The sequence below is a fragment of the Macaca thibetana genome, chromosome 13 (assembly GCF_024542745.1).
Source record: "Macaca thibetana thibetana isolate TM-01 chromosome 13, ASM2454274v1, whole genome shotgun sequence".
Classification (NCBI taxonomy): domain Eukaryota; kingdom Metazoa; phylum Chordata; class Mammalia; order Primates; family Cercopithecidae; genus Macaca; species Macaca thibetana.
Window position 1 is genome coordinate 8,398,227 of NC_065590.1, and position 144,179 is coordinate 8,542,405.

The 144,179-nt window shown below is 41.5% G+C and overlaps 1 long non-coding RNA gene and 1 other non-coding gene across 2 annotated transcripts; one reads left to right on the forward strand and one right to left on the reverse strand.

Annotated features, from left to right (window-relative positions):
• Window positions 1–39,706: 39,706 nt before the first annotated feature.
• Window positions 39,707–100,861, reverse strand: LOC126933946 (uncharacterized). The gene is made up of 3 exons (XR_007718775.1): window positions 99,333–100,861; window positions 99,103–99,168; window positions 39,707–39,758 (listed from the first exon to the last, which is right to left on the reverse strand). It is a non-coding gene; the product is annotated as an uncharacterized LOC126933946 (long non-coding RNA).
• Window positions 100,862–114,769: 13,908 nt separating this feature from the next.
• On the forward strand, window positions 114,770–114,898 carry LOC126934536 (small nucleolar RNA SNORA72). Its single transcript, XR_007719001.1, has one exon. It is a non-coding gene; the product is annotated as a small nucleolar RNA SNORA72 (small nucleolar RNA).
• Window positions 114,899–144,179: the final 29,281 nt, after the last annotated feature.

The following is a 144,179-nucleotide window of genomic DNA, read 5'->3' on the forward strand; positions in this document are numbered from 1 at the left end:
TGGGGCCTTCACTTTTGAATCTGCCACTTTAATAACAGAGACTTTATCACTGTGTATATATACACATTTACATTTGTATACTTCATGTTAAACATGTAGAAGAGAAAAATTGGTGATCTGGAATCATAAGCTCCAAGTCTGAATCTTGAATTTTTACACTTAATGATTGTGTAATCGCAAACAAGTCATTTGTCTTCAAGCAAAGATAGTATTACCCACTCACACCAGTAGACAGTGAAGGATGCTTAAGATGACATCAAAGTACTTTGAAAACCCAGCAGAAATATACGTGCTAATTCCCTAGCTTTATCCAGACCAAATTCTCTCACCTTGCCTATTTTTGAAATTTTGACTTTTCTTTTACAAAATGGAACACGCTTCTCTACTCAAATCACCGAAATGTAGTATGGAGAGTGCAAGTAAACGTGAATCTTGGTTACATTTCACAGGGTTTCAAATCTTTTTCAGGCTCACTGTATCTGCATCCAAGCGGGATACACGGTGCCCCACTGGACAGGTGATATGGCGCCTCTGTGTGTCACAGGGTGACCAAAGTGGGTGGTAGAATACAGGGGAAGGTGGCTTGCTCCCAAGTTGTGCTATTCAATTACAGTCTGTCCAAGGAGAGTGATCTCTTGTTTTGGCAGCAAGTACTAATTCTGGAAACTATAAAAAGCCCAAGCATTCAAAAATAGGCTGTCACATAGAAAACCATAAATTACTGCAGCCAAGTAGTCCATCACTCTCATTCATGCTGCTACCTTAAGCTAAGAAGAGTGGTCTGCCTGAGGGGGAAAAACACAAAACCAAACCTTCTTTCTGTTATCTTTTGATTCCCTTTCTTGCCCATTTCAGGAGAAGCTAGAAGACAGCTTTATTTAATTATGTAATACCTTTTTTTAGTTTTATATGTTTAAAGGCTTCATGGAGCTGCTCGGCATAGAAAAAGGAATCTATTCCAGGAGCAAGAGTGAGATCATCATTCTTAGATGCCATACAGCTGAAAATGTCACAATAGTAAGGGATTCGTATGTCAAGCAAAATATAGAGAGACAAATATATTCTCACCTTGATTTCCATTATAATTTCTGATTTGAATACTCATGGGAAATTGATCTGAAATGCAATACAAATCACTTTTTAGAATAGTGCTGTCTATTCCAAGGTATGCTTTGCCTTTATGGACATTTGCTCTGTGTACAAGGAAGTCCCCTCAGGCCACCTCTCCTAGAAGAGCTGGTCAAAGAAACACATGACCATCAGATTTTGACACACTCACTAAATGTAACATATATTTTCATGTATCCCTCAGTGAATAACCATTTGTTTGGAAGGTCTTAAATACTCTATCAGTCTTACGTGTACAAGTACACAGCAGCCACACCATTGCTCCAGATATTCAATCACATGGAGGCTGCTTTGGACTGAACGTAGGCTAGACCACCTTGTTTTTATCACACAGTCATTAAAAAACCAGGACGGAGTGGAAGTGTCTCACCATCTGGTTACCAGGATATTTCCTTTAAGTGTTTTCTATAGCAGAACCCATTCATGTAGAAGTTAATTACAATGGCCTTTCTAAGGTGAAGAAAGACAAGAGACGGGGAAGTAAACTGAAAGATCATTTCTATAATTTTTCAAAGTTTATCTGCAACAAGGAGAAAAGTCAAGATAACTATCAGATTGCACTACAATATAGATAGATGATAGATAGATACATAGATAGATACATAGATACATAGATAAACAGAGATAACAGGTAGAAATAGATAAGTGGAAGAACTTTCATTGTTCTTAACTACACAAAATAGAAGTTGTCCTAAGTCGAAATGCACAGATCAAGGTGGACTTATACCAATGAGAAAGGAACTTGTCAGTTGCCAGAGTTTAATTCTAGTGACCCTGGCATTCACCCATACATTCATTTATTTGTCACACATTTATTGTGTCAGAAACTGAAGAGGAATTCAGGGATGTAAGGCTTAGTACCTGTCTTCAAGTAGCTCGCGATCCAGAATGGGAGAAAGACATACAAGCGTATAATTATTTTGCAATGTGGTAAGCATGATGATGGCCACAGTGAGACGGTGGGTCCTGGGAGTGAGACTCACGTGGAGCATGAGGGGAGTGAGAATCAGAGAAGGTGGATTGCTAGGGAGATGAAGGTGAGTTATTAAAAAACCTCTCTCAGCCTAAAAGCACAGCATGGCAAAGTCGCAGAGTTCTGAAACAGCCTGAGGTCGTTCTGCAGATAGTTCAGGAAGACATAGACAGTGGGTGGGGGCTGGGGAAACATGATAGAAGAAGGATGACCAGATAGGAGACTCGGGCCGGGCACAGTGGCTCACACCTGTAATCCCAGCACTTTGGGAGGCTGAGGCAGGTGGATCACCTGAGGTCAGGAGTTTGAGATTAGCCTGGCCAACATGATGAAACCCCGTCTCTACTAAAAATACAAAATATTAGCAGGGCATGGTGGCGGGCTAGTAGTTCCAGCTACTTGGGAGGCTGAGGCAGGAAATCGCTTGAACCTGGGAGGTGGAGGTTGCAGTGAGCCAAGGTCGCACAGCTGCACTCCAGCCTGGTCAGCAGAGCAAGATTCTGACTCAAAAAAAAAAAAAAAAAAAAAAAAAAAAAACCCAGGGAGACTGGATGACGAGCCACGCCCAGCACACCAGTTGCCTCCTGGGCTCTGCCGTGGACTTGAGGCTTGAGCCTAACAATAATAGGAAGCCACTCATTGAGCAAACCCATCAAATGCCCCAAACAGAGCTTTCACCACTATTTGGACAAATAAGCTCTGATTTTAAAAAGCAATACTTTTTGAAGACCAAAAATTCCATCACGACCCTGGCCATGAAGCTCGCAGGCTCACAGACCTGACTGTCAGAGGGCAGGGTAAAAGAATGTGAGAGTCAGCACAGTGAGCACCGTTCCTGGCTGGTGGAAAATGACAGGGGTCCTCAAACTGCATGTGCTCTCAACTTTGAGGGGACATCAACTTTGTAGGTGAAGAAAAAGGCAAAATCATTGTCTTTTGTGGAGTAACTTCTTTTAAACATGGGAAAACAGAACACTCAAAGTGTTGAAACAATATTTAAACATGATAAACTCCTTATGTATTAATATTTTGTGAGAGTTCCTCCGGCCAATAGAGGGAAACAGTTTGTGTGTTGCATATGGCATTAATTCCATCAGAAAACTGCACAAAGAGCATGGAAGTCATTAATAGGATGTGAAAATCCTAGAGTCTTTATTAGAGGCGTTAGTCCATTATATTAATCTCTTACACAGTTCCTTTCTATCAAATCAGATTAACAAATTTGGTTTAAACTAGTGTGCTATAAAAATCTTATCCTTTGTATCAAGTATGAGAAAATTGTGGGGTTTTTAAATATTGAATGGTTGATCTAATTTATCCCTCTATGTCAGACTAATGATAAAGGAGACATTTGGTGGCCTGTGTTCCCTGTCTCTTAGTAATGAAGTCAAGAATGTTATTACTCTTGGAGCAACTTTGGATTAATACAAAGGGATGGTCCAGGCATGCTGGCACTTGCCTGTAATCCTAACACTTTGGGAGGCTGAGGCAAGAGAATCACTTGAGGCCAGGATTTCAAGACCAGCCTGGGCAATACAGCAAGACCCCATCTGCACAAAAAATAGTCAAGCACAGTAGCACGTGCTTGTAGTCCCAGCTACGAGTAGGCCCAGGTACTTGGGAGGCTGAGGTGGGACGATTGCTTAAGCCCAGGAGGTTGAGGCTGCAGTGAGCTCTGATCATTCCACTGCACTCCAGGCTGGGCAATAGAGTGAGACCTGGTCTCAATAAAAACAACATCAAACAAACAAAACAAACAAAGAAATGATAACGGGACACTTACATGAACACTACAAGTTAGAGAAAGGAGTTTATGACTTTCCATTTTGTTTACTGTCCAGCTTCAAGCCAAACAAAGTATCGGTGCCTGTCATCATCTGAAGAATGTTACATGGTGATTCAGCCCATGGCAATCCCTAAGACATGTCATTTCCATTGAATTAAGACACAAAAAGTTGCTTGGTGGCTCTTCTCACCATGCTAACTGGAACGCCTGAGAAGAAAATCACTGCAGCCGGCACTCCCTACTTCCCCATCCTCACCCTTACCCCAGGACTGTGCCTCCTGCTTCCCTGAGAAAACTGAAGCTGTCAGAAGAGAACTTCCACAAATTCCCACCACCGTAGATGCTCTCCAGATGGTTAAATCCAACTATACTTGGTGTAACTGCGTGGAGCGCAGTGGATCACTCACTCCTCCTTGATACACGTGCTTCCCTGCCCTCTCTTGGGTTTCCACTTCCCTGTGGCTCTTTCTCAGTCCACACGATTTCTTCATCTCTTTTCCCAGATGACTCTGTGTGTGACTTCCCCAGGCACAGTCCTTTCCCTTTTTCTGCTGCTACTCTCACTTCTTGGGTGACCTGGGCGGCACTTGCCACCTGCTGCCCTATCACATGTGACATCAACTCTGTCCTCCCAACTGCTCAACTCTTAGCTATCCTTGACCCTTCCCTTTCTCTCACACCCACATCCAACCCATCAGGGATTCTGCCACACTGCCTTTAAAATGTATTCATGACCCAGTTTCTCATAGCTTCCATGGCTGCCCCCCTGGCAGAGCTGCCCCATGCTTACCCACGTCACCACATCGGGCTTCCTGCTAGACAGCCAGTGTCTGTCCCTGCCACTGCCACCTGAAAGCCCCTCAATGACCGCAGGAAGCCTTTAAAAGTAGAAGTCAATGATCTATTCAAAACTCTTTCCTGGTTCCTGTTTCCATTCAGAGTAAAAACCAAAGTACTTGCAATGGCCGCCAAAGCTTGCTAATGCCTGTCCCAGGCCCCTGCAAGGGTCTCTCTGATCTTGTCTACTACACTGTCCATCACTCACTCTGCACTACCCCTCCCGGCCTCCCTGTTGCCCCCGCACTGCAACCCCTTGTCCGAGGGCTTTTGCTCTGGAAGTTCTTTCTGGCAGTAAAAAGAGGTCCTTTTCCCCAGGTATCCACATGGTTAATTTCCTCACCGGCAAATCATTGCGCCTATGTCACTTTCCCAGTGAGGCCAGTTGCACTCACTTAACACCTCAACCTCTCTCCCTTACCCCCACACCCCTGCTTTATTTGATTTTTGATCCTTCTTATCCTATTTTTCTTTTTACTATAACACTCTTATCCTAACATACTATATAACTCACTAATTTGATATGCTTAGTGTTATTTTTCTGTCTCCCACTGCTACCATATAAGCCCCACATTGGTTGGGGGTACGGTGGGGGGGGCTTTATTTTGTTCATTGACAAACCCTAAGCATATGGAACAATGTCTGATATATAATGGAAGTGAATAAACGTTTAATAATAAATTCTTACACTAAGCATTTCACCATCTATAAAAATTATTTGTAAATATGAAACTTTTATTTGGTATTTTCCTGACACTTAAAGTAATACAAACCCATTCGGAAAACGCATCACACATTAATGGAAAGAAGATATAAATAAAAATCATCAACAAGTTCACCAATCAGTTAAAAAAGTTATATTTTCATCCATTTTTCTATAAATGTTTAGATCATATTGTAGGCACAATTATGTATATTACTTTTTTGTTAAATACTATATCAGAATCATTTCCATTACATGAAGAATGTATCAAAACATCTTTTCCAAATAGCTGTATAATATCCCATCGTGCATATTACCATGTTTCATTTAACTACGGTCATTTAGATTGCTTTTATGTATTTCATATGATTTGCCATTGCAATGAACATTGTTGTATAGAGTCCTTATTCACAAATATGATTTTCCTTTGTGACTAATTCATTGAGAAGAGAGCCAATGACATGAATAGTTTTAAGGATATTTATCTATGCAGCCAATTTGCCTTTCAGAAAAGGGATGCCAATTTATACTTCCACCAGAAGCATATCTGTACCAATGAGAGGTTATGATAGAATTAAACATCATAAAATTATTTTTTTCTCAAAAAATTATAAATAGATTTTCCATATATTCCAATAATCCCACTTCAAGGTATATATCCAAAAGAATTGAAAGCACTATCTCCAAGAGATATATGCATAACCATGTTCACAGCATCATTATTCACAATAGTCAAGAGGTGAAAGTAACCATATGTCCACTGATGGATAAGAAGATAAACCAAATGTGATACACGCCTGCAATGGACTATTATTCAGCCTTAAAAAGGAAGAAAAATCTCTCAGATGCAACAACATAGATGAACATCAATGACAATATGCTAAGTGAAATAGGCCAATCCACAAAAAAACAAATACTGTATTATTCCGCTTATGTGAGGCACCTAAAATACTGAAATTCATAGGAGCAGACATTAGAATAGTGATTACCAGAAGCTGGGGGAGAGGAGATGGGAGAGCTGTTTAATGGGTATAGTGTTTCTGTCTTGCAAGATGAAAATGTTCTGGAGATCTGTTCCACAAAAAAAATGTCAAGATACTTAACACTACTGATCAATTACTGATTAAGATGATCAATTTTATGTGCTTTTACTATATTTACAAGTAAATTTTTAAAAAATATTCCATAGGATGGGCACGGTGGCTCACACTTGTAATCCCAGTACTTTGGGAGGCTGAAATGGGAGGATTGCTTGAGGTCAGGAGTTCAAGACTAGCATAGACAACCAAGTGACCTCATCTCTACATAAAAATTTAAAAATTAGCCATGGAAACAGTGCATGCTCGTAGTCCCAGATACTCCAGAGGCTGAGTCAGGAGGATTGCTTGATCCCAGGAGTTTGAGATTTCACTGAGTATGATCCCACCACTGCACTCCAGCCTGGGCAAGAGTGAGGCCCTATCTCTTAAAAAAGAAATTATTTAATCTTTACTAATTTTGCTAACTTTAGATAATTAAAACCGTAATCTCATGATTGCCTGATTGCCAGTAAAACTGAACATTGCTTGCTGTTAACTATTTATATTTTTCTTTTGAGTGTTATCTTTCCATTTTCTTTGCCAATCATCTATTGAAGTTTTCTTTTTTCTTTTATTTCAATGAGCTCTTCATATATTAGAGGTACTAATCTTTCACCTTTTATATTTGTTTCAAAGATTTTCCAGTGTTTTCTTTTCTTCAGATATATTTTTGCCATGCAATTATTCAATCTTTATGTAGCTAAATTTATTAATATTTTCCTTAGTGATCCTTTTTGTTTTTAAGCCCTTCTCCATTCAAAGGTCAAGTAGATGTTCATAATGATATTTGTATAAGTTTCACTCTTTAATTCCTCTAGAATTTGTCTGTTGATATAATGTGAGTTGAGACTTCAATGTGACTTTTCCCAAAAAACTACCTAATTGTCTTAGTATCTTTTTTTATATACATAAATTATACTTTAAGTTCTGGGATACATGCATGAATGTGCAGGTTTCTTACATAGGTATACACGTGCCATGGTAGTTTGCTGTACCCATCAACCCATCATCTACATTAGGTATTTCTCCTAATACTATCCCTCCCCTAGGACCCCATCCACTGACACACCCCACTATGTGATGTTCCCCTCCCTGTGTCCAAGTGTTCTTGTTGTTCAACTCTCACTTATGAGTGAGAACATGCAGTGTTTGGTTTTCTATTCCTGGGTTAGTTTGCTGAGAATGATGATTTCCAGCTTCAACCATGTCCCTGCAAAGGACATGAACTCACCCTTTTAAATGGCTGCATGGTATTCAGTGGTGTATATGTGCCACATTTTCTTTAACCTGTCTATCTTTGATGAGCATTTGGATTAGTTCCAAGTCTTTGCTATTGTGAACAGTGCTGCAATAAACACACGTGTGCATGTGTCTTTATAGTAGAATGATTTATAATCTTTTGGGTATATACCCCATAATGGGATTACTGGGTCAAGTGGTATTTCTGGTTCTGGATCCTTGAGGAATCGCCACACTGTCTTCCACAATGGTTGAACTAATTTACACTTCCACCAACTGTGTAAAAGCATTCCTATTTCTCCACATCCTCTCCAGCATCTGTTGTTTCCTAACGTTTTAATGATTGTCATTCTAACTGGCATGAGATGGTATCTCATTGTGGTTTTGATTTGCATTTCTCTAATGACCAGTGATGATGAGCTTTTTTTCATATGTTTGTTGGCCATATAAATGTCTTCTTTTGAGAAGTGTCTGTTCCTATCCTTTACCCAATTTTGTTGGGATTTTTTGTTTTTTTCTTACTTGTAAATTTGTTTAAGTTCTTTGTAGAGTCTGGATATTAGCCCTTTGTCAGATGGATAGATTGCAAAAATTTTCTCCCATTCTGTAGGTTGCCTGTTCACTCTGATGATAGTTTCTTTTGCTGTGCAGAAGCTCTTTAGTTTAATTAGATCCCATTTGTCTATTCTGGCTTTTGTTGCAATTGATTTTGGTGTTTTAGTCATGAAATCTTTGCCCATGCCTATGTCCTGAATGGTATTGCCTAGGTTTTCTTCTAGGATTTTTATGGTTTTAGGTCTTAAGTTTAAATCTTTAACCCATCTTGAGTTAATTTTTGTATATGGTGTAAGGAAGGAGTCTAGTTTCATTTTTCTGCATATGGCTAGCCAGTTTTGCCAGCACCATTTATTAAATAGAGAATCCTTTCCCCATTGCTTGTTTTTTCAGGTTTGTCAAAGATCAGATGGTTGCAGACGTGTGGTATTATTTCTGGGGCCTCTGTTCTGTTCCATTGGTCTATATATCTGTTTTGGTACAAGTACCATGCTGTTTTGGTTACTGTAGTCTTGTAGTATAGTTTGAAGTCAGGTAGCATGATGCCTCCAGCTTTGTTCTTCTTGACCAGGATTGTCTTGGCTGTACAGGCTCTTTTTTGATTCCATATGAAATTTAAAGTAGTTCTTTCTAATTCTATGAAGAAAATGAATGGTAGCTTGATGGGGATAGCACTGAATCTATAAATTACTTTGGGAAGAATGGCCATTTTCACGGTATTGATTTATTCCTATCCATGAGTATAGAATGTTTTTCTATTTGTTTGTGTTCTCTCTTATTTCCTTGAGCAGTGGTTTGTAGTTCTTCTCGAAGAGGTCCTTCACATCTCTTGTAAGATGTATTCCTAGGTATTTTACTCTCTTTGTGGCATTTGTGAATGGGAGTTCACTCATGATTTGGCTCTCTGTTTGTCTATTATTGGTATATAGGAATGCCTGTGATTTTTGCACAATGATTTTTGTATCCTGAGACTTTGCTGAAGTTGCTTACCAGCTTAAGTAGATTTTGGGATGAAATGATGGGATTTTCTAAATATACAATAATGTCATCTGCAAACAGAGATAATTTAACTTCCTCTCTTCCTATTTAAATACCTTTATTTCTTTCTCTTGCTTGATTGCCCTGGTCAGAACTTCCAATACTATGTTGAATAGGAGTGGTGAGAGACGGCATCCTTGTCTTTTGCCAGTTTCCAAAGGGAATGCTTCCAGCTTTTGCCAATTCAGTGTGATATTGGTCATGGGTTTGTCATAAATTGCTCTTATTATTTTGAGATACATTCCATCAATACCTAGTTTATTGAGAGTTTTTAGCATGAAGAAGTGTAGAATTTTATCGAAGGCCTTTTCTGCATCTGTTGAGATAATCATGTGGTTTTTGTCATTGGTTCTGTTCATGTGGTGGATCATGTTTATTGATTTGTGTATGTTGAACCAGGCTTGCATCCCAGGGATGAAACTGACTTGATCATGGCAGATAAGCTTTTTGATGTCCTACTGGATTCGGTTTGCCAGTATTTTATCGAGGATTTTCGCATTGATGTTCATCAGAGATGTTGGCCTGAAGTTTTCTTTTCTTGTTGTGTCTCTCCAGGTTTTTGTATCAGGATGATACTGGCCTCATAAAATGAGTTAGGGAGGAGTCTCTTTTTTTGTATTGTTTGGAATAGTTTCAGAAGGAATAGTACCAACTTCTTTTTGTACCTCTGGGAGAATTCGGCTGTGAATCCGTCTGGTCCTGGGCTTTTTTTGGTTGGTAGGCTAGTAATTACTGCCTCAATTTCAGAACTTGTTATTGGTCTATTCAGAAATTCAGCTGCTTTGTGGTTTAGTCTTGGGAGGTGTTTGTGTCCAGGAATTTATCTATTTCTTGTAGATTCTCTAGTTTATTTGCGTAGAGGTATTTATAGTATTCTCTGATGGTAGTTTGTATTTCTGTGGGATCAGTGGTGATATCCCCTTTATCACTTTTTATTGTGTCTATTGGATTCTTCTCTGTTTTCTTCTTTATTTGTCTGGCTGGCAGTCTATTTTGTTAATTTTTTCAAAAAACCACCTCCTGGATTCATTGATTTTTTGAAGGGTTTTTTGTCTCTATCTCCTCAGTTCTGCTCTAATCTTAGTTATGTCTTCTGCTAGCTTTTGAATTTGTTTGCTCTTGCTTCTCTAGTTCTCTTAATTGTGATGTTAGAGGGTGTTGATTTTAGATCTTTCCCACTTTCTCCAGTGGGCATTTAGTGCTGTAAATTTCCCTCTAAATACTACTTTAGCTGTGTCCCAGAGATTCTGGTATGTTGTGTCTTTGTTCTCATTGGTTTCAAAGAACTTATTTATTTCTGCCTTCATTTCTTTATTTACCCAGTAGTCATTCAGGAGCAGGTTGTTCAGTTTCCATGTAGTTGTGCAATTTTGAATGAGTTTCTTAATCCTGAGTTCTAATGTGATTGCACTGTGGTCTGAGAGACCGTTTGTTATGATTTCCATTCGTTTGCATTTGCTGAGGAGTGTTTTACTTGCAATTATGTGGTCAATTTTATAGTAAGTGTGATGTGGTACTGAGAAGAATGTATATTCTGTTGATTTGGGGTAGAGAATTCTGTAGATGTCTATTAGGTCAGGTTGGTCCAGAGCTGAGTTCAGATCCTGAATATCTTTGTTAATTTTCTGTTTCATTCATCTGTCTAATATTGACAGTTGGGGTCTTAAAGTCTCCCACTATTATTGTGAGGGAGTCTAAGTCTTTTTGTAGGTCTCTAAGAGCTTGCTTTATAAATCTGGATGCTCCTGTGTTGGGTGCATATATATTTAGGATAGTTAGCTCTTCTTGTTGCATTGGTCCCTATACAATTATGTAATGCCCTTCTTTGTCTTTTTTTATCTTTGTTGGTTTAAAGTTGGTTTGGGGTTGCAACCCCTTCTTTTTTTTTTTTTTTTTCTTTCCATTTGCTTGGTACATATTCCTCCATCCCTTTATTTTCAGCCTCTGTGTGTCTTTGCACATGAGATAGGCCTCCTGAATACAGCACACCAATAGGTCTTAACTCCATCCAACTTGCCAGTCTGTGTCTTTTAATTGGGGCATTTAGCCCATTAACATTTAAGGTTAATATTGTTGTGTGTGAATTTGATCCTGTCATTATGATGTTAGCTGGTTATTTTGCCTGTTAGTTGGTGCAGTTTCTTCATAGTGCTGATGGTCTTTACAATTTGGTGTGTTTTTGCAGTGGCTGGTACCTGTTGTTCCTTCTCATGTATAGTGTGCTTCCTTCAGGTCTTGTAAGGCAGGCCTGGTGGTGACAAAATCTCTCAGCATTTGCTTGTCTGTAAAGGATTTTATTTCTCCTTCACTTATGAAGCTTAGTTTGGCTGGATATGAAATTCTGGGTTGAAAATTCATTTCTTTAAGAATGTTGAATATTGGCCGCCACTCTCTTCTGCCATAGGGTTTCTGCAGAGAGATCCACTGTTAGTCTGATGGGCTTACCTTTGTGGGTAACCTGACCTTTCTGTCTGACTGCCCTTAACATTTTTTCCTTCATTTCAACCTTGGTGAATCTGATGATTATGTGTCTTGGGGTTGCTCTTCTCAAGGCATATCTTTGTGGTGTTCTCTGTATTTCCTGAATTTGAATGTTGGGCTGTCTTGCTAGGTTGGGGAAGTTCTCCTGGATGATATCCTGAAGAGTGTTTTCCAGCTTGGTTCCGTTTTCCCTGTCACTTTCAGGTACACCAATCAAACATAGGTTTGGTCTTTTCACATAGTCCCATATTTCTTGGAGGCTTTGTTCATTCCTTTTCATTTTTTTTTCTCTAATCTTGTCTTCACGCTTTATTTCATTAAGTTGATCTTCAGTCTCTGATATCCTTTCTTCCACTTGATCAATTCGGCTATTGATGCTTGTGTATGCTTCACAAAGTTCTTTTGCTGTGCTTTTTAGCTCCATCAGGTCATTCATGTTCTTCTCTAAACTGGTTATTCTAGTGAGCAATTTGTCTAACCTTTTTTCAAGGTTCTTAGCTTCCTTGCATTGGGTTAGAACATGCTCCTTTAGCTTAGAAGAGCTTGTTATTATCCACCTTCTGAAGCCTACTTCTGTCAATTTGTCAAACTCATTCTCTGTCCAGTTTTGTTCCCTTGCTGGTGTGGAGTTGTGATCCTTTAGAGCAAAAGAGGCATTCTGATTTTTGGAATTTTCAACTTTTTTGCACTGGTTTTTCCTCATCTTCAGGATTTATCTACCTGTGATCTTTGATGTTGGTGACCTTCAGATGGGGTTTCTGTGTGGACGTCCTTTTTGTTGATGTTGATGCTATTCCTTTCTGTTTGTTAGTTTTCCTTTCAGTAGTCAGGCCCCTGTGCTGCAGGTCTGCTGGAGTTTGATAGAGGTCTACTCCAGACCCTATTTTCCTGGGTATCACCATTGGAGGCTGCAAAACAGCAAAGATTGCTGCCTGTTCCTTCCTCTGGAAGCTGCATCCCAGAGGAACACCCACCAGGTGCAAGCCAGAGCTCTCCTGTATGAGGTGTCTGTGAACCACTGTGGGGAGATGTCTCCCAGTCAGGAGGCACAGGGGTCAGGGACCCACTTGAGGAGGCAGTCTGTCCCTTAGCAGAGCTCAAGCCCTGAGCACTGTGCTGGGAGTTCTGCTGTTCTCTTCAGAGCCAGTAGGCAGGAATGTGTAAGCTGCACCCACAGCCACCCCTTCCCCCAGGTGCTCTGTCCCAGGGAGATGGGAGTTGTATCTATAAGCCCCTGACTGGGGCTGCTGCCTTTCTTTCAGAGGTACCCTGCCCAGAGAGGAGGAATCTAGAGAGGCAGTCTGGGTACAGCAGCTTTGCCAAGCTGTAGTGGGCTCTGTCCAGTTCCAACCTTCCGGTGGCTTTGTTTACACTGTGAGGGGAAACTTGCCTACTCAAGTCTCAGTAATGGCGGACTCCCCTCCCCCCACCAAGCTAGAGCGTCCCAGGTTGACTTCAGACTGCTGGGCTGGCAGTGAGAATTTCAAGCCAGTAGATCTTAGTTTGCTGGGCTCCATGGGGTTAGGATCTACTGAACTAGACCACTTGGCTTCCTGGCTTCAGTCCCTTTTCCAAGGGAGTGAACAGTTCTGTCTTGCTGGCATTCCAAGTGCCACTGGGGTATGAAAAAAAAAACTCCTGCAGCTAGCTCAGTGTCTGCCCAAACAGCCATTCACCCCCTTTTTGTGCTTGAAATCCAGGGCCCTGATGGCATAGGCTCCTGAGAGAATCTCCTGATCTGTGCATTGTGAAGAAAAGCATAGTATCTGGACTAGAGTGCACCGTTCCTCATGGCACTGTCCTTTATGGCTTCCCTTGGGTAGGGAAGGGAGTTCCCTGACCCCTTGTACTTCCCAGGTGCACCCTGCTTCTGCTTGCCCTCTGTGGGATGCACCCACTGTCTAACCAGTCCCAGTGTGATTAGCCACGTACCTTAGTTGGAAAGGCAGAAATCACCCACTTTCTGCCTTGATCTCGCTGGGAGCTGCAGACTGGAGCTGTTCCTATTTGGCCATCTTCCTAGTATCTTTTATTAACCTTCCTTTCTCCTTGACTCAGAAGACCATCTTTGTCACTTATCAGATCTTTATATGTAAATGTCACCTTAATGGCTGCATGATTTGCCATCCTATCGTCGTTATATCAGATGTTACCTTAGCATTTTTACCTGATTTCTACCACAGCATTTGTTGTTCTGTATTATAACCATTTGCTTTTTCTTTGTCTCCTATTAGATTCTGAGCTTTCTGATTTTCTTTTTGTTCTGTATCCATTATGGTGGTTGATCTGCAGCAGCTGGTAAACAGAATTTTGGTGACTAGGTGACAATTCTAGACTCCACTGACAAAGAGCCAGGTAGACCGGATGAGGTGGGAGAATTAAAACCTTCCAGCTTTTCTGTCCGTGGGGGCTATAGAATGGGTTTCAGAAGCAAAACCATAGCATCTCAAGTTGGGAAGAAAATTAAGAAAAGTAGGAGACTTTCCACAGAGCAAATATTAGGAGGAAGTGTAATATTCAGATTTTAGGAAAGCTGTCTGGATCCAAAATAAAATTTTTAGTGTCTAAGTTTCAAATGTCTAAACTTCTACAGCTACATATACATTCCTTTGACTTTAGACTTTAACCTGGGCAAAAGCCATCTGCCTATTTAACTAGCTCTATCCCTTCTAGACTGCAAGTCACCATAAGACCGGCAGAAACCCTGACTGCCTTGTGTATTGTTGTATTCTGATAGTGATTCACATGTGATTAACACCTGGCAGACAATAAATAAAATTTTTCCTAGTGACACAACAAAGGAATAGAGATCAAAGCAATAAGCCTAAGCAACCATTTGACTTAATATGAATAAGTCTGTAGTACACTTTTTTCAGAAACAGATAAAATCAAAATAAACATAACAAATTAATGATCTGAGGATGGAGAGGAGAAACTCAGTCAGCTGGAGAAAAATAGCACAGAAGAGCAGGAATGAGGGCTGGCTGTCACCTTAGGTCATGAGCACTGTATCCAAGTGACCCCAGGCAAGATAAATTATGCTAACTATTTGAGTCAGATATTGTTTCTCATATTCATAATCTCCAGATAATGATATTTTATACTCCCAAGAGAATTTTTCCAAGTTTTAAAAGTACCTACTATTCCAGTTATCTATCATTGTATAACTAATCAACACAAAATTTCGTGGTATGAGTCATTGATTAGCTGTTATCTCTCAGCTCTGACCAGCTCAGTTAGGTGATTCTCACTTGGGTCCCATACAGCTGCAGGTAGATGTGGCTGGGGGAGTGAATCAGTCCATTTTCACACTGCTCTGAAGAAATACCCAAGACTGGTAAATTTATAAAAGAAAGAGGTTTAATTTACTCACTTACAGTTCTGCATGGCTGGGGAAGCCTCAGGAAACTTACAAGATGGTGAAAGGGGAAGCAGGCACGTCTTACATGGTGGCAGGTCAGAGAGAACATGTGAAGGAGGAACTGTCAAACACTTATAAAAACCATTAGATCTCATGAGAACTCACTCACTATCACGAGAACAGCATGAGTGAAACCTCCCCCATGATCCAATCACCTCCCACCAGATCCCTCCCTTGACCCACAGGGATTAGGGGGATTACGATTCGAGATGAGATTTGCTTGGGGACACAGAGTCAGACCATATCAGAGAGGATCATCTGAAGGCTTCTTTTTCACAGTCTGGCATCTCTCCACACAATTTCTCTCCTTGGTTAGCTTGGGCTTCTTCACAGCATGGTGCTATTGGGAGAACCAGGCTTTTGAGAACTCAAGCTCCAAAAATGACTATTCTCAGAGACCCAGGCAGAAGCAGAGAGGTTTCTTATGACTTAGCCTCAGAAGTTCCAAAGTGTCACCTCTACCACATTCTGTTTGGTCTATCAGGCCAGGGCAGATTCAAGGGGAAGGAATTACACTCTGCCTCTCAAAGGAAGGGATGTCAAAGAATTTTGAGCCATATTTAGTTCCTCATATTTTCCCTAAGAAAAAATGCCTTGTAGAGGCTGAACTTACACCTCTGTGAAATCTTTCTTGTAATCATAATCTATTTTTCTTATTTTTGTCTTCTTAAAGATAGAAAAGAGATGACTAGAAAGCTTTCATTTGATAGCAATAATTTCTATAATTACAGACATTTGCATCTTATCTGGGATTGGAGTTTTCCTTCCATAGTATGGGCATCTAGAACTTATATGGCACATTCCTACTTATGTGGAGCCCTTCACCCAAACTTTAGTCTTGTACAAAGAGTCTAAAAATGTTTCACAATAAACAGTTATTTTTCATGACTGAAACCCAACCACTCAAATTACTGACAAAACACTCCTTTCCCTCAATTGTTAACTACTACTGAATTATTATTGTCCAGATAGGAACAGTTCTGAATTTACACATAAAAGATGAAGTTATTACAACATTTTGAAGAAAATCTTTGAAGCTAATTATCTAAAGATTAGAGAAAGGATATCTTTTAATTAATTTCAAACCCTGGATTGAGTGCTAAGCAGAAACATGAAAGAAAGATTTCCAATAGGAAGTGATAGTTACGGAGGAGCCCCCCACCCCTTGAGGATTACCATTTAATTTTCAACATTGATTTGAAATAAATGCTGGTATGATCTCCAAGGGAAGACTGTTGCAGTTATAAATCTAAAGGAGAAGCAAACGTAGAGTAAGCAAAATATATGCCATGCTCCTGTGTTAAACCACCTTCCACACTCTATGCTTTGGTTTCAAGAGGAATATTAGCTTCTTTACACTCACTGTCTCCATAGATGTGATGGACGGTGAACTTTAGAGGGACAGACCTCAGGCCTTTGCTGATCTGTTATTTGCTTTCTCTCCAACCAGCATCCAAATCACTACTTGGCACACTAATGTTTGATAAGTGAATTGCCACAAATATTTTTATTTTCCTTATATTATGGAATAAATGTAAAAAACTATTCAATTTAGATTTTGGAGAATGAGGCACACTTTGTGTCAGACTAATCTAAAAATTACCTACAAATTAAATAATGTATAATTTTCTGGACTTTTTTTTTTTTTTTTTTGAGATGGAGCCTCGCTCTGTCACCCAGGCTGGAGTGCAATGGCACGATCTTGGCTCACTGCAACCTCTGCCTCTTGTGTCCAAGCAATTCTCCCACCTCAGTCTCCCAAGTAGCTGGGACTACAGGTGCGCACCACCATGCCCAGAAAATTTTTGTGCTTTTAGTAGAGACGGGTTTTGACATGTTGCCCAGGCTTATCTTGAACTCCTGGCCTTAAGTGATCCACCCATCTTTACCTCCCAAAATTCGGGCATTTACAGGAGTGAGCCACTGCACTTGGTTGATTTTCTGAACATTTTATGTATCTTAATTTCTCAATTATTTTAAATGTTTTTCTTAAAAACTCACACACACACACACACACACACACACATTTACCAAGTACCTACAGGATGCCAGATACCAAGTAGAAAATAGTCTCTGGTCTCAAGGAACTTCCAGGATTCCTCAGGCTTTTGGAAACCAAAATTGCTTTTCCCCACTAGTCTGTGTAAATGCAAGTGTCTTCCCGACTTCTATTTCTTTCCTTTTCCTTTCAAGGTTGGTTTTTATAATATACACTACTCTATCTTTAGAACTGATGTATAACCTATGCTCTTGCAGACATGATGCTTAAATTTTAAAAGCAATGGGAAACGGTTCTTTTCTTCAGCAGCCTTGGCCTTCCACAAACTCAACTGTAACCTCTGCAGAGCACTGCTTCTGTGTTCCATAGGCCAGACAGCCTGCCTAGACTGAAACAGTGTGCTTTGCACAAAGGGCAGAAATCTTCAAGACAGTCTCATAGCAATATAGTACATGCTGATAAGAAGTCCACACCATCAGTCCATCAAGTCCAGTATCAATATGGATAAGCAAAAAAATTCAGAGTGATAGAGCCATGCCCAAACTGAGCCACAAGAAATTTTCCAATCCAAATTAATCCCCACTTTGATTTCATGTCACTTTATTGACACAAACTAAATTCAGGTCCTCGTTCTTTCTCTCTTAGGCTATTAAATGATTCCTAACTGGACTCCCCTCTTTTATTAAGGCCCTCATTTATTTACTCATTCATTCAACATTTATTTTTTAACAGCAATGTTGCCATCATTTATTTATCCATGCTGGTTTTTTTGTTTTGTTTTGTTTTGTTTTTAAATCTGTCGACCCTGTATTTCCTAGGCATGAGTATCTAAAATTTGGATGAGGATAATTTGGATCCAGGAACATTCTGACTCTACCTAAAAACCTAGTAACCCATATGTGTTTATTATCAGATAATGTACACAAGAGAAAGCCTCTGCTCATCCATGACTCTTGCTTCCACCTGACCCAGAGTCCCAGCATCTTGACATGCTACACTGAGGAAGCAGAAGACACCATCAGAGAGGTTTGTGGAGACAAAATCATGAACATCAGTAGATATCCTGCCAGTGCCATTCTGCAAACTGTGGGATCCACTGAAAGGTTTGAGCGGGAGGATCACGAGATTGGATAGGAGCTTGGGTTGATGGAAGGAACGTTAAATAGTATGACTATTGCAGTCCCCCAGGATGCTGGGAGAAAGAGGGATGAAAAGAAGGCTGAGAGCAGGGACTAAAGCCCTCAAAGGACAAGGGGAGGAGGACGTGAATGTGAAGGGATGGAGAGGGCCGAGCTGATGGCATGATTTTCAAAGGACAGCATTTTACAGGAGTCGTGGTGGCAACAAGGAGTTAGCAAACGCAATTGCATCCTCCTAGCGCACTGCCTTCTCTACCCCACAGCTCCCAAAAGGCTAACACACTCATCTGTGCATGTGTCTCCACTTCGTAAAATTCCCCATGTCTCCCATTTCCTCTAGGTGAACACCATTTACGAGCTTTGCTTCCCTCCCCAACCCAGAACTGTTGGCTTTTATCAGCGTGACTGAGCCCCAGCACTCTGCCTGTGCACATGCTGGTCCTTCTGCCTGGGGCCTTCTTAGTAATCCTAACAGACTGCCCCTCAGCCCACCTGCAGCCTCCTGGAAGCCCATCCTGACCCTATGGCCTCACCCATTGTCTGCCGGATATGCTCGGGAGCCTCTGTCCTTAATATTCTTGCGGTACTTTCCCCATTGTAGTGATTAGTGATATAGGGGTCTCTTCTCCTACTAGACCGATCACTTTGAGAACAATAAATTTTTATCTGTTCTCTGTATCTCCAGACCAAAACCTTGTGTCTGAAATGTAGCAAGAACTCAGTAAACATTGACCAAAGTGGCATTTGCCTACCAAGCTGCTGAGTTGGTGCCTTTCATAAGAAGACTTTGATTTTATTTGATTCAGAATCTCAGAAAGTCACCTCTAACTCACACACGGTTTCCAAAAATGACTATAAAGATCTCGTTCTCCAATGGACATATATAGATAACAGGTAGGGGCCCTCACCCTAATGCTTGCATGGAATTAAAAAAATGACACCTTTCCAGAAGCAAAAGGAAGAAACTTCTCCTACTTCACTCCCTTTAAGTGCCCTTGGCCTCCCCCAATAGTTACCCAGCAAGGAACTTTGCTTTACTTTCAGCTTCTACATTGAACTGGCCACGCCTCTGAGGGTGTGGTTGGTCACCTTCCATTATGTCTCTAGTAGCCCAGCCCTTGTTGATGATGGCCCTTGGAGCCTGCTGAAATGACATATGCCTGTGTGGAAGGACAGGTGGAACACTCATAAGGAAATAGGAAGACACCGCCATCCTGCCCCACCTACCATCCCCAGCCTGCTTTTGTTATCTACATATTCTGTGTCAGATGAAGCTGTGTCCAATTCATTTGGTTGGTTTTTTTGTTTGTTTGTTAATTGGTTGGGGTTTTTTCTGTTTTGTTTTGTTTTTTTGAGATGGAGTCCTTCTCTGTTGTCCAGGCTGGAGTGTGGTGGCGCAACCTCGGCTCACTGCAACCTCTGCCTCCTGGATTCAAGCCATATCTTTTGCCTTAGCCTCCTGAATAGCTGGGACTATAAGTGCCCACCACCACCGCCTGGCTAATTTTTGTGGTTTTTTTAGTAGAGTCGGGGTTTCACCATGTTGGCCAGGCTGGTCTTGAACTCCTGACCTCAAGTGATCCGCCCACCTTGGCCTCCCAAAGTACTGGGATTACAGGCGTGAGCCACCGCACTAGGCTCAATTTATTGTTTTTAATTTGCTTCTACTATATCTCCCTGGGTCCTTATCTCTTTGTTCAACTGTATTCACCAAGGTCTGGCTATCAAAATTACCACCAGTTAACTGGTCCTGGCATGGGTAGAAATCTCCTATTGGTGGGAGCAAAGAAAGTCATTACCTGAAAAAGCATTATTTTCTGGCACCTCTAGTGTTGCTGCTATATAGATTTCTAAATGCCATATCATAACTGTGCCCTATTTTAATACAAACATTAAAATGTAGTAAACATTTCTCCTCAAAGACAATTCCTCAATTGCCATATTTTATGACACAAAGAGGAGACATTCTTTGGAAGGGCCCTCATGTTTCATCAGCTTTATCTAAAGAAAAGTACCAGCACAAAAAAAGCGAGATCAGTGTTAATGCTTACTTCGCATCCCAAAATGTCATGCTGTAATTATTTATTTTTTAAAGAATGGCTGTACTTTTGCGTTCTCTCAATGGGGACAACTTCGTGGACCTTATTGTGTTAAGAGTCCAGGAGGTTGTCTTTCGCTCTTTCAACTTCGAAACTTAAAGCCAGATCCAGACACTTGAGGAGAGGCCTCTGAGGCAAGCGGCACCAAAGACTTTAGGAACACGTGTCCGGTCTCCTGGGCTTTCCTTTGCTGTGACACATTAATACTTTGTAGAGTTTTGACAGTGGTTGTTTGGCCATGAAGGTATTTAATTGGGGTTAGCCACTGCCCTTTCGGCCAGAAGTTTTTGAAAAGGAAGACTGCTGAGAATAGGTTCATCAGAGCCTCCAGCCATCCTTATGGAAGGACTCTCTCCCTAAGGAGTTTGGTCTGTGCCCTTGAGCATTCCAGAGCCTGCAACTTCCCATGGCTACATATGGCCCATTGACAGTTAGCAGCTGTCAGGCGAACAGGCCACGCACACCCAGCTGGTCAATTGAAGCCATGTCTAGACAAAATGAATGGACACAGCCCATCAGTTCCATTTGGCCATCACAGTAATTGATGCAGATCAACTGGGCTCATTGCAACTACAGAGATGAGCAAGGGAGCCTGGAGCTCATCAAAGTGAAGCAGACAGCCACACCGCAGTCCTGGCTGGAGGGCGGGCTCCACACACCTATGCCGAGAAAGGGGAGGACCTGCTCCACAACTGTTGTTGTTCATCTTCCTTTTAGCCAGAGACTCATTGTGACCTCAAGTCCCCACCACCAAAGTCTTTCTCAAGAGGCATTTCCTAAAATGTCATTGCTGAACATCTGGTCCAGCAGAGGAAGCCAACTCGAGACTCCAAAGAGATCTCAAGAGACCATGAGTCTCTCCTTACCAAATGCAGGCTGTAGTGGAAAAGGAGTATATACCTTATTTCCTCCATCACATGTTAAATAATTGAAGAAAACAACTTGTAAAATGTAATATAGTCACACATGTAAAACAATCAAGGTGCTCATTCTCTCTAAAACAACCAAGGTCCCCATTCCCTCTACTGCCTAAAATTTACAAGATTTCAAAAGACCAAATCTCTTTTATAGAGTTAAAGAAAATCACATAATCCACCTGCAGACATAAAATATTTTTCTATAAACTTATTAGCAGTTCTAGTGACAGGCTGGCCTTCGTGATGAATAAAGAAAACTAGTCATCAAAATAGTTTCCGCATGTTTCAAAAGAGGAAAAAGACAGACGACACTTCAAAATCTGTTTGAGAAAACAAAAGTTGTATTGCATCCAACAACTCCAGGGCTGATGCGATGAGCTCCAAGCTTCTCCCCAAACATGTGGGCCCCTGCAGAAATAAGCCAAAACAACACAGTTTGGGCTCATTGTATCCTAATTAATACTATAATGAGTTTCCTTAGATAGCCAAATTCTTAATCAGCCCTATCAAAACTATGTCTGCCCAGAAAAAGATTCATGTTAATTCTGCTTAATGCCTAACAGTGGTTAAGCACCATTAATACGCCATAATTTCGTTGTATGTTATTGTAATCATATCAGCATATATCTCAGTGGCTATGCAAAGCTCAATAGGCTGCCTTGAATTATCAGTCACGTGACTCTGCTTCACTAAGAGACTATCTTCCATCACAGCCAGACCTCCTTTTGCCCTCCCCGCAGTCAGTAGCCTAAGCAGGTATTAATAAAGGTCTCCTTTTTTAAATTGCACAGCTCTAAATGGTCTTTAAGGGACCCAGCAGTAATCTCAAGATCCCTATATTTTAGCAGGAAGGCAGGACAGAGGAATTAATAAGAGCCCTTTCTGTGTAAACTGCTCCCTGCTCTAAGGCTATATCGTGATGTCAGGGCGCTAAGAGAATTTTAAATGCACAGGATGGATTGTTTGTGTTGCAAAAGCGAAACAGGGGGCAAAGGCTAAGAGACTTGAGAAAATTGAAAGACTGCCAGGATGCTGGGATGCAAATAGCAACAAAACAGGGATAAATGCTCCTGCTCACATATGCAGGAGTCCTGCAGAAGGGGAAAAAAAAAAGGTTATTAATTTTCACCAGGCTGTATCTTACAGCTGGTGGCTCAGCATCAGTTTTTGGTGTAATGAAAATGGTCTGAGCAGAAGATAAATGGTTCATAAAGTGGACCATTTAGATGCAATCGAGGCTCAATCTGCCCAGTGACTAATCACATCCCCCCAGTAAAGCTGAATTCCACTAACAGACCTTTTTTTTTTTTTTTTTTTTTTTTTTTTTTTTTTTTTTTCCGGCTGTACCAGTGAATTGTAGCCGGGTCTAAGTTCAAGGCAGGCAGAGAATTATCTTGATTTATTAGTGCACTCCCTAGCTGTGCCACTCGCTCGGCTGTGCCTTTGTGGGCTTCTGCCCTGTTGCTGTCGGAGTGTAATTTTTACTGTTCCCCTGTGACTAGTACACAGCATCATTTTCAGCTGCTAGAAAAATGGGCTGCTTTTCCACCTGTAATTTTTCTTCTTTTGCTGCTGAAGGTATATAATATATCTCTAAAGTGCGTAATAAGTTTCTGAAAAACGTGTTTTTAAAAGAAATTGATTCCAGTGGTTTATAAGCCTGGGCAAGGCCACATAAGGAAATGCACCAGATTGCAAAGGTATGCATGCTTGGCGAGGCAGCCATTTTTTCCCTTCCGTTTAGTAAATTCTGACTCCTAGTCCAGAGTGTAATTTCAGACATTTTTCTATACAGTAGTGCTTCTCATAATGAACTCTGATCAAATAAAAATGTTGTTTATATTGAGACTTTACAAGTCCTGATTATGTATAAAATAGAGTAGAATCCCTCATAATGACATTTAATTGTGAGAAAGAAAAGATTCCAATAGAAGAGCATTCAGCTGCATTTGTTCCATGTTCCTTTGCATAATGCCGTTTATAGATCGTTCAATTATGACATTATTATGAGCTGCGTAAGAGTAACTCACTGGTTCCCCATATTTTTAGACCTATGGAAAATAAACTTGGGGGCGATTTTCGCTATTTTGACTGAGACTTAGTCACAAAAGGCCCTTCGTTTTTAGAAGGACTGGCTGCACCCATTTGGCTAACGAACTCTGATGCTTCACCTTTGATCTTGCAAGCATCTCCAGAGAAGAACTCACATTGCTGAGGACACTCGGAAAAGTCAAGTCTCCTCCTCTTTGAGATTCCAAAGATTCTAACGAAACATTATGAATAACTCAACCAATGACATGGGGACTGTTCTGAGCTGGCTTGTGCTGAGCCTTCCAAGGTTATTTTTCTGTTTTCTGAAGGACCTGACAGATATGATAGGTAAATTATCAGGCAATAAGCAGGGGAAAATGCTGCCTAAAACCTCAGTGATCATACATCTTCTCTAAAAGGAGCCCAAGTTCTCAGATACTGCCTCCGTGGTTTCATTCTTTCAATAACATCAGTTTTCTGAAGGCGGCAGAAAGTATAATTCATTACTTTCCAGGCAGCCTCTCAGAACTGCAGGTCTATTTAGCAGTCTAGGCGTTCACCTGCCTTCTTCCCTTTTCCATGGAGCTTTGACCAATTCAGCCAGGAACTGGCTTTTGCAGCACAACAAATGGGCTTAGATGATGCTGACCACACCCACAGTCTGGCAGCAAAAAAGGTGGCGAAGCATTACAGTCCTCATTTGCAGCCACATGTATTAACAGCACACATTTTGTAATGACACAAGCAGAACAACCAATGCTTTCTGTCATTCATATAACAAACACTCATTGCATGCTTAGTATATGTCAAATACTATGATAGGTTTGCAGAACACACAGATGAATGAGGCAAATCTCCTTCCCTCAAGAACTTGCAATCCTGAATGGCTAATGACTACATGACTGAATGGATGCATGCCTCTGGCCTGCACAATGCTCAACGAATTAGAAAGAATATAGTGAATGGTCAAGAAGCCTCTGTTCCTAGTCAGAGTCATCTAGGATGGGTGTGGCTTTGGGGAAGTCACTTAATTTCTCTATACCTTGCTCCCATAACTCTAAAATGAGGATAAGGATCTCTGCTCCATTCACTCAAGATTGCTCCAGGAATTAATGAGAAGGCATTTGTGCAATTGCTTTGATGCACCATGGAAAGATAGGGAATTACTATTATTGCCTGGAAGCTAAGAGGCTGTCACAGAGTTGTGGACATTGCTTGTCCAAGGACACTTGAAATACAGCCCACCCTGGGCTCACGAAGCCCTACGATTGGGCATGGGCCTGGGTCATTACTGGAGAAAGGAGCATGTTTTCCTAATTTGCGCAAAGGCACCAAATGGGCTAGTAACAGTGTGTGCAAATGTGCAAAGTATGTCAAAGCAATTCTTGGAGCCATTCCATCACTGAGCATTTCCGTAAGCTGTAACTGCTCGGGCCTCCACTTGCTCCTGTTACAATCTACGCTGGGCTCTGACACCAAGCTACAGTATCTTGGAAAACTACTCCTCGGGTAAATGACGTGATTCTTTTTTATTTAGCCCATGCAAATAGAGCCTCGATTTTTAATTCACAAAAATATAAATGTCCATGGAATGAGAAGGTTTTCATAAGTACAAGCATGGTTGGTATAGTGGGTGGATAAAATTTCTTAGAAATAATCTTTGATTGATTCACACTGCTGAGAGTTAAATCAGTTTGTTGTGCCCTCATCACGGGATGCAATAAACTTGGAGCCAGAATGATCTTTGCTTTTTCTAAGCCTCCCCCAACAATCCAAACTCACAACCCGCCCCATCATTAACTCTGTCCCAGGCCGACTCATAGTTGTTATAGTGCTGATAAATGCTGAAATTGCATTTTTTGTTTTGTTTACATTTTTGTTTTTTATTTTCCCATTTAGAGAAATCCAGCAAATCTTGAACCTGCTTCCTTACCTGTCAAATAAAGATGCTGAGACCCAGCAGGACCACTAGGAGATGGGAAAGGTAAAGAATCAGATAAAGGCTAAGATGAGCCCTTGACAGTACCAGGCCAATGGCCTCAAGAACACCTGAATCCTGCCAGAAACATAGCAAGTCTTACACACAGATCCCTGTGGGGCAGATAAACCTCAATGGCAAAGCAAATAAGATGAAAGTAACTGCCCCCACCATGAGTCTGGAACAGTGGCAAGACCCCAAAACCAATCTGTTGGTTAAGTCTTCCTCCAAGAAGAGCAGTGGATACAAGAGATTAGAGTGTCTGGGCACAACCAAGAGAAGAGAAAGCAGAGTTCCCTGCTTGGCATCACACCAGCCACAGGAAATGGAGAAGGGCCGGGGGTTGTGCGTGATGGAGTGGCGATGGGGCTGTTGGAGGGAGAGGTAGACCAGCAGTCTGATTACCCCATCTGCAGCCAGCAGGAAAGGACAAACAGAGTACCAGAGAGAAGCAAACCCAGGAGCCTAATTTGAACTTACAGTGGCTTTACCCACTGCAAAAACAGCGTTCTGCAGTAAAACCAACAAATAACAACTCCTTCTCAGAGGTGGTAAGTTGGAGGCTGGGAGATTAGATGCTGAAGTGGGTCTGGAGCACCTGACACCTACTAGGTACTCAGGATCCAACAGTGACTATGACCATGATGATCTTTGTGTGTGTGTGTGTGTGTGTGTGTGTGTGTGTGTGTCTGTGTTTTGTTTTTTGTTTTTGTTTTTGTTTCTTTTTTAAGACAAAGTATTGCTCTGTCACCCAAGCTGGAGTACAGTGGCACAACGTCAGCTCACTTCAACCTCTGCCCCCCAGGTTCAAGCGATTCTCCGGCCTGCCTCCCAGGTAGCTAGGACTACAGGCATGCACCACCATGCTTGGTTAATTTTTTGTATTTTTAGTAGAGACGGGGTTTCATCATGTTGGCAAGGCTGGTCTTGAGCTCCTAACCTCAAGTGATCCGCCTGCCTCGGCTTCCCAAAGTGCTGGGATTACAGGCGTGAGCCACTGCACCCAGCCACGATGATCTTATAGAAGGTTTTCCAAAGAAAATGGACTACAAAGAATTCATCCCTTCTGAGTGACTAACTGAGGGTGACCCTCAAGACTGCAACACAGAGATATGTAGGTGGTGGTCCTCAGTGAAGTTGCCCCACCTCACTCCATGGTTGTCCCACAAGGGGGTGTTTTTGGTTTTTTGAATAAATCTTGTGTGCCCTGAAAGGACTGGCAATAATGAAAGATAGAGTTACATGACCTCAGAATTTCTATTATTTTTTAAAGCATGTGCAAAACAGAGAGTGGCCCAGGGACTCTTGGCTGCCATTTGTGTTGAAAGACAAGTCCTTATTGCTTCCACCATCTAAGTCTTCGGATGCTGAATGGGTTACGAGTTCTATGTTTACAAGTAAAATCAACACTTCTCTCTAGAAGTTATTGGCTTGTCTCTAATAACACTTGGATTAATCTAGTATCTGTTTGTCTCTATGCTAAGATAATCATGACAACTGGGTAAAATATTTATCAATAGAAACTTGAATCCAAATACACTAAAAAAATTCACTGAGCAAATTTTACAAGCCAATCGAAGCTAGGTGTAAGACCTCCACTAATGGTGACAGCATCCTACATGATAAGTGTTGGAGACTAGGTTGCTATGTTGGATCTGAGGACAAAAATAGGGGGAAAGAATTCACATGGACAGAGACAGTACTGCCAGGACCTGGCACATTCGTAGATTCTTTATGTTTCTGTGAACCTCTTTATATATACTGGTGTGACAATATATTTGTCCTGTCAGTAGGGGTGTGTGTGTGTGTGTGAGAGAGAGAGAGAGAAGGAAGAGAAGAGTATGTGTTATTCATGCAAACACACGAGTATGCTAATTGGCTAATTATTTATTGATTAGACAACGAAAGATGATGTTTAAAGCCCAATTGGCCACATATTATTGACTTTTTTCCTGTACTTAGGAAAACGTTCTCTAAGTGGAAAATTATATTAACAGTAATAATAAAAATAATAAGCATCATTCCAAAAGCTGACATCTTAATTTTGTCTTTACATAATGTCATGTTCTATTACAGTCAAATTTCTTAAAAATGGATCCATACATTGTTTCAAATTTTTCTCCAGCTTGGCAAATGGTACAGTTTAGCCAAAGCCTAAAGGGCTCCATTCTCTCCTTACCTAAAATCAAGATGGACTGTAAGAACTGATTGATTGACCAGGCAGGAACTTAGAACACCCTCCAGGTTTCAGGTTCTGTTTTCCTTTGTGCTTTCTACCAGAGCCTGGCTGAGACTTCCAATGGTGAAGGGCAGGATATGGAAGCTCCAGGGGGATTTATCTCAGAGGTGCTGCCTTAGCAATTGATAATATTCAAAACGACTTCTCAGACACTGCTTTACCCCACAACGAACTTGGTGGGCAAGGGAAGAGCTTGGGCAGAATCCTACTTGCCAGTCACACTTACCCTTTCTACTGCGTTTTCGAATCACATGCTTGGCAAGAGGGTCCTCTGGTTAGGTTCAGAAACCAAGGTGGGTGCTCAGTCCCCATTTGTCCTTGTTTGGAATATAGCTTTTCCTGCTAGGCAGCAAAAGAAGGCAGGCATTGATCCGACACCTCACCTTTCTACTGAGATTTCCAAAGCACTGGCATGACCCATATCCCATACATGATTGTCAACCACAGATACAAGATATAAGATTGTCAACCAAGATATAAGCTGATGAGGGAAAAAAATCACTATATCCCTGATCTGTGTTTACATCTCCAAAATCTAACACCTGCATAGTGTAGGCATTGAAAACAGACTGGAAAAAGGAAGGACATGGGATCACGTGATATTTTAACAGCATCAAGATCCAGGCCTTGGGTATGCTTTCTGAGGGTGAGAGGGTGCATTCTTTACTCACTGAGTACCCAGCAAGGGACCTGAAGACTATAGGCCTCAGCAGGAATTTCAGTCCAGCCAAGCCATTCAAATGATGTGTAGAAAGAGCATCAGTGAAAGAACTAAACATTCTGGCATCTCTGAGTTTCAGTCAATATTTTTATGGACCTGATTGCTGTAACCTCATAAGGAAGTGTCACCATGGAGCTCCAGGATACCTAAGCAACTGCAAATACCAATTCCTAAAGAGTTTACAACCAAAAAGAAAAGAAGGCTTCCTTGTGTTAGCACTTGATTCTCCACAAGGGAGAATTTATCAAACATTGACGTGATGTTAGAGCAACCGTTGGAACCTGCTGCTCTCAAAAGAATATTTTACATAAGCAGGGTCAAAGAGTCAAAATAGGATCTGCCTGTGTAGACTCAAGCTTCTTTTTATGGACCAGGAGGAAAAAGGCTCAACTGCTTTAACGTATGGAAACAGAAGCCTTCAATTTCCAGTTCAGTGATGGTTGCTTGGGAAAAGCAATGCATCTGTTCAAAATCACTGTTCAGACAACTGATTCTTCCCTTCAGCCAACAGATCTTTGTTGAGTTTATATGATGTGCCTGCTACTGTTCTGGGTGCTAAAGATATGTCAGTAAACAAAACAGACAAAAATATCTGCCTTCGTGGAGCAAAAAATGCCTGTGTATTGATTTGATAAAAGGTCCCCACCCTCAAATATCCCCGCGAAGAGTGTGACCAAGACAACCCAATTTGGCTTTTTACAGTATTAATTTCCAAGCTTCACTTACAATCAAAGACACTTTAATACATACACTTCGATGAGGCAATAAAAATGGCAGCAGTGGCATAGAACACTAAAGTCATCTGTTTCTGCAGGGTTGAAATTGTTGACGCAGTGAACTGGTAAAAATCCCAGTGTTATGTTTGGAGTGGTACTCAGCAATCCTACCCTGGACCAATTCCAGGAATGAAGTGTACAGGTCAGAGTTCAAAACCCTTCAGTCAGTCCTCACTGAAGGGCATGGGTCCCAGTCCTGAAGGAGAAGTCTGTCCCCTTGGGAATTTGACCTGAGCCCACCAACTCACCCCACAGTCCATGCCCATGCAAGGATGAAAAGTATCTCTTGGGGGCTTTGCAGGTTCTGATTGGATGTCAGCCAGTCATTCAGAGGTAAAAGTTGTCCAGCTCTGACAACCCCCAGCCATCCAACTCCCTGCAAGGTAAATGGCTTGCCTGTGCTTGCCCCGTTCCTTTCTTCCTCCTTCATTTTTCATTTGTCTTTATCAGCGGACGTCTGGAAAACCTAATTGCTGTTATTTCCATCTTGAACAGGCTAATAGGTATCAGAGAGTCAGAGAAGGAAAAGCTTTTTTTTTTCCTTCTGCATTTATAATAATAATAATAATAACAACAACAATACGATAAAAACCCACACTGATAAGGGAAATATAACTCAGTCTTTCACCTTAACAAAATTTGCTTTCATTCAAAAGGAATATGCAGCCCAGCTCCTTGATTACTTTGGTGTGTTGCATTCACCAGCGTAAATAAACCTACCGCGTTAGAGCTGGGAAGGCTGCTATTTTAAAGATGAAAAAATTTCAGCTTCTGGATGGCTGCTTTCATTTAACACAGCTTCAAATGAATTTATGAACTGTTCTATAATGTTTTCTGCATACACCAAATGGCAGACTTTAGGCAGAAACCCAATATATGTTTAGTTAGTATATAATAAACATAATATTTACATGGGCTATGCACTGTGTGAAGAATCAAGAGCAGTTGCTCTATAAACTGTTATTGAATTCTCTAACATAGAGACCTAAACCAAGGGGTCCATCAAGATTCCAGAAGAATTCTTAAGAAGAGGCCCTGACCTCCTCCCAACGCACACACGCACATGTGTGTTTGTTGGCACATACATGTGGGTGTGCAAACCTATGCCTCCTTCATTTAAAAATATCTCTTTAATCAAAATCTTGACAACAGACTCATTTTCTTCAGCCGCTAGGATGACAATGTTGTTTTAGACATTGCTTTTAACTCTAAAGGTGTCTCTGTGGTTTTGAAAAATGTTCCAGGAGCTTAAAAAAAATTGTTAAAAAAAAATTAAATCCCAGTAGATAGAGAAGCCAGTTCATTTCTTAGGCAATAAACAGAAAGCCGGGGGAGGGGTGCTGAACAAGCATGCTCATACGGAATTTTTCCTTTGAAAACCCCACTAGTTAGGCATTATAACAGTTCAGTTGATATTTCTACAGTGCAAACACGATAGTGGAAATTAAGTTGCCCCAGAAAATTCAGTTTAGGGGAAATTTGTTATGAATAAAATGCTGCTGTTGGCCCTAGAACATTGAATTTATCCACCAAATAATATCTCAGAAATACCACTTCAGAAGAAATCAGCTCTAAATAATTGATAAATTTGGTTTGTTTAGAAACCTTTCGACCTCTGTAATAGAAAGTAAAAACACATTTCAGTTATTAAAGTCACATATATTCCCTCTGGCGGGGGAACTTTTAATTTTAAGCTGGACTCTGTAGGGGCCATTTGATAAAGCTTAGAGAAATTTTTCAACTGCTGCTGCCGGATTTGGGTCAGCCTCCTTTGGGAAAATGGCAAAAGATAAATCTGTAGTTTTTCATAACACACTAGAAAACTTCAGAGATTTTAAACATTAAGACCTATTGGAAGCAAAAGAGTTTTCTTGGTAATCCCTTTTCTTGACTACCTTCCCCCATTCAAACTCTCTTTCTCTCTCTCTCTCTTCATTTTGTTTTGAAAGAAGGTTTAAATGTTCATGCTGTTAAAATAAAGGAACAGTGAATCAGCATATCCTATTAATGTAAGACATTTCTTTTTAGATAAGAGCTGTGTCTTTTATCTGCTGTATTTAGTGCAATTCTTCTGAAGTTTCATAGAGAAAATAGCAAGATACTATTTAAAGTGTTTTCTTTTTTGAATTTGTTTTCAAATATACTTATTAAATAATTTTATTGGCCATATCTATTTTATAATAAAAGCATAGCATAGTGAGTGCGCCCCAGCATGCCTTTCTATGTTGGAAAAAAATGCACAAGCGATACAAAGGATTTACATTTTGTAACATTATTATCAAGATCATTAAGACATACTTGAAAACACAGCCCTCTACAATATTTTTATGATGAAACTGTAGGAAAAATTCATCTCTCTCGTTATATTTACCTAAGATAATGTGTTCAAATAATATAGCTCAGGTAAGAGGATTTCTATGAGCACTTTATAAATGCTGTGTCTTAAGAGCATACATTGAAATTATGTCTCTACTATCCGTGTGTGTGTGTGTGTGTGTGTGTGTGTGTGTGTGTGTGTGTGTATAGCATAGCCTCACTTGCATTTGGGCATTACTTTATTGCATTATAAAGGCAAAGGATTATATCTGATCTTTATTGTGTTTCCTAGGAAGCCAATTCACCCTTTGTACCCAATAGATGATTAAAAGTATTCACTGTTAGAAAACGTTATCCTGACTCAAATATCAGACATGACTAGTGATGCTTATAAAGCCCCTCCCCAGTAGCCCATTGCCTACTGGGAAAACATTAAATTTCCCATAATTCTTGATCCTGCTTTCCAACGTTCTGCTACTAGGAACTCCACGCTCCAGACTTCTTTGTTTCCATGAGTTCCATCCCCATGACACCCTGTCCACTCCCTCTGGCTCCTCTTAGTCACATCACAGGCCTGTGTGCTCTCTTCTGAGTAGCCTTCTTTCCTTCCACATGTACTGGGCACTGTGGCCAATCACAGGGGCTGGATTCTCAGGGCTTTTGGATAAAGATACAGATGTGGAGTTCCCAAAAGATGGGGAAAGGGTTCTTATCTTGAAGTGGTGAAACACAAGTGGCAGTTGACAATGACCTAGTCCTTCAGCTTGATTTGAAAGCCACCTGACTGAAGAGTATTGGGAGTTGGTTTAGAATTGATGCAAAAAAAAAAGTATGTATAAAATATCGTGTGTATAAATAAGAGAAGTAACTTCTCTGTTTCTCAACTGAGTATGAAAGTGGAAGGTTTAAGAGGGAGAAAGAGAAATCGCTGGGAAAAAAAAGTGAGTGTATATCTCAGTGTCTGAAGAAAGGAGAGTTCACCAAGCACCAGGTAATGCGATTGTCCTTAATAACAAATATCCTCATTTCTTTAGATTTCAAAGAGCTACTCAGAGAAGCTCTGAAATGAAACAAGACCACACTAATCTAGTGCTTTAGTACCTTCAAGGCAATGGAAAGTCCTGCCTATGGGCTCTTTCCTCCACGCACGGGCACATATGGCATCATGCTTGCATGACTACATCTTACTCTGTTGCAAAAGGAAAGAATCAAGTCTAGTCTTCACCATTTGGGATTTGTGCTTCCTCAACATACATTTAGATTTTTATCTTTAGGGAACAATTGGCTGAAAATAAATGATGTGTTCCCCGATTCACACAGAAAGGAGGATTCTAAAGGACCAGGGCCTACACAGATGAGGATGGCTGTTATAAAGAAAGAAAAAGAAAAAGAAAAGAAAAGAAAAGAAAAGAAAAGAAAAGAAAAGAAAAGAAAAGAAAGAAAGAAAGAAAGAAAGAAAGAGAAAGAAAGAAAGAAAACAGGGAAGAGAAGGGAAGGGAAGTGAAGGGGAGGGAGGGGAGGGGAGGGATGGAGGGAATGAGGAGGGAGGGGGAGAGAGAGAGAGAGAGAAATAAGAAAGAGAGAAGGAGGCCGGGCGCGGTGGCTCAAGCCTGTAATCCCAGCACTTTGGGAGGCCGAGACGGGCGGATCACGAGGTCAGGAGATCGAGACCATCCTGGGTAACACAGTGAAACCCCGTCTCTACTAAAAATACAAAAACTTAGCCGGGCGAGGTGGCAGGTGCCTGTAGTCCCAGCTACTCGGGAGGCTGAGGCAGGTGAATGGCGTGAACCCGGGAGGCGGAGCTTGCAGTGAGCTGAGATCCGGCCACTGCACTCCAGCCTGGGTGACAGAGCGAGACTCCGTCTCAAAAAAAAAAAAAAAAAAAAAAAAGAGAAGGAAAGGAAAGAAAGAAAGAAAGAAAGAAAGAAAGAAAGAAAGAAAGAAAGAAAGAAAGAAAAGAAAGAGAGAGAGAGAGAAAGAAAGAAAGAGAAAGAAAGAAAGAAAAGAAAGAAAGAAAGAAAGAGAGAGAGAGAGAGAGAGAGAGAGAAAGAAAGAAAGAAAGAAAGAAAGAAAGAAAGAAAGAAAGAAAGAGAAAGAAAATAGGGAAGGGAAGTGGGGGGGAGGGAGGGGAGGGGAGGGTTGGAGGGAATGAGGAGGGAGGGAGAGAAAGAGACAGACAGAGAGAGAGACAAATAAGAGAGAAGGAAAGAAAGAAAAAGAAAGAAAGAGAGAGAGAGAAAGAGAGAGAGACAGAGAAAGAAAGAAAAGAAAGAAAGAAAGAAAGAAAGAAAGAAAGAAAGAAAGAAAGAAAGAAAGAAAGAAAGAAAGAAAGAGAAAGAAAGAAAGAAAGAAAGAAAGAGAAAGGAAAGAGAGAGAGAAAGATGGATGTGAGGTTGTAGAAAAATTAGAACCCTTTTTATTGCTGATGTGAGTGTAAAATGGTGTAGCTGATGTGGAAAACAGTATGGTGGCCTCAAAAAATTCACCGTAGATCTACCGTATGATCCAACAATCCCACCTCTGGTACATAACGCAGAAATTGAAAGCAGGATCTCAAAAAGATATTTCCACACCCATGCCATTAGCAGCATTATTTGCAATAACTGAAAGGTGGAAGCAACTCGTATGTCGACAGCTGAATGGATAAACAAAACGTGGGCTACACAAAGAATGAAATGTTATGCTTGAAAAGGAAGATTCTGACACAGGCTACAACATGGATAAATCTTTGAGACATTATTCTAAGTGAAGTAAGACAGTCACAAAAAGAGAACAACCATATGATTCCACTTATATGAAGTTCCTAGAGTAGATTCACAGAGACAGAAAATAGAATGAGAGTTGCAAGGGGAGGGAGGGAGGAAGGAATGGGGAGTTAGTATTTAACGGGTAGAGTCTGGTTTGGAAAGATGAAATAGTTCTAGAGATAGATGGTGGCAATGGTTGCCCAACAACTTGAATGTACAGTGTGAATGCCACTGAACTGTGAACTTAAAAATAGCTAAAAATGTAAATTTTGTGTTATGTGTACATAACCACAATTTTTAAAATAAGGACCAGTACATTTTCTTCTATTCTTAATTTCCTATGAATTCTTCTTAGGCATGAATAGTTTCTTCTATTACATTCACGGATGAAATTTGTTTGTTTCTCTTTGAGGATATCAGTATTCTTTGGCTTCATATAACTGTGTTTTGATTACAAAGATTTTTAGGATATTCACACGACCTCACACTTAAAATAAGCTCAAGGTTTAATAATTTGAAAGTGCTTTCAGTTAATCTCAGCAGGTCAGATGTCCTCATCTACTGTGTCATAGAATTTTAAATGAGCCCTAAGTGTTTTGTCACAAATATATTTTTCTTTCCTTTTTTATTTTGTTCTTGTGTCTATGTCTGGTAGGTCTCCCCTATTATAACTTTAGTTTTCCTATCATTAATTCACAAATAATTTAGAGTTCTTTCACCCAAGATCAGATCAAGCCTTCTGGAAAGGAGAGGACTGTCACTTATGACTCTATGCATTTGCTTTTAAAAGGGTTTCACGGTGTTATTATTATAACTAGTTTGTTGCTATTTTTCAGTTTTACTCAATATCAATTACTTCAGTCTTAAGTGGTGTCAGTTCAAATTAAAATTAAAACATTCTTTATACGAAATACTCTTTTCACAATGGAGCTGGCAATACTGTCAATAGCTAAATTTCCATTGTCATTAGAATGCTTGTCACATAAATAACTTTATATATTTTTTTCATTTCCTACTGTTAATTTTGGCAAAGATTGAAGTAAAGGTACTGTTTGAAAGAACATAGCTCTCCTAAACAAACCAGGCTTTGAGAAGCACCATGGTGCCTAGTTACATGCCTGAAATGTGTTGCCTGGTCATTTGACCCTGAGTCCTGCTTTTATTACATCAATCACTCACTCAACTCCTTTTTTCCTCAAAAGATGTTTTTCAGTGTTCATAAACTCCTAGTTGTGAAACATGAGTGAGTGTGGAGAACTTTCAGTATAGGGCACTTTGTTTAGCAGGATGAGATGTTGCATTTTTCACATTTCTCTGTCCACACATCTTTATGGTTTATTTTAAAAATGCTAAAATGGGATGAGTCTTTTACTCCCAAAAATATAATAATAGAGCCTGCTTCAGTCTAAAAAGATTTCATTTTGCTTATTTTAGATTACATACATTATATTTGTATGCTATTTCTATGCTACTTTAATCTGCATATACTACTTTCATAATTAAAAATAAAAAGTTATGTGACTAAATATAGCCTGTTCCTCTTCAAACCCAGATTAAATGCATGTAGATACAGGCTACATGCAGGATTTACTGATTAATATAAGATCTTCTTTTTTTTTTTTTCTTTTTTTTTTTTTTGAGACAGAGTTTTGCTCTTGTTGCCCAGGCTGGAGTGCAGTGTCGTGATCTCAGCTCACTGCAACCTCCGCCTCCCAAGTTCAAGTTATTCTCCTGCCTCAGCCTCCCAAGTAGCTGGGATTACAGGCATGTGCTACCACGCCCAGCTAATTTGGTGCTTTTAGTAGGGGCAGGGCTTCTCCACGTTGATCAGGCTGGTTTTGAACTCCCGACCTCAGGTGATCCACCCACCTTGGCCTCCCAAAGTGCTGGGATTACAGGCATGAGTCACCACGCTCAAACCAATATAAGATCTTCATGACTTCACACAGGTATCTCCAGTTCTACTCTTTTAACCAAAATCTAGTCAATGTCTAACTTTCTATTGGATGTTTTACTCGAAATGTTTACAATTTCTTCCTCATACTTGCCCCAAATTGTGTACTTCTTCCCCAACCAAATCAGAAAATCCCCCCCTGCCAGTGGCACAACCATGATGTTAGTCTCCAAATCTGGGGCCATCTCATTTCCAGTACTCACGTTGTCTATCATCAACCTCGTTTTGACTGCCCACTCAGGGCCAGGCTTTTTTTGTCTCTGAAATTTCTGAAACATTCTCTTTTCTCATTTCCACTGTTATTGTATTTCAGGTTCTCATTATCTGTCACCTGATAACCGTAACCATTGCCTTTTTTGCACTCTCCTGCCCATGCTCCTTCCGGCCACGTATACACACCCCAACAGACAGCAAGCCCACAGCTGTCTAAGCAGTATCTTGAAAAGGTCTCTTTCATTAAGCCATGCTACTGCCCAGAACTACTCGTTGGTTTACATTCTACTGCCTCAAATCTCAGCTCATTTACTTAATCACTAGACATTTATTCAACATCTGGTATACCCATTAAAACTCTTCACAAGCTGGCCGCCTATCCTTCCGCCTTGTTCCCATCACTACACGGTGCATAATATGGGTCCATCTCAAGACCATGGCAGAGTCATTCCTTCATTCACACCATCTCCTATGCTCTTTCTTCATCTCTAATCCTCTCCATTCTGATTTCCTTCAAACAAAATTATTTCTATCTTTGACATCAACACTCTCCTGAAAAACACAGAGTCAGTTCAACCAATTTCATATTTACTCTTTACTCTTGAGCACTATTTCTTCCCAACCAATTTATGAGCTCTTTCCAGTAAAACTCCATGTCTTCCATTCTTCTGTTACTCCTTTGGGGGTGATTAGCGTGCTTTACATGCTGAAGAAACATGTTGGTTGATTAATTATGTAGCTCTCTTCCATCTGCCTACTGTGTGCACTATGAAACAACCTAGAGAGCTTTATTCATAACTATATGTACTTTAGCTACTTCAAGAAAAGCAGAGACAAACAAATAAGGTTAATGGTTATTGAATAGGAACTGATTGTCTTAAGCAGAGAGAATGCAGCCAGGTAGCTCCCACGGAAAATCATGTGGCCATATTTCTACGTAGTTTGGCACCCTCCCAAAATAAGGTACATTCTGGTAGACTATCATGTCTGGTATGAAAACACATTTCTGAAGCTTTGAAGTAGGGTACTTCTGATTAGTTGCGAATTCAAGATCAGAAGTATCTATAAATGTTTGCATTGATAGGATGAGTGGGATTGTTGGAAATGTTCCTGTAATTAGGATCTTGGCCTCGCATCCCTCGATGATTTGCATGCACAGACCCTGTCAATATGTTCCCAGAGAGTATAGTAAAAAAAATGTTAAAAAAAAAAAATACAGGAATAAAAATCAGAATTGCATTTCCTGCTTGGATTAAACGAGGGGAGACTTGAAGGGTGGGAGTTGCCCTTGCCTTTGGCCATGAGACAATTGTATCAGAGTGTTCTGTTTTGTTCTGGCTGGATAGTGTCTACTTATCAAAAGCAGGAAATTGCATTTTAACTTGGATCTGTAGGAGGCTGGGGAGGGGCTGGTCTGGTTAGGAGGGTGGAGCTGGGAGGAGGACTGGGGCAGAGAACAGTCAGTACTAGACCACCATAGGGCCCGCAGCCATCAGGAGAGTGGCCGGAATGGAAACTGCATTTATGGGGGGAGAAAAGACACGAGTTGAAGATAAGAGCAAGTTTGTCTTCTCCAGCTGTGAAAAAAATCGAGGACTTATTTCTCTGATCTGGAGGGAACATTGCTCCCACTGGAGAGTTGCAGCGTTCTTCCCAGCTACATAACATGAATGCTGATTCCGTTAAAGCCCTGAAGAGGAAATAAGTGCAAAGTTTTCTGATGCCAGATTACAGGCATCATTGATATTGAGATAGGAATATCCACATGCCATGAAAGAGCTTGGGTAGGGGGAAAATGAAAGGAAAGCATATTTTGTGAGCAGTCTTTTGTTTGTGTTCAGTTTATAATGAATGCGGTGAGAGATCTGAGGACTAATTTTAGCTAATGAAAAGACAATGAGAGCTATTATGTAATTTTAATATACAGAAATATGAAAGCAAAATCACATTTATTCACTCTTCTGTAAACAAAAGCAAATAAATACTAATTGGACATTTAGCAATTAAAATTCGATCTAATAGCATGCACAAAACTAGTCGATTCTTACCTTTTAAGTAGGTGTTCAGAAAGCACAGGATTCATCCATCTTCCAAGTAAAAGATGTGTGTGTTTTTGTGTATATGTGTATGTTTCCCACGGAAATGAAAATGGCAACAACAGGGTTTAAATATAAAAGACTTGGCGCGCGTGCACACACACACACATGCACACGCTCACACACAGAAATGTGGAATCTGTTAGAAAGACAACCTACAAGAAAAAATATGACTAAAATCATAACTGAAAGTCTACACTGGAAGTTTTTCTTCTTAGACTTTTTATTCTTTTATATTCTTGTAACTCAGGCCACACTATAATTATCATTCTGACATTATATGTTAGTGCAAATAATAAACACACAAAAACACTGATATTTTTCTAAATCTTGGTTGCTTTATTTCTGCTTGTTATTATAATAGTCTTTCAATAAGAAAACCACCAGAGTTTTTTTAATGTTACTGCAAATGATATTCCATCTTCTATAATAACATTAAAGAATCAAATCAGAAAATAAACCAATTCAACTAAAGGTTTATCTTCATTTGAAAAGTTTTATATTTGAGAATGGTGTACACAGACTTGGAACCAGATATTTACTAGATAGACTTTGCAGAGAATATTTAATATAAAAAATATAGACAGAGGACATTTTGAAGGTAGAATCAAAAAAGAAAGAGCAGAGAGAGAGAGAGAGAGGCCTTCCTAGGATTTAAAGCAGCTTTAGTGTCATTTAAAAAATGTTAATGTTTGTAAATTTACTTAACTACAGTGTTAAAGGTACAGGAATCTATTTTGTATTGTAATACCTATAGCAAGTAAAACCAATTTCAACTTTGTGGTTATTTTAGGTGTTTTTCGTGGGACGTGCCTAGGCTTGCCTTATTTTTTGAATCTACTTAGATCCCAAACAGTTCTGGTTAAAACATAGTTAATGTACCAACTGCGATTAACCAACTGTCATAAGACTCAACTCCCAACCGTCGACAAGCTTCATTTAACTAATTTGAGAAGTAGAAGTTTGAATTTTTTTTTCCAGGAAGGTAGCTTGTTTCCTTATTTCCTGTCAAGAGAGCCAAGTCCTGTGACCTGTGGTTAAAAGGGCTCTTTGTAATTAGGACAGGGAGTCTCCAAGTGAACAGTTCTCACAGTAGGAGGGAAAAATTAAAAAAAAAAAGAAGAAAAAGAAGAAGAAGCATGACACTGCTTAACGAAGTAATCGGAGCGCAGCCAATGCCGGTGGGCGCCCGCCGGGCCCTCTCCGCCGTCACTGGCTCTGTGTCCACTTTATGGAGCGCGGAGTCTATTAAGACCTTGGCGAGTGGTGGTGGTGCTCCCTCCGCCGTGCCTGCGCACAGACAACCAGAAACCGATCAACCGTGTTATATCAATAACATTCTCACACCAGGTTGTGTAAATTGATCTTTTACAATTTCTCTCGGTGACAGTCTCTGTAACCAACAAGATAAATCATTCCTCCTGTGGCTTTTTTATTGATTGCTGAGACCTGTATAAAAATTACACTGCTCAAGCTGCGAAGTGAACATCCTCATAAAAGAAGACTTTTTATTTACAATCAAAATATGTTTGGGCCCAGATCAAGTGCAGATATACTAGCTCAGAACTACAAGAACAGTGAAATTTAAAGACTCAGAGAAAACTCAAAGTTACAAAGAAACACTCCCCACCACCATAAACCGGCCATCACAAACTTTAAGACTACACACAATGTACCTCAAATTAAGATCACTATTTTCTTTTAAATAAAAAGCTTTACACATCTGATTTTAAAGTTAACAGTCGATAGAAAGCCATCTGCTAAAAGCAAGAAAGGAAAACTGCCACAACCAAAATCATCTTTGCAATAGATTTTATAAACTCACACAAATTGTACCCTAGTTCTTGTTATAATAGTAAACACGAGAACCTAAAACCCTTTTCACCCTGTCAAGAAAGCTTCGGACAAAATAACAGGACAACATGCACTCCAAAGATGAGACTTGGTCTTTTTTTAAGAAGCTTAATTCACATTATTTTTCCATCATGAAAATATCTTTAGTTCCGTTTTAAGAATAATTTCAAATTCTGGAGTACTTAGAATTTCTCAACCGTAGTTTAAATATAGACAATTGATATCTTTCGACATATTCTATACAAATCTTATCTTGAAATATAAACTCTTTTCTTTTCAATTCTAGCTTTATATTCTGTTAAAGGAATAAACACATTTCAATTCAAAAACACAGTTTTGAGAAGAGTTTTAAAGTTAAAAGTCTGTGCACAACATCCCTGAAACTTCTCGAAGTTTTCCTTTGGGTGTGCAATTTTGAATCACCTGCTAATAAATGTGGTGGCTTACGGCCTTAGCCCCAGAATTCACTTTTTTGAGAAAGTGCAAAGAAACGTTGAATCTTTTTGCATTATCTCATAAGGGGAGCTAAAGATGTTTATAAAATAGAGAGAATTACCCTAAGTTATTGCCGCCTAAAATCACTTTCTATGCATGCCCTGTAGGCGGGTATTGTGTTTCAACTCAAATAGCATTTCACAGACCTAAGAATCTGAGCGTAGCTTTTTGTATACATCTAAGCGCCAGGACAGACAGGACAGAGATAGTCCTTTTTGTGCCTTCCCCTTGAGCCTTTGCCCGGTTTCTCTGAAGCTGTGCTCTTTATTTGCAGTTTTAGAGAAGGCCCTTTCAACGCAACAGGCCGGTGGAGGAGGGGGAGAGAGAAGGGCTGTCTGGGCAGTGTCCTCGCTTGGTTGGCCAGGAGGAAAAGTGAGAGCGTGGAAGTGTGGTGTTCAGGCTGCCTCACCTCTCTGGGAGGCATCACTGGGAAAGAACAGCAGCAACAGGCACAGTGGGGCAAAGAACACGAAAGGGAAAAGGATCAGCTGGCTCCTTCTAGGAGCAAGGCTGGAAAAGAGATTGCTACACTGCGGATGGCTCCTGCTTGTGAAGGCAGCCTGTGCCAGTGCTGATCGCCCTAGGCCTGCTTGACGGCCCCGCCCGCTTCCTTCCTGCTTTCTCCACGTGGCCGCAGCCCTGGCCCCCGAGAGTGCACAGTTCAGCCCCGCTTGCATCTGGGCACTTCTTGCCCCTGTGCACAGAGCTCTCCTCTGCCCAAGTTCACCGGCTGTCTGGCTCTTTGCAACTCTTGATTTAGGGGTGTGTGTGTGTGTGTGTGTGTGTGTGTGTGTGTTGGTTTGGTTTGTTTTTTTGTTGTCGTTGTTGTTTTGAGACAGGGTCTTACTCTGGGCCCCAGGACTGGGTGCAGTGGTGCGATCACAGCTCACTGGAGCCTCGAACTCCTGGGCTCAAGCGTTGATTTAGTTCTTTGGAAGGCGCTGTGGAGTCTTCCCCTAGGGTATTTCCTGTGAGTCTTGACAGCCGCCACCAAAACCTCAGAAAAAAACTACACCAGGCGGTGCAAGGTCTGCAGTTTGGATTTGGGTGTTTGAATGGTGGCTTTCTCCCCCTTCCTTGCGTGGGAATGCGATGTCCCTTGCGCCCCACTCGGTGGCACATCCTCTCCATTTCTCCTCGCCTGCGACTGTGACAAGCCTGCGGTCGCACATTGTCAGCGATTGTGGGAAAGGGCCGCGAGCCTTTCCGCCGCTCCCGGCCGCCCTAATGAGGGAACAATCGGGCTACACGGCGCTGGCGGCGGGGTCAGGCGCGGCGTCCCGCACAATGGGCGCGGCGCCCGAGCTCCTGACAGCGCCATAAATTGGCCGTGCAAAGCCGAGCGCTAGGTGGTCCCCCCTGGAGAAAAAAGCCGCCGCCGAGGGCGCGAAAAGGCGAGTCCGGGAGCCCGCCAGGGAGCGAGTGGCGCGTTTTCCAGATCACCTTGTTGGAACTTAGCGTAGCAGAGGTCAGACGAGAGGGACAATAGCAGGGTCCCGGGGTGAATTCCAGGAGGGAAGCTGAGCCCGGCTCCCAGGTCGAGCTGAATGAATGAGGTGAGAGCTGAAGTCGGAGAACCCAGGGGGCCCCAGAGTCAGAAGGTCGCGGGGTCTCAGAGCTGGAGCCCCAGGAAGCCCAGGCTGAGGCCCCCACCCTTGCCCCGGAGAGAAAGGAAAGGCCCCCGGCCTGAGGGAGAGATTTCTGCTGCTCCCAGTCAGCTTTTCCCCCACTTTTTTCTTTCTTCTTTATCTTTTTTTTTTCTTTTTTTCCTTTTTTAATATATTTTAGTACAGATCTTGTCAGACGGGGACAAGATGAGAAAATCACTAGATGTGGGTGTTGTTTCTCATGGAAGACATACATATAATGCAAAGTACCTTTTGAAGTGTTTTTATTTTAAACCAGAACAGTTTTCTAAGGGGAAAAATGATTTTTTTTTTCAATTTCAGAGAAATAAATGACATAAGGTTGCTCTTTCTGGTTTTTATTTAGCGTCAATATGCTCTTTTTTTTTTTTTTTTTTTTTAATTTCTCCAGGGAACAGACAGAGAAATAGAGGGAGAAGGAGGGCTGGAGAGAGAGGGACTCTTATATGAGGCTTTCAGTGAGATTTTAACTGGGAAAAAAATGTATGTTAAAAAGAGTTAGACAAAATAACATCGATAAATGTAGCCAGGTATCTGGTTTTCATAGGGTGGTTCAGGAGTTTATGTTCATTGCAGGCTTGGGGCTGCCAAACTCCTTAGCCTGTCATATTCTCCCCAAACTCATGAATTTCAATCAAATGAGCCCAAAGAGTTGATTGCTAGACATGGTAACTATTTACCTCTGAAATTGTGTTTGCACATGCTGAGGTTGAAGGAGCTTCTCTTTTTCTTAATTATTTTGGAGGTCAGAATATGATCATGTAGAGGACAGAGCTGAACACAGGACAGGTGATGAGAGTGTGGGAGATTTACTACTACCCTAAGCAATAGCACATTCTGCTGGGTGCTGAGAATTTGAGGGGCCCCTGAGCTCCATATCCTCTTTAAGATTTCCAAATCACATCACACAAGGACTCGCACGAGGCCCAAGCTATGCTGTTAAAAATGAGAAGAGCCGGGGACGGTGGCTCAGGCCTGTAATCCCAGCACTTTGGGAGGCTGAGGCGGATGCATCATGAGGTCAGGAGTTCGAGACCAGCCTGGTCAGCATGGTGAAACCCCATCTCTACTAAAAATAGAAAAATGAGCCAGGTATGGTGGCGCACACCTATAGTCCCAGCTACTCCGGAGGCTGAGGCAGGAGAATTACTTGAACCCAGGAGGCAGAGGTTGCAGTGAGCCGAGATCGTGCCGCTGCACTCCAGCCTGGGCGATAGAGGGAGACTCCATCTCAAAAAAAAAAAAAAGAGAGAAGAAAGACAGTGATTATAAAGCCTGTCTTCCTGGTCTACTCTACTGTGGCTGGACAGTTCGATTTCCACAGCTCCAAGGCACAAGGTGCAAGAGTTAAGTTGGTTGATTGGTCCCCAGCCTCAGCGACAAGAGGTGAGCAGAGGGGACACAGGCCAGTGACGTTGCTTGTTCAACCTGATTCCCTTCACCCTCCCAGAGGCAGGGGAACCGCCCCCCCACCCCACAGTGATAATGTATCTCAAGCTTCCTCCTTTCTTGGGTAGAGAGGAAGTAGTCACACCCAAAAAAACAGGTGGTGAGTAGGTAGGGAAGGGGGAACTATAAATAATCCAAAGAGGTGGCTAGAAAGGCAGAGAGGAGATGATGGGAGAGAGAAAGGTTATGCTTCCATATAAAAGGCATGAGCCACTTGACTTGGGGTAATCTGAAGGATCTTTTGTTTGTTTCATTGATTTTCCTTTTTTATTATTCTCTGAAGTCTGAAGCCTAGGGTTGCCTAAAAGACAGTGAGTTCTTCTTATCTCCAATTTTTCCTGAGGTAGGAAGAACACTGTGGAGTAAGGAGAAAGCAGATATGAGTAGCCTCTCCAGGAAGCAATGTGACTGAATACTCTATACAAAACCACAAAATTAGATAAATACGTATTTAAGTGTTATTCCTGAAAGCTGGAGAAAAAAATCTTACTTCTAAGGTAAGTCGGATTAAGTTTCTCTGTTAATCTGATTATGTTTGAATACACGTGACTTGCTTCCTGAGGGTGGGTAAGAATTGATAACTTCTTGGAGCAGAGGATTACTAAAAAGCCATTTGGAAGCAAAAAGAACATGATATATGTTCTAAATTAGGGTCCTAAATTAAGTTGAACAACAATTCTGTTCATATCCTTCATGTTCTTTCCAAAGATCCCTATTAAAATTATATTTTTAAATAATGTACATAAAATAGGAGCTAAAACTATATCTTTTAAAATGTAGGGAAATTATCCACAAACAGTATTCTAAATAGGACAAACACAAAATTTCTTTAAAATGGAAAATGGGGGCATGAGAGAAGGAGGAGATAGGAATTTCTAAGTTATAGCATGTTATTCTTTCTGAATACAGTATTGATTTGACATCCACAAAATCAATATGGAAACATATACACATGCAAAATTCCCAAACTCCCCCCAAAATTTAATCTTGAAAACAATACTAGTCTATACTTTAAGAAAACATTGCAAAGGATAATTCATTCTGTTCTTTGATTACTTAAAACTGGAAAATCCTTTTCCACTAATAACCTGTTATTTCAACAGTTTAATTAGTATAGTTTTATACCATTTAACAGTTTTATAGTACCTGGAGTGGTTAAAAAAATTGTAGTGCCAAAATAAATTTGAAGGATCACTTGGAATTAATATCCCTACAGACTTTGCATTGTACACTGTTTAGTCACTCTGAAGAATTACAAAGACTTTGAAATCACAGCACTTATTTGTGATACTATTAATATTTCTTCTTCACCTCTTATTATGTAAACATAAATGAGTGTACAAAAGTACACAGTTTTCCTTTTCACTTGAGTACATTTCCCATCCCCTAAGGGAAAAGACGATACACTTTTGGATTCTTCAATGATGTCATTCAATTGTTTTCCATGTAAAAAGCTTGAGTGATTTCTCTGTTTCCCACCTATTTCCAAGTTGTTGGAATAATACATTTAAGTAAGAGAAGGAAAAAATAGAAGAAAAGATATTATTATTCTAACCTTGTATTATAAGCAGGTCACATGTTCTTAAATAATTGTTTAGCGAAGGAATAAGAAAATGTGATGCTTGGAAGAAAGAACGCACTGCCGAGAGGCCTTGTTGCTGAGTGTGCTGAACAATAGACAACCTCTAAGGATGCCCGCCTGCAATTCCAGCTCTGCCATCAATTCACTGTATGCCTTTGGGTAAGTCACTTAACCTTTCTGGGTCTCAGTTTCCCCATGGGCAAAATGGTGGTTATTATAATAGCCCTCTTACCAGTATTTTGCAAAGAACAATGATTACAAATGAATGCAAATCATCTTGTGTGTGTTAAGAATGACATACAAGTGCTAAGAAATAGCATAAGCTTGTAGTTCACAATACATTTTTCCAGAAACAACAGGCACATGTTGCAAGCATAGAATGATAACAAGAATTAAGGACCACCAAGCCAATTACAACCAAGGGAATCCTTTAGAAAGAATTCTTGAGACACTGGACCAAAATGGCCAAGTGGGAAAGGAGAATTAACTCTCATTTTTTAATTTAAATTATTATCAGGAGTAATGTTGGTGTAACAAACGATAACATATACTTAGTTTGAGTTAGTCTAAATTTCTTCTAGAAATATTGATTGAGCATTACATGTTTTCTATGTGGAAAGCAAATACACAACTTAGAGAAGGTATTTCATGTAAAAAAAATAGGATGTCTTGTTTAGGATTCATAGTGCATATCTCGTTCTGTAATACAGGAAGATTTCACAGGTAGCTTCTTAAGAGAATGAAAGAACATGTAATGATTAGCTAAAAAGGTTCAGTAATGCTTTACTTTTGTTTGGACTTAAGTGGAGCAGTCTTTATTTGTACTGTATTTTTTATTAAAATTGAATATTTGACGTGCAATAACCTATGCTTTTGCATTCACATTTACTTCTGAAGAATCAAAATTTTCAGGTTTAAAAACAAGTTATATCTAAAAGCACGCTCAAAGTCATATGCAGTCATATATTCTTTTTAATTAAATCTCAAAGATGAAAAAATGACAAATGAAGAGCATATAATACTGACGATAGCAAAAGTTTCATAGTCTACACACAGACAGAATTATTACAAATCAATAAGACAAACAAGTCAGTAGGAAAAGACAGTTGGAATGAACAAGCAATTAGAAAAAATAATAAATACAATGTCTAACTCGCATATGAAACAGTATTTAATCTAAATAATAAACTAACATTAATATTCTGTGCTATACATCAGGTAGTAGATGAATACATTGATACTTTCTGAAGAAACAACCAGAAGTAACTATCATTCACTATAAAAAGTGCTGTGCCTTTATCCGGTCCACTTTATTTCTTGGAATCTGTGGTTAAAAAAAAAATCATCATCACTATTATTACTGTACCCTAAGATTTAACTATAGGGATAAATATTACAGTATCATTAAATTAAGTAAACGGGAACAATTCTAAGTGTGTGACACTGGAGTAGTTGGCTAAATACAGTAGGATATGTGTATACCATGCAATGTTATAAAGCTGATAGAAAAGATGCTGTGATGGAGAGGAATGCATGACAAATAGAAGGATATTTAAAACATGTTAGATGCAAAAACAAGTGAGAAACAACAGACAGTGCATGGTCCCATTTTGAAGAAAGAAAGAAATATCAGGCAGGATAGGGTAGCGTATGCTGTAATATAACAAAAACACAAAAATGTTAGAGACTTATAGCAACCAAGGTTTAGTGCCCATCATACTCCAGGTCCTCTTGGCAGCAGGGAGCCCTGCTCCGCATCCCCTCACTGTGTGATCCAAGAATACAACAGTCACCACCTCAAACATGGCCGCACGGCAGCAGAGTCAAACAGCGCACCCGAACTGGCCTCCCCAGCCTAGTAGCCACTTGGCGCATGTTGCTATTGAGTACTTGAAATGGGGCTTGGGTGAATTGAGATGGATATAAGTGCTAAATATATACCTGATTGCAAAGACTTTGTCCGAATTAAAACAGTAATTATAAAAGGATATAAAATACCTCAATAATTTTATATTGATTTCATGTTGAAATTATATTTTCAATATGTTAAAGAAGATATATTGTTAAAATTAATTTCACCTGTTTCTTGTACATTTTTAATGTGTTACCAGAAACTTTAAAATTACACACCTGACTCAAATCTGTGGGAGCCACAGTGCCCTAGAGGGTCTTGCACTAGCAATTGAATGCTGTACCTCATTGGCTCGAATCTGTCACATGACCACACATGTGAGGCCAGAAAATGCAATCCCACAATGCAGCTGGAAGACCACTAACTGGAAATCAATGGTGAAAAGTCCTAAGAAATGCCATAGAAAGAGAAAGAGGCAGGGGGCCGGCAGGGGCCAGAACAAATTTTGGAAAGTATATTTAAGATCATCTGGGTTAAATGTGTGTTACTTGACACCCAAAAATTTACTTGGAAAGCCCTTGAGAATACCTCCAGGATCTGAGCCATCAACCTCTAAAGCAACCATTAATAAAATGGAGTCATGAGACTGCCCTATAACAGGTTGTGGAAAAAGAAATGTCTCCCATGTCACAATAGTGTGGACACAGAAGAAGATTAGCAACAATTTGGGCAAAATACGTACACACACACACACACACACACACACACACACAAAGACAGACATTTGAAAACTTTGGTTTGCTGTTGAGCTGCTTCTTATCTGGGCTACTCTGTGTGGAACACTCCATGGTGAGAAGCAACAGGGATTTATTGACTGATCAGTCAACGAGTATTGTTCTCCTGAGAAAAGCTGAGAGGTCGGCAAATGTACGCAAATGTTCAGGTATGTCCATAAGTATTGAAAACCCTGAAATACACATTCCAAAAACTACACCATTATTGTCATTGGATCCTGGAATCCCATGTGATTTTAAATTATTTTTCCTTATCTTTATTTTCAGATCATCTATAAGATATGAATGATGTTCAGAATTACTTGTCATGCCCTTTGCTTGGGGCTGGAAACAAGATGCAGTCACATAGATTTCAATGGAGTGTGTACTCTAGAGGCAGACTGCCTGGGATCATAATGCTTGCAGAATAACCATTGACAGCTTCCATAATTTATCTCTTCCCAGGTTAATCAACCTGTAAAATGGGGTAATATCTGTTCCTCCCTCATAGGGTTGTGCTTAAAAATGTGATGAGATTATAGGTGTAAAGATGTGAGAACCCGCAGACACCTTTCCATAAATGCTACCTATTATTATTAAATTCTAGCTTTCTTTCAGTTTTCAAATTTAAAGTAAAGACTAAAATCAGCTGAGATATACTCCAATCTCCAGCTAATGTTTGGAGAAGCATTAGTAATATTCCCTTCGTCTTTCCTCACCCTTCCTTTTAAAGAACTCTAACTGGGAACATGCATTTATTTCCCTCATATCTGTATAAGCCATTGATTAGTCAGGAGAGAAATACAAAGACTTTCACATTTTTGCTGCTCTCTCTCCTGAATTAACACTCCACTTCTGAATTTAAGGCAGCAAAACTCCATTCAGTGTTTTAAGAGTGGGTAAAATATATAGAAATGAGAAAAGGTTTGACAAGCATCAATGTGAATGAGACTAGAGAAATAACATTCTGTATATGAGTGCTTTTCTTCTAAACGGTCTTACCAACTTTCAAGTGATTAGATAATTTTGTTTGATTCCCTTCAAATTTACAAATTAATATTTTTAAGAGATGGAGTTAATAACCAGTTAAAAACTATAAAGGCTTCCTCAATTGAAGTTCGGAGTTTTGCTATCTAAAACTGACTTAGAGTTACAATAAAAATAGCAATATCATGCAATACTATATTTGTATTTCTCAGTTCAATTGCTTTTTATTTTCAAACAGTATGCAACTAAGACATGCCTGAGTGAAGTTTCCTAGGAGCCAAATAATTAATCCAACATTTATCTGAAATGCTGAACTAACTTGCACAATTCTTCAAATGACTATCACACCTTTGATGGGGATATACAAATTGTTTCAACCTGAGGCTTGAAAAGATGTGTCATAAAGCATTCTGATTAATCAAGAACACGTTGTAATTTGTTGCATTTGGAATGTAGCTACCTAACTTCCTGAATACTTTAATAAAATACCTGTAAAATTACACAATCAAACCTATACCTCCACCAAGCAAAGTGACAGAGATGGTATAACATTAACAAAAGGTAAGAGAAGGGTAAATTTCAAAAGGTTCTAGCTGTTTCTGTACTCTCTGTACTCTTACAGTGAAATCAAGAGCTGAAAAAGATTCTAGGTTTAAAATTCAATTAAAGCAAACACTTTTGACAATTATTTTACTAGTTGATGTAAAAAATACATTTTTTTGGTCTAGTGCTTTCGTTATTTGCCTCTTTTTAATTTTTTCCTATGTATGGTTTTATTTTAAAGTTCCACTGAGGCAATGTACATATGCCAGCCAGAAAATGCAGATATTAAGGGATTTTATTCATAACAGGCTAAATTTGTCTCTTGTGAAAGATAAAAACACTTTAAAGTTGATGAGTCTATGATTTTAAGTAAAATCCTCATTCAAATGTGATTGCTTTATAGGTTTAACTCTGGTCAGAGTAATTTGTGTTCTTTCTATATATTACTCCAACTATAATAAAGCTGTTTATGCAAATGTGAAATTGTTGCTATTGCAGAATCTTTCCAACCATGTAAGGTTGTAATGTTAAATTCCCATTCACGATCAAAATTCCACATATTTACAACCTGCAAACATCCAAAATTCACACTTCAACATCTGTGTGGCTGCCAACTTCTCCTGAAATCTACAGCATGCTTTTTTAGAAGTGGAGGAAAAAGAATAAAAAACCTGAGGTAAGTGCAATTCAATAAGTACGCTAAATATTTACCAAATGTTTGTTATGAAATACATTTTATTAACTGATAACACTTAGAAACTGATTAGGGATGCAAAAGCCTTATGAAAAAGTTTGCAGAATTTTTATAGCAGACTCATGAATTTAAAGCATGCCAAAAACACACAGTATGCACAATTCTCGAACACGAGCCTTGGAAGTTTTTCATTTACAATCTTCAGTTTCTCCAAATTCCTTTTGTTCTGCTAACTTTGAAATCATTCTGACAGTAAGTATTGTGGCACTCTTAATAAAACCTTTATCTTCTCATATTCTCTCTTATGGAAAAAGTCAAAAGTTTCTGTCATATCTAGTATGCTAAATACCTTCAAAGTAAATAACTTAAAATAATGTATAATATTTTCCCAGATCTTTTAAAAATAGTTTAAGTAATGTTTCATGTTTCTGCACATGTTAAGTGGATTATGAATTAGTATTTTAATGGGATTATGAATTATTAAAACTCAGACCATAGTATGCATAGACAACCCAATTTCTTTTCGAACATCTTTCTTTTCTTTATCACATCTATTATTCCTTCAACCGTATTCTGGTCCCTCTGAATTTGGAGGTATTCGAGGAAGGTGATAGATTTTGCAGGGAAAGTGCGTAAAACGGTAGGCTGCTCCAACACAAGAGCCAGTTGCCGCCTTTTGGAGGAAAAGGAATTACAAGTTACACACAAAAAGTGACTATGTGCTACTCTGCCGCACATCTGGTCACTCTGGAGGGTCTTACTCTGTGTTGGAGTTTGCATCATGATGTGCTCAGTGACTACAGCTCTCTACCCTGGAATCTCTCTATTTTCTAGTCTGTTCCCTACAAGACTCAGATAGAGACATCTCCTCCACCAGGGCTGCCTTGTGTAACACCCCATACTTACCCACTGTGTTTCAAGGACAGCTATCATTTCCCCTGAATAGCATGTTGTAGTCTTATTTCTGCCATTAAATCTGTGTTGCCCTTCATCATGTGGCCTTTCTGAGCCTCAGTTTGCTCTTTTGTAAAACATGAATACGTTATAATACTAAGTAACATCTTCCTTGTTATTTGGTCATTATTGCTTCTGTAAATTCCACTGCACCTCCTTCGCTCGCAAGTAATTTTTGTGTACATGACTAAATGCACATGGAATATTCATACAAGTAAGTTATATCACTGCATTCTGCTGAGGCACAGTTTTGTTATGTTTTGTTTTGATTTTTTTTTTTTTTGGTTGTATCTTCCAACCAAGTAAAAATAAATACCCCTGGGATGTTGAGGCCCAAAAGATAAAATGCAGTAGAAATAAATAGGAAGCTATGCATTTTAGTTTGAAAATCAGTTCCAGAGTACAGTATTTATGCATCTGACAGGCATTTGTATTAAGCACTCACTAGGTCCAGGCTGGGCTCTGAAGACACAAAGCTTTTTTTTTTTTTGTAAAGTCCCCATAAGTAATAAGCTCACAGGCTTACAGTATTGGCAAGAGGGAAGAGACAGATGATGGACATTTAAAAAATACAGTACACATTTCAATAAATACTATGAGAGACAAGTACCTATTCTATGAGAGCACAAAAAATGGAGAAATTAATTTTACTCCTGGGAGGGTGCAGGTTGGGGAAGCCTGAGAGGATTCTGAAAGGGGAGAAAGCTGTCAGGCATTTGGCTAGTAGTGGCTGCTAGCATTGATTCACCCAGCTTCTTGCTAAGATAATTATGAAGATGGAGAAGATAAGAATTCATACTATCACCAGCTAATAAGTTACAGATAGTAATTTGCAGAGCCTATCCAGCCAGGGGCATCCTACTTTTAACCAGGAAACGAAGCTGCCTCTCAGTCTAATAAATGACAGCATCCTGTTCCAGCTAAGCTGATTACACAATTGAAACACTAAGAGAACTATTAAATTACGAAAGCATTTTTTCTTCCAAGAAATATGTAAATAAAATAATGTGGTGTTTTTGGCATTAGGGCATTTTTATTGCCAAAAACTTGAGTAATGTTTTATTGCATCTTTAGAGGAATGACCTAAACCCTTTAGGATTGTTTTCTTTTAATCAATAAAGACTACTAAGGCACCCCACGGCAGCTGTTACTTACCGCTAAACTCCCCCTTTACATGCTCTTCCATGTAGAAGCTGTGACTATTCTTGTGCCAGGTGTTCCCAAGAATCATGCCAAAAGTATGCTCTTTAGATGTGCCTAGAAAAAAATGTCCTAAGGAAGTACATTGAAATGTAGGGTGAAATTCTAGGAAATATTTTCCTTTGGACCTTTCTATATATTTTAAATATTCTACCAAGAAAAGACTTTTAAAATCAATCAAAGAAATATCATGTGCTGTTGGGGATTTTTAAAAATTCTATAGGATTATGACCAGGCGAGGTAGTTCACGCCTGTAATCCCACCACTTTGGGAGGCCGAGGCAGGTGGATCACGAGGTCAGGAGTTCAAGATCAGCCTGGCCAAGATGGTGAAACCCCATCTCTACTAAAACTAAAAAAACATTAGCTGGACGTGGTGGCACATGCCTGTAATCCCAGCTACTCAGGAGGCCGAGGCAGAGAATTGTTTGAACTCAGGAGGTGGAGGTTGCAGTGAGCCGAGATCGCGCCACTGCACTCCAGCCTGGGCGACAGAGTGAGACTCCGTCTAAAAAATATATATATATATATATACTATAGGATTATGATTTTGCTTTTTAAAAACCTGGGGGGGGGGGGAAGTAGCCTAAGATACATATAGAACTATAGTGACTTCAGCTTTATTGCATGGTTTGTTTTCTCATATTTTCTTTCCTTTCTTTTTTTTTTTTTTTTTTTGAGATGGAGCCTCACTCTGTGGCCCAGGCTGGAGTACAGTGGCATGATCTCAGTTCACTGCAACCTCCACCTCCCTGATTCAAGTGATTCTCTTGCCTCAGCCTCCCAAGTAGCTGCGATTACAGGCACACGCCACCATGCCCGGCTAATGTTTTGTATTTTTAGTAGAGACAGGGTCTCACCATGTTGGCCAAGCTGGTCTCATGACCTCAGGTGATCCTCCCACCTCGGCCTCCCAAAGAGCTGGGATTACAGGTGTGAGCCACTGCACCCAACCTGTTTTCTTGTATTTTCTAAAAGGAGCTTTTACCACTCCTAAAATCGACTGTATGTACATTAACATATTAAGAGCGAATGTCAATGAATGACAATAGACACACAAAAGAAGAGGGAAGACCCAGCAGGGTTGCCCAGGCAGAGGATGGAGGCTGGAGCAGCCTTGGCACAGCACGGGGTACAGCCTACCCAGAGAATGACTCAGTCCCAGCATCACGAGGGATAGAAAGAATCCTCACCCTTGAGGGCTGGAAGAGGATGGGATTGAGAGCCTAGCTGAAGGTATCTCTCCGAGAAAAGAATAGGGATGGCCGTCGCAGAGAGCGAGAGGACAGATGGGTGAAGATGCTCTGCCTAGAGGTACAGAGTGAGGAAGCTGAAGAAATGTGTACCTGCGCCAGGAGACAGAGAAGGGCAGAGTGGAAACTTGAGTGGTGCCGCAAATACCTCCAAATTCAGAGGCACCAGAATAATAAAAAATAAATAAATAATATAATAAATACTACAATAAATTAAAAAAACAAAGGCGGGACCAGAATAATAAATGAAAAATTGAACCAGCATAAGTTTAATACTCGGGGCCAGGATGTAACGTGATGGAATTGGTTGCTCCTTGGGCCGGCATGGTTGGCGAACGGAGGCAGAATTGGGAAGCAGCATCCGGATGCTAGTCCTGACGGGCCACTCACCAACTGTGCAAATGTGGTCAAGACAGTCCTCCCTGCCTGCAGCCTCTTCAGAGCCAGAGCCAGAGCCACTAGCTCTCTAATATATGAGAGAGCCTGCCTTGCTCTCACTCACTTTTTACTCACTTCTTGCCCTTATTCGAATTTGTGCAGTCATCCCTTGAACAACTGTAATTGAATGGATCAGGAGCCCCCTGCCACCGTCCTAGAGGTGCTCACACAACAGCTGCCTCTTGAAGGCACTATGGATGGAATAAGAGATGTTGCATTCCAGAATTCCACGAATGAGTGACAATCCATGTGTGTTGCTGAACTCTCTCCAGCTCAGAGTTGACATACCCAAGGTCTCCTCCGGAAGACAGGCAGAATCTTATCAATCCATGTCATTTTCACAGGACATTCACCCTCTCTCCCTTTTCAGGAAGATGGTTTCATAATTTCATCTGCAAATTTGTTTATGTATTGAATCGAAGAAACAGCTTACTTCATTTTTTCTTTTAGGTAAACTGCTTATTTTTAATTTACCTGAATTTTCAAAACAGTCTGTAACTGAAAACCCCACTGTAGCCTGGTAGGAACGGGACTTCCTGAGCATTTTGCCAGGAGCAGTTGGCCTCTGACGGACTGGGAATTCTATAGTGCCCTTCATTACTAGGTTTCAGTATTTCCATTTCAAGCCCTGGTAAATACAGGGCTATGAGAGAAAAAAAAAATTAATGGGAATATTTTCAAACCTTTGGAAAAGTTAGGATTTGGTATTTGGCAGGAGGGCTAAGAGGGTGGTTAAAGAAAAAAAGTGCAAGTGTTCAAAACGTTCTTTAAGGTTGCGTTTGAGTCCAATTTATTCTGTTCTTTTTTCACATTGGAGCTAGCAAGGTTGCATTTTTTTTTTCCCTCGCTAACAACTCTTTCCTTATTCTATGGAATGTTTAATTTGCCCTTTGAAAGAAAGTATGATTTGTTCCATTTTTCCATGTGTAATTTCTAAGCTATTTACAGACTAAGATAAGAATCAAGAAGGATTCATGTGCCAAAAGCACACATTCAAGCCTGGGAGAGGAAATCAGAGTCCTAAGCCCCAACTTGGAATGACTTACTAGATGATTGTAGTGACAGAGCCATCTCCACGCCGGGCTCTCATCTGAGTCAGTGATATACTCTGTGCTAACACAGACGATTATCCCAAGCAGCTAGTGAATCAAAGCACAGTCTAAACCAAAATCAAAGACTGTGTCTGGCAAAGCATCACAACTTCCAGAGGATTTGCTGAACAAAGCTACCAAAAACTTTAAAAACTGCAGTCTTAATCTAGTCACCCCTTACACCTAAATGATGACAGTGTGATATGAAAACACCAGTCATTATGCTTTACAAGTCAGCATGTTCATCAGCAAAGGATCTGAGTTAAAATTAATCCCTGTCAATACAGAAGACGGTATCAAACTGGGGCCTTTTTAAAAAAAAAAAGAGGAAATATGTAGACTGAACAAACTCAAACTTCTAACCAAAACCAAACTGATAAACCAGTTAATCAAGCTATGAGGAGAACCACTAAAATCTGATATGAAACCACCATTTTACTGGAGCAAACTCTTACTAAGCTCTGTTTACATCAGCTCTGCCTTTTTCTCTTTCTCGGTAGCTCAGCCATGGATTGTCTCGTGGACTCTCACCAACCGGAATGATTTGCTTTCTATTCCAGTCTGTTCTCAGCTGTCTGGCCCTGCACAAGTGTTCGCAGAACTTACTAATACCGACCACCTCCCTACCCGCCTCACCCCATCTGCTTTTTACTCTGAGCATGCAGGGCTCTAATCAGTTCTCCATAGCACAGAGACTACTTCCTGTTTTTACAGACAAACATGTTAATTGCCATCACACTCACAGGCAGAATGAAGGACTGTCTTTTTACCCTCCTCGGTCCAGCCGCCTGGATGCCACACAAACTACAATCTCCATCTCACGCAAGGACAAGCCCCCTCTTCTCTAAACAGCACAGATTATTTCAAGCCAAAAATCCCCACAGCTTAAACACGCACATACGCAATTAACAAACGTATGCATAGGAAGTGCACCACTGCAGTGATGGATGTAACTTATTACATTGGCCTTACTAGCTAAAGAGTAAGTGGTAAAAGGGATTCAAAAATAGGAGTTAGAGCATCTGGGCAAGTCCAGCATCTTCAGATGGGGGTCAGTATTGCTGAACTCTGTTTTCTCATCGGATCCTATAACCAAACTCTTTCTCTGCCACTGACTCTTGGGAAGAAGTGCATTTTAAACAAAAAAGGTCTCCCTTTGATCCCTCTTCAAATGTCAAGAGTAAGCCCTTACAAGCGCCCAGTAGTCAGTACCCAGAGTTGGTGCCCACGCGTGAAAGAGATTAGAAGAAGGTCTTGGTGTGGAAAAAGCCATGGACTCCTTTCACTTCTGGGGGACACGCTGTCCTCACCCACATTACAGGAAAGGTGAGGTCGCCAAACAATTATTGGGTGGCCGAGGACTCCAGATTAATTACCTTAAATAAATCGCATGATTTTTATCAATGTTTTCAAGCAGGTATAATATTTGTCTATAAAATGAGTGTCGAGAGCTGCATTTCACCTTTCATACGTGTATCTTGAAGACCTTCAAGTTCATTTCCGTACTCTGGGGGTAGCCGCCTCTGGGAAATCGGCTCCTCAGATTTACTCTCCTGACATCACCCAAAAATCACTCATGCAACCAAAACCCGCCAGTGAAAAGTGCTGTAAAGTCTCCTTCATCGAAGAAACAGCCAGTTTCCAAAACGAGGTCCTTGTGCATTATCCACCAGTGGCCAAGGTCTGGTGAGACAAAGGCTCTCTCCCATATTGAAGCAGAGAATATAAATGAGGGCAAACTTTCTGCAGAGCAGATTGACCACATAGATCAAGATTCTTACAAATGTTCTTATCCTTTGACCTAATAATTACAGTTCTTGGAATTTATCCCAAGGAAATTATCAGAGAAGCAAACAAAGAATTATGTACAAGGATGTTCACTGCAATGCTATTTATAATAGCAAAAAATTGCCACTGCCTAATTAAGCAACAATAGGGATTTAGTTAAGTAAATTATAGTAAATCCATAGAACAGAATGCTATTCAGGCATTAAAAACCATGTGTTCAAAGAATGCAAAATGGCTCAGGGAAATGCTGACAAGATAATGTTAAGTTAAAAAGGAGGCTACAGCATGTTAAATGCAACGTGACCCCAGTTTTATAAATATTACATATGCATATGACGTGTAATATGTGTATATAAAATTTGGAAGAAAGAAAAACTACATCGAAGTTTACTAAGTGCCAAGGAATGTAATAAAAACTTCACAGAATTATTTTACTCACTCATCAAAATAGTTCACAGAATGAACTATTTTGATCTCTATTTTAACAGTGAGAAAACCAGAGCAAAGAGAAATTAAGTTGTCTAAGATCATTCCACTAATACATTGGGTGGCCAGTGGTGTTTGATCCTAGATGATCTATGCCCTGCATAACATTATCCATTGTGTTGTTCTATGGGTTATTTTCTCCCTTGTGTTATTTGTGTATTTTTCCAATTTTTTTAGTAAACATATTACTGTTATAACCAGGTTTTTGAAGATTCTTAATAGTGTGCAAAGGGAGAGTAATTAGCATAAGTATTGAAATTAAACTCATATTCTTACTGAAATGAACAGGGTATTTTTGATTTGTTAAAAGCAGAACACAGTTTTGTTTTGTTTTGGTTTTTTAATAAAGGATTTTATTATTTTTTTATTTTTTTTTTTTATTTTTTGAGATGGAGTCTCGCTCTGCCGCCCAGGCTGGAGTGCAGTGGCCGGATCTCAGCTCACTGCAAGCTCCGCCTCCCGGGTTTACGCCATTCTCCTGCCTCAGCCTCCCGAGTAGCTGGGACTACAGGCGCCCGCCGCCTCGCCCGGCTAGTTTTTTGTATTTTTTAGTAGAGAAGGGGTTTCACCGGGTTAGCCAGGATGGTCTCGATCTCCTGACCTCGTGATCCGCCCGTCTCGGCCTCCCAAAGTGCTGGGATTACAGGCTTGAGCCACCGCGCCCGGCCTGGTTTTGTTTTTTAAATCTATTCATTAATTATTTAGATTCTGAAAATGTACCACTTGCTTTGCCTTTTCTATGTTTTGGCACTTTTATGCGTAATATGGCATTTTGTGAAGCAGAAGGGGAGCGTTGAAGTAGGGATTTCTTAAAAGATAAGTAAAAATACAGACAGGGATTTTCTAGGTGTCTTCAATCTTCCTAATAGAAGGTAAGGTAAGCTTCTAGGAGTGAGTTGAGCAGGGGTGGAAATTAAAATTAAGGAGCGTAAAAACCACAATGAGATACCATCTCACACCAGTTAGAATGGCGATCATTAAAAAGTCAGGAAACAACAGGTGCTGGAGAGGATGTGGAGAAATAGGAACGCTTTTATACTGTTGGTGGGACTGTAAACTAGTTCAACCACTGTGGAAGACAGTGTGGCGATTCCTCAAGGATCTAGAACTAGAAATACCATTTGACCCAGCCATCCCATTACTGGGTATATACCCAAAGGATTATAAATCATGCTGCTATAAAGACACATGCACACGTATGTTTATTGCAGCACTATTCACAATAGCAAAGACTTGGAATCAACCCAAATGTCCATCAATGACAGACTGGATTAAGAAAATGTGGCACATATACACCATGGAATACTATACAGCCATAAAAAAGGTTGAGTTCATGTCCTTTGTAGGGACGTGGATGCAGCTGGAAACCATCATTCTCAGCAAACTATCACAAGAACAGAAAACCAAACACCACATGTTCTCACTCATAGGTGAGAATTGAACAATGAAAGCACTTGGACACAGTAAGGGGAACTTCACACACCGGGGCCTGTTGTGAGGTGGGGGGAGGGGGGCGGGATAGCATTAGGAGATATACCTAATGTAAATGACGAGTTAATGGGTGCAGCACAACATGGCACATGTATACATATGTAACAAACCTGCACATTGTGCACATGTAACCTAAAACATAAAGTATAAAAAAAAATTAACACTGCACTCCAGCCTGGGTGACAGAGCAAGACTCCATCTCAAAAAAAAAAAAAAAAAAAAAAAAAAAAATTAAAGAGAGTAAAAGATCTGAAATAACTGCTATGATATAAGCAATAATAAGTAAATAAAGGATGGAATATTATGGTTATTAATAATGATGACAAAGGATACATGAACAGGGAGAAGGCTCCAGGTTTGCATGTGCTTGCATGGTGGGTGGAAGATGGGAAGTCTGGCCGAAGATGGATAGGTTTCTTCACAGAGCATCACCTGGGCAGCAGCGTGGTTTTGGCCATGAAGCCTGTGATGGGCAGAGGAGCAGTGCCCATCCAGGAAGGGCCCGTGCCAAAGGCAGATGCAGGGCAGAGATGATGATGGGCAAGGAGAGCACGGTACCTGAGACCCTACAGACCACAGTTGGAACTGTTAGGTCGACTGGCAGTGTACAGAAGTGAAAGGACATCTAGGAGTGGACAGTGGAAATGCAGGAGCAGGGGAAGGAGCACCCATAGGTGGATCTGATGCCCTCGAGGAAGCTGGCTGTGGTCCAAGAGAGATCGGGGGCCCTGCTGCCATGAGTTTTTGTCAGGTGGCATGGATTTCCAGTAAGGAAAAGGAGTAAATTGGGGTATAATTGTGATGCATTATGAAAACAAGGGTTAGACAATGCATAATACAATTCCTTTTTAAAAGTTGAATGCTGAATGGCAGTACTACATCAACAGGCCACCCTAAAACAGAGTAAAATATATGTGAATTCTGGGATATTATAGAGCCATTAAAATTTTGCTGATTAAATGGTAAGAACATATGCAAGGAAATTTATACAAAGCTATACATGTGCAAATTTATATATAAATTAATAACACGCAAATTTATAATAAAGAAAATATTCAGAACATGTATATAATATCTCATTTGTTTCTCTTAAATTCGTAAAGCAGAAATAAGCAGGAAACGCCTCTGAAGATCAGTGGCAATTTCTATCAAGGTCGAAGGGTATCTTAGTCTGGGCTGCTTTAACACAACACCATAGACCAGGTGGCTTATAAACAACAGAAATTTGTTGGCCAGGCGCGGTGGCTCACACCTGTAATCCCACCACTTTGGGAAGCTGAGGCGGGCGGATCACCTGAGGTCAGGGGTTCAAGACCAGCCTGGTCAATGTGGTGAAACCCCATCTTTACTAAAAATACAAAAATTAGCTGGGCATGGTGGTGCACACTTGTAATCCCAGCTACTTGGGAGGCTGAGGCAGGAGAATTGCTTGAACGTGGGAGATGGAGATTGCAGTGAGAGGAGATCGTGCCACTGCACCCCAGACAGAGCAAGACTCTGTCTCAAAAAAAAAAAAAAAAAAAAAAAAAAAGAAACTAAATTTGTGTCTCACTATTCTGGAGGCTGGAAAGGGAAGTCTAAGACCAAGGCACCAGCAAATCTACTGTCTGGTGAGGGCCTCCTTCCTGGTTCATAAATGGTGCCTTCTCATTGTGTCCTCACAGAGTGGAAGGGGCTCATTTAATAGCACGAATCCTATTCATCAGGGCTCCACCCTCAGGACCCAATCACCTTCCAAAGACCCCACCTCCGAAGACCATCACCTTGGGGGTAAGGATCCCAACATATGAATTGGGGGCTGGTCGGGGAGAACAGCATTCAGAACATAGAGGAGGGTTACAAGGGATATTTTTCTTCTTGATGCCTCTAAGTCGTTTCTGAATTTTCTCAGAAAATAAAACATTTGAAAAATCCTTTGACAGCTCTGATTGAGATCATAACCACCATCTTGGTCCACCACAATCAACCGCCACCACACCCATCACCTCTCTCACAGCCCTTCTTCTCTCCCCACCAGTGCATACACACCCACTCACATATGCATGTATGCACACATGTAGTCAGTGTCAGTGCCTGGGTCACCACTCCATGCGTAGCATTTATCATCCTACCGATTTCTGATTCCTGGTTGTTTTGGCCTTGGTGATCTTCCCCTAACACCCAACCTGTGATCTCTAATAACTGAATCCCAGCCACATTTCGAGGCCCATCAGAAGTGCTACCACCCCCATGAAGTTTTCCTCCATCCTTTCATGGAGGATAATTTAGCTGCCTATTCTGTAGCTCTGCAGCACTTCAAATCTCTTTTCTATTCTCACATTGTATCCTATACAGTGATTTGTGTGCATATAGCTTTTCTCCACCCAAGCCTCGCCTTCTCCATGGCTGGAACTTTCATCTTTGTATTTCCATATCTACTTCCTTCTTCCAGTCTCTAGCATCTAGTATCTGCAATATAATAAGCATGCAACAGGTATTTACTGAATTGATTTGAAAATCTTCCCCCAAAGAACAATGAGAGGTGTGGTTTCCTTCTTTCAGTTTGGCCCTTGGGGCTCTTGAATGTGGAAGCTGTAACCTCCCCAGGAAAATGAACAGAAACTAAAGTATCTTTGGAGAAAGACAAAGTCCAGTCTTGTTAAGAATTTAAAAGAAGAGACGAAAAATGTGTTTCTGATCTCTAGGCTCTGCCCACCATGAGGCAGCGAGATTCCGAAAGACAGACCAGAGTCTGGGGAAGGGGATGATAGCAGGAATACAACTTCACCCCAGGACAGCAGGGTAAGAGAGGTGCATTTAACAAAGTGGTGCTGAAGGCCAAGAAGGAAGCTCCTTCCTCCCCCAGAGTTGAAGCCAAAGCAAAGGCTCTGATAGCCAAGAAGGCACTGCTGAAAAGCATCCACAGCAACACAGGCACACACACACACAAAAGATCCACATGTCACTCACCTTCCAGCAGCCCAAGACACCAACGCTCCAAAGGCAGCCCCAGGAAGAAGTAGCTTAACCATGCTTCTATCAAGTTCCCCCAGCCACTGAGTCTGCCATGAAGAAGCTAGATGAAAGAAGACACTTGTGCTCATTGCGGATGTTAAAGCCAGCAAGCACCAGATCAAACAGGCTGTGAAGAAGTTCTCTGACATTGATGTGGCCAAGTCCACATCCTGATCAGCCCTGATGGAGAGAAGAAGGCATATGTTCCACTGGCTCCTGATTAAGATGCTTCGGATGTTGCCAACAAAATCGAGATCATCTAAACCAAGTCCAGCTGGCTAATTCTAAATATGTATCTTTACACCATAAAAAAAAGAAATGTGCACTCAAGGCTTCTTCTCCACCACAGGATGATGTGCTAAGTGGAATGAAAATGAGTGAGAGAAGAGGAGAGGCACCTGTAGTGTTTTAGGAGATAACTAAGTCACTGAGAAGAAGGAGAAGGAATCACTGTGCATACTGGGTCCACAGTCAACACATGCAGGTAACCACAGCCCACTGAGTGGACCGCAGGAAGTAGAATGGAATGTACCTTTGGATCCAGAATCTTCCTCTCCTAACCAATATAATTTTAATCAGAATTTTTGGCAAATTATTTAAATCCAAATACTTAGTTTTATTTTCCCACAATTATTTCCTAATCTGGTTCTTCACAATCATATCGTAAGCAACCTATAGTCAATGCAGTCACTAAAATTCTAAGTGGGAAAATGATATCCAGCTTTTTTGTTTACCTATTATTTAAGACATACAGGGACTAAATGCTAACAGTAGTATCTTCTGTCATCCTACAGCTGGTACTAGAGAGTCTATTTAACCACACTAACATTTTCCTAGGAAGCTACAGTTTTAATATGGAATAATTCAACATATTCATTATCGCCTATTTACACTCATGTAAACCAATGCTCCCTGAGTAACCAAACTTTAAAATGTTAATATAAACATTATGCCTCTTTTAATTGCAATAGACACATTCCTAAGTAACTTAATTCCAGCAAGACCCTTTACCAATAAACAAAAAACACATTTTGGGCAGCTTTCCTGTACAGTACATAATAAGGAAGAAAGGAAATGATTTCCATAGCAAGGATCAGCAGGATGACTTGTACTCTCTGGATTCTAAGGCCAAAGTTGTAGATTTAAACTCTCTCCAATCACCAGTTCGTTCTCAGAACATCTAGAACCCAAGGGGAGGTTTGAACTTGGCTACCTATGGACTTACGGGTCAGATTGGAAAGTTATAAAAAGGTGCAAGCCATCAGGGTTTATCTAAATGTTGGCCTCTCCAGAAATTATTTCCATCATGTTGGAGAAGGAAAGGCCCAGGCCATTTTCATGAAGGCCAGTTACTGAACTGACCAACTCGGCTGGGACCACACAGCCTGCAGCAGGACAGACCCAGTCATCCCTGGGAGCCACCAAGCACAGGTTGAGGTGACTGGCGTTTATTTGGATCACTGAAATAATAAGCGATTCCAAAGGAATTTGTTCTTACTAACTAGTTGGATAATTTGATGTGACAGGGTTGCATTCCCACATAGAAAACGGAGAAGAATTCTTGGTGTCAACTGAAGAAACTGCTTGACTTTTTATTACAATGGATTTTCTTTCTCCAAAGCCCAAAGCCTTTTAAGTGTATGTGTATGTGTTCCAATTTAGGCTTTAGTTCACTAATTAGCCGACAGTTACCATAAAATTGCTTTCTTCCTTTCCAACCTTGATGAAGTTGTTACTAAGTCCATCATTACTCAAACCCTATTGAAGCTGCTAAGTTTACAGAGGAAAGGGATCTCGAAAAAGATAAGGCTTTATTAATATTTTAATCAGCGTTTTTGGTACAGTATTTATTCCTGAACACCAGCATTTATTCTCACAATACCAGTGTAGTTTAAGTGTTTGGTTTTGAAGGTTTTTGCTTTGGGCACCAAAGCTACCACCATACTTGTTTTTACTTTTGTTTTTGTGTTTCAGAAAGTGTATACGAAAAATACTAGACAGGTCTTCTTTCACTTGGAGACTTGTGTGCTACAGCACACACTTGATTTACGTGGGCAGAACCACTTAATCACTGGGTATGGGCTTTGGTAAGTTTGTGTGGCCCAGTTGTCTTTTTAAATTGATCTTGGGAATACTTTCCTCTTCCCCTGCAATGGAAAGAAATTGAATCCTTGTCAATATGACATTCATGTCATCTCATTGAGTAACACAGAATAGATGAGGGTTGATCATGTTTCTCTAAACTTTGGAGGAAAAAAACAGTAAGAACTGTAAACATTGACTCCACACGCACTTTGGTGTTCTCCTAAGTGGTCTTCAATTAACACTCTATGACAGTTGGTAAAATCCGTTCAAACATAATTTTTAAGATTGTGTTAACTACATATGTGGAAATTTTAAATATTTATAAAGTGGCTTATATGTAGACTATAAACATTGTTAGGATAAAAATCCTATTATTTATGGAATTAATGAAATAAAGAACAAAATAGTATTTATTCTCTTACCAAGGTACTAACCTTATGAAGGCAAATAGAGACATAGTTAATGTTAGGGCTGGGATTTAACTAAGAAGTTCTAGGGTGGCAAACAAAGCTTCATTTAGAATTTGTAACAGTATACCATCCTTATGATTCCTTCATTTTTCTGTGGTTGCCATAAGGTACGTGGTGTTTGCCAGTAAGTAATTTTATGACAAGGCCAAAACTAAAATCCAAGCCCCAAGTGACTCTTAGTCCAAAGGCTGTGGAAGTTAATGTGGAACAGTGTCAAAAACCTCCGAATTGGAATTCAGAGAACTCAGATTGGGTGCCTATTTAGTCCCAATTTTTCACATGGCTAATTTGATATGGATTTAGTAGTTACTAATTCATGCTTAATCATAGATAGTAATTATGAGGAAGCCAGATCCTCTCTGGGTCTGTTTCCTTAACGAAGAACCCAAAGTTCCATTGCCCTTGAGCTCCTCTCAACAATGACGTCTTTGCAGCAGTCCAGATCTACGAGCAGAGGGTGGCCCAAATGCTGCGTGTATCTTTAGAAGGTTTTAAGACAAAGGGAATGGCCCTAAAGGAACTGAAAAGCATGAGGAGACCACTCTAGACCTCAAAGGAGATGCAAAGTTGATGGAAGATTAAAGCTGCTGAAAATAAAGAAAGAAAAGATTCTTTCAAGGCATAGAACCTCAGAATGTCATGAAGTAACCACATGAATGAGAAAAATAACCAACAAGATAGACAGAACCATCGCCTTTCATCTGTTGTTGTCTGCTGAATGTCTGTATTTCACGATCATTTGCCGTTGATAATGATTAATTCATGTCATGTTATTTTCTCCATAGGCAAATGCCCTCCTATATTCAAGAAAAAGTGTCCTTGTGAAATTGAATTCGACTACATTCATTAAGATTTAAATGTATCTGTATCTTTTGATGTAACTATAAGCCTTCACTGAGCACTCACTGTGTCCCAAGAATTGCTTTAAATGTTTTCACCGCACTAATCTTCACAACAGTTCTATGAGTGGACTTCATTATCGACCACATCCTGCAGAAGCACAGAGAGGGTCAGTAAGTCACCAAGCACTGCCCAGTTGGTGAATGATGGAGCCAGGATGCAAACACAGGCAGCTGGACTCTCTGGCTTGAACTTTTTCATAGCTACATGTTTATCACACGTATCTGCTCACATTTTATTTCTAACTGGAGTCTGGGAGTATGGGACATTTGGGCATAATGCAGTTACTTTTCAAGGACATAAGAATTAAAAATATAAAATGTCACCTGTGAATCAATGAAGAAAAATAATTGAGGAAGTGAGGTAATTTTTTAAATGTGCTATCTGCTAAGTTTGAAAATCAACGACAAAATTTTCAAGAATCTTTGCCTTGCCACAGATGTTACCATAGAGTGTTGTTAAGCTAGCAAGATGAGTTCCTTCTGTACTTGAAGTAGGTGGACCCTGTACCTCTGGACTTGATTCAGTAATAAATGGACTGCATGTCTGGATAGCAAATTGTGTGCTGTTGTTAGATATAAGGAGCAGAGACTAAAAGACTGAGCTGTCGCCTTTCACCCATGGCAGTGGCTCAGTGCCTTCATTCACGTGCTCCGGGAACTTTCCCTTACAGACAGCATCCTGTAAAAAACCTACTAGTGCTCTCCAGAGAATCATTTCTACAAGTCCAGTGTTTAATGTTTTTCAATGACAATAGGTGAATGTCAGCAGCAAGCCAAGTACCATTTCCTAGAATGGTGTGGCAAAATATTACACTTGGATGCATTTTTTTTGTTACATATCACATAGTGTAGGCTCTCTATAAATACTGGCTAAATTTAATAGATTTGATAAGCAGAAACGAAGAAGCATTTTCTATAGGAATCATCCTCAGACTTCAAGACATAATTTTTGAATACCTTTCTAATAGTTTAATTGACTTTCTTTCATTTTCCAAAATTGATATCTATTATTGGTCACCTATTGGTATAGATCTATAGACAGATCAAATTATTGTGATTTGGAGAGGAGCATTGACAATACAAACCCAGATTTTTATCCTATGAGAAAATATCCAATAAGTAATGATGTATTTTTTTAAAGGCCAATTTAACAACAAATCAAAATTCTGTTTTGTTTCAGAAAGAAGAAGCAGAATGATAATTCTCTTAAGGTAATTAAGAATTTTACAAATGAAAAGGTTCATTCATAGTATCTGGATAAAAGAAGAAAGGGAAGGAGAGAAGAAGGGAGGTAAAATGAAAATGAAAACAAAAAGGAGAGGGGCAAACAGAAATTTTCTTCCCAAGCAGCAACTGTGGAGGAAGGCCAGTGTCCTGACAGTGTCGATTGTGTGGATGTGTGCCAAACTTGATTTTTATTTTTCACTTGTCCTGTTCAACATAATGGAAAATCTATGGCAAAACTTTAACCAGTGTTAATTCACGTCCACCAAAAGAATTGCACAACCTCTTTATCCATGTAAGATGGACCACATAATACTAAAATGCTCAATAATGTCTCATTAAAATGTTTTGGGTTTTTTTCTTTCTATTTTTGAGACAGAGAGTCACTCTGTCACCCCAGCTGGAGTGCAGTGGCACGATCTCTGCTCGCTGCAACCTCCAGCTCCTGGGCTCCAGCAATCCTCCCATCTCAGCATCCTGAGTAGCTGGGACTACAGGTGCACACCACCATGCCTGGCTAATTTTTGTATTTCTTTGCAGAGATGGAGTTTCACCATGTTTCCCAGGCTGGTCTTGAACTCCTGGACTGAAGTGATCTGCCCAGCCTGGCCTCCCAGAGTGCTGGGATTACAGGTGTGAGCCTCTGTTTGTTTTATTTTATTTTATTTTTTAAGAAAAGAAGAGCTACCATTAGCAGTAGAGTAGTGTTTTCATTAAAGAATGTGCAAGAAAAAATTAAAATAAGACCCAAAGTAAGCCTGAAAAAGTCACATTCAAGGCTAGGGACTAGCAGAGAGAAAACATGTCAGGATTCCAATAGAAACCTCTAAACTAAAGCAGAAACACACTACATTGCTTTCATTGATTGATTTTCGACAAACTATTTTTCCTAACTCACCCTTGTGTTCTAATAAAATTTGTAACTTGACATACCTAATACCCCTGGTTTGGCCCAGGCCTGTTATGCCGCCCTCTTCCCCAGTTTTACAGGTTTCTTATCACCTTCCCCATCTTCAAGCTCACAGAAATCCTGTAGAGAGGACCGACCCAGGAAATATGCCTATTAAATAGGCGATTTTTTAAAATAGGAGAATTTGGTACCAATTCAGAAAAAGACTTGATGACAATGTTAGGTGTTGAACAAAGGTTATCCCAAACTAAGCAGATCAAACTGGAACGGAGAAAGGAGCAGGCTCCCCCTCTAGGAATTTCTGTTGGTTAGAATGTTCCTGAGCTTAGCATCTCCATGTACGGTCTCCAGAGTTAATGTACCATATTTTCCATGGTTTGATGAAGACTCCAGAGCCCTTAAGATATGAATTGCTATAATTCCTAAATCAAACAGCATTCAATTCAGTTCCAGACCATTTCAGGGTAATAAGACCGGTATTTCTTATTTTAATTAGTCATTTTATACTTCTAACAACTTCTTTGACAATCTTGGATTACTTGTTTGTTTATATGTGATAAAAGCCATGTTTCGCTAAAAATACGAATGCTACATTTGAATGTCCATTTACATTTTAGTAGTTATGGAAATAAACTATCGAGCCCTTTAGATTATGGCTTTTTATAGACACTGAATACAATCACCTAATCTATTTTAATATTATCCCTTTCAGCTGTCTCGTGAGCATCCCCCTAACACGGCAGAGATATCAAGTTGATAACATAAATTCAAGACAAAATGCCTCAACACTCATCAGAAACTGTCTTTTAGTTTGCAGAGAAATTTGTGCCTGACATTTGAAATTTTCAAGATAAATAAAAAAAGTCATGTGGCCACATGGAAGTATTATGTTCTATTTCTAGATTTTAAACTCCTTCAGTATGAAGAATATTTCTTCTCCTTGTATCCTGAATACAGTCTCTTTGTACATGATGCTTACCCAAGAAAAATTTTATTGCATTAATAAATACAAAGACAAGTGGGGTTCACGTTGTGATTAAAAACTATTTTTTCTCCAAGTCTTTATGCTAGTTAGTGAAAGCATCCCTCAAGCACAAAAAACAACTAAAATAATATGAAAACGTATATAAACATATAGATGTGTGTATAGATACATAGATACAATGATACATATTCATCCTTTGATCACTGACAGTTATATATTTCTTATTGATTATATATCTACTATGTTTAATGTTCCACATCACATATTTTTTAATAAATTAATTCCAGCTGAGCACGGTGGCTCATGGCTGTAATCCAGGTACTTTGGGGGGTCATAGCAGAAGGATTGCTTGTGCTCAGGAGTTCGGGACCAGATTGGGAAACATGGTGAGACCCAGTCTCTACAAAAAGTGGGGAAAAAAAATTAACCTGGCATGGTGGTGTTTCTGTAATCCTAGCTGCTCGGGAAGTTGACGTGGGAGAATTGCTTGAGCCTGGGAGGTCGAGGCTGCACAGCACTGAAGCCTGGGTGACAGAGTGAGATCGTCTCAAAATTTTTATTGTTATATAAAATAAAATAAATTAATTCTTAGCATAGGCATACAAAGGGAATTACATTCTCCATGTCACAAAGAAGCAAAATAATGCTTCTTTTAAAGCTTCTTTGTGCATTATTTTGCATAGCTGAAATGCACCAGAGTCAGGATTTGGTCTAAACTATACCCGCCTATCTTCAGGTAGCACAATCACTCATTTCAGCCCTCGCTCCCACGGCTGGTAGAATGCTGGAGTGACTCATCCTGAGTGCAAGCTGAGCGGCCCCAGATGCCATGCCCGTGAAAGGGAGCTGAGACACTGATCCAGTCTCTCCAAGTCTTTCGGTGTTTGCTCAAAGGTTATTACTAAACTTTAAAACCAAAACAGCTCTAAATATACACGTTCCTCAAAATTAGATATGCTGGCAAGAGAAATGGAGACCAAGTTTTTAAAGCTCAAAATGAATTTCAGCGTTACAGAGTTCTATATACATCGGGACCATTTGGAAGCCCCAAGGAGGCAACCTGCGATGGGAATCAAAGCTCTCGTCGCCACTCCTCCAGCCCCCAGTGTGTGACCTTAACAAGTCACTTATGTTCCTTAGAATGCAGTGTCCTTCCTTCTGATGAAATTGTACATAAAATTAAAATGTAGAAAACAAATACAAGAGGAACTGCTGGCTGCCACCCAGGCAGCCTCCCTCCCGATGCCTCAGTCACAGCTTCTGGGCCTCTCGGTGAAACTCTGGGATCCTGAGTACTCAGGTACCTGTCAGTCTAAGCCATGTGATCATGAAACTCCTAACTACAGCCACGACTAATGTAATTTTTTAGAATTCCTATGGGAACCAGTTTACAAAAACAGAACCCGTGAGTCATGATCATGATCATATGGGTCACCAAGAAACATAACTTCCAGAATGTATTCTTGGTTTCTGTAACTGCAAGTTGCAAATGCCCTGAAAAGGTATGATTTTGTTCCAGATACAAAGAATAGATGTGGCTGCTTTACAAGCTTGAGAACCACAGATGCAGGCCCAACCTTGCTAGAATTGGCTAATGAAATGCTGGATGTGGAGGCGACCTCACGAGACATTGCAGGCCCAGAGAGGCGAATGTAGGGGCCGTGGTCACGAAATGGTATCAGACCCATAAGCTGAAGGGTCATCTAGGGAGTGCAGGCCAGTGAGAAGAGAGGAGCCCAGGATAGACCCCAGGGACCCAGGATGGACGCCAGAGACCTGAGGGAGCCTCCTGCTCACTCAGGAGCAGCCAGCCTGAGTGAGGCCAGCAGGAGAGGATGCTGTGTCAAAGGCCAGGAGTTCCGGAAGGAGGGAGCTTCCTGAGCTTCCAGAGTTGCTGAACGTGCTGAAGGCTGAGTAAGGGGGCGACAAAACAGCCCAGCCTGTGGCAGCCTTGACAAGAACACAGGGAGGGCAGCAAGGGGCGGAAGCCTGGCCCTCATGGGTCCAGGAGGAGCCCGCAGGGAAGAAGCTGGTCTGGTGTGGTCAGTGCCACCAGCAGAGCTGCCTGCTCTGACACCCTGTGCTTGGAAGTCAGCGCCCCATGCCAGCCTAGACATTCTTATGACTTTGGTCTTTGAATTTGCTTTGTAAGTGAAGTCTGATGGGACGATGGGCAGAAAAGCATGCACTGGGGCGCTGGGCCCTCATGTCTGCATAGTCCCACCTCTTCCTTTGGCCTCCAGGGGAAGGGGCCTCCCCAACTCCCAACCCCCAACCCCGAACCCCAGGCTCTGCCCGGCCTCCTCCTCTCCCTCCTGCCCATCACCACCACCACTGCCACCCTCCACCACCTGTTGACTAAGACAGACCACCATTCTGCAGTCATCCTCCACCCCGCCCCCTAATCCCCAGTGAGACCTGGGCCAGGATGTGTGAAGGTCGGGCTCAGTCGTGGGCCTCATGATATCTCGGGCAGGGGCCCATGGCCATCTCCGTCCCTCAGTGCATTCGGGGGCAGCTCTGTGGTATTTTCTTGCCCACCCACGATCCACGTCCAGAGAGCATCTGGTGCAGAGGCTGCAATCTCTGGAGAGGTGTCCGCCACAGAGGTTGCACAGCCACCTGGGAAGGGAATATTAACTTCCCGCCTGAGTGGGCCCTACATTCTTGCTGTGCACGGGGTCCGGCAAGTTATGTAGCTAGTGAAGGCAGTAACTTTACAAGGTTCAACTTTGAAAAGGAGCAGAGAGGTGGCACAGAAACTGGCAGGAAATGTAAAAATCAAATAACATTTCTCATTTTTTAGGGTGGGCAGTGCTGCGTATGTCTGTACGGTTTTGGGGATAAACGCGTAGGAGAGAAAGACTGAGGCAGCGAGAGGGGGATGGGAGGAGAGCTACAGGTGGGAAGCCCTTTTGAAGCAACAAGAGCTAGCGGTGAGCCAGGCGGCCTTCGCCTAGCAACGCAGGAAGGAGAAAGGCAGAGGTTTGGTGACGGCAGGATGAGGAAAGGCGAGGCTGCCCCCTTCCATTTAACACATCACATCTAAGTAATTGCCCTGTCTGAGAGTGAAGGTGGAGGAGGCATGTGGAAGTCGGTGGAGAGATGCCAGTCCCGGCAAGGGGAGAGCAGGAGAACCAGAGGGTCTAGTGGAATGGACAGCTTCCTCTGCACCACTTTTCACAATGTTTAGTTCTTTTGTCTCTTTACCTGTGTTATTTGCATTTTTGTCTCTCTCCCTGATAAGAATGTGAACTCTGTGAGAAGCCCTGCCCCCAGGCCCAGGGCCTGGCTCATGATGGAACTCAGCAAAGTTATTAGTAGAAAAAGGGACCAAGGAAGGCAGGTGAGGAGGTGGTGTCAGGTCTCGTAGCCTAATGTAATCATTATTCAGGTTTAGCCTATGTCTCCTAGAAAAAGGTGTGCATTTGACAAAAAGGTGTGCTCCTCTGAGGTGAACTGCAGGCCAGGATCATTTCCTCCCCATTTTAATGTAAAGAAACTGAGGAATATATGTGTGAAATGGATCACAGATTGATTGATTGATTGATTGAGATGGAGTTTTGCTCTTGTCGCCCAGGCTGGAGTGCAACGGCACGATCTTGGCTCCCTGTAATCTCCGTCTCCTGGGTTCAAGCAATTCTCCTGCCTCAGCCTCCCAAGTACATGGGACTACAGGCATGTGCCACTATGCCCGGCCAATTTTTTTTTTTTTTTTTTTTTTGCATTTTTAGTGGAGATGGGGTTTCACCATTTTGGCCAGGCTGGTCTTGAACTCCTGACCTCAGGCCTCAGGTAATCTGCCCGCCTTGGCCTCCCAAAGTGCTGAGATAACAGTTGTGAGCCACTGTGCCCTGCCCAGGTCTTTATATTGTAGAACACTTTCCAAATTTACAAAATACATTCACGTGTATTATTTTATTTTGCTTCCACAACAACTACAGCAGGTGACCTAGATGGTTATGACTATTCCCATTTTGTAGAATTCAGAGGGACTAATGTTGCATCATTGATACATGGTAGATTTAGAGCCCAGGTCATTGGGTTTCTAGTTTTGTGCACTTTTGACCTCACTGCCCACCTTTATAACCAGATACTGGCCAGAGATAGTCACGGTTCTGCAGTCAGCTGCCCCAAATCCCTGAGGGAATTAACTAGGGTTAATTCCGAGTTCCCTGGGGACTAGGGATCTCTTACTCTTCTCTCCAGAACTGGGATCTGCTTCTCTCCACTCTAGCCCAAAAGGCTGGCTGGAAAGTAGGATACTAGCCTCAAAAGGGGAAGAAACTCAAATGATTTCATGATAACTGAGTGGCAAAGGGAAATGGCCACAATCCAAATCCTTCTTGCTCCATGCACATCTCCTAGATGGAAACAGTGAATTCAAAGAGATATATGGCCAAGGGAGAATGCCCAATTCCCCAGGGCTGCTTCCAGGACCCAGATGTCAGTAGCGGTGCTGGAGAGGGACGACTTATAACCATATGCCAATAACTTCAAACAGAACTTCAGATGGCTTTCATGGACCCCAGACACTTTTGCCTGCGTAAGTCCCTTCATCCATAAAAATAAGATTAAAAATAATATTTTCCAACTGTGTTGATATAAAACAAATATATTAATATTTTATATTAAATTTTTTTCTAACCTTAAACTGTATTTTTTTTCTGAATTTATAAGAAATGAAAACATTTTTGTGCTCTACTAAAAGTATTGCAGACCTTAGGCGCTGCGCCCCTAGGCCTAATATGTTGGCCAGAGCTGGCTTCAGAATTCCAGGCCCTCCCTGAGCCACATGCTCTGCCTTCTCTGCCTGTTGTTTTTTGCTGTTGTGTTTTAGTTTTCAAAAATGATGACTAATCACAACCATGTCATAATAGAAGAGCAAAGAAGGAAAACTTGTATTTCTTCTCTATGATGTCAGAGAATTCTCAAATCTCTGGCTACGGTTTTAATCCTTTGCTTTTGTTAAGCTTCCAAGCATTGCGTTGTCACCAAATACGTTAGTGCTACAAAATATCATTAAGTCAGCTGAGCTCACCCTTCCAGCTGTTACAATAAATGGGCAAAATAAAGGAAAACCAAAACCCCAAGCGGTTTTAACAACGTGATGATTGATGATTGAGTTCTATTTCTCTTTCCTCCTCCCCTGTATTTGGCTGCAAACGACTTACACCACCTCCCCAGCGTTTTTGGCCCTTGAGTAGGAGTGTGCCCTTGCCAATGTAGAGAAATCGAGCTAGGCTTTCATGCTTGGAATCCACTATGTACTCAACTCCCAAGCCTTTTGAGCTTCAGCCATAATTAGTTGTAATGTGTTTATGGGGCCAAGAGAATTTAAAACATGCAAGACATGAGTCAGGACAGGATGATATCAAAATCCTTATTTATTCTGGGTTTTAGTCTAATCTCATTGGGTTCCACATGCATCATTGTTTTTCTTGAATATTAGCAAGGTAGGGAAAGATGGGAAATCCCTGCAGGATTTAGACATTCAGGCCCGTACCCAACCAATCCTTGTGGAAGGGTTTATGTTTCTTAAACTCATATCCTAGACAATGGGCTCAGCCCTGGAAGGTCATGTTTTGTTTTCCTTTCATTTGGCTAATAACGCAGTAAATATTTGCTCTCATGACCAAAAATCATCCTGAAATATATGCAAGCATATTGAATGTCAAAAAAAAAAGCATGGGCATATGTTGAAAAGTCATGGAAGAGGAAGAAAGAATGACATTGCAAAGCTGCCTTCACTCTCTGCGGCCACTGAGCAGTTCTAAAGGAACTGCTAATACAGTGATGCGAAATCCGTGCAAGGACCCCTTGTAAATTCTTTCCATTTCCATGGCCCGTGCATTCGATGAGCACTATTTGCTAAAGACGAAGCCTGGACTGGCTTCAGAGAGCAGCCAAGTAGGCAACACATTCCACAGTATTCCTTGAAAACCTTTAAGAAAGTACACTTCCCCTCAGAGAGATCCCAACCTACGCCCGTCTCTAGCCCCACTCCTCAGACCTACCATCTTCTATCCTACTACTGTCCGTTCATTCATAAATGGACACTTGTGTTACTCCCGTCTTTTGGCTATTGTGAATAATGCTGCCATGAACATGGTGTACAAATAGGAGTTGTTAGTATTATCTTCATCTTGTAAAGGAGGACATGGACACACAGAAGGAAGTCACTGTTAAAAGCCACACAACTGGTGGTAGTGGAACCAGGATTTGAACCCAGAGCGGTGGACCCCAAATCCCATACCAAATACGTTTGTGCCTTGATCTATTTATTAAAAGCAAGCAGAGCAAGAGGGTCAAGAACTATCATATATATGTTAAATTTCTTTCTTCCTAGCCCATCAATGCCCAAAAAGTAGTTACAACTTACTAAAATAGTTAAATAGATAACACGTAACATTGAAAACCATTACAAAAAGAATGAGCCAGAAGCAAGTAATAGGAGAATGTTGGGGGAAGGATATAAGACGCCCTGGCTGCTTAGCTTAATGGAAACGGTGGCAGGTCTTTCTGGAACATCAATTTTTCTCCAATATTTGGGGAAAGATACTAGTTTATTTCATTGGTAATGTAAAGTCATGCTTTTATATTAGAAGAGATACTGACATGACTTAAAAAAGAAGTTTACATAAATTTTCATATTTTGTAATTTTTTTTTTTTAAGACAAGGTCTTGCTCTGTTGCCCAGGCTGGAGAGCAGTGGCATGATTATGTCTCATTGCAGCCTCCAACTCCTGGACTCGAGTGATCCTCCCACCTCAGCCTCCTGAGTAGCTGGGACTGCAGTCACACACCACCGCCCACCACTCCTGCCTAATTTTTTGTAATTTTCGGAGAGATGGGGTTTCACCATGTTGCCCAGGATGGTTTCAAACTCCTGGGCTCAAGGTATCCTCCCACCTCTGCCTCCCAAAGTGTTGGGAGTACAGGCGTGAGCCACCAGGCCTGGAGAGTACATTTTTATTTTGCAAATTTTATCAAAAAAATTTTCAACTGTAAGCAAAAGTATAGAAATTTTAATATAGCGAGTCCCCGTATTGCCTCTCCAAACTTAACAATTAGTGAGATTTTTGTATCATTCATTCCTATTTCTCTTTCTGCCTTCCTTCTCCCTTTCTTCTTTTCTTTTTAATTGGTAAAGTCATTTAAAATAAATTCCAGCCTTCATGTCATTTCACACCTGTGTACTTAGCATATGTGTCTTTTAAAAAAAGACAGATATTTTGTTACATAACTAACATGCCATTACCACATTTTAAAAATTAAAAACTAATTTCTTGGTGAAATATGACACTCCTTCCATATTCAGACTTCGCGGAGTCTATCCGTTTGTCTATTGCCATTTGGCCTGTGTGAATCAGGATCTCAACAAGATTCATATATTTTGTGGCTGATAGCCTCTTAAGACTCTTAATCCACAGCTGGTTCCACCCGGTTTTTGTGTCACTGGTTTTTGGAAGGTCAACCAGGTCAGTTGTCCCATAGAAGTCTCTCCCTGGGTGCTTCTGTTCGCTTCTTCTCGATGTCATTTAACTGATATTTCTGTCTCTGTATTTTCTGTAAATTGAAGGTTAGTGCTAAAGAATCCATTGGATTCTTCCAATGCAACTCTAAATCTTCTGTGTTTTGCTTTTTCTACAAGAATATTTCTTTTTTTTTTTTTTTTTTTTTTTTGAGATGGAATTGCGCTTGTCACCCAGGCTGGAGTGCAGCGTTGCAATCTCGGCTCACTGCAACCTCCGCCTCCCGGGTTCAAGCCATTCTCCTGCCTCAACCTCCTGAGTAGCTGGGATTACAAGCGTGCACTATCATGTCCAGCTAATTTTTATATTTTTTGAAAAGACAGGGTTTCACAACGTTAGCCGGGCTAGTCTTGAACTCCTGACCTCAGGTGACTCGCCCACCTTGGCCTCCCAAAGTGCTATAATAATATTTCATAAGTGAAACTGGGCACTCCTTATTACATCCTATCAAAAGACCCCTACTGTCAGGCTGTCCCTCTCTTAGTAAGGTTCAGATGGTGACAGCCACTTTTTCCAATATGAAAATCGCTACCAAACTTGCATTTATTGGTTTCCTCATTGATCATTTGTGCCCCCCTGAAGCAGGTACTTCACGATAGTTCCAAAACAGTGACTTTTGAATTATGCAGTAGCTCTGCATAACAAACTATCCCAAAACTTGACGGCCTAAAACAATTATTTGTGCACAATTCCATAGGTCACAGTTTGGGTAGAGCTTTGCTGAGCAGTTTTTTTCTGATACAGCCGTGTGGCATTAGCTGGATTCCTTCATTCTACTGCATCCAGCTGGTACCTGGGCTGGCAAGTCCAACAAGGTCTTGCTCATGGGCCTGGCTCCTCAGTGGTCATCCTCTCTTTCCAAATGGTTAGCTTGGGCTTCCTTGTAGCGTGATTGTCTCTGGGTTGCTCTTGTGACTGGCTTTGAAGAGGGTGTTCTAGTGACAAAGGCAGAAGCTATGGGTCTCTTAAGGCCCAGTCTTGAGAGCTACAGAGCGTCACATCCATCTCATTCAATTGGCCAGAACATGTCATAGGACCATTGTAGGTCAAAAGGATTTGAAATAGACGCTACCTCTTGCTGGGGAGGTCACAAGGTCACAGTGCAAAAGAGGATGGGAAATACCATTGTGGCCATCTTTGGGAGCACAATCGCAATTATGTGGGGGCACATGAGGTGGTGACAGTCTAATCCCTCCACCATAAAGTTCCCACCACACTTCCATCTCACTGTGTCCTCCACTTGCGTGCTTTGCAAAGTCAGATTATCCATTACAGGTCATAAAGGGTGACCTTCTAATTTGGTTTATTTTTCCACCTTTTTTTATAAATAATTTTCTTTCATTAACTAGGGCTATCACATTAGCCCTCGCAAGGCACAATAAATGGTTTGTTCCTTTCCTTCCATTGCCAACGTTCAAAGGATTTGAAGTCCTAATTACCTACAATGGTCACCAGTGAATTATTTTTTGTTTAGCGTGTGTACTTCATTTTGTTTTGTTGTTGTTTCTAAACTCCCCTTGTCAATAGCATGGAGAGTTCATGTTTTTACACATTTAGTGTATTTTGGTAATTAAGCATCATTTTTTGATGCTCAATTTGCTCTGTCTTTGGCCAGTGGTCCCCTTGCATATTGTCTAGTGTGTTATTTTGACATATGCCCACTAGTCCTCGATAGCTTCCGTTTGTTTCTGACACACCAAAATGTCCCACTTCATTTACATATTTTCTGTCCCAGAACTGATTTCTTCCATTGGGAAATAGTATTTACAGATCACCCTTTAGGCACTAGGAGTAGTTAGTGCTGCAATGTTGCCTTTGCTTTCAGGTTGGGCCAGTTAAAAAAAAAAAAAAAAAAAAATTAAATCATGAGTTAATCCTGATAGTTTCAATTACATTGCAGGAATTTTTCTTATCCCCTTTGGCTTTACACTTGTCCTTTTTTTTCTCTTATGTTAAAAATATTGGCTTCAAATTATTCATTTGCTGTATCATACAAACTATGTAGAATTATCACAAAGTATTATTACTAATGTTGCTACTAAAAGTAAGACTGCAGAATGGAGTTGAACACTGTGTGGCAGCATTATTTGTTCCTATAAAATATTTCCTCATGCATGCACAGGTTAAATAATGTCTTCTAAAGTCACTTGAAATCATTATTTTCTCTGTGTGATTATGCCACCAAATTGATGTAGAGTTGGCTCATTCATTTAAAATGTATGTTTTTTGAATCTACAAAACATTGACATGATTCAAAGGTGTCTTCTTTCCTTCTGTCCCCTGTGCCCTCTTCTACAGATAATGATTTATATTTATTTTTTATTTATCTCTTCAGGGTTGCTTTTTGAAAATGTAAGCAAATCAGTAAATATATTTATATCATCTCTCTTTCTTACACGAAAGGTTTGTGTTCTACATTTCTCCCTTTTTTTTTTTTTTTTGCATCAACTTTCTTTGTGTAGATGCTCTATTGTTTATTCCCACAGTCCCCTATTAATGGAGACACCTGGGTTGATTCCAGTCCTCTGCTAATACAAATATGCTGCAGTGAATAATTTTGTGCATATGCCTTATAGTATTTTTGGCTGTGTGTCTAAAGGATGGATTCCTAGAAGTGAGAGCTCTGTTTCAAAGGGTCAAATCCTATGTAAGTTTTCTGGACGTTGCCTAATTTCCCTCCATAAGGGGTCATACCCTTTTACACCTTTCCTAGCAATATAGAATAGGGCCTGTTTCCTCACAGGCTCATCCACAAACGATGCTGACAAACATGAGTTTTTGCCAATCTGGTGGCTAAGCATACTCTTAATTTGCATCTCTTTCGTTCTAGCATCTTTTCCTGTATTCAAGGGCCATTTATTTTATCCTGGCAACTGCCTGCTGATGTCTTTCACACATTTTTCCAACAGAGTCTTCATCTTTTTCTTCATAAATCTTAGGAGCTCTTTATGATGAATGGCATTAGCCTTTATCCTACAAGTCTGCCAAGGTTTGCCTTTGGAATCTGTTTGTGGTGGTTTTTGCCCTCACAGATTTTGAGACAACACCTGACATCTTGAAGCAATTCCATGGTGACAGGGCCTCCCAGGCCAAGACTGCACACCAAGGTTCTGTGGAAACATCTGAGAAGTTGCTTCTCAGACTCAGTTAAGCTACTGAAAGTTATAATCAGACTCAACTCTAAGCCTCCTGGATCCCACTTCACAAGTCAATCTGATCAGAAGTGTCTTACCACAAAGGGAGGCTGAGGCTTGTCCCTTTGCTTAGAAGCAATGGAAGTGTCAGGGAACCCTTAGAGAGGGCGGCATCTTCAGAGACCTTCAGGAGGTGCCCTCATTCCTGCAGCTGCTCAGCTTAGATGGGACCTGTGGCTGTGGTTTTTGAGCACTGTCCCTGCCTGAGTCTGGGGGGAGAATCATGTCTTTCTGACACAATGCTCAACTGGAGTGCATTATATTTACGCTATGAGGGCTCAGAAAACTGGTTCGTGGGAACATCACCATTTTATATGTCCAGGCATCCCATCAATTCAGTATGACACCTTCTCAGTGACTGACTCGCTCATGGGTCCCAGGACTAGAGAAAGCAGGGACCCATGACACGGGATAGAATACGGTGGTGGTTTTTGTTACGGAGAAGAACAAGATGGTCTATTCGTGTGACCTGCTGCCCAACGAGGCTGAGAGGAGTATCGAGTCACTTCACTCTCAGGCAAGAGAAAGAAAAGTGAAGACGACATTGGATTGATGACGTCATGATCTTGTCTGTTCCCAATCCTAATCATGACCTAACAATTTAAAAGTAATAATGAAATAATGATATCCAAACGCGTGATTTTACATCATGTTCCAGAATTTACAAAGCACTGTTGCATTTTATGCTCACAAGCACCATACCAGTGTGTGGTAGAGTGTGCTTGAAAGTCACAGAAAACCCAAGCTACGTGAGGTTAAGTTGCCAGGATCACACAGCTAAGAAAGGGGGAGCTTCAGCTGGAATCCAAACCAAGGCTGGCTGTGGGCGTGTGCCGTGCCTGCAGTCACACAGGACCCTGTGCCCAGGAGGGCCCGTGCTTGGTTTAATGCTCTGCTGTTGCAGTCATGAGATTCACTTTTACCATGTTTGTACAAGGGGAACTGTTCATTTTGCACAGAGCTCCTCAAATTGTGTAGCCAGTCCTGCCCAGACTACATGTGATTTTTCTCCTAAGAATTAAAGTAGCAAATCGAAACTTTGTGAAATACGATTTATTGAATAGTCTTGGTTTCAAGTGGAATTGATGCTTAGGTTTTGTGTAAAGACAGTGCCACGTTATTGAAGACCTTAACACCCACCAGATGAAGCTCTGGGGGCTTCATGTGTCAGCCCCTAGCCTAGGGCCATAAGACCACTTCAGATAACACTTTTTGGTGCCTAAGACATATAGGAAATAGCTGCTTTATTATTCAAATCAGGCCAAATTCCCCTGCAAAACAAATAAATGGAGTAGAAGGATTTGTTTTAAAAAAGACAGAGAGAAGAGAAATGTTTATTTTACTGGAATTTTATTATACCAAATATTGTTCCAATATGTAGGCCATGATGTGGAGCTCTAAAACCTATTTCTTGTAAAGAAATATATAAGAAAGTCATGTTTGTGTTACTAAGATTTAATCATCAATCCCCTAGTGAGCCGGGGGAATTCTTGCCACTTTGAAAGACACCTGCCTTAACTATAAGACCTATGGAAATCTCATTTGTAGTGTCATTCTGGGATCACAAAAGGCTTCCATTTAAAATGTATCTTTAATTTTTCTACAGAAATATATATAGATTGCTATCTAACATTCGGAAATTCATAGATTAATTAATTTAAAAGATGTTCAATGGAAGGAAAGAAGAGAAAATGAGCAGTGATAGCTAAAGATAAAGAAAGCCTGATCAATGTATATTCACTTTTTCAAAAAGCATTTAATAGGAAACCTCTTACACTCTGGGCCCCTTACTGACCAGTTCCGGGAGAAATGATGGAAACACAAAACGTTTTAGTAAATATAATTATAATGAGTTCCAATTACTTACAGAATATATATTTTTCTTTGCATCATGGGTCATATGTGAAACTGTTGTATTAATTTTAAAAGAGAGAGAAATGCTTCCTAACACACATTAGTTGGAATAGCATAATGACCAGTATAACCAGTTTCTTAAACAAGTCAATTAGAGGAGACGATCTTTCAGGTATCCAATTTGATGTATTATTCACTTGGGAATTAACAGAGAATGGATCTTGATATAAATTCCTCTGTAGGTTTTATTATATTGGCATTTTGGTGGGTAGATAATATATAGAACCCCTGGGCCTATCACTATCAAGGATGCTATTGATTGTATCAGCAACATTATCCTGCGATTTTCCCTCATAACTATTTATGCAACTCTCTGTGATTTGTAATTCAGCAGTAATCATTTTCTGTGGCTGCTGCAATTTTCTTTCCATGGGGTACTTAGGCTATGTACTGAAACAAGGCTTGATTTTAAGCCCAAAGATTTGGCGTTTCGTTTTAGAATAATGGAGAGGAGATCAAAGAAGTTTTAGAATTAGAATTAATTGTTAAGGATGAGAAGGAAACATTAGTCCTTTATTTTATTAGTTCCATGGGTGGATCAGAGATAAGCAGTGGCAAAGTGGGAGAACACAGATAAAATCAGGTGATTTCATCAGGGTTGCAGGAGAGGAAATTAGCAGGAACCTGATGCTTGGACGAGGTTGAGTCTACTTTTCCCTGCTGGCTCCTTTCGGGGCTGCTTCTGAGCACTTCGTGGGCTTGGAAAGGGAGTAGAATCTTTTTAAAGCCCTGCTTATCCCCTCAGGGAGAAAAAAAAAAATCTCTGAGGGTCCTGGACTTGGGCTGAAACAGAGTTTCAAGAGGGTTGAAACCTTGCTCTGGGAACAGAGGCACAGAGCAAGGTTGGGGAGGAAGGGCTAGCTTTTACTTGCTTAACTGAAGAGTGGCAACATGAAGGTGACGCACAAAACACACTTGTTTACTTTTCTCCATCCATAGTGAGGAAGAAACACACAGAGAAGAACGGTTGCAGCACCCAGGTTGCAGGTGCATCAGAAATAGAGAAATGTATTCACACCCTGAAGCTGATGCCAAGGCCTTCTTAAGGAAGCTCTAGGGGATCAGAAAGGAGTACTTCGATTAGGTCTCCCTGACTCAGGATAACTAACACCAGAACTTTCACTCGTAATTTTGCTCAAACTTTGTCTCCAAGATCACACGTTCTCAGTCGCAGAACCATGAGTCATTCTATTTCATCCAAAGATGACTTGCAATCCTGCCATGTTTTGCAGCTGCCACACCCACAGCAGTGCACCTGATTTTCTGTGGATTAAAATGGTCCAACAGCGGGCGCCCCTCCCCACTACCTCGGAAGACCACCTATTTGTCCTTTAGAATCTACCTTGTCCAGGGCTTTTATATGCCTGGCCTTTGAATCGATCATCAACTCCTTGTATCGTGACTGAGGGAGAGGCTTTCTGGCAAAATCTTGTCAGCGATGTTGATTTCTCCTCCACATTGCTGCTGAAACTGGGATGCAGTCTTCACATTGGCTTTCTTCTTCAGGAAATGCACAGGAGCCTCTTGCCTTGTAATACACAGTCTGTCTCATTCATAAAGTCTTGTCCTGGAAAATGCCTCATTCATCCCTGCAGAAGACCCGCGGTAGGGAGGGCAGGGGCGTTCGAAACCTTGGGAGACAGAAGACAATAGTGGAGTGCTTGGCAGCAGTGCCTGGGCTGCTTTAGCAACACGCACCCACGCCAGGGAGAGGATAAAACGCTGCAGTTGTTTACTTGCCTCTCTGGAGCAAAAGAGTCTCTTCGCCTACAATATAGATGCCAAATCCTCAGGTCCTGAGTGAGGAAATGATGAGCTTCACCGGGGATTGGCATGAAGTCCTGTGCTCCAAGATAGCACGGCGTTTTGCTTGAAAGCATTCGTTGTTTAAAGAGAAAAATGAGAATTGTGGGATTTTTTTGTCAATCAAGAGTCAGCCAACTTCCTCTCCCACTGGCCGCTCACGCAGAATGCCCACCGTGCCCTGCGGTGCCCTGCCACGGAGACAGGCTGGCCCGCTCTCTGACCACCAAAGGCATTTGCTTCCCTTTCAGAATCTGATCACAGGCAACTTAAATGTGCCAACGTTACCCGTATTAGTAATTGCAAAATAATAAACATGGCAAATTTCATATTAATAAGGCATCCAGTGTAACTCCTTTTGCAGAAAGAGCTCTCTGGAATCCTAAGCCTAATAGATCTGTGTTTATTGCTCCACCAGCAGCATAATGTGACTGATTTACAAGAGTTTAACTCAAGTGTTAGTCTGACAGTGACGAAGAGCTCCTCACTGGTGCAGTCACTTACACGATCATATTAGTTGCCTCCTCTATTAAAGCAGTGTGGTCGATAATTGGAATGCTTTTATGTCTAGTGGTTCTGACAAGCCTCTTCTTCAGGTCACATATGGGCGGTCTAGCTCTCCGCTCAGCCCAACAGTGGCAAATAATTTAAACTGAGAAAGTATTGTTCTCCTCGTATTGTGGAGCAAGGGCAGTTCAAGGGAAGTGAGACTGCACTGGCTACCTGCTGGTGTGCAGTAAAATAAGGTGGACATGATACAGGGTTGGGAGTACAATTAAATCTATTTTGCACCAATGTGTTGCTGGACAGATGAGTTTCCACATGGCAGAGCTTTATGATCTTTAAGGTAGACTGAACTAATAGATTGGTGTGGAGCGCACTGAAGTTACCAAGGATGAGAAAGCAGGCAGTAGTACATTTGAACTACAGGTTTCTCATATGCTCCACGTCATGCTGAGTTTTTATAGCTCCTGGCTTTCAAAAAGCCTGTTTCAAAGAGGTTTGCGCTAGACTGGGCATGCAGTTTTGCTCTGCAGATATTGTCGCTACCGATTTAGTGGAATGCAATTAGGAAGCCTAAATTAAGTGGTAATGGAGAACCAGCTCTTGAAACTGGGGTTTCCACGGCAACCACTGCTTACAATACAGCCTTCAGTTAGTTTTCCCACTTTATCTGCAAAATGCACAATTGAGCTTTAAAACAGCTCGGCGCTGAAAAACGCACTGTAAACAACTGTTTGCAATGAGAGTTTTACACTGTCTTTAAATACAACAAACTATCACATAAAATTTACTTGCCCTCCCTATTAAAGCAAAATCTGGGTTGCCAATCAGTTAGCGATTTTAAAATTTATTATTCCTTTCCCTTGTTTGGATTTATTTTTAAGGGAAGGTGTCATGAGTCATTAGATCTCTTAACTTTGGTCATTCTTGCTGCATTTTCAGCTCCCCTGACAATCTGCCTATCCCACAGTCCCTTGTTAAAATGTGTTTCATCTCAGCAAAGAATTGTTTCAAATAAACATACAATGTAATGTGCTCCTTTTCTAGGTTCTTTTCGTATTTTGGTAACATTTTACAGATTCTGCTTGTATTTTCCCTTTGTAACATGTCATAGATTTGCAAGACTTTCCTATTCACTAATTTGTTATTTGTCTTCTTTCCAGCTTACTACTCTTTTAAAAGTCCATGTTTCATTTCTCTATACATTCGGTGATTAACCATCGAGGCTGTCTTTTGCCAGCCTAAGTAGCAAGAGGAGACAGTTAAAAGACAATATGAAAGCAGGTGTATTGCTAAACACACAGTTGTTTAAAACAGCTATGAAGAACTTGTACTTTTGTAAAACTCATTTTCTTTCGTGGCAGGAATTCATATTGTTTTATTGTAGAGTTGTCATTTTTGCTTAGGTGCATCAGAAATGCATACACTCAGGCACACGTATACAGCTACACTTCCGCATGCATTTTTTTAGTGGGGAAAAAATCAAATTGGGTTCTGGAAAGAGGAGAGAGGCTGGAATCAAATTTGGGGTCTCCTAGCTGTAATACTCCGTTTAATTGCGAGTCTTAACAGGATGAGCACTGGAACATGTCCGGACAGATCCAGGCAGCTGGTGAAAACTCATGAATTCTCCACAGCACAGAAGGTAATGTTTCCCAGCAGTTTGTGCTCTCTCAAGGTTGTCGCATTATACGTGTGTTATTTTCACTGCAAGAACATGCAGAGAGGGAGGAAGGCAGAGAGCGTGTGTGTGTGTGTGTGTGTGTGTGTGTGTGTCATTACGGTCCCTCCCATTTATGTGGCATTCGGTGAGAAAACTCGATTCTGGTGTCAGTGATCATGTCTGAGTCTCTGTCTGATAGGTTCTCTGTAGACGTGGAATATGTCAGGTGGGGAGTGTGCCCTTCACAGTAAGCATGTACCTTCAGCAGCGTGGCCTGGCTGTTTGAATTCTGATTTCTTTCAGAGTCTTTGGTTTTGGCCTAAAGCTGATTTAGGTGGTACCAAAGCTTTATGGGAAAACCCCGGTTTTCTTACTGCTCAGTGATGCTCTCGAGTGGTTCCTACACTTTTCACATTTTGGGAATATAAATGTTGAAGACAACCAAAGAGCCACGTTAAAAAAAAAAATGGTTGCTGTTTTAATTTTCGGCTCATGGTATTTTCAAAAGTGTCTTTATTACATATCTTGACATTGTTTTAAACACCACCAAGGCTTCATTGTAGATCTTTGTTATAAAAATATGTCTGTCATCTTAAATCTTTAAGAATTTAATCTTGGAGAAGTTATATACACCTTTTTGTTTAGTAATTGATAAACTTGAGAGATACTCTCCAATCTCATTTCAACTATTGATAAGGCACATTGCATATCTTTCCCGTGCCTTAAAATAAAATGTTAATTCAGTGAGTTCTAAATTTAAATCTTCTATGGGAAGAAACCTGGAGTAGTAATGTGCTCACAACTTTTGTAAGGCACCTTGTTTCAACACGACTGGCGTTTTCTGCAAAATACACAAGGACACACAGAAATGGTCCTAGTCTGGCAACAACGTGCAGATTGATGTGTGTGCATTCAATTCCACTTGACAAATCTTTGGGGCAAAGAGAAGGTTCTACTGTAGGGAAATGTCTTAGCGCATTCCAAAAGTGCATTTTTTGCAAGCTATATTTTTAGACTAAACATATGTTCAATGATTTGCCCTCTCCAGGGAGCAGGTTTGCATTCAGGCCACTGAGAGGATGGAGGCTGCATCACAGAAGAGGCCGTGGGAGGTCACAGGTACGGCCTCTCCTTCTGACTGTACAAAGAACTCCGCAAGCTGTGTGGTCAGAATGCCAGGGACAGCCAGGAGCTGCTGTCATCGTTCCAGGTGGAGCTGACAGACTGTCTCTGAAGCGCCCACCTGCGCGTGCGCCCCCCTCTTCCCGGCACAGGCTAGAGATGCGCAGAATCTTAACCACGGCCACTGTTGCCTGCCTCAACGAGCCATGCCCTAAAAGAAACAAATGCATCGCCCCAGAATTCTTATAAAGTTACAATCATCTGCTTAATCCTTTTAATTGCCTTTTCCTTCAACTTAAACTTTAATTTCAGGTATCTTCTGTACAACACAGAAGTCACGTTCTGGATAGAATTAAAAGGAAATTAACTTGGGGTTTAGGGTGGACTTTTTTGCCTTATTTTGCTTCTTAGTAACTGAAAGTGAAGTCTTAATAATCAGAATATTATTAATCCATCTCCACTTTTCTATTTTAAAGGCACAACATAGATTATGGTTCCAGTTGGTATTACTTTAATGAGAGTAATGAATATTCCATGTGAAGGCAGCATGTATGAAAGTGTGCTGGGAAAGTTCTAGGGGTCTTTTGTGTTTTGTTTCAGTTTTGAAGATTAAATGCAAGTTTAATTCTTTAATGAATATATAAGTCTGTCGATGCCCTTTCTTGAGGAAGCTATGGTTAAATTATTGTGTCAAATCATTGTATTTCATTCTGTCTCCAGTGTGGGGGCAGCACAGAGAGGTGGTGGGTAGGGCTGGGGGTGAATATGTGTGCTTTTCTTAAGCGACACTAGTTTTGGAACATGTAAGGATTCCAAAGGTTAATGTGGATTAAAATGCTATCTGCCATGAACTTTAGAAATTCAAATAAATGTGGTTGGTAAAAGAAGATCTGTGTTTTGATTACACGGAAATGCTTTTGTAGGCCTTTTCTTTCAGGTGAAGTAAACATCTTAAAAATAAGCACAATAAATATGTTTCTAAGCACGGTGCATTGTAATTGTAATTAGCTCTTCCTCCTTTATGAGGTTGCATGCATCAGATTACGTCTAATTACTCCCAAGCAGTTTGCTGGTTTCCTAGTTTTGTGAAAAGTCTCACAATACTTCTTTACAACCATAAAAACACTCATTTGCTTATACTGAGGCCTTTATGGGCAACTCGCTTTCTCTTTATTTGAGGGGAAAAATTAAAGGTGAGCATCATTAGGAATCTCTCTTTAAACCCAGCAATCTACGCACACTGCAAAGAATCAATGCCCAGTAGGCGAGCTGGAGTTCTACAATACATTCTTGCACTTACAGACTTCTCCTTGACCAGGTAGCTGGTAATGCCATAGAAATTGATTATTTGTGATATTCTTATCATTGTTTAAAACATCTCATTGCTTTTCCTCCACAGATTAGGATTTAGCTTGCCGGACACAGGATGACTAATGAAGGAAGTCCCTTAATTAGACAGATGTGTCCCAGAGCTCAGGGTGGTGTTGATAGGAAATCTGACCTGAATTGTGTCAAATTCTATTTCAATAGAATTTAAGGTCTCATTTTAGTAGAAATTAACATGGAACTGAGTTTTCTCTGACTCAAAAACTTCTTTTGATTAACTCTTTCAACCCTATAAAAAGTACTCAGGGTTTATAGCTTTACCTAGAACACTTAGACATTTTCAAATCCATTTTCCATAGATACATCTTAGCATTTTTATTTTGGTTAACATATGGAGGCATGTGACTTCAAATTCTATGGATGATCTTAAATGCCTAATATACAGGTTAACACAAGTTAAAACTAAATTAAAATAAAAAACAAAACTTTAGATACAAAGGACTAATTATCCAGAAAAAAAAAAGTAATCTTAAAGCAATAATCTAATAGTAGCTGCACTTAACCTCATGCATGTTTTTATCTAATTTTATAGTTCTGGATATTACTTGGTCTCCTGATTGGAGATATATCAATTCATAACCAAATATTGTTTCATATCCTTTTATGCCTTTAGACAAGCCATTTTGTTAGAGCAGCATATGCTTAAAAAACAACAACAAAAAAAGGCACAGCAATATGCTAAATTGGTGTCCAGATAATAGTTACTTTGAGTTCACCTTATTATAACACTCTGACAATTTTGGTTGAGCCAAACAAATTGTGGCTTCTGTCCTAATTGAAAATAGCTCCGTTGATCTCCCAACCTGAGCACACCCTGGGGGAGGACACTTAAGCCCTTGGTGAGCTCAAGTGAAAATTTTGTTCTTGCTAAAAACTACATGGACAAATCTTCAGGTAAGTTTTCCTAAAACATCCTGTCAGGCAAAGCCAGTCTGGTCTTTGTGAAAATGCCAAGTCTGCAAGCATCAATATGTTTCTCCTCATTGCACTGTTTCCTATGTAGTATACTGCTTTTTCAGAGCTCGGTTATTTCTGCAACTCCAGTTCCTTTGCACACGGTCTGTCGGCACTTAATAAGTATTTTCTGCATTTAATTGAAAAAAACTAAATTAAAAGAGTTTCATAATAATCACATTGGCATATCTTACCATCTCATAAAATTATTTGCTAAAGTAACTGTCTTCTGCCCGATTATACTGTAAGCCCTTTGAGAGTAGGGATTCCATCTTATTTATTTTTATATCACCAACATCTAACAGAGTACCTAACATAAAGGTGCTGAGTGAGACTGGGGAATGAGTCCCTGAGCGCGTGAAGAATGTGCTGGCCCGATAGCTAGTTCAGTCCCGACCTGAAGGAGAATGGGAACGTTTTCTTGAGGGTAGATGGTTGCATTAAGAATATAGAACTATGATATATTGAGAATGAATCATTTTCAGAGCCAAATACGATTTTTGGAGCCCATGGGATTGCACGTTATTTGTCAAAGATATGTTTAGGATCTGCAACCAAATAGGATAAGTTCACGCCTTCTCTCCAGCATATTCCAACTGGGTAAGCCCAGTTGGAATACAACTGGAGGAAGTTACCACCTCCTCCAGTTCTCTGTTCTCTTCCATTAAGTGAAGAAGATAAAATCCTCCTCAAAGTTGCGAGTGAAGATTAAATAAGATTGAATATGGGCAACGCATAGATTATAAACACTATATACACGTTAGGTTTTTTCTTCTCTTCTGATTTTCAATGAACTGTAATCCCTGATTTTTATACTAAGAAATCGGGGACCCTGGACTTCATTAAAATGGTTTATTCTTATTTGTAACAAATTTTAAGTCTTTTATATTTTTCTATTATTTTGCTTAATTATTGTCTGGGCAGTCTTCCAGGATTATTTTTTTGTCTTATTTTCACACCCCTCATTTTCTGTATGTTTATTTCCACAAGGGTAGACCCTGAATTTCAGCATCTGATAATGACCTATGTATCTGGGTAACTTTTATGACACAAAATGCAACATAAAGATTTGGTTTCATTCATCCCACATCTACACATCATTTGGGAGAAGGGAACTATGCATCATATCTTGTGAAATATGTTCTCTTCCAGAACTTTTTTTTTTTTTTTTTGAGACGGAATCTCCCTGTGTTCCCCAGGCTAGAGTGCAGTGACGCAATCTCAGCTTACTGCAACCTCTAACTCCCAGGTTCAATCAATTCTGCTGCCTTAGCCTCCCAAGTAGCTGGGATTACAGGCAACCACCAAGCCCAGCTAATTTTTGTATTTTTAGTAGAGAAGAGGTTTTGCCATGTTGGCCAGGCTGGTCTAGAACTCCTGACCTCAAGTGATCTGCCCACCTAGGCCTCCCAAAGGGCTGGGATTACAAACATGAGCCACTGTACCTGGCTCTCCCAGAATTTTTTGAGTCCCCATATCTGGGAAATTGCTTATAAAAAATAAGCTACCAAGTTGTTCTTTAGGTTTTCAGAAGTCTTTTAGGAGGGCAAGAATCTCTGTCTCCCAAGCATCTAGAACAGTGCCTGGCACACAGGAAGCACTCAGTAGACACTTGTTGAATGACAGCTGAAGGAATATTAAAAAAGAAAATCTAAGATATCTTTTCAAAATTCAAATAAAATTAAATGAACAAAAGCATATGTTACTTCCTTCCTTATGAAATGTATATTTCAACATTTAAACACTAGGAAAACTTAGACCCTATCATACCGAATTTCACAAAAAGTTAAAAGTAAGGGCCCAGTGTCAGCGCTTCTGAATATGTAAAAAGTCCTTATGTAATCATAACCCTACACTGGAACAGAGCACAAAATTAATGGCAAGTATGATACATCAACTATTTATGTATGTATAATACATAAAATATGTACTATGCTAAATACATAATCTATACATAATAAGTTTATACCTAATAAAAATAAACAAAATAATAGCGGTTATATGGGCTCTGTGCGTTACAAATGTTAGTTCATTTCATCCTTGTTACAGCCCCGGTTTTACAGTCCCATTGCACCCGTGAGAAAACAGACTGAAAGATTTAGTCATTTGTCCCAGGAAGAAGTGGGGCCAGAATTTGAAACCTGGCAGTAGACTCCAAAGCTATGCAATATACCATGGAGTCTCACAGCCAAATGACAATGATAATAATAAAATAATATTTAAAAAAACATACGTGCTTATTTCTCTGTCTTCATTGTGAAAGACTATAGATGTGTCAACCCCACCATGGGTGCTGTGGCTTTATGAGCCCTGTCTTGCCACTAGAAGATGAGAACCCTCACTTGTCCATGTGCTTCATCTGCCTCTCTTGGAGCCGTCCAGCCCGACGCGTGGGTCACCTTAACTATTCTGCCAACCTAAGACCCTCCTAGGTCCCTTTAAGCGATCTTCTGTTCTAAAACTGCCATCAACCACTGTCCCTTCCAAATACCTACCCCTAACATTTCCTCTGTTCTAATTTACCCCAATGTCCTCAGCTTCCAGTTGGAGGAACACTATTGTACTCTTTCTGCTGTGTCTCTAAAATAACCTATTATTGACAGCTGGATTTTTTTTTTCTATTGACTTGCTTAAACAATGTATTCACCTCTATTGGGGGAAAAGCTTTTAAAATTAATAAAATAATATGTTAGATTGTCTTGTTCACTAAAACCTTGTCCTGAAAACTGAAGTTATATTTCATGAGTTATCTAACCTGCATTGATGCATTTCAGGAAATGAAATGCCATCCCCATTTTCATAACTGTATGTGAAAGGAGACTCTGTATGATGCATCATGATGCTTATCCTCTGATTCCATTATCTGAAGGTGACAAAGCAGATGACCAAATACGCTCTTCAGTGCTGTGCATGATTTTTTGTTCCTCCACCCACCCTTTTCTCTTAAGGAATTTCATCCTTTGTATAGTTGGCCCATGTTCTTCCAATATAGAAACTGCTTTCTTCTGCCATGTGCGGTGGCTCACACCTGTAATCCCAGCACTTTGGGAGGCCAAGGTGGGTGAATCACAAGGTCAGGAGTTCAAGACCAGCCCTACATAGTGAAACCCCGTGTCTACTAAAAATACAAAAATTAGCCATGCGTGGTGGCAGGCTTCTGTAATCCCAGCTACTCAAGAGGCTAAGGCAGGAGAATGGCTTCAACCCGGGAGGCAGAGGTTGCAGTGAACTGAGATCGTGCCACTGTACTCCAGCCACAAAGCGAGATTCCGTGTCAAAAAAAAAAAGAAATTGCTTTCTTCACATTTAAATCATGCCTAAAAACATTCAGTTTGCAACTTATACTTTTTTGGATTTTTAAAAATTTTTTAATTTTAATTTTGTGGGTACATAGTGGGTGTGTATATTTGTGGGGTACATTAGATGTTTTGATACAGGTATGCAAGGAGTAATAATCACATTATGGAAAGTGGGGTACCCATCCCCTCAAGTATTTATCTTTTGGTTTACAAACAATCCAGTTATACTCTTCCAGTTATTTTAAAATGTACAATGAAATTATTATTGACACGCTATTGTGCCATCAAATACTAGGCCCTATTCATTCTTTCTGTTTTTTTTTTTTTTTTTTTGTACCCATTTAACCATCTTCAACTCCCCCACAATCCCCCACTCTTTTCCCAGCCTCTGGTAACCATCCTTCTACTCTATGTCCATGAGTTTGTTTTGATTTTTAGATCCCACAAATAATTGAGAATATGTGATGTTTGCTTTCTGTGCCTGGCTTATTTCACTATAGCATAGTGATCTCCAGTTCCATCCATGTTGTTGCAAATGACAGCATCTCATTCTTTTTAATGGCTGAATTATACTCCATTGTGTATAACCGCTACATTTCTTTATTCATTCATCTTTTGATGGACACTTAGGCTGCTTCCAAATCTTACCTATTGTGAACAGTGCTGCAACACACATGGGAAATATCTCTTCCAATACTGATTTCCTTTCTTTTGGGTATATATCCAGCAGTGGGATTGCTGGATCATATGGTAGCTCTATTTTTAGTTTGTTGAGGAACCTCCCAACTGTTCTCCATAGTGGTTGTACTAATTTACATTCCCACGAACGGTGTAGTGGCAGGGGCTTCCCTTTTCTCCACAGCCTCCCCAGCATTTGTGATTGCCTGCCTTTTGGCTATAAGCCATTTTAACTGGAAAGAGATTATATCACATTTTGGTTTCGATTTGCATTTCTCTGATGATCAACGATGTTGAGCACCTTTTCATATACCTGTTTGCCATTTGTATACCTTATTTTGAGAAATATCTATTTAGATCTTTTGCCAATTTTTAAATAAATTTATCAGATTATTTTCTGATAGAATTGTTTGAGCTCCTTATATATTCTGGTTATTAATCCCCTGTGAGATGGGTAGTTTGCAAATATTTTCTCCAGTTCTGTGGGTTCTCTCTTCATTTTGCTAATTGTTTCTTTTGCTGTGCAGAAGCTTTTTAACTTGATGTGACCCCATTTGTCCATTTTTGTTTTGGTTGCCTGTGCTTGTGGGGTATTACTCAAGAAATTTTTGCCAGACCAATGTCCTGGAGAGTTTCCTCAATGTTTTCTTGCAGAAGTTTCATAGTTTGAGCTCTTAGATCTAAGGCTTTAATTCATTTTGATTTGATTTTTGTAGATGGTGAGAGATAGGAGTCTAGTTTCATTCTACTACATATGGATATTCAGTTTTCCTACCATCATTTATTGAAGACACTCTTTCCCAGTGTATGTTCCTGGCACCTTTGTCAAAAATGAGTTTCCTGTAGGTGCGTGGATTTGTATCTGAGTTCTCTATTCTGTTCCATTGGTTTTTGTGTCTGGTTTTACACCAGCACCATGCTGGTTTGGTTACTATAGCTGCGTAATATAACTTGAAGTCAGCTAATGTGATTCCTTCAGTTTTGTTCTTTTTGCTTAGGATAGCTCTTGCTATTCCGTGTCTTTCATGGTGCCACATAAATTTTAGGATTTTTTTTCTATTTCTGAATGAATGTCATTGGTACTTTGATAGGGATTGTACTGAATCTGTAGATTGCTTTGGGTAATATGGACATTTTAATGACATGGATTATTCCAAACCATGAACATAAAATATCTTTACGTTTTTGATATCTTCTTCAATTTTGTTCATTAGTGTTTTATAGTTGTTATTATAGAGATTGTTCACTTCTTTGATTAATTCCTAATTTTATTTGTGGCTATTATTAATGGGATTACTTTTATTGTTTTGGTTTTTGTTTTTTGAGATGGAGTCTTGCACTGTCGCCCAGGCTGGAGTGCAGTGGCGCAATCTTGGCTCACTGCAGCCTCCGCCTCCCGAGTTCAAGTGATTCTCCTGCCTTAGGCTCCCGAGTAGCTGGGATTACAGGCGCCCACAGCCACGCCCAGCTAATTTTTTGTATTTTTAGTAGAGATGGGGTTTCACTATGTTGGTCAGGTTGGTCTCAAACTCCTGACCTTGTGATCTACCCTCCTCGACCTACCAAAGTGCTGGGATTACAGGCGTGAGCCACTGCGCCCGGCCGGGATTACTTTTATTTCTTTTTCAGATTGTTCACTGTTGGCATATAGAAATGCTATTGATTTTTGTATGTTGATTTTGTATCCTGCAACTTCACTGAATGTGTTTATCAGTCCTAATAGATTTTTTATGGTGACTTTAGTTTTTTTCAAATATAAGATCATATCATCTACAAAAAGGATAGTTTGACTTCTTTCTTTCTAATTTGGATGCCTTTTATTTCTCTTGTCTGATTACTCCAGCTAGGACTTCCAGGACTATGTTGAATAACAGTGGACATCCTTGTTATGTTCCAAATCTTAGAGGACAGGATTTCGGTTTTTCCCCATTCTTGTTACTTGTTATTGGTCTGTTCAGATTTTGTATGTTTTCATGGCTCAATCCTGGTAGGTTGTATGTCTCTAGGAATTTGTCCATTTCTTCTGGACTTTTCAGTTTATTGACATATAGTTGCTCATAATAGCCTCTGATGATCCTTTGAATTTCTGCAGTATCGGTTGTGATGTCTCCCTTTTCATATCTGATTTTATTTATTTGGATCTTCTTGTTTTTTCTTAGTCTGGCTAAAGGTTTGTCAATTTTGTTGAACTTTTCAAGAAAACCAACTTTTGCTTTCATTGATCATTTGTATTGTTTTCTTTATTCCAATTTCATGTATTTCTGCTCTGATCTTTATTATTTCGTATCCTCTACTAATTATGGGTTTGGTTTGCTCTTGCTTTTCTAGTTCTTTAAGATGCATCATTGGATTGTTTATTTAAAGTTTTTCTCTTTTTTTGATGTAGGCACTTATAGCTATAAACTACTTAGTATTGCTTTTGCTGTAGCCCATAGGTTTTGGTATGTTGTATTTCCATTACCATTTGTTTCAAAAAATTTTTCAATTTCTTTCTTAATTTCTTCATTGACCCACTGGTCATTCAGGAGCATATTGTTTGATTTCCACGTATTCGTATAGTTTCCAAAATTTTTCTTGTTATTGATCTCTAGTTTTATTCCATTGTGGTCAGAGAAGATGCTTGATACTATTTCAGGTTTTTTTTTAAATGTTATAAGACTTATTTTATGACCAAACATATGCTCTATCCTTGAGAATGATCTATGTGCTGAGGAAATGAATGTGTAGACTGTAGCTGTTGGATGAAATGTTCCGTAAATATCTGTAAGGTTCATTTGGTCTATAGTACAGAACAAGTCCAGTGTTTCTTTGTTGATTTTCTCTCTAGAAGATCTGTCCAGTGCTGCAGGTAGGGTGTTGAAGCCTCCAGCTATTACTGTATTGGGGCCTATCTCTCTCTTTAGCTCAAATAGTAATTGTTATGTCCTCTTGCTGAATTGACTCCTTTATCATTATATAGTGACCTTCTTGCTCTCTTCTTACAGTTTTTATCTCAAAATCTATTTTATCTGATATAAGTATAGCTACTGCTGCTTTTTATTGGTTTCCATTGGCATAGAACATATTTTTCCATCCCTTTATTTTCAAGCTGTATGTATCTTTGCAGGTGAAGTGTGTTTCCTATAAGCAACTGATAATTGGTTCTTCTTGTTGTTATCATTTATCCATTCAGCCACTCTGTCTTTTTGTTGTTGTTGTTGAGATGGAGTTTCACTCTTGTCGCCCAGGCTGGAGTGCAATGGCACGATCTCAGCTCACTGAAACTTTCGCCACGTGGGTTCAAGCAATTCTCCTGCCTCAGCCGCCAGAGTAGCTGGGATTACAGGCACCCACCACCATGCCCAGCTAATTTTTATATTTTTTAGTAGAGACGGGGTTTCACCATGTTGGCCACGCTAGTCTTGAACTCCTGACCTCAGGTGATCCGGCCACCTCGGCCTCCCAAAGTGCTGAGATTACAGGCATGAGCCACTGTGCCCGGCCCACTCTGTCTTTTGATTGGAGAGTTTAGTCCATTCACATTCAATGTTATTATTGATAAGTAACGACTTACTCCTGCCATTTTGTTATGTGTTTTCTGGTTGTTTTGTGGTCTATTCATCCTTCTTTCTTTCTTTCCTTTTTTCCTTGCAGTGAAGATGATTTTCTCAGGTTATATGATTTTGTTTCTTGCTTTTCATTTTTTGTGTACCTGCTGTATATTTTTTGGTGTTAGTTGCCATGAAGTTTGCCAATACTATCTTGTAACCCATTATTTTAAGCTGATAACAACTAAACACTGTTTACATAAACAAACACATGAGCAAAAAGAAAAGTATTAATGAAGATTCTATGCCTTAGGTTCATACTTCTGCTTTTTAACTTTTTGTTGTTTCTATTTATATCTTACTATGTCTTGAAACGTTGTTGTAGTTATGATTTTTGATTGGTTCTTCTTTTGTCTTTCTACTTAAGATAAGAGTACTTAGGCTGGGCATGGTGGCTCATGCCTGTAATCCCAGCACTTTGGGAGGCCAAGGGGGGCAGATCATGAGGTCAGGAGATCGAGACCATCCTGGCTAACACAGTGAAATCCCGTCTCTACTAAAAATACAAAAAAATTAGCCAGGCGTAGTGGCAGGTGCCTGTAGTCCCAGCTACTTGGGAGGCTGAGGCAGGAGAATAGCGTGAACCCGGGAGGCGGAGTTTGCAGTGAGCCGAGATCGTGCCACTGCACTCTAGCCTGGGCAACAGAGCGAGACTCCATCTCAAAAAAAAAAAAAAAAAAAAGATAAGAGTACTTTACACACTATAGTTACAGTGTTATAATATTCAGTGTTTTTCTGTGTGCTTACTATTATCAGTGAGTTTTGCACCTTCAGATGATTTCTTATTGTGGCCGGATCACCTGAGGTCAGGAGTTCAAGACTAGCATGGCCAACATGATGAAACCCTGTCTCTACTAAAAAATTCATTAACGTCTTTTTCTTTCTGACTGAAATACTCCCTTTAGCATTTCTTATAGGACAGGTCTGGTGTTGATGAAATTCTTCAGCTTTTATTTGTCTGGGAAAATCTTCATTTCTTCTTCATGTTTGAAGGATATTTTCACCGGATATACTATTCTAGGGTAAAAGCTGTTTCTCTTCAGCACTTTAGATATGTCATGCCACTTTCTCCTGGCCTAAAACAGTTCCACCGAAATGTCTGCTGCCAGATGTATTGGAGTGAATCTATAGGTTATTTATTTATTTTTTCTTATTGTTTTTAGGATCCTTTCTGCATATTGACCTTTGGGAGTTTGATTATTAAATGCCTTTAGGTTAAATCTGCTTGGTGTTTTATAACCATCTTGTACTGGAACACCGATATCCTTCTCTAAGTTTGGGAAGATTTCTGTTATTATCCCTTTGAAGAACACCTGTCTTTTTCTCTATCTCCTCTTTAAACAATAAGTCTTAGATTTGCCCTTTTGAGGCTTTCTAGATCCTGTAGACATGCTTCATTTTTTTAACTTTTTTTTTGTCTTTTCTGACTGTGTATTTTCAAATAGCCCATCTTCAAACTCACTAATTCTTTCTTCTGCTTGATCAAGTCTGCTACTAAAAAACTCTGATGCATTCTTCAGTATGCATATTGCATTTTTCAGCTCCAAAATTTCTGCTTGATTCTTTTTTAATTATTTCAAGCTCTTTGTTAAATTTATCTGATAGAAATCTGAATTCCTTCCCTCTGATACCTTGAATTTAATTGAGTTTTCTCAAAACAGCTATTTCAAATTATCTGCCTGAAAGGTTACTTATTTCAGAGTCTCGGGGCCTTGCGAGAACATAATCCATAACCTGGGAGTGGTTACAGCAGGCTCTGGGCAAGACTCAGTGCTGTACTGGCTTCAAATGTGACCCAGCATAGTTCTAGTGGTGGTGGCCACATGGTGCTTGTGTCCCTCCACCCCCAGCTTCAGGTGGCTCAGCACAGACCGTGAGAGAGAGATTGCATTTGTTTCAGAGAAAGTAAGGGGAAAAAACCAAGAGTTTCTGCCTGTTAATCCAGAGAATTCTTTCAGATCTTGTCCAAGATTGGTCTCTGGTGCCTTGTTTAGTTCATTTGATGAGGTCATGTTTTCCTGGATGGCCTTGATACATGTAGATGTTCACCTGGGGATTTGATGAGTTTGGTATTTATTGTAGTCTTCACAGTCTAGGCTTGTTTGAACCTGTCCTTCTTGGGAAGACTTTTCAGATATTCAAAAAGACACGGGTGTTGTGATCTAAGCTGTATCTGATTTAGGGACATCCTAAGCCCAGTAATTCTGTAGCTCTTGCAGACTCGTAGAAGAATCAACCTTGATTGTCTTGGACAAGATCTGAAAGAATTATCTGTATTACCGGGCAGACTCTTTTCTTCTCTTACTTTCTCCCAAACAAATGGAGTCTCTCTCTCTCTCTCACTGTCTGCTCAGCCACCTGAAGCTGGGGGTGGAGTGAGACCAGCACCCTGTGGCCACCACCACTAGGACTATGTTGGGTCACGTTTGAAGCCAACATAGCACTGAGTCTTGTCCAGGGCCTCCTATAACCATTCCCAGGCTCAAAGCCCTGGGGCTCTACAATCAGCAGGTGGTAAAGCCATCTGGGCTTATGTCTTTCCCTTCAGGCTGGTGAGATCTCCTAGACCCCAGGTGGGTCCAGAGGTGCCACCAGGGAGTCAGGGGCTAGAATCAAAACCTTTAGAAATCTATCTGGTGTTCTATTGTACTGTGGTGGAACTGGCACTGAAACCAAAAGATACAGTCTTTCTCATTCTTCCCTCCTCCTTCCAAAAGCAAAGGGGTCTCTACCTATGGCCACTGTCACCACAGGCCCACAGGGATACTGCCAGACTACCACCGATGTTCCCTTATGACCCAAAAGGCCTTCAGTCAGCTTGTGGTGAAGGCTGCCTGGTCTGGAACTCACCCTTCAGGGCAATGGGCTCCCCTCTGGCCCAGGGCAGGTCCAGAAATGCTGTCCAAGAGTCAAGACCTGGAATCAAAGAACACAAGAGCCTGCTTGGTGCTCTATCCCCCTGTGACCGAGTTGCTACCACAGGTGCAAGACAAGGACCCCTTTACTTTTCCTTCTGCCTTTCTCAAATGGAAAGAGTCTCGCCCCATAGCCACCACAGCTGGGAATGTACTGAGTCTCACCTGAAGCCAGCAAGTCTCTGAGGCTCACCCAAGGCCCTTGACATGGTACCTGAGTGTCACTGCTGGTTATTCAAGGCCCAAGGGCTCTTCAGTTAACAGGTGATGAATGCTGCCAAGACTGGGTCCTTCTCTTCAAGGCAGTAGGTTCTCTTCTGGCCTAGGATGTGTCTATGTGTCTAGCAATGTCATCCAGGAGCTAGGGCCTGGAAAGGGGCCTCGTGACTCTAACCAGTGCCCTATCCTGCTGTGGCTGAGCTGGTACCCAAGATGCAAGATAAAGCCTTCCTCAATCTTCCCTCTCCTCTCCTCAAGCAGAGGGAAGTGGTATCTTTTAGAGCTATGAGCTGTGCAGCTTGAGGCTAGGGGAACGGTGATGCCAGCATTCCTTAGCTGCCCCAGCTGGTGTATCAGTAGGTCACGTGCCCCCTAGTCCGCTGTCTATTGATCCAGTTCAGCATGAGGGCACTCCTAGGTGTTGCAGTCCCTGTGGCCCAGACTGTCTTTCAAGTTTATTTGCAGCCACAGAGCCCTTTAGCCCACAGGAGCAAGGCTTGTGGGAACTCAATTTCAGACCACTGGAATTGGTGATTCCGCTTTGTGTAGGGCTGGTTTCAATACTTCCTCCTTGGATGAGCCTCAGTTGAGTATGGCCCAGTTTTGTCTTCTGTTATAATAAGGCAGCATTGAGATTAATGCCTCACAGTTGCTGTGCTGTCCCTCTTCCCAGCACACAGAAACACTCTGCACCATGCTACTACTGTCGAGGGATGGGGGAAGGGTAGCACTCGTGATCCAAGACTCGTTTCTACCTCTACCTCTTCAGTGCCTCTTTCAGTAATAGAGAGTTAAAACCAGATACTTGACTGTTCACCTGATTTTTCGTTCTTATGAAGGTGCTTTATTTTGTAGATAGTTGTTAAGTTGGTGTAATTGCCAGGGAGATGATCAGTGGAGCCTTGTATTCTGCCATCTTGTTCCAACCACTAGCAACTTGGGCTTTTTAACAAAACAATATGATCACTGGAATACAGGAGGCATTCTTCCTTTCCATTGCCACCTTGTAGGATTGCCTATTGTAGAATTTTAACTGTAAGAAAGTGTTCTGAGGAGACTATAAAAGAGTAGTATTGAAAATGTTTGCTCCCCTCTGAACCAGACAAATGTATCACCATTCTCAGTCCTCAGTCAAAGGGCAGAACTGAGCTTCATGCATTTATTCTATACCCGTATGCCAGGAACTGTGCTGGGCAGAATCTACATGGGAAGGCAGATGTGGGCACACACAAATAAGGTTCAAAATCACCAAGAGGTCAACTGGAAAATGTTATCAGCCTAAGTGAGGGAGTGATTCACACTGCCAGTGACCCCTCTGGAAAGTTTTCTTGTGGAAAGTCTTTGGATGACAGTCTTCCAGTTGACAGAGAGGTACAAAGACCTGACACCAAGAAGAAATAGCATGTGAAAAGGCACAGAGGAATAAGTATCTTGGAGTGTTCAGGAAAGAACAAGAAGCTTGACGTAGCTGGAAGTCTGTAAAGGTGAGAAAAAAGAGGCAAATTAGATGCTTTTGAAGAGATGTCCAGGTGAAGCCATTTATTTGTTCATGCAAATATGTATTGAGCACATACTAGACCCAGGCCCATAGGGGACACATGGCAGTGGAAGAGGTCATAGCAGCCCAGGGAACTTGCAGCCCAGTGAAGAAGTAAGGCTTTAAAGAGACAATTAAGCATTGACCAGAATGTGGAGTTCTGAATAGTATTATCTTCTATTACTTTCAGGCTTCATAATGTAAGATAGATTAAAACTAGATTTTCTAAACCAAAAACAGAGACATAATATAATTTATCGAACTTTTAATCTTATACATCTTCCAAAGTGTGGTGTTTTCTCTGCTATTTGGCACACAACAGCAATAACAAAATACCAAGAAATAAATGTAATGAAGAATTGTTCATCACCTGAATGAATGAAGATACAACATTCTACTGTATGCCTTTGATATGGTTTGGCTCTGCGTCCCCACCCAATAATCTTTACCTGTTGTGGGAGGGACCTGGTGGGAGGAGATGGAATTATGGGGGCAGGTTTTTCTCATGCTGTTTCATGATAGCAAATAAGTCTCATGAGTTCTGATGGTTTTATAAAGGGTAGTTCCCCCACACATCCCTCTCTTGCCTGCCACCATGTAAGACATGACTTGGCTCGTCATTCACCTTTAGTCATGATTGTGAGGCCTCCCCAATCGTGTGGAACTGTGAGTTAATTAAGCCTCTTTCTTTTACAAATTACCCAGTCTCAGGTAATTTATTAGCAGTGTGAGAACAGACTAATACAGTAAATTGGTACTGGTAGAGTGGGGTGCTACTGTCAAGACACCTGAAAATGTGAAAGCGACTTTGGAACTGGGTAACAGGCAGAGGATGGAACAGTTTGGAGGGCTCAGAAGAAGACAGGAAAATGTGGGAAAGTTTGGAACTTTCTAGAGACTTGTTGAATGGCTTTGACCAACATGCTGATAGTGATATGGACAATGAAGCCAAGGCTGAGGTGGTTTCAGATGGAGATGAGGGACTTTTTGGGAAATGGAGTATGTCTTTATTAGCAGCATGAGAACAGACTAATACTGTCTTAAAAAGTAGTATCATCATATTCATCAAGAATGTTGGCAGGACATGCTGGTACTACATTTTCAGCCTAACTTTGCTCCAGGTACTCTTCTGAGAGTTTTACAAGTACCCGTTCATTAATCCTCACCACAACTTTTTAGTAGCTGCAATATTTCTTCCCATGTTACAGATGAGAAAACTAACAATTAAAAAGATGCAGTACTTGCTGGAGACCTCACAGTATAAATCCTGGCAGAGCCGGAACCCAAATGGATGAGTTTCTCACACAGCTCATACCCTTAATCATCAAGCATTACCACCTCCCATATTCCTAAGAAAGAAAACATCAAATATGTATGGGTTGATCCACAGTTTTTGTTAATTTCCAAATCAAAATACTGATGGAATTTTTAAATTCTTGACAAAAAATTCCTAAATTGCATTGACACGAGTTAACCTATTAGTATAACCACAGCACATTTTAGAAACAAGAATGCTAAAGTGTGATACAGATCCAGAAACAGAAAGATCAACGAAAGAGAATAGGCGATTCAGACTCAGGTGCATATAGGAATTCAGCATATGATAAAGTAACACCTTCAGTCAGTGATAAGGAACAGATGATCCAAATAGTGTGAGGATGATTGGATTACTATTTGGAAAACACAAAGTTGGACTCTGAATCCATATTATATTCCAAAACACATTACAAATGGATTAAGTCCTTAATGTAAAAATAAAGCCAAAATCTGTACCCAAAAAATTACTGAATATTTCCATAATCATAAAGTAGAGAAGAACCTTTAAAATTAAACTCCAAAAGCAGTAGCCATGACAGAAAAAAAGTAAAATGTTTGAGTATGTAAAAAAAATTTAAAACTTTGCCACGACCATCTTTCAAAAAGATAAAATATTTAAAAAGCTTTTATAAATCAATATGGTAGAAATAGACACACCTAAATAGAGAAAATGAACAGAAATTAAAAAAAAAATAAGAAGAAGAAACACCAGAATTGGATAAAGCATTCAACTAATAAAGTGCAAGTTAAAATAACAAGAAAATAGCTTCATTAACTAAACTGACCAAAATTTAAAGGATGCTAATATCTAATAAGGGGAAAGTTTGAGGAAACCCTAACTTCCAAACCCAAGGTAAAGACTGTTGTTTGTCTCTTTCAGTATCCATGTCAACTCCCTCCTAGTGTTCCTTCCTCTACTGCAGAGGCTGCAAAGCTCAAAGTTGTGTCACCCATATTCCTTGTAGCTAAGATATGAATGTGATTTAGGATCCACCAATCATAAACACTCATCAGGTAAAGACATTAACCTGTGTGGCACCGACCTGGTTGTTGAAATAGACTTTGCTGCAGTGGTAAAAAAAATTACTTTCTCAATCACAATGGAAAAATGGCGATCCTAGACCTTACAAATTATTCCTGGGAGCTTAGCTGGAACATCATCCACCACCATTATAATGATTTTGAAAGACACTTAACACAGTGATAAATACAATACCCTTCAGATTAATCTACCCGAGATGGCTTCTTTTGTCTGTAACTAAATGCTAATCTGTTGAGTAACTGGTCCCCACCAAGTACTGAGTAACACTCAGAGAGTGGGAATCTGGGATTAGATCCTGTTAATATAAAAGGACAAGACACTGTAGTTCACAGTAAGCAATGACAAAACATTCACATAAATTGTCATCTGTGGTCACCTGGGAAGGCAAAGCTCTGGACAACTGAATGCCTATTTACACAAGCCAGTGCCATCAGAAATAGGAATGCAGGGGCTGTGGGGTGATGGACTAGAGCCTTCTAATCAGCTAGAGAGCTTAAAGAAAGACATGCCGCATTCCGGGCATGGTCAGAGGACCCTAAAATAATCTCTTTTCTTGTAGCAGGCCTAGAATAACCCAAAATTGGAGCAGAATCTGGGCCTGATGGTTGTTAAATTATAGTAATTGACAGCCTCACAATGTCTCTTATATAAGTGTTAGAGAATTGACTGCAAATGGAGGAATCCCAAGAATCGGCATAGGGAATTTTGGGTGGACTTGAATGACTCCAAGTTACCTCAATCCCGAGAACCCTTGCCAAGAGATGTAGGTCCTCCTCCACTGTGGAGGGAGGCGGTTCCTGCCTTGATTGAGGACGCTGTAATGACCTCTCCCGGGGTTGTTATTTTTTAAGAAGATGCCAGTTCTCCTCGCTCCCTGCCTACTATCTGTATTCCTTCCAAGGCTGTAACTAGATAATGGGGAAGAGTGGAGATGAGACGGGGAGCATCATCCCACCAAGGAGATGGAGGTTTACATGCCAAACGAATGGAAAAGAGTTAAAGAGTTGTAAGGTTTTCTAACTGAGACGATCAGAAACTTGGAGAAAAGTGTGGAAATGAACTGTGAGAGGGCCAGACCGTGGAGGGAGAGATAGCACTTGATCTTGGGCCAGATTTACTAATATAAGTGCACTTGCCGAAGATTCATTGTGCTGTCTCAAGCAGCTGGGCTGGTTGGTTCAGTCGTATACTAGGCAAAAACAAAAACAAAATAAAAACAAAAAAATGATTTTTGGTACACTGTGGAAAGAAATAGAAAGACATAAAAATATGGTAATCATGGAGTGGATTTATTGCATGAGACTCACCCAGCTCCCCTTTCACTACATTTCCAGAGAAACCCAGCAGAGTTCCCACTCACAAAGGCATTCAGACATGTATTGCCAAGGGACATTTCCAAAGCCTCAGAAAATGCTATATTGTAGTGACTGTATCTGCATGCGAGACAGAAAAGTGAGGGATGCTGCCAACAAAATGGGCTAGCTGGTTTCACCAGGCATCATGAGATCTCAGATTTATAGAGGCCAAGCAACAGCCCTTCAACTGCTAAGTAAGAGGCGTGGCCACCATGATAACCAAATACAGCCAAGATGACAATCAAATTACTGTGACATGATGGGTTCTTTGGCAGGAGCTCATAAAGAAGGGGCCCCTCAGACTGAAATGAATTGGGAGCCCACTATGATCCTACTTAAACTGTATGTCACTCCACCTCAAGCTCCAAGAAAACCCTCTAAATTTGGTTAACAGATGTCCAACTGGAGCAGCAAGATGTGGAGTCAGATCAGCTTTTTCCACTTTCAGACTAAATTTGTTCACAAAGCAAGAACCCTTGTATGCAGAGAATCTGGATACTCTGTATGCAAGAACCCTTATATGCAGGGAATCTGGATGCGGAAAGAGGCTATCATAATACACAAACATATGCTGTATGCATTCTTCTTGCATCCCTTTGAAGAGCCTATAACTTCTGATTTAGTTGGCTGTGCATTGAGGAAAGAAATATCCTCAGGCCGAGCATAGTGGCTCATGCCTGTAATCCCAGCACTTTGGGAGGCAGAAGCAGGCAGATCACCTGAGGTCAAGAGTTTGAGACCAGCCTGGCCAACGTGGTGAAACCTCGTCTCTAGTAAAAATACAAAACTTAGCTGGATGTGGTGGTGCATGCCTGTAATCCCAACTACTCGGAAGGCTGAGACAGAGGAATCTCTTGAACCTGACTGGCAGAAGTTGCAGTGAGCTAAGATTGCACCACTACATTCTCGCCTGGGTGACAAGGTGAGACTCTGTCTAAAGAAAAGAAAGAAGAGAAAAGAAAAGAAAAGAAAAATACATCTTTCAAGGATTATGAGATACTGGATCTGAGCGAAGATCAATTCCTGGAGACCCAGAATGCCATTGTGGTCCACCAATCAACTGAAGTGTAATGAAGATGAGGTGAGAGTAGGTCTTTAAGCCCATCCTGTGGTTAGGATCTCTATTCCCAAGTGTATAGCTGGAACAGATATGCTGGGAAATTGAACCACAGCATAAAGAAGGGCCAGGTGGGAACCTTTGGAACTGTATTCTCAAGCCATGTCTTCATGGAAAATAACAAACCAAAAGTAATGCTACCATACATGACAGGTGGAATGATGGAGATAGGACCCACCATTACAAACCCAAAAGGTTCAAGAGGGTTTATTCTCACCTCATCCTTATTGAATTCACCTATTTATTCTATAAAAAAGGAAGATAGGCCTTGAAAAATGATGTTGGATTATTGCAAACTTGATCAGATGGTAATGTCAACTGCTCTTTCTGTTCCTAAAGTCATCTTGTTACTGAAGCAAACCAACAGATCCTGGTACCTAGTATACATCTGTCAATCTGACAAACTTTTTCTTTCTCAATAACTATAACTAACTAGAAGCAATTTGCTTTCACCTGGAAGAAGTACACCATCACCATCTGATCTCAGGGTTACGTCTGTTCTGACTTTTTCATAATTTGTCCCACAGATACCTTGATCATTTCACCATGGCATAAGATGGAATGTTGATAGTAGTTGATAGTAGTTATCCTAGGTCCCTTGGTAAGACACAGGAGTACCAGAGAATAGGAGATAAAAATCCAAAGACTTGCCCCCATATCCAAAGCTCATCCGCTCTAGTTTTCTGGGACGTATCAGAGAAGCCTCTCCCAAGTGCAAGAAAATGTGCTGCATCATGAACCCATTACCCCAAAGAATGTGGCTTCTTTGAACTTTAGAGGCAATAGATACCATATTCATTTGTGCTGCTTCGATCCATTCACCATGTAACTCATAAGGGCACCACCTCTTAGGGAGGCCCAGAAAGAGAGAAGGCTCTTGAGATGGCCCAACAGCTGCAAACATTTGGACCTTCAGATACAGCAGATCCCATTGTGCTTGAAGTGTCTAGGGCAGAGTGGAATATTGGACAGAGCCCATGGCAAACCCTGGTAGGGAAATAAACAGTCAAGGTTCATAGGACTTTGAAGCCAAGTTACATTCCCAAGAACATAATTACTGTTCTTTTGAGAAACAGATCTTGGCTTCCTTCTGGATCCTGGTAGACAAAAAACCTGATTATGGGGCAACAAGTAACCTTGTGCCCTGAGTTGACCATCCAGAACCAAATGTTGTCTGAGTCTTCACACCATGAAGTTCCATGTGCCCAGTCTTCAAGTATGTCAGGCTCAAGCCTCATGGGGAGTTCAGTATGGACAGTTGGTTAAAAAGAAAATAACAAAAAAGTAACTTGGTTTACAGTCCATTCTACATGATAATATGAGTAACAATCTTGAGTCAGCTTTTCCGATTGCAACAGCACCCCCCAAAAATGATGGAAAAGGAAGCCCCCCATTAGGCAGAACTTCAAGTAGCACTTCTCATTTGGTTTGGTTTGGTTTTGCTTTGTACCTTGTCTAGAAAGAGAAATAACCAAAGGTACAGATCTATACTGATTCATGGGAGATGGTTAATGGTTCTGCCATATGGTCAAAAGTTTGGAAAAACCAAGAGTGATGGATTAGTAACAAGGGAGTTTGGAGAGCAGGTATAGGAGTGCATACATTACAACAGACTCAGTGTGAGAAGTGAATCTTCTTCAAAAGGTCTTCTTGAGAAGGATGTTCTCAATAATCAGGAGAAAAAGATGAGTATCCTGTGGGTGTCCATGATGCCTTTCCCCAACTACCCTAATGCTTTGCCATGGACTCATGAATTAAGTAGCCATAGTAGCATGAATGAAGACAGCATATAGATTGCCTTTCCCAAGGCTGATCTAGCTGGCCTCATAGCTCAAAGGAAGGGTCCAGCCAACCACTAAGTAGCAGATCAGTTAGAACTGGATCCCTTCCAAAATGGCAGGGGCAGCAATGTCTTCCCTGGCATGGAGACATATGGATCTGAATGTTTACTTTGCTGCCTACTTTGCTTCTGCCAATAACTCTCCATGACTTAATGAATGCAACAGTCACAAACACAGTGTCCAACAATGCTTCTGATTAAGGAATTGATTTTATAGTAGAGCAAGTGAGACAATGGAACGCCACTTAAAGAATACCAGAATGTCCTATTGAAACCTCAGTTGTGGCACTAACTGATAAACAACAACCTTGTACAGTTAAGGTGCTATCCTACAGTTGCATTGTGTGCTCTGAACCACCAACTAATATAGGGCATTCTTTCTTTCTTACTAGAAAACATTGGTCCAGAATCCAAGGGCAGAAAGTAGAGCTGACATTCTCACTTTTCCACTGAAAAATGCCCCCAAAAAATCTGCTTCCTGTGCCTGCAGCTTTGGGCTTTACTTTTCCAAAGCCTTTAATATCCAGGAATGAATGCTTCCAGAGGGTAATTTAGCTATGGCATAATGCTGTGGAACTTGAGACTGCTACCTTGCCACAACTCCAGGGGCCTCTATGCACCATCCTTGGTGACCATGATAAGGTATTTGTTTGGTGGTATCGATTTTAGTGGAAGAAGTTAGGGTTTACTACCAGCAGCCTCCTGATATGGCAGAACTGGCTGCTTTCTTAATCGTGGCACAGGTAATTAAATTCCAAGGACTAGTTGTTTCCGTAGAAGCTTAGCCTAAAGACAGGTCCTCTAGCCCTCCAACAATTGTAAACACCAAACAATTAGTAATAAATTCCTTTCCGTTTAAACTGGCCATGTTGGTTTTGGTTATTTGCAACTGATCAATAATCAAATGGTGGAAGTACATGTTCTAATATGTATCCAAAAACCCTTAAAATATGTATGCTTTTTATTGCAGAATTCTCTTCTAGAAATTTATCCAAAGAAAATAAGTGGACAAGCACACAAAATTCACATGCACAAATGTATCTTTTTCTAATTCCAAAAAAAGCTGAAGTCACTACCAAATGGTAATTGATAAATAAACGAGGGTAATCAGTATGATGAAAACCATCCCAGAAATGTCATAATATTTTACCTTTCAATAAAGAAGAAAAATCTCATGGAATGTAGAGTGAATATGTGTTTCTCAAAGAAGATGCAATCCATGAAGACATGTAGCTTAGCATTTAACTTTCCATAAATGGTTATTCTTTTGTCTTATATTTGGAGAAGAGGAGAAGAAATAGTGAATAGCAGGCAAGACTCTAAAATGCTTTGAATACAGCTTGCCAGATTCCCAATTAGAAAGTGAAATATGCATTTTTTGCCATTTAAATTAGGAACTAAAATTATAGCACACATTTTGGTCATTATCTATTTCACAACCACTTATTGAGTGCTGGGACGACCAAGATGAAAAAGACATGGGCCTGTTTTCTGGAGAGTAGGAGGGACTGAACTTAATGGTTAAATTTCAAAAGTTGGTCCTAAATACACTGGTGCTCTCCTGGCTCTCACCCTTTCTGCCCAGTGGGCATGTTATAAGGAAGCTGCAGGTGATATCAGATGTGGTCACAGTTCAACTGTAGCACATGACAAATGTCTTCAATTATTTTCCTCCTGCTACATTTTAGATCTAGTGATGTTGCCACATAAGACCTTGAAATATTTTCCTGGTCTTTACTTATTCATTATTTTTATAGCTCAGGACTTTATTCACATGTTTATAGCCCCAAACCCCCATCTTGTCTCACTCTGGAAGCTGACTGCCTTGGCACAGAGTAAATGCTAGTGCAATTTGGGCCATGTCTCCAGTTGTGAGCCCTTGGTCCAAGCGGGTTAGTTTCAGATGACTGACGCCTCCAATGCTGTATTCCATGGAATACATCCTCAACTTCCAGGCATGCCTGAAGCTGAGCTGAGAGACACTGAAATCTACCTGTGCATTTGAAGGTGTAGAGGACCACTATAAATAAGGATTTTTCTAACTATTTTTAGGTACTAAAGTCTTCCTGGGTCAGATTTCCTCAGTCACTGATTCACAACCAAAATTTTGTGAGATGAAGAAAAGAACTATGTCATCACTCTGTATTTGATTTTTTAAAAATTAACACTAAAGAGTTGGAATGTGATATGGTTTGACTGTTTCCCTGACCCAATCTCATCTTGATTTATATAGCTCCTCTAATCCCCAGGTGTCATGGGAGGGACCTGGTGGGAGGTAATTGAATCATAGGGGTGGGTTTTTCCCATGCTTTTCTCATGATAGTGAATAAGTCTCCTGAGATCTGATGGTTTTATAAAGAGGTGTTCCCCTGCACACACTCTCTTGCCTGCTGCCATGTAAGACATGCCTTTGCTCCACCTTCACTTTCCACTATGATTGTGAGGCCTCCCCAGCCATGTGGAACTGTGAGTCTATTAAACCTTTTTCCTTTATAAATTACACAGTCTCCAATATGTCTTTATTAGCAGCATGAGAACAGAATAATACAGGATGTATCAGAGAAGAGGCTGGTGCAACCATCCACATTCTCCTCACAAGAATTTGAGTGCTTCCAGAAATAAAAGTATTTCCTCTACATTCATAGCTCTATTTTTTTGAAGGACAACCAATTAGTATTTATTTTTCACATAGCCTGAACCCTGCCCCATCCAAGACATTATTTCTATGCTTGAAGACATTCTAGCAGCTTGAAGAGGACTGAGACACAGATTCTAACATTGCACACAATTATTAAATTCCAGGATAAGAAGGCTCAATCTAGATGAATCACAGAGATAGAGATGGAGAGATGGGGAGAGAGATCAAGAAATCAATATGGAATAGAGATAAATGGGCTTGAGGGATAGACAAAGTATACATAGGCAAAGAGAGGAAAGATGTCCAAGGCAGAGGGAGACAGCAACCTCAAAGACCCTGAACTGAACGTGATGCAGGGAGCAAGGAAACACATTGAAGAGAGTCTTCATGACTTCCCTAAGTCTCTAAGCTTGAGACTCTGTCTCAAAGTCCATTATTCAGAAATAGCCAGTATGCTGTAATTATGCCAGTCCCTGTGTTCTGTGCTTTACCCTTGTCCTAATTAATCCTCATAATAACACTTTGAAGTTGGCATTAGTACAAAAGAAAGAAACTGAGGCTCAGAGACACGAAGCAGTTTAGCCAGAAGAACTGAAATTCAGATGGGTCCCCCTTCAAATCCTGGGCCATTTTCCCCTCTCTTCACTGCCTCTCTAGTGGCACCCTAACTTTCCATGCCATAAAACCCAAGTGTGAGAGGAATCTTTCTTGACTGTCATGGCAGAAATCAGAACCATCCTACTTTCACAGAAAGGTCAGGGTCTGCCCACATGATGAGAGTCTGCCCACTGCCAAGGTTGTCCAAGGGCAGAACTTGAAGGAAACACACCTGCTGATAATGGTTTCTAGGTCTAAGCCTGTCTCTCAGAGCTCAGTGTGGAAGTTGGAGATGCCTTCAGAGACACCTGCTTCAGTCTCTAAGCTACAAGAGAAGAACCATTTCACTGCATCTCCCTCGGCACTTCAGGGAGCAAAGGAACTCATTAATGTTCATCGTTATGGTTGATACTGTTGTGGAAGTGCTAGGCAGCCAGCTACAACTCTGGGCTCTAATGCTGATGTTTACTTAGGAACTCCATGGGCCAAGGGAGCCTTATGTCTCTCCGCACAGACATCAGGAAGGAAAATATTACCACATACAGGAGATGTAGACAAGTTTAGTTATCTTATCACTCACTTCCAAAAAAGGACTCTAGTCCCCACCCTAAAAATCTGCAAAATGAGACAACCTAAAATAAATTGGTAGGATTTTTACTTTTAGCTAGTATGGCCATAAGACTTTTCCAAAGCTGGACACTTCTAAGAGTGAAAGAGGGTAGCATTAATAAAAAAAAAACAGGTGTAAAATAGTCTTCCTTCTACTTCTCAGATTCTCTAGGAAAATTATCTTTAAAAAATGCACTCACGCTTGTAATCCCAGCACTTTGGGAGGCTGAGAAGGGTGGATCACAAGGTCAGGAGATCAAAATCATCCTGGCTAACATGGTGAAACCCCATCTCTACTAAAAATACAAAAAATTAGCCAGGTGTGGTGGCTGTCACCTGTAGTCCCAGCTACTCGGGAGGCTGAGGCAGGAGAATGGCATGAACCCAGGAGGCAGAACTTGCAGTGAGCCGAGATCGCACGACTGCACTCCAGCCTGGGGGACAGAGCAAGACTCTGTCTCAAAAAAAAAAAAAAAAAAAAAAAAAAAGTATTAGTTGGCTACCTGATAACTGCTATTAATGCATTATAATGTGACTTAAAAGAAGGAATAGGATTTGGATAAAGGAAATGGAGATAGGATAGTTCAGCCAAGAGAAGCAGCCACACTAAAGTTATAGTTCATGCATAAGTGTGTGATAGGTCTAAACAGCAGTAACATTGACAAGTGCAAGGAACAGAACACACAGAATAATTGATAGCACAAACAAGTATAATTTTGTCCAGATTCCTTTGCAAAGAGAATCTATTTTCACATGGGATGGTGGTTGCTACACTTCTAGGTTTTCATTATTTGCAGGTAATACAGCAGTCAGGTTGCCAACTCTATCAGCAATCTATTGCTGCATAACAAACTGCCCTAAACTTTAGTGGCTTAAAACATAAACATCTATTATTGCACAGGTCAGGAATTCAGGCCCAGCTGGATGGATCTGGCTCAGGGTATCTCATAAAGTTGCAGCTGAGATGTTGGCTGAGGCTGTATCATCTGAAGGTTTGACTGGGGCTGGAAAGGTTGTTTCCCACACCCACTCACACAGCTGTTGGCAATGGGCCTTGTTTCTTCCCTAGCTGTTCTTCACTGTGTGAACTTCATTATAGGACTGCACACAAAATGGCAGCTGATTTCTCCCAGATCCAGTAATCTAAGAGAGGGTGACCTCAATAGGAAATAATGCCTTTCAAAAACCAGTCTCAGAATTGACTACCATCACTTCTGCTACATTCTGTTGTTCACACAGACCAGCCCTTGTACCAATCCTACGTCCTTGGGCAAATACCACCACATAGGGATCACTGCAGACAATCTTGGAGCCCAGCTACCACACCAACTTTTAATTGTGCTAAATTTTTAATCATCATCTGATATAACAATTATAAATAAATATAAATAAAATTTTGATTCTAAAATACTAAGAAATATATAATGTTGGCATAATGGCAATTTTTTACTTTAAAACTCCTATGATTATACAAAAAATATAATACATTTTCCTTATTTTTAAAATTTCACGAAGAATAATCATGTATCTATTTGTTTTATTTACCATTGCTTATCTCCCCCAACTGGAACTGACATTTTATCTGTCTCATTGATATCCCCAGTGACAATAACAGTAACTGACATAAACTAGGAGACATGTAAATATTTGTAGAATAAATGAATGATGAACACTTCACTTGGATTGGTAATTAATAGCAGACTAAGGCTTGGACATAAAGATCTTGGCACCCAATCCTGAAGACACGCTTTTTGTTCAAAATGGCAGAACTGGTCCAGTTGAATGTAAACATGAATGGCAAAACCATGGCACACAGCCTCTATTTAGAGGAACAAGCTGCAGCAGAGGCAGAAAGAAAAGCCAAGCATGAGGTAACAAGAAGCAGAAACTTTTCTATGGCTTCAAAAGGTGAACCCCCTTAGGAATAACGTTCATGAGATTAGTCTTTAGAGGGAACCGGGGTTAATGACAGGTGGAGATATTGAGAATGACAGTTTCTTGTCGTTGGCTGAATTTCCATGCCTGATGGTACAATTGAGGCTAGAATGGGTTTCAATCTTCACCCAGGGTCACAGAGCTGGATTCCAATGAGGTCAATGGTTTCTCCCCCTCAATATTCTTTGATAGTCTTCACCACTGGAATAATGACCATCCCCACCCCACCCCACTCCCACCTTCATTACTCCCACTCCAAGACAGAAAGGCTCAGCCCAGGACGGCCATGGGCTCCGCAGTACATTCGACATCCCCTTGGCCCCACTCCACAGTGGAAACCCAAGGAAGCTCATACCACCAGGACTTCCCTGGAGGCCCAGCCTCTTATTGCAGACAGGAAATGGAGCCAGTGCAAACATGAGCTCAGCATTTTTTGCTGACTAATTCTTCCTCCCATAAAAAGGCTTGGTAAATATGAGTTCTAATGTAACCTAAAGACTTGCTTAACAAAGGGGAAAACCCACCAGCATTTCTTAATTCTAACACATCTTATGTTATGCAACAGGTATGTTTCTTTAAAAAAAATGAACTAATTTTAAGACACACACACTAGTAATTTAAATTCACTAGAGAGTTAGCTATTTAGAGGAACCCTGTTGTAAATCCTTTCACAAACTGAAGAACATTTAAGTAATTACCCTCTAATTTATGTGCTCTGTAAGGTCAACTATTTAAATGTCTGGTTTTCTTAATTCGAGGCACACCCGCATTTATAGAATGTCTTTAAAACTCATTATGGCTGACAAATGTATTTCTTTGTTTTCTTTAACAGACAAAACTGTATTTTGGTGAAATAGGCAGAAGATACTTATTATTCTGGAAACTGTTTAAATACTCACTTATTGCAAAAAGGACTTCTGTGGAGGTGATGGAGAACTGATATGATCAAGAATCAAATTGTCTTACATTTAAGAACATATCGCGAACACATACATGTGAAGTCCTTGTAATTTGCATGCAGTCTGCAGTCTTTAAGCCTCTGTAATTTATATTCAATCTAGTCATAATTTATTTGATGGTTAACTATGTGTTTTTAATTCTCAGTGAACTTGACAAAAAAGCTATCAACTAATATAGGTTAATAACAGGAATGTTTTTAATTGTTTGAAATATTTTGATATTGGAAAATATTCTTAAAAATATTTAATGAATAAGTTGTCTTTTACATGTTGTTAAGCCAAGATAAAAAGACTCAATGAAAACTTTTCTCCTTATTGGAGACAACATGGCTTTACATGCTTAGTGTTTACTTGGTTGAAGCAAGTGTGCTGGGGAGCGGTATGCCAGAATTCACACGCTCAAAAGGAACACACTGGGGGGTCGGAGGAAGCTGCTCCTGAGAATATCTTGCTGTTCTGACTTTGTAATAGGACAGGCTCTAAAGATTGGCTATATTAAGGCCACGCATGTGTCCCCAGACCTAATTCTTTCCCTAGGTCTGGTTTTACAAACTCTGGTAATAAACCAGGTCAAGAAGAAAGTGTTGCACTATCAGTGTGAATAGCTTGGAAAGAATGTCAACAGATAAGAGGCGGTGCTCCCAAGCTCTGAGAGCAAGGCTGCAAGTGCTGGGAGAGCTCAAATCTCACCTGTGACCTGGCCAAGGGGCAGAGCCCCAGGCAGCAGACCAGGGCCACCACGCATGCCTACAGGAACCCCATTCACCCGGAGTCCAGCACGAATGGCGCCCTCTAGAGCACAGTGCAGGGATGACCTCTCGCATAGGTAACCCGTGTCCCTGGATGCCCACCACAGCCTTGCTAGTCCCTCCTCACAGGTTCACTTCCACAATACTGTGGTCTAGATACAAGCTGAGGAAAGAGGATTGGCTTGACCCTTCCCAATTCAACCTGGCCATACTTGTTAACATAAAATGCTGGCTACCCTAGACAGTGGAACTTTCTAACTCTTCTATGCCACCAGCAACTTCTCCACGCCAAATGTCAGGGCTGCCTAGTAGATGTCACCTTCCAGGGTGAACCCAAGAAGTAGTTGGCAAGGCTAGAGATCGTAGAAGGAGTAATAACCAAAGGCACAGTGCCTGTAATTTATATTAAATCTAGTCATAATGTATTTGATGGTTAACCATGTGTTTTTATTTCTCAGTGAACTTAACAAAAAAGCTATCAACTAATATAGGTTAATAACAGGAATTTTTTAAACGTTAGAAATATTTTGATATTGGGAAATATTCTTAAAAATATTTAATGAGTAAGTTGTCTTTTACATGTTGTTAAGCCAAGATAAAAAGACTCAATGAAAAATTTGCTCCTTATTGGTGACAACATGGTTTGCATGCTTGGTGTTTACTTGGTTGAAGCAAGTGTGCTGGGGAGGAGTATACCAGAATTCACACGTTCACCTGACTCAGGCAAAGCCATGTATTTTAAAAGTCTGAACTGTGCAGGGACCAGATTCAAACTAGGGGTTGCCAAAAACCGGCTGGTATCAGGGGACATCAGGGGTCCATCTGTAATACATGACAGCTTCCTAAGAGAGAGACAAACATACTCAATCTTGTAGATGAGTATGTAGATGGCTGGTTGGTTCTTTTTGCTCCATATAATAATAATAATGATAATAATATCATCATCATCATCACAGTTGACAGATCTTTAGCGGTCACATATATCAGCAGTGTTCTGAGCACTTTACACACATTCATTTTGTGTAAAATGCAAAATGATTTGCACACCAACCCTGTGAATTTCTACCTCTAATCCCCCCAGCCTCCTGTCTCGTTCCAACCACTGCTGCATGATCAGCTCTGTACGGGCTGCAAGCATTTCTGCATGGGTACAGCCCTTCATGACAGGCTCTGCTTCATGACTGCTCCTTGTGCTTCTTACCTCCTGCCCCAGGGATGCCCTGGTGTCACATGGAAACCCACGGAGTCCTGCTCAGCACTCCCACGTGGAGCTGGGAAGTGCAAGGGTATTGCCCACTGAAGATGAAAGGTGCACAGTTCTGAGGCATGTGTTGTAAGGTCTTAGGCACCAAGCAGCCCAGCCATACACCATGGTCACCTCAGTTAGTCCCTCCCTCCCTCCAGGCTTCTCTTTCCCAGCTCTTTACTCCTGTGCACTAAGATCTCATTCCCATAAACTACTCACATGTTAACCTTTGTCTTGTCCTCTACTTTCAGGGGATCTAAGTTAGGATAGCTGGCATTATGGAATGAATGTTTATGTTACCCCAAAATTCAGGTATTGAAGTCTTAACATCCAACGCGACTGTGTTTGGAGACAGGGCCTTTACAGAGGTAATTAAGGTGAAATGAGAGCATGGGTGGGGCCCCAATCTGATAGGATTAGTGTTCTTATAAAAAGAGAACTCAAAAGGTGAACTCCTCTCTCTCTCTCTCTCTGCATCTCTCTCTCTCTCTCTCTCTCTCTCTCTCTCCCTGCTCCCACACACATGCACCAAAGAAGAGTTCATATGAGGACACAGTGAGAAGGCAGCTGTCACAGGAAACCAAGAAACCCATCCACCCTGGTAGCACCTTGGTCTTGGATCTCCAGCCTCCAGAACGGTCTGTTGTTTAAGCCACCCAGTCCGTGATATTTTGAATGGCAGTCCTAGGAGACTAAGGCAATTGGTAAAAGGATAGCCCTGGAAATAGCATGCTCAGAATAAAATACTAGAGCTGGGTCACTGACCAATCAATCAGATGGCCATAAAGATGTCACTGCTGGGGTGAGTGGGTTTGTAAAGTCAGTCTCTGCGACTCTTGTCTGTGATTGATTGGGATGGGGGACAGGTGATGGTGAAGCATCAGGTTAGTGACAATCATTAAAAAGGAAACCACACATGTCATTCATTCTGCATTTATCACACCCATAGAATGAGCAGCATCAACCTTGAACCCTGATGTAAAGCATGGACTTCAGTTCCTAACGATGTATCAATATTGGCTCATTCTGTTGTAATGAATGTACCCCCCTAATGTAAGGCATTATTAATAAAAGAACTGTGCATGGGGGTAAAGAGAGGGGTACATGGGAACTCTCTGTGCTTTCCTCTCATTTTTCCTGTGAATGTAAAATTACCCTTTAAAAAGTCTATTAATTTAAAAGATAAAATATCTTTGAATATGAGGAAGTTAATAAGAAAGAGAATGACAGGCTCAGATGAGTCAACTCTCACCTCAATGTAGGCTCAAAATCATAGTCAAGGCCTCGTGAAGAGAGGTAGAGGTGCACAGCAGACTGTGTTCACAGCCAGGACAGGTCTGCTGTGTGGAAGTCAGGGCACTCATAGGAAAGCACAGGTCCCTGAGACCTCGTAGAGGCCAGGGAGGCTGGTGGATAAGCTGAGTCTGAGAATTTTGAACATCAGATCCCCTGAACTCTGCACTGGTACAAGCAATGCCCTGGTCTGTGGTGGAAGAGAGCAGCCTTCCCCACCTGGATCCCTGCGGACATCTCACCTAGAGCATGCTTCTCAGATGACAATCCCTGTCCTCCTCAGGATCTGTTCCCACCCCACTCCCTTTGCCTCAGCAGAGCCTGCGCAGGAAAATAAAGTCTTTGATGTGAATGGAAATGACTCACACACTGAAAGGATGGCAGGACTTGGTGGATATGTACCAGCAGAAACCAGAACGTAGAGGCACAGGGCAATCGGGTTGTAGGGCTGGTTGGGGAGGAATTGTTGATGTGGGCAATCACTTGTGAGTTCCCCTATCTGCTTTTGATGATTCCTTGAAGTTAGGACAGGGTAGGTAGTGACATTCAGCAAAATAAGGGAAAATGACCCAGCGCGGTGGCTCATTCATGCCTGTAATCCCAGCACTTTGGGAGGTTGAGAAGGAAGGGTCACTTGAGGCCAGGAATTTGAGACTAACCTAGGCAACATAAGGAGACTCCAACTCTACATAAAATAAATGAGCTGGGCAGGGGTGGTGCACGCCTGTAGTCCCAGGTACTGTTGCAAGCTACTGGTGAGGCTGTGCTGGGAGGATGGCTTGGGCCCAGCAGTTCAAGGCTGCAGTAAGCTATGATTGTGCCACTGCACTCTAGCCTGAGTGAGAGAGAAAGGCCCTGAGAAGAAAGAAAGGAAAAAGAAAAAGAAAGAAAGAAAAAAGAAAGAGAAAGAAAGAAAGAAAGAAAGAAAGAAAGAGAAAGAAAGAAAGAAAGAAAGAAAGAGAAAGAAAGAAAGAAAGAAAGAAAGAAAGAGAAAGAAAGAAAGAAAAAAAAAGAAAAAAAAGAAAAGAAAGAGACAAGAAGACATGGCAGAACATGTGAAAAGGACACAGTGAGAACATTATGAAAGATTGATTAAAGTGAACAGCCTGGTGCCATATGCAGTGTCTTCACAAGACAGACCAAGTCCTCAACATTGGAGCAATCTGTCTCCCACAGCAGTGGCCATCCTAACACACATCCTTGAGTTGGCCTTCCTTCTGACCCTGTCCCACCTCCCCTGTCCCTCTCTCCTGCTATCTGGGATCCCCTTCTAAGATAAGCAACTCAGAGGACAGATCCCTTTGTTCACACTCCACCTTGGGGAGAACCTGGGCTATGACAGATTCTGTCGTTATCCCCATTTTGCCAATGAAGAAGCTGTAGCACAGAGAAGCTGAATAACTTGACTGAAGTCACACAGCTAATGAGTGGCTGAGCAGGGCTATGACTCCAGGCCACCTGATTTTCAAATCTATACCTTTCACCATTATGCTTAGTTAGTCAAATAAGACAGGACAAGTTGGAGAAACATAGATCTCATTCCTGCATATCCTAACTCATAAATTCTGAAGTCTTGAAACAACTTTCTCAATCATCCCAGTCTAAAATTTTTCAACTAATTTTTAAAAAGTGGAACTCGTCTTAAATCATCTAAATAATTATTCCTTTGCGTCTCTTCTCTTTGACTCTATAGATCCGGTTTCTCTTATCTCTCTGATACTTTACCACATTCTCCTCAACAATGACAAAGTCATTAAAATTATTGCTAAAAAATTAGAACTTTAAAGCAGCTTGGAAAAAGTACTATTCAAAGAGGCAGAGCAAGTATTTGGAGCAACTAGACCATCACAGGTAGCACTGGGTATATGACATGGGTATTTATTGATCTAAACCAAGCCCTAGGATCAAAGAATAAATTAATTTTTTTCATTGAATTCCCTTTGAAAACTTATTTCATAAGAAAAAGTCTTACAGAAGAAAAATAAGAATTACTCTCATTTCAAAAAAAGACAGCAAAAAATGTAGTGGCAAATGTCTGTATCAATTGGAAACTTCTTCTTTGGCTTCCTGATACCACTTTCTCCAGCATTTGCTCCTTCATTATTTTCCTGGACTCTTTCCCTCCCTTACACTGTCTCTGACCATGACCATCCCTCAAATATGGGTCCACCTTGGGAATCTGACCCCAGTGCTTGTCCCTATTGTGCTCACTAAGAAGTCTTTCAGCTGGGTGAAATGACTCACACTTGTAATCCCACCACTTTGGGAGGCCGAGGCAGGAGGATTGCTTGAGCCCAGGAGTTCAAGACCAGCCTGGGCAAAATAGAGAGATTCTGTCTCTATCAAAAAACAAACAAAAAAAATTAGCTAGGCATGGTGATGCACACTTGCAGTCCCAGCTACTTAGGAGGTTGAGGTAGGAGGACTGCTTGAGCCAGGGAGGTTGAGGATGCAATGAGCTATGATCAAACACTGCACTTCAACCTGGGTGACAGAGTGAGACCCTGCCTCAAAAAAATTTTAAATTTAAATTTAAAAAAGACGCCTCCTGTAATACACAAACACACACACACACTCTTACACACCCTCATACGCTCATTTCAGCCAAATCCAACTACTTACTAAGACACCAAACTCCTCCATGTCTCGGTTCTACGCAAGGAAACAAAAAGAGATTTCTGTTCTTCTTCCTCTTTAATTCTTATGTATGAGCCCCAAGGTCTACATGCGATTTCAGGGAAAAAGTTCATTTTAAGGACAAAGAAGGTTTTTCATCTCTCATACAGTAGTCCTGCACCTGCATGCTCAAAGCCAGTTGGTCTCCGGCTGCTCTGTAGTTAGGCACCAACCACAGGGAAGGCTGTGTGTCAGACCCGGGGCCTAGAAATGTCTCCTGTCCCTTCTGCTACATTCCATTGGAAGGAACTCAGACACACACCTGCAAGTGGCTCTTGAAACACAGTCGCCAACTGAGAGGTCACATATTGGGCTACAGCTAGATCATTACCTTGAGAGAATGGGAAGATAGATTTGCTGGGTAGCCAGCCATCTGGCCACTGGGATATGTCTACAATTCTCGGGTTCATGGTGCAGCAGAAACTTTAGTCCACTTCCCACAAAAGAAATAAGGAATAAAGGGGAAAGGAAGACCTGATTAATTCAAATACACAATAAACAAAAACTATTTTACCTATGTACAAGATTGTGAGCCTGAATGTTCCACATATTTTCTTTCGATCTCTGTTTTACTTAGAACCACTTTTTTGAGAATGAAAGGCACAACACCTTTCTAAGCATATGGCCATGGGACTCATCTAAGAAGAGTAATAATGGATAACGAAAATGTTTCTGCGTGACACAGAGGGTCAAGGACATACCCAGGATGCCTCCAAATCTGAAAATGATGCCAAGTTGGAAATCAAAACAAAATCTAAGACTCTCCAAGGCAAAACAGAAGGGCCTTAGACACACATATGGTTTCCATCTCTCGCTGAAAGAGCTGGATCTAAACGGAGTTTCAAAGCACATATGCAGTTTCATAAATAGAATTAGGTATATCAGGATACCTTCCAACCCAGAAGTTTAGCAATGTCCTTTGCACAACTAGAGATCTGCTGTTCTGAAATCTAGTCTTTACTAAAGTTTCCTGGCTGGTCTTGAATCCTCATAAAATTCGGTTTTCACATGTGTTGGGGAAGCTTTAAAGACTTGCTTTGTGAGAAGGCTAATGAGAATGCCAGAATTTTCATTTTGGGGCAAAGGGTATACACTAAGCCATCCATAATTTGAACATTTGAAAAAGATATCCAAAACATGTCTTTTGGGGGACTAACCTGTCAATAAAATGTCCTTTCTGTCCAAACAGTTTGACCAATGAGACAGTAATCACAGTTAAAACTAAGCCACCGCCATAGTCAAGAAGAATTTACAAAATCTAGAGTTGTAGCTGCTTCAGATTCTATTGTCAAAATGCAATACCTGGCCTGCATTATGACCACAAATTTGAAAACATAAAAGAAAATTTAAAAAGTGTGAATCTGAAGGGAGAGCCTCATTGTTTCTGTTTTCTCCAAATTTATTGAGCCACTGGTCGAGTCTCAGTTTTATCAAGGTAATGGCACACACATGGGGAAGGTCCTCATTGAGAGATTTTTGTTTTCAGAAATTTCATATCCTGCCTATTTCATATTATAAGATGTGCTATATATACACACTGCTTCCCGTTAAACCTGTTTGAGGTGGGGTGTTGTGATGGTTTACTTTTCAAATACTTTCGGTTTGGGATTGGATGACTTATTTGCTCAAACTCATGATAAAATTCTTCTAATTGCTGTGGTCCTAGGGAAAAAAAAAAGAAGAAAGCTGGAATCATGTTTGTCCTTCAAATTGGTCAGTTGACCCAACTTTTGTAATTTTTCTAATTTTTTTTACCCAACCAGCACTAGATAAATAGAATAGTTACTTACATTATTCATGAAAACAATTCCACTTGAGGGCTCTCATTTTTATATATAAATTGTACAAAAAAAATAAGCTGTACAAAAAAAAAAATTCCTCCAAGAATTTCCAACCTGCTCCTTTGTTTGACAGTAATTGTCTGGATTAGTTAACCTACTCTGCGAGGAGAAGGCTGGAAGTCAGCCAGTGTGCAAGCCTTGCGGTTAACTTCTTGAAATTGTGTTTTCCATATGAAATCAAGATAGTGCAATTGCTAGGTGAATTCAAAATTCCTTCAGACTCATCTACAAAAATATGGTGAAGGATGTACAAATACTTTTTTTGCCAATGTACATGTTCTTCTCTGGAGCACAGCTTCTCTTGACTTACAGGGTTTGACAGCTGGAAGCATCCTTCATTCACTCTCTCACTTACAGTTGATGACAATGAGGTTGAGAGAGGTGAAGTCACTTGCCCTGTAGTGTTCACAGTGCTTTCTGACTCCCATTCCAGTGCTCCTTATCATACAGTCTGCTGCCAAACTAGTCCCAATATTCATCCTGAGGAAAGCTAGTTGTGGGAATCCTGAGATCACATTGCTAATGCCAGAATAACTTTAGTTTGCAGTTAAGCATTTGAAAAGCTGATAGGAGGTCACAGAAATGGAAAATGTGGCCATCACAAGACACTAATGAAGGAAGAGGAAATTCTCAAGGGGAACAGGCTCATACACAGGCTGCTCTTCTTCTGAGTTAAGCTAGCAGGAATTTTCCTGGAGAGCATCCTGGAAAGAAAAGGAAAGATTTCTTTGCTCATTTTTTCCTTTCTCAATAAGACTAGTAAACGTTGGCAACCCACCAACATGGAAAATTGGCATAATAATTCCAGGACCCCTCACATATTCACCTGTCAGAGATGGGTTACTGAACACAGTTGGTAGTACCTGAAGTTCCTTGTTGAGGGAACAAGTCACGACCAACCTTTCCCTTTCCGAGAGGTTTCAGATGAAGGAGGATCCTCTCAGTCTTTGAAGATGAAGCTCCAAGAATCAGAGAAAGGTGGCATTTAGTTAGACAGGACCTCGGGCCCTTTGGTTGGGAGTATTAGAAAGAGGTTTTCTTTTAACAAAGCACATCCTCTTATATCCCAACGCTGGTTTCATGCTGCTTTCTAATAAAGGGGTTTTCTAGAAGCAGCACCTGTAATACACCAGAGCAGGACTTTCACTTGCATTTTCACAGTCTGGTTTCTTCAGGAGCCTCCAAATGTGAGCTGCTGTTCTGTGACTGGAGCGTCCGTGCCCACAGGAATTGGATCAGAGAATATGGAACAGAAGATTAAACTACACACATCATATGCAGACTTAGCTGCCCCAGACCTTGCCATGTGTGTGTCAGGTGGTGAGCTGCACTGGATGGTACTAACCAACTCTCTTTAGAGCCAGAATCTCCACTGACAACTAGTATATTCAATATCTTAGCTTATTGTCACCATTGGTTCAATAAATATTCACTTTACACTTTATTAGGCACTCTGTTGGGCACTCATTAAGCTTCCAAGAGTAGAATACGTGAACTCTCTGCTTTCCAAAACTTGTTGGGGGTTTCCTTCCCTTCTCCTTCTTCTCCAACCTCTTGTCCCATTTTACCAATATTACGAACAGATTCAGAGTAAAACAGAATGGACACAAAGTATCTTCCAGGGATTTTTGAGCCTGGTGTGATATATGTTTAATTGTTATGTCTGGTGATTACTAACGGAGACAGAGCCTCAGATTCTCTGCTGCTTTGAAAGGTGGAATGGTAGCATATGGATTCCGCACCGCATTCTCCTTTTAACTAACCTGCGGGAGCACCTGTGTCAGGCTGAATTGTTCCAGAACAGCATATCAATTAGGCAAGCAGAGGCTTGAGGGGTTTTATGCAAACCATCCTACCAAATGCTTCTCTCCAATTTTGTCTGTTGGCATTTCTACTTCAGTACCTGTCACTCTATTACCTAGTCTTTTTGAAATAATGACCACTTAAGAAAAAAGCAACAGAAATAAGTAAAGAATACAGAAAATCATCCCTTTCTTCTTCCAAAACACCCCTTAACCAGCAAACCTTTGGAAGCTACTAAATATCCAGAAATATCCCAGTGGCAGAGCTGAGTAAAAGCTATATATATTTCCATATTATCTGTGTTTGTTGGAACACACTCTGCTATGCTATAGTAACAAATAAAGTAGCAGGGGTTCAACCTAATAGAAGCTTATATCTTGCTCATGCAAAGTCTGATGCAGGTCAGCAGGGCTCTCCTCCGTCTGGTGTCTCAGGGATCTAAGGTCTTTCCATTCTGTGCTGCTACCATTTCAATACCTGGCTCCCAGGGATACAGCAAGCATGGGAGACTCTTAACTGCCTTAGAACAAAAATGATATGCCTTTTTACTCAAAGTCCACTGGGCAGTGTTGGTTAATTGATCTTGAACTACTTTCAGGGCAATTGAGTCTTCCCATGTGCTCAGGAATGAATATCCAGATGTGGTAAGCATTAGGTATCTCTAGGGCTTCCATCAATGGCCCAACGCATACACTGTGAAGCAGGTGTTTTCATTACAACCATCCTCACAATTGTTAGCAACTGCCACATCTGACAAGTAGCCAGTCCCATTGCTTCAGAGCCAATGACCTCACCATAATCTCAAGGCCCTGCCTCCCAGGCCCACATGAGGGACCAGCGTTTCTCATCACCACTTTCAACAGCATCATGGCATTGCTATTTGACCTGGAGATTTAGATTAACTTCTGCTGTACAAATACAGTCACCAAAACGTCAAGAGTAACAAGAGAAGGAAACTTAACTCTCCAGGATCTCTTACAGTGTAAGAAATCAGGTCTTGGTGAGAAAAATACTTTCATAAATTGGTTGCATATAAAATTCACAAGTGTTGAGGAATCATGTGTTAGACATAAAACTGAAGTTATCCCAGAGGAGGGAGAGAAAAGGCAAAAAGGGTGGCGTTTTCTAGTAAAAGACTGGGGGGATTCTAGAAGGGGGTCCTATCTCAGAGAATGATTCTCCGATAAAGCTGCTAAACTGAGAAACAGGCTTCAGAATGACCTTCCATGAAAAAAATGGCTTGGACTAGGGAGGTGACATTCAGGCACTGAGGCGAGGGGAGGCTGAAGGAAGAAAGTACTAAGGAAAAGAAATTGCAGGAAGGACTCTGAGTTCTTCCAAGGCCGTGGAATGAGGATTCTAGTCAAATTTGACCAGATCCTCCGGGGCAGGAGACCAGCTGACACCTGGCTCACATAGTAAGGACCTTAACTCTACTGGGTGTGGACTGGTGAAGCCCTCCAGCCACGCCACAGGAAAGGAGGGGTAGCTGGGGCAGAGTAGTTGACTCGTTTCATGCCACCCTTTAGGTGTCTCAACCTTACATCTCCTGAACACCTGCAGTGAAAGTAACCTACTTTCACCTCTTAGAAAACATCCCAGTTGGCCTTGTATCATAGGAGAATTGTGTGTAGCTTCCTCCAGCTCCCCTCCCCTCTGCTCTACACACACGCCTTGAGAACTAGGACCTAGAGAAATGTGCCTTCTCCCCACGATTCAGCACCGTGTCTGGCCTACCATGGAAACTTACTCACCTTCTTCCCTAACCTATAAGGTGGGGGTGGCGACAGAGATCACACAGGATACAGGAGAGGTAGTGTGGCATAATGGTTGGCAGCAGGGCTAGAGCATAGGATCACACTGGTGTGTACCACAATTTTGACCCTAATTTCTAAGAAGAGCAATCATCTCAGGACTGTGCTAGAGACTACGTGAGAAAAAGAATATAAAACTGAGTGTAGGAGCTGGCATATCGTGAGCCTCAGTGAGTGCTGTCTGCTTGAACAGGTAACGCTCTCTGAGAGTGTGGACAGCAAAAAAAAAAGCATCTTGGAGGTGAATCACCCGGAAATCAGCTCAGCTCAACTGAGGAAATACTGGGAAAAAAACAAATCAGCACTGGGAACCCTCCAAGTGACCTGGAGCAAGAAGGTCTCGGCACGAGAAAGTCCTCTTCGTCTTAGTGAGAGACTTAACAACTGTTGAGAGATGCAGGGATCAGCTAAGTGGACTGGGAGATGTGGGAAGGTAGGGGAAGGCAGAGGCACTTCCCAGAAATCTGGAAATTACACAAATGGCAGAGATCATCAGTAGTAGCCAGCGTGCTTCCCACTTCTTTCATAGTACTTGTTTTTTGCAGGTACAGGCTGACAGAATAGATACAGCTAGGTATGGCCCTAGACCAAGGCCCAGCCCATGGGATGTAACTGAAAGTGTGTGATGCAGCTTCTGGGAACCTTCTTTAAGAGATAGCAGGTGTCTGCCTTTTGCCACATCTTCCTCATTCCTCTTTCTTGCTGGCGGGAATGCAGGCGTGATGGGCAGCGCTACAGCAGTCTTCTTGGACCTAGAGGTGTCCTGGGGAATAGAAGCCCATGTGCAGCCACAAGAAAGAAGAAGCAATGAGCAAGGGAGGCCAGACACCCCAGCGTGCAGGGTGTTAGATAAGCAAAGTCGCCCTTACTCCAGAGGAGACAGAGAAAAGAGGGAGGGTGGTGTCCAGATTTTTATGTGAGAAAGAAATAAACCTCTATCTAGTTAAAGCCACAGTTATTCTGGATCACATTTTATGCACAGTCCAACTCAATCCTCAAAGGTAGTAACTTACTCTACCTATGTGGCTGTTGATGACATTTCCACTTACCAGCCTTGGCTGTTCATTATATTCCTATTCAATTGTTCTGGGATGCTAGCATTTATTATAACATTAATCTTATTTTAACAGTGTTATAATCTCACTCCCATTTAACTGCTCTTCAAAATGAAGATTAAATGTCAGTTCTACTATTGTCCATCTTGCCTGTATATTGTAACAGTTTTCACAGACCTTTTTTTTTTTTTTTTTTTTGAGACGGAGTCTCGCTCTGTCCCCCAGGCTGGAGTGCACAAGGTCAGAAGATCGAGACCATCCTGGCTAACACGGTGAAACCCCGTCTCTACTTAAAAAATACCAAAAACAAACAAACAAACAAACAAAAACTAGCCAGGCGAGGTGGCGGGCGCCTGTAGTCACAGACCTATTTTAAAACAAGGGGGGATTTGGGGAGCTGAAACAGAGCTTCACAATTTTGCCTAGAGCTGGCCTAAGGAGCACCTTATTCAGCAGTGGGAACACATACAAAGAAAATCTTATTTTAAAAGGACTCTTGCTTCCCTTCATCCAGAAGAACTTCATCTCCTAACACGAAGTTGGCATTCTCTGTTACTCACCCAATGTAAATCGGTTTTCCTTCTGGATGAGCACTGATTTGCAGAGATCACTGGGTGCAGGGCAGCTCCTGATCCCGAGCCGCGCTGACAGCGGCGGCTCTGCACGTTCAGACAGCTCCTCTGCCTCCGCACACTGGGAAAGGGCGTCTGCTGGCTCTCCGGACCGTGCTACCGACCCAGGCCGGGGAAGGAGAAAGGAAGGCAGGAGAACTGATCCCAGCCAGGTGGTGCTCGGCACTGCCACATGCCATTGTCCTCCTGACTGATGGGAGGTCACCTGGTAAGGGCCGGGGCCCCCAGCCCTCTGCTGTGACTGCTGCTGTCCGTATGCTTGGGATTCGAACTCATCTACTAATTAGTTGGAAGGGAAGTTTTTTAACACCTTGTGTGTTTCCGCTGCTTTATTCTTTCACCAGCCTTCACAGGTATGAGTCTAGGTAATCTTCATAACAGCTTTTAGAAAGTAGGCATGGAAGACACTGTTCTCAGTATTTCAAATGCAGGAAATCAAGGCTCTGAGAGTCGCCTCCTATAACTTCTGTAGCTGGAGCCCTGCTACCTCTTGCCTGGCCCCAGGACAGCCGGGAAGCTACACAAGTGCATGGATAGCAGCTGGGACGGGAGGCTGGCAAGGGGCTCTGGGTTTCTCCCCGCAGGCTGCCTTCCCTGGCCCCGCCTCTGCTTGGAGTCCCCAACAGGCAACGTCAGCCCCACGCAAGACAGAGATCTGGGGCCTCACACTTCACCTTGCCTGCCCCTCCGAGGGCCCAGCAATTACTCGAGAATCTGACTTTGGTAATTTAATTGCTTTTCCCTTAAATATGAGAAATAGATGTAATTTCTCCTTTTGTTCTTTTCCTACAGCCGGAGTGGTAAAAGCTACCTACTGCCAACAAACACGGGCATCCACTCTCTCTTCAATGCCTCTTCCATGACACATTTGAACTACAATAAGAGGTGTATCATGTAGAATGAATAACCAAGGGGGCCAAGAAAGGCCTAGACTGAAGAAAGAAGTCAACATGTGAGTGTTCTCCGGCACAGGCCCCTCCATGGAGTCGGCAGTCGGCTATGCAGCCAGTGGACACAGATCCACAGCTCTCGGGCGGATTCAGGACTGCACAAGCACCGCAGAAGCCAGGGGGCTGGTGTCCTGGGCATCCTGGCAGTTCTTTTCATGTGGGCACAAATGAGCAACGCGCACCAAGCTGCGCCATCTCCTCTGCTGCGATTTCGCTGCCGAAGAGCCGAGGAAGGTTTAGGATGCAATTAACAGAGCGGAGTGACCTGCGACGGGGTTAACCTGCGGAACAGAGGCAGCCATAAATCAGCGTCCCGGCCTCACGCACGCGCCAGCAGAGGAAGTCACGCAAGGGCTTTAAGTCAGCCAAATCGACGCGTCAACAGATCTAGACGGTTTTTCTTTTCTAGAACCTAGAATAGGTCTTTAGAGACAGATGGACGCTTGGTTTCCGAAAACTGCAAAGCAGGGAGGCAAGATGCAATATGCACAGAGAATTAACGTCAGTTGTGTTTATGGCTTTTTTTTTTTTTTCTTGCCAAAAAAGAGTAGATTCCTTATTCTCATGTGGTGAAAGATGTGCTCTGTTTTCTTTAAAATGTAATCATACTTTTGGTAACAAAATGGAAAAATATGAACATTCCTTTGGGGTTTTTTTGAGAATTGATAAAAGCTTATCTATGAACAGATATTAAATAACCGTGATGTCAAAAAAGCAAGCCCATTTGTTGAATGCTTATTATGTGCCAGGTATTAACCTACCTCACCTCTTTCATTTTTTCACACTTTTCAGAGGTAGGTTTAGTGGGGACCATTTTACAGATGATGAAACGGAGGCCCATAAAAATGAAATAGGTTTTCTAAAGTCACACAACTAATTAGTGTAAGAAATAGAATTCCAAAGCTCAGAAGATACAAATTGAAAAGTTACTATTTACCATGGAATTTTCATACTAGTTCACATCAGTATTGGTAAGAATTTTACACAGGGTAAAGGTGCCATGGTATAAACTACCTAACTGTTTTTTTAGTTAGTTTGTTTGTTTATTTGTTTGTTTTTGCTACAGGGCCTCACTCTGTCGCCCAGGCTGCAGTGCAGTGGCACAATCTCAGTTCACTGCAACCTCTGTTTCCTGGGTTCAAGTGATTCTCCAGCCTCAGCCTCCTGAGTAGCTGGGAATACAGGTGCCCACCACAATGCTCGGCTAATTTTTGTACTTTTATTAGAGACGGGGTTTTGTCATGTTGGCCAGTCTGGTCTCGAACTCCTGGGCTCAAGTGAGCCACCCACCTCAGCCTCCCAAAGTATTGGGATTACAGGCATGAGCCACCATGCCCGGCCATCCTGACTGTTCTTGAGGACTGATCCTGTGTGGATTATCTGACTTGCACTGTTTGAGATAGTCATCAAATCCTCCCGGTGAGAACTCAGCATGTATTGTTCTTGCTACTCCTTCATGAATCCCTCTTAACACCCCTGCTGCCTCTGTATTTCCATACCCACTGTAGAGGTAAAGAAAGTAAGGCTCAGAGTATGTAACTTACCCATTATCTCATACAGCAAAGAAGTGCCAGAGCCAGGGACACACTGAAATGCTCTCGAATTCTAAAGCCCACATCTCTCCCACTTCTTCACACAGATTCCATCAATAATTAAAAACAGAAGAGAGCCTGTGGCTATGCCTTCCAGACTCCTTTATTTACTTATTTTAAAATAGAGTTAAGCCGGGTGCAGTAGCATGCACCTGTAGTCCCAGCTACTCAGGAGGCTGAGACAGCAGGATCGTGTGAACCTAGGAGTTCAAGGCTGTAGTGAGCTATGATCACATCACTGCACTCTAGCCTGGGCAACAGAGTGAGACTGTCTTAAAAATAATAGTAATAATAATAACAATAATAATAATAATAGAGTTGACCAAAGTCAGAAGTAGGTAGGGAAAGTAGACTCCAGTCTTGTGAATGCCCGGTGGCTGAATGTCCAGGAGTTTCCACCACAAAGAAGGGAGGCCAGTACCTTGGGTGTTGAGGCTGCAAAAGGAATATCACAGCATTTCATGCAGAAAACTACACATGGATTTAGGGAAAGAAGATTTGGATAAAAAAGGATTGGACCTTTGACGTGAAACGTAAGCTCCGAAAGGCTCACAAGTGGCCAGGGTTACTAAATAATTAATCGAGAGCAGGCGGGTGGCAGTTTGAAATGTAAATGGGATGGAGGAAGGTGTGATGCTGTCATTCAGCAGAGGCTGATGTGGCTGGAGCACTGAGCCACTGCACCAGCTCCCGGGAAGGCATGGGCACAAAGGAGCAGCGAGGCCGTCCGACAAAGGGCCCCAGAACCCCTAATTCTTGCCTTTGACCTGCGGTTCACTTTCATGTCCCTGTCCCCAAAGAGATGTTAAAAAATGATGAAGAACTGGCTAGGCATGAGGGAGGGGAAGCGAAGCCATCTAAAGAAATGTTACCTGTGTCAGGCAGTAGCCGACACACTTGTGAACACCTTCTATTTTCCTTACATTTTCCTGCTTCTTGAAAAAAAAAAAAAAATGCACCTTTTGTCTGTCCTCTCCCCCTTTCTTCCCAAATTCTCTAGAGTTCTTCCTGCAAGTGGTTCTGTGTGACTCAAAGGCAGACAACAGCTGCAAGCAAAGGAACCAAAAAGAAGATTGACAATAGGAAAAGGGGCAGGTGAAAGAGACTCCCTCTACCTTATCAAACCAGAAAATGCCGTGGCTTAAATAGCAAGAAAATAAAAAAGTCTGCAGAAGATGAAATATCTCTCTTCTGACTAAACAGTGATCAAAAATCTCTGTTCTAGAAAAAATATGACTGCTTGGCATTCAAATCACAGCGTCTTAGATCCGGAAGTAACGCTCATGCCTAGCATAGCCTGATACTTAGTGGGTGCTAGATGTATATTCATTCTTTTTCTGTGTCCCTTTCCTTGTCTATTACACCTTCCTGCACAGGCCAGCCAGCCTCCCCTTAAATCGGCTAGTCTCTCCAAGCTTCAGTGTAAGCGCTGGAAAGCAGAGACAATCCTGGTGCCCACCTGGTAGGGCTGTGCATGTCAAGGGCTGAGCCCATGCCTGGCACGGGTGCGAGGTGGAGTAGTGATTGTTGTGTGTGTTATTCCAGACTTAGGAAGCAAGATGTGCACTCCTTGGTTTTGGGGGGGAAACTGCCAACACTTCTGGGCAGCAAAAGCACAGGGTTCCAGGCAGCGGGGGCAGGAGAGGCAGCTAGTGAGGAGAGGTGAGCCAGGGCATCTGCTGTGTGAGAAGGGACTTGCTGAGGCCTGCGGAGGTTGGAGGGGGAGGCAAGGGTGGCACAGCCCACGCTGGAGAGCAGGCTCAGGAGGTCCTCACTAGGTGTCCTGAGGATGGGCATGGAGGGAGGGAGTGGAGAATGTAAAGGACGCTGAGGAGTGGGGCCATTTGTGCTCCCCAGCGCCACCTCACTGCCTAGACCAGGTGCAAGGGGACTGGGAGGAGTAGGGGCCACACTGCCAGCTCCTACAGGGGCTGAGTCTACGGAGGAGGTTTTTAGCAGCCCGGAGGTAGGACTGGTGTTTACTGCTTCTTCTCCCTCCTGACAGCTGCTCCCTGCCTCCTGCTCCTTTCCTTCCTCTCCATTCCTCTCTCTCCCCGTCTCCCTTTCTCCTCTCCCTTGCTTTAGCTTTCTTACCTTCTCTTGCAGAACAAAATCAGAAATGAGTCCCTCCCCTAGAAGTCCCCACCCGCCATATGGGCATTTCCATTCATTTTCCTGACATTTCTGCATTTTGCAGGAGGTTGTGACCATGCAGGCCAGGGCCGGGGGCAGGAGCAAGGGCAGCTAAAAGGAGGCAAGGGTAGCTCTGTATGGTTCCAAGGGGTTCTGCTCCCATCCCACCTCCCTCTCTTCACCCTGCTGCACCCATGCCCATTACTTCAGATATTGGCCAAATGGAAACCTGTTGACTTGCACAGCTCTGGCTCCTTTCTGAATAGGATCTCATAGAAACACACAAAAGTAATCCATAATGGAAATAAAAATAGAATAGAGCCAAGTGCTATAGCTTCTCCTATTATGTAGTACAAATTGCTATGATGCAAACATTGTTCCAAATTTAAAATCCTAGTTCTTAATGCCTTTCCATTCAGGGAGACAATATCACCTAACTCTTAAGCTCACGGACACTTCCTTTCCAAGAATTTATTACATGTGGTGTGTATTGCTTTAGGAAGTTTATCTACTTCATAATTTTAAGAGTCTATAGGCCAGGACTTCTAAAACTCAGTAATTTAACTATTTCTGCCATAAAATATACATACAGAAATTGTATCAGCTAGAAAAATATTAATTTTGAGAAATTGAAAGTTAAGTTAGATTTGATTGGGGGAATATTTTCCAAACAAAAGAAAATAATCCTGAAGTCAAAACTCTGAGCTTTTTATTATATAGCAAGGAAAGCATGTAGAGGAATTGGGTTGTTTAGTGTGTGTGTGTATGTGTGTGTGTGTGTGGGTGTCTACTCAAAGAAGTGTAGATTTACACACAGAGCATTGTAACCAACTTCATCCCCATCTAGTATGCAGTGAGAAGTTTGCAGCTTAACCTTGAGTGAGGAGGATTTAAGTTCAATATCAGAAAAAGAGTTCCTGGCAATGAGGGTTGTAAGGACATTTGTAGAGGCTGCCTAGAGGGACTGGCCCACCCTTCCTTGGAGAGCTGTGCCACTTGTATAGATTCAGTCTAACGTGAAAGCCAGGAGAAAATTTCCCAGGTTATCTTAACCCACAAACCCTCCCCAGGACCGCCTGAACTTCCACGTGGTTTAAAGGGTAGATTGAGTGCACCAAGGCCAAAGGCCAGCCCAGACACTTGCCAGCATGGGATCTTGAGCAAGTCATATGCTCAAAATCAACTTTTCAGTTACAGGAGAAACATGGTAAGAACCGTACATCCCTCCTAGGTTCGTGGTGAGGCTAACGAGGGTGGAAAAGTGCCTATCAGGGTGGAGCCTCCTGCAAGTGTTGGTCACTAGTAGGTGCTGCATGAAATTCACAGATGGAAGGTTGTGATGCCTGCCCCCAAAGGGATTAAAAATCTGCAGAGGTCCAAGGCGGGCGGATCACAAGGTCAGGAGTTTGAGACCAGCCTGGCCAATATGGTGAAACACCATCTCTACTAAAAATACAAAAATTAGCCGGATGTGTTGGCGGGAGCCTGTGGTCCCAGCTATTCAGGAGGCTGAGGCAGAGGTTGCAGTAAGCTGAGATCGTGCCACTACACTCCAGCCTGGGCGACAGAATGAGCCTCCATCTCAAAAACAAAAACAAAAAACCTGCAGAGGTACTAATAAAGTTTGCAAGTCCTTGGTCTAAGTTGCAAATTTTTTCCTCACACCTGAGAAATCTGTTAAGTTGTACAAATAAGTAATTCAATGGCCGAAGTACCACATATCTCATCTTAAGTGATCGACAAGTTCACGCCAAACCCCAACAGCCCAGCGCTAAGGAAGGCCACAGTGTCCATGTAAGCAGTGACTCCCAGCTAAACTTAGACTCAGTATCTGTCCTTACAGAGGACAGAGTTCCACCCCAGAGTTCCACCAAACTTCCCTGACTGACCCCGTGAGTAGGACCCCTCGGTGACATTCCCGCTGTGAGAAAGCCTGCCAGACCCATCAGGGTCTTCATGCCAGAAAGGATGGAGCTCCAGGAAGTCCTGGCTCTCGTGGCCAACTCTGAGGTGGCAACCCCTCAAAATCTGACCAGAGAAAAGGCCAGTGCAGCAGTGCAGGCCTCATGAGCAAACACCACCACCGACTCGCCTTTGGAATGCACTTCCTCTTTCTCCTCAACATCCCTGTCGTTAACTGACTGAAAGCCACACTCACAATGAGAACAATATCTAGGTGTCTCTGGTCATCATTTCGCTTTCCTCTGAAGCTGGAATAATTATCCTACAGGTGTCAGCTGTGGCAGAAGGTGCAGGAGTTTGTACTACAAGAATATTCCCAGGGGTTGCAGTGAGCCGAGATGACGTCACTTCACTCCAGCCTGGGAGACAGAGCAGGACTCCATCTCAAAAAAATTAAAAATAAAAAAAAAGAAAGACAAATATCACGTGTTCTCATTCACATGTGGGAGCTATAAAGGCCACCTAATGGAGGTAGAGGACAGATGACGGCTACCAGAGGCTGAGGCTGGGAAGGGTAGAGAGGAAGGAGGGATTAAAAATGGGTTGATTAAGGGGTACAAAACCACAATTAGATAGAAGAAATTAGACCTGGTGTTCCATAGCACAATAGGGTGACTATAGTTAACAATCATTTATTGCATATTTTGAAATAACTAGAAGAGTAGAACTGAATGTTCCTAACACAAGGAAATGATAAATGTTTAAGGTGATGGATATCCCAATTACTATGATTTGATCATTACACATTGTATGCTTGTATCAAAATATCACATGTATCCCATAAATATATACAACTAAGATGCATTCATAAAAATTAAATTAAAATAAAAGAATATGTCCAGGGATAGAACCTCAGAGGTAAGGTAGTATCAGAATGAGAACTTACTGGGCGCAATAAGTTCCCCGCCCATCTTGAGGATGGAACTGAGGACAAAGCTGACCTAGCTTGTCCCCACTGACCATCCCTTCCCTGTTGCTGGTGTCTTTCCACCACATAAGGCTCAGGCCCCTGAGATGGCAAGAAACCTCCAATTTACAGGAGCCACAGGACACCCCTCCAACACCCAGTGGAATGAGCCCCCACCAATTCCCAGTGCATAGACACAGGGAGGCCTCACTTTCTGGAATCCAAGTACGGTACACCTACCATCTTCCACCAGAGCCATCTCAGGTGTCTCACTCTCATCACTAAGAATTTAAAGTATGATGTCTTTTTTGCATAAAGTAAAATTCAGGACAAATAAAAATATTTACGGTCTACATATTTTTAGGAGTTATATGTAAAATACACATATACAGAATGTCTTCAGTACATAGGAAGGAAGGGTAGCAAAATGCTTCCTTGGTGGCATTGCCTCCTCCACCAACTGCTCACAAAATAGTGAAGAATGAACATCCTGCTAGATCCTTTCCTGAGGATATGTGTGGAAAGGATAGAGGACTATGTCTCTCTCTCAACCCCAATCCAGGACACCAGCTGCAGGCACATGGCCTCAGATGCCATCTCTCTGGGTCGGCCTCTGTCTGTCCTGGGCTGGTAGATGGTTCCTCAGCCCCAGCCTGGCAGGGTCAGCTCCAGCTGGAGACACAGTTACTGCTCAAACTTGAACGAGGGCTCCACCACCTGAACTGAGGTTTTTGCCCCTGAACTTACTAGATCGATGTTTGCATTCCTAAAGCTTGATGACTGCATGTTGCCTATCACTGTTATAGACAAAAGATATTCCTGACACATGCCATAACCTACTTGAATGTGAGACATTTCCGTTTAGAAAGAGCCCATGAACTCAGCCCTGGCCCTCTCTCTACCTGGTACCTCTTCCTTGAGCTTCCCCAAAATTCACACTCCTTTGCCAAAGTGCCTAAAAAGAGTGGAAAATGAAATCATTAAAACTCAAGAACTCAGGAAGAGGGCGTGGGCCAGACTATAACGTGTTCTGTACTCAGAATCCAAATATCAGAGCTCAAAAACCACACTCACCCATGACCAACGGTGCAATCAGGAACCAGCCTTTTTACCTGAGTCCCAGTTTTCCACGCTCATAGCACAGATGTTCCCCAATTCTCTCTGCCTTCCAAGGATCTAGGGGTAAGGCTTAGTTAAGGTAAAGCACTTGGTCTCCAGACCAGGCCACGCCCCTGCACAAAGTGCTCAGTACAGGTTGATTGTAAAGTACTGAGGGAGCATCTGCTAAAATCACACCACCGATGACAGCAATCAGGGGTTTAACGCTGCTAAAAAGGCCGCACCAACCTGTAAAAGAGATGGCAAGATCCTCGCTCTTCTCTGAAGCCACACACTTTGCCTGTCCCTGGAGCTTGCTCTCTGCGGGGGAACCTGGAGCTGGTCTCCAGAATACAACTTCTCTTAGCCTTTAAAGCCAGGGCGCAGAGAGGCACTACCAGAATACCAGATTACTGGGGAGGCAGGGCAGCCCAGGCTCCAAAAGGGAGGAGGAACCCCTTGCTCACAAACCAGGACCTGCTGCCTACCTGGAAGGGCTCTAGCAAGAGATGAAACCCCTTAAGCCACAGTTGGGGAAAAGGATCAGACAGTAAGTTCCTCTCTGGCCCAAAGCGCAGTGAGGACAGGGACCACACACGGATAGGAGTGCTCTCCTGTGACCAGGACAGAGCTTGGCACTAGGAGGTGCTCACCAAGTACTGATGAATGCCTGAATGCCCTAGGTAGAGGACGAGTCGCTTATGCCAGCCCCAGGGTACTAATGGAAGAGCCACAGAGAGCCCCAGGATGCAACTCTTCGCAGCAGTGGGCAGTAGAGGGAGCAGGGCCTCCAGGGGAGAGAAGTGGCCAGAGAGCCTCTGTCTGCTTCCTGCCACTGCCCACAGCCAGCCTTGCAGCAGCGTCCCTGGCTCCCTTCCTCAGCCACATTGCCGAACAGGCAGGCCCGGCTGTGGCACAGTCTGAAATGCCCAGGCACAGCACAACTGCTAAATTCTCGCACTCCCTGGACTCAGCTCAGCCCCACACCGCGCGTTCTTACTCTCCTGTTCTGGGGACAGATTTTACAGCCCGTTCGCGTCTTCCCAAGCCTCGCTCAGATCTGGGCACATGGCACAGGAAAAAGTGCCGCTGAGCGGATCTAAAGAACAGCGGGTGTCGGGGAGCCGGAAAGCAGGAATCATCTCAACAATCCGTCTCTGGATTGGGAGGAAGAACATGTTCCTAAACACATTTGCTCACTGCTAGGGAGGCGGCGCCTCTTCTGAAGGAAGCCACTCCCTCTTCCCTCAGCCTGCTGCTGGCTTTACTGCTCCTCTCAGTCACTGCCGTTGCTGTCACCTCTCATCAAAATCTGCCCCCTTCTGTCTCTCTTATTCTCCCCCCTCAGTCCTGCCTACCTTATTAACATTTTCCAAACACGTCTCCCAACCACTCCTCTCCCTCTCCCCAGCTCCAGGACACCCTCACAGCTGCATCTGTGGACTGCCTCAGTATCCTCCCTGCTGCTCCTGCGGCCCACAGCTCGCCAGCTTCTGTCCTTCCTTCTCATCCGTAGACCAAGATGTCCCAAAACGTTCTTTGTAAACAGTGAATCTAACAGTGCCTTCCGACGACTGAAGACCATTTGCGACTTTCCACGGCCCCTGTTCTCAGCCCAGGCTTCCCTTCCCCCAGCAACACCAAACTATCACCTTCTGAGCACTCACCAGAAACCCTGCTAAGCGCTTTCATGAAACTTCCCATCGAATCCTCGCAACATCACTGGAAGGAGGCATTGCCGTCTGCATTTTACTTGTGAGGAAGCTGAGGCTGGAAGGGCTCCATCATTTGTAGACAGCAAGGCAGTAGCCCAGCTGGGATCCTCAGCCAGGCAGGCCCAGGCCTCCGGGCACTGGCCCTTCCCACCTCCAGTGGCTCCCAGGGCCACTTAGAAGTTTCAAGTCCTCCCCAGCTTCCCAAAGTGAACTGTAAGGAGTTCCTCATTCCCTTCCAGGTGTCCCCATGACTAAAGCACGTGTCCCTCTGCAGCTTAGTTGTACGTCTGTTTTTCTCCCCAGGCTGGATGCCTTGAAGATAAGAATCATCTGGAGTCCCTAATGCTTAGCACAGAGCTGTACTCAGGAGGGTTAATCGAATTAATTAATGGTCAGCAAAATGAATGAGTGGATGAATGAATATCACACATTCAAGTGATCACATTTCCCCATCTCTTCCACAATCAGGCTCAACTGATTGGCTTGGCCATGTTAGGTATGTTGCAAATAGGTTTACTGGTTACAGAAGAGTATCAGGGCAAGGTGAAATTTTCAACATTTAAAGGTGGAATCGCCCTTACAATAAATGTGTTGTGTTTTTGTCAGCATTGTCACTGTTGTTGTTTACTACGGAATGTCACCATGCTTGAATCTTAAGCAGATGGGCTTGGGTTCCATTCATAATTTTCTTGCTTTAGAAAAACTTATGATCACAGAAGGGGACCTTAGCGCTTGCCAAGTGCAGAGCCCAACAGCAGCTTTGGTCTCAGCACAGGTGGATGTGATTTTCTTTACCGGTGACCTGTCCACGAACTGCCTGTGCAGTTTGTCCCACTGACAATGTGGGTGAAAGATGAAGCCAGGGCTCACCCTTCTAAGGGGGACATTGAGATTCCTGGGCATTGTACCAATTCAGCCATATGTCACCCCAGAAAGTAACTGCTTTTTCCATATATGATCATAACTAATGTTGCAAAGCCTGTTTTGCCTGGATCCTTTTACAGAACCTATGCAAAATATGCTGTGCGCTTTCACTCCAGATTTCTTTCTTAGGATGAATGGCTCTGCGCATACACGGGAACAAGCTCTTATTCTGTTCATCAGGAATGATCATTATTCCATAGGCTAATTCCCTGTGCATTAGTTATACGGGGTGAAGTTCTGGCTTATACACAGGAGCTGATGGAAACAGAGATCCTAGTGGCCAAATACGTCCTAATATTCTCCTTTCAATTCTTTCATTTTTTCTGTCTTTACCTTTTAGAAAATGTTAATGTATTCCTGATGAATTCAGTGTGAAAAAAATATGTTTATCAGCTTGAGTTTAAAATTTTTATTCATAATAAGAATATAGTAGCACTGCCAAGACCCTCCAAAGTCAATCCTCAGATCTTCGCCAGCTCTTTGGGGGCATCGTAAACAAGCTGACCATGCAGAAGAGTTACAAGAAAGGGGTTCCCATGCCAAAACAATAGCAAGTGTGTTTTCTTTAGGTATTGATGCTTTGTTCTTGCCATGAGTGAGGGCTGAGGGAAGTGTGCTGTGGTGGCAATAACCCTGCAAGTTGTCACGTGGTAACTGCATAAGTTGTGCCTTTAGCCAGGGCCAAATGGATGATAAACTTGTCACTGTTAACCGGCTCTAGTTATTTGGAGCAAACCACCCTTTTTCTTGCAAAATCACACACTCGATTTCTTGACTACGTTTCCTCGTCTATAAAATGGGAGAGAGGTAAGATAAGCTCTGTGGCCCTTTTGCACTCTGCGATTCCGTAAGTGCCTTTGCACTTCCATCCAGCCCCGCCCCACCCCATCCCACCCGGACGGTGGATGCCCACAGTCCCCCACCCCAGCTCTGCCAGCATGGCAAAGCCTGCTGAGGATTTGCACAAGTAACCCCACCTCAGCAGCCTCACTGCTCCCCTTAGTAAATAACTGCATACAGAAACACTGCAGGTTCTCAGGCTGCAGCCAGCGCCACAGCTGGGTTCTTTAGTTTGTTGTGAAAAGAATTCCAGCATGACACAGCTCCTCTCAGCACAAAGACATGCTGAAGCACTAGGAAAAAAATTTTTTTTAAAGAATGCTTCTGAAAGCCAGGCAGCCAGGAGAGAGATGTAGGCTCGGACCAGCCTCCTCCCTGCCGGGGCCTGGACCTGTTGCCTGGGCTCTGCTCCTCTCAACGGTAAACAGAGCCGTCCACAAATCACCGAGGCTCAGAACGGCAGGTCTGGCCACAGGGGTGCCTCGGACGCCTCCCAGGCATCTGCGGCAAACAGTGCCGCCTGCACTGTGGTCAGATCGGGGACAGTCAGTCCCCCCATTGTTTGATTTCTAAACCTGCCTCCACCTCCCCAAGGCCTCTGAGAGCTCAGGGCTTGCAAATCAACACAACATTTAATTAACTGCACATTAAAGTTTCCGTCTTTCAAAGAAGGGAATTAGGGACATTGCACTTTCTGAAGCACTCATTAATGAAAAAATAAATTGTAAAGCCTCCCGAGTTCAGGGTGGTCCTTACCATTCTAGGTGGCTTCCTGCCTTAATGCTCAGGGCTGGGCAAGTTTCCTCAGATGAGCTGCAGTCTTCAGGGTCCCCTTCCAGACAGGCGTTTTTAACCCTCTGAGAGCCAGCCTTGGTTTTCCCCACACCATGCAACTTGAATAATCCTTAAGAGTTTTCAGGAAATAGCCAGAAATATTTCCAATTATATTGAATTATGAATACTTTTTTAATACAATAAAAGGTATACAGATGTTACTTTTAAGAGAGGCATGAAAAATATAATTAAACAACTGTCTATACTACCTATGGAATGGTTGTAAGTTGCTATTGCCCTTGAGAATGACGGAGGCACATGCACTGCTGGCATGGAGGGACATGGCCATCAGTTTGACAGTGGGGAAGGAGACCAAGTGAAAGACAGACCCAGGCCAGGTGTGGTGGCTCATGTCTGTAATCTCATCATTTTGGAAGGCTGAAGTGGGTGGATCACTTGAAGCCAGGAGTTCGAGACCAGCCTGGCCAACATGGTGAAACCCCGTCTCTACTAAAAATATAAAAGTTAGCTGGGTATGGTGGAACATGCCTGTAATCCCAGCTACTAGACAAGCTGAGGCAGGAGATTGGCTTGAACCTGGGAGGTGGAGGTTGCACTGAATCGAGATCGTGCCTCTGCACTCCAGCCTGGATGAAAGAGTGAGACTCTTTCTCAAAGCAAAAACAAAAACAAAGACCCAAAGAAATCCAGTGCAACTCATCTCAAGCAGCATAGCTCTCCATGTGCCAATTCAGGCTGTAGCTAGACACACACACACATACACACACACTCTCATCACTCACTCACACATCCTGCCTGGAGGCAAAACCAAAAAACAAAACAACAACAACAACAAAAAAAATCCCAAAAAAAACAGTGAATGGGAAGAACTTTGCTCATGAGGCCATGGGTGCTGCTCCTGCTTCTACCACAAATCTACTCCCCGATTCTTCTACTCATCTGAAAAATCATGGTACCCCCCTGTACCTGTATCAAGATCATCTGCAGCTCTTTCTAAGAGTTGCATCATTTTTCAAAGGAATTACGTTGCAATGCTTTCTTTTGTTACTTATCTGTGTACATGGCTCTTCCCAATATTGCCAAGTTTTGAGAAAAAGAAAGGGATCTGATTTCATCTTGTATTATGCCTTGTGTGTATTTAGTCATGCTACACATTTTGCTTCACTTCTATTATGTGCCAGACACTGCACGAAGCATCAAGGATATAGATGCTGGTCCTGCCCTTCTAGAGATGGCAAGCAAATAGCAGATAAATGAATGGATTGCCAATTAGAATTGTGGTTAGGTAGGGACAAGGTCCTGAGATAACAAATGATAGAGAAGAGACCAACTTCCAACGAGATGCTTCAGGGCAGCCTCTGGAGGGAATGTTCTGGGTCATCCCATAGGAGGAAGAGAAAGTGCTAGCTATGCAGCAAGGACAGTGGCATCCCTGGTACAGGTATCTTGCACATGACAGACACACAGTCACATGATTTGTTGATAACAGTTAATATAATGCATCTAATACATTCAAATTACTAACACAATCTAACCACGGTAGGCTTGTGTATAGAAAAAGCACCCAGTGAATGAATTCTTTGTTATCCAGGAGGTGACAGAGCCTTGTGTAAACAATGGCCTCCCTCAAGGAAAGGGATCACTTAAGATCACTTAAGATGGGTTCACTTAAGACACCAAAACTCACCAAGCTCAGAGCCCTTGTACCCTCAACCTTTTCCTTTTCCTCTCATCTCAGCTCTCCGGTCAGTGCCCAGCCTTAATTTACGCAGTAACTGGAACACCAGAGGATTCTAGGTGTTCATCCATAATTCCCTTAAATTCACTATTTCTATCCTGTCTTTGGATTTTTCTCTCCAGTGTGATATCATGGAAGAGGCAGCATCTCAATTTCTTACACGTATTCCTCAAGTAGCCCACAATGTCATCACACATTGCAAGAACACAGAGCCAGGGTGTGTCCTCATCAGACACCATAGCTTGTGCAGCTGGCTGTGGGTCATTGAAATGTGTGTCCCATCTTGTGATGAGAGAGGGAACTGAATGAGTCCAAACTGCTCAGCCACTTGGCTTTTAAGGCACAGGTGCTCCATTTCCCCAGCCTCCCATTAGGCTTTGTCAAAAGGGGAATGTAGGTGGAGGCAAGGCAGGAAATATCTAGTGAGGTGAGTTTTCCTGGCTGGACCCTGACTGATACAGCCACCCAGAAGATGAGAGCTCTTCTTATCTTTTCTCATTACTTAATAATTGTTGCCTGTGTGCCCAGGCTGTCATGTAGCCTTTGGGGTAGAAGAAGGAAGGCAGATAAAGACTAAAAAGTCTGTATCTGTAGTCACCTGATGTGCACAAGCAGCATCTGGCTGGAAGCTGTGCCCACCCACCCCTGGAAACAATCTGATGCTATTGTTCTCCTTCCCCATACCTTCCTTCCTGTCTGTCACCAACCCTTCTGGGGGCCTTCTCTGTGTCAAGCCCTGTGTTATACTGTTAGAACCACACATATGATGATGGACACAGTCCTTACTCTCAAAATTCCAGTCTAGTGGGGATGCGTGAGCAGATGACGGGGACAGATTGAGAACTACTGTTATCGAGGTGGGCAAAGGGTATGAAGGGGACACAGGTAGTGGTCTCATTATGTAGCCCAGGGGGAGCTGATGGTGGGCTTCTCAGAGAAGTAGAGGCCAGAGTCAACTTGTGACTGATCAAGAGATAAGACTGACACTGAGTAAACAACAGGAAAATGTAAGAGGTGCTACATCAGCAGGCACATTACTGAAATGTATAGTCCTTATTGGTTCCCACACAGGCCTGGGGATTGGTGAAATGGATTCTGATGACTGCATCGGAATCAGGGAAAGTCCCCACTCCCATCCAGAGAATCTAGTCCAGTGGGTCCATGTTGAAGCTCAAGAATCTATTCACTTGTTTTAAGTCTCTAATAGGGGTTGTATAGGTGCCTGGTTATCTCATACTCGTAACATTCCTTTGAGAGTCAGGGAACTACTTCTCCCTATTGAAACCATAAGCAGGGATCAGCCAGTACAATGAATATGAGTCATTCAGACACCGGAATAGTATGATTGAACCCCACAAATGGTAGGCCAAATGCTTTCTGCTGCAAAATTTTGATGGATGATACTTCTTTAGCCTGGGCAGAGATTTAATTTGTGTTGCAACGGAACACTTTCAATTGTCAACGACAAAAAGCAATATTTCCAATACTCCTTGAGAATAGACTTCAAAGGCATCAGCTCTTTTTTTAAAAAGCATTTCAGCTTTATTTTGATGTGGCAGAAAAGTTTTGCATGCATCCTCGCATCCACTGTTGTGACAGCTGCGTTTAATGAGTGCAAAATGATCAGAAAAACATCCTTTGCTGTGGGTTGCCAGTTGGTGACAGGGGAGAGGTGATGCTGTAATCGGAGCAGTAAAGTCAGGTACACATCTGCGGAGGTGACATTCTGCTGTCTGGTCTGTACTGGGCGGCTCAACACATGGCCTCAAATCCAAATGAGACCCATAGACCCACGTCCCATGGTCCCCTTCCTCAAGCAGCAGGACAAAGACTCAACTGGACCACGTCTGGCTGTTTTTTCTGGAAGTTCATGCAAAGTCAGGTGTTTCTAAATCTTCTACATACTTTTCCTAAGGAGAGAAGATCTTTCTGGCTACTCATAACAAACTCAGGGGAAAACCAAAAAAAGCAGGAAGGGGGCAAACTTGAAATAATTCATGTGTACAGGCCTACGTCAGAAAGTAAAGGACTTTCTTTAAATATAGTTGTGATAGATTAAATGATTGTTTAACAAATATTCAGTA